Source organism: Cygnus atratus, chromosome 26 (genome assembly GCF_013377495.2).
Source record: "Cygnus atratus isolate AKBS03 ecotype Queensland, Australia chromosome 26, CAtr_DNAZoo_HiC_assembly, whole genome shotgun sequence".
Lineage (NCBI taxonomy): Eukaryota > Metazoa > Chordata > Aves > Anseriformes > Anatidae > Cygnus > Cygnus atratus.
This window is the reverse complement of record NC_066387.1, coordinates 1,870,046-1,982,898: the sequence shown is the minus strand read 5'-3', so window position 1 is coordinate 1,982,898 and position 112,853 is coordinate 1,870,046. Positions and strand designations below refer to the sequence as shown.

The 112,853-nt window shown below is 63.5% G+C and overlaps 11 protein-coding genes across 13 annotated transcripts; 6 read left to right on the top strand and 5 right to left on the bottom strand.

Moving 5' to 3' along the window:
• Positions 1-3,402: 3,402 nt before the first annotated feature.
• On the bottom strand, positions 3,403-7,048 carry LOC118258728 (ectoderm-neural cortex protein 1-like). The gene is made up of 2 exons (XM_035567702.2): positions 4,957-7,048; positions 3,403-3,993 (listed from the first exon to the last, which is right to left on the bottom strand). The coding sequence occupies exon 1, from the start codon at positions 6,751-6,753 to the stop codon at positions 4,984-4,986; it is 1,770 nt and encodes a 589-aa protein (XP_035423595.1). The 5' UTR covers positions 6,754-7,048; the 3' UTR covers positions 3,403-3,993; positions 4,957-4,983.
• Positions 7,049-9,597: 2,549 nt separating this feature from the next.
• PEX11G (peroxisomal biogenesis factor 11 gamma) lies at positions 9,598-10,805 on the bottom strand. Its single transcript, XM_035567703.2, has 5 exons — positions 10,708-10,805; positions 10,451-10,639; positions 10,186-10,364; positions 10,001-10,051; positions 9,598-9,877 (listed from the first exon to the last, which is right to left on the bottom strand). The coding sequence occupies exons 1-5, from the start codon at positions 10,771-10,773 to the stop codon at positions 9,652-9,654; spliced, it is 711 nt and encodes a 236-aa protein (XP_035423596.1). The 5' UTR covers positions 10,774-10,805; the 3' UTR covers positions 9,598-9,651.
• An 84-nt stretch (positions 10,806-10,889) lies between these two features.
• Positions 10,890-15,498, top strand: LOC118258765 (uncharacterized). Its single transcript, XM_035567758.2, is given in 10 exon segments — positions 10,890-11,410; positions 11,777-11,821; positions 11,914-11,969; positions 11,972-12,028; positions 12,369-12,487; positions 12,704-12,905; positions 13,427-13,512; positions 14,057-14,164; positions 14,167-14,231; positions 15,432-15,498. Coding segments are annotated over 10 exon segments (1,326 nt in total).
• Positions 15,499-15,743: 245 nt separating this feature from the next.
• Positions 15,744-25,764, top strand: ARRDC2 (arrestin domain containing 2). 2 transcript variants are annotated; one of them, XM_050715631.1, is made up of 8 exons: positions 15,744-16,265; positions 21,943-22,009; positions 22,161-22,308; positions 22,645-22,747; positions 23,036-23,292; positions 23,618-23,777; positions 24,034-24,185; positions 24,289-25,764. In XM_050715631.1, the coding sequence occupies exons 1-8, from the start codon at positions 16,001-16,003 to the stop codon at positions 24,340-24,342; spliced, it is 1,206 nt and encodes a 401-aa protein (XP_050571588.1). In that variant the 5' UTR covers positions 15,744-16,000; the 3' UTR covers positions 24,343-25,764. The 2 variants fall into 2 exon arrangements, with proteins under 2 accessions (XP_050571588.1, XP_035423621.1); XM_035567728.2 differs by lacking the exon at positions 15,744-16,265 and adding an exon at positions 21,005-21,340.
• Positions 25,765-35,505: 9,741 nt separating this feature from the next.
• On the bottom strand, positions 35,506-39,882 carry IL12RB1 (interleukin 12 receptor subunit beta 1). The gene is given in 16 exon segments (XM_035567757.2): positions 35,506-35,919; positions 36,018-36,099; positions 36,182-36,281; positions 36,415-36,558; positions 36,604-36,611; positions 36,656-36,800; positions 36,896-36,997; positions 37,074-37,244; positions 37,332-37,557; positions 37,659-37,741; positions 37,825-37,935; positions 38,035-38,080; positions 38,562-38,713; positions 38,784-38,953; positions 39,087-39,201; positions 39,837-39,882. Coding segments are annotated over 16 exon segments (2,115 nt in total).
• Positions 39,883-47,870: 7,988 nt separating this feature from the next.
• Positions 47,871-66,430, top strand: MAST3 (microtubule associated serine/threonine kinase 3). The gene is made up of 27 exons (XM_035567756.2): positions 47,871-47,985; positions 53,175-53,263; positions 53,427-53,499; positions 53,644-53,664; positions 54,665-54,743; positions 55,264-55,421; positions 57,009-57,084; positions 57,419-57,628; positions 57,709-57,810; positions 58,375-58,507; positions 58,999-59,066; positions 59,234-59,319; positions 59,584-59,792; positions 60,124-60,262; positions 60,370-60,502; positions 60,599-60,764; positions 60,888-60,989; positions 61,155-61,277; positions 61,546-61,655; positions 61,773-61,927; positions 62,079-62,311; positions 62,444-62,644; positions 62,721-62,947; positions 63,041-63,163; positions 63,526-63,662; positions 63,897-64,078; positions 64,185-66,430. The coding sequence occupies exons 1-27, from the start codon at positions 47,900-47,902 to the stop codon at positions 65,084-65,086; spliced, it is 4,323 nt and encodes a 1,440-aa protein (XP_035423649.1). The 5' UTR covers positions 47,871-47,899; the 3' UTR covers positions 65,087-66,430.
• A 1,201-nt stretch (positions 66,431-67,631) lies between these two features.
• On the top strand, positions 67,632-86,757 carry PIK3R2 (phosphoinositide-3-kinase regulatory subunit 2). Its single transcript, XM_035567740.2, has 16 exons — positions 67,632-67,732; positions 73,311-74,017; positions 77,419-77,511; positions 78,059-78,121; positions 79,314-79,445; positions 79,646-79,847; positions 80,164-80,249; positions 80,580-80,685; positions 80,792-80,890; positions 81,029-81,209; positions 81,413-81,538; positions 81,777-81,919; positions 82,125-82,301; positions 82,578-82,649; positions 82,849-83,019; positions 83,343-86,757. The coding sequence occupies exons 2-16, from the start codon at positions 73,678-73,680 to the stop codon at positions 83,533-83,535; spliced, it is 2,184 nt and encodes a 727-aa protein (XP_035423633.1). The 5' UTR covers positions 67,632-67,732; positions 73,311-73,677; the 3' UTR covers positions 83,536-86,757.
• Positions 86,758-87,288: 531 nt separating this feature from the next.
• Positions 87,289-89,410, top strand: IFI30 (IFI30 lysosomal thiol reductase). Its single transcript, XM_035567743.2, has 7 exons — positions 87,289-87,541; positions 88,281-88,460; positions 88,538-88,612; positions 88,698-88,793; positions 88,873-89,025; positions 89,113-89,181; positions 89,267-89,410. Exons 1-7 carry the CDS (start codon positions 87,416-87,418, stop codon positions 89,330-89,332), a joined length of 765 nt encoding a protein of 254 aa, XP_035423636.1. The 5' UTR covers positions 87,289-87,415; the 3' UTR covers positions 89,333-89,410.
• Positions 89,411-89,667: 257 nt separating this feature from the next.
• MPV17L2 (MPV17 mitochondrial inner membrane protein like 2) lies at positions 89,668-93,084 on the top strand. 2 transcript variants are annotated; one of them, XM_035567742.2, is made up of 6 exons: positions 89,668-89,713; positions 90,779-90,946; positions 91,154-91,324; positions 91,441-91,517; positions 91,616-91,744; positions 91,834-93,084. In XM_035567742.2, the coding sequence occupies exons 2-6, from the start codon at positions 90,781-90,783 to the stop codon at positions 91,897-91,899; spliced, it is 609 nt and encodes a 202-aa protein (XP_035423635.1). In that variant the 5' UTR covers positions 89,668-89,713; positions 90,779-90,780; the 3' UTR covers positions 91,900-93,084. The 2 variants fall into 2 exon arrangements, with proteins under 2 accessions (XP_035423635.1, XP_050571537.1); XM_050715580.1 differs by lacking the exon at positions 89,668-89,713 and adding an exon at positions 89,912-89,950 and having other exon boundaries at positions 91,834-92,639.
• Positions 93,085-93,828: 744 nt separating this feature from the next.
• On the bottom strand, positions 93,829-96,544 carry RAB3A (RAB3A, member RAS oncogene family). Its single transcript, XM_035567741.2, has 5 exons — positions 96,484-96,544; positions 94,959-95,186; positions 94,721-94,839; positions 94,452-94,576; positions 93,829-94,019 (listed from the first exon to the last, which is right to left on the bottom strand). Exons 2-5 carry the CDS (start codon positions 95,184-95,186, stop codon positions 93,829-93,831), a joined length of 663 nt encoding a protein of 220 aa, XP_035423634.1. The 5' UTR covers positions 96,484-96,544.
• Positions 96,545-98,963: 2,419 nt separating this feature from the next.
• Positions 98,964-105,527, bottom strand: PDE4C (phosphodiesterase 4C). The gene is made up of 15 exons (XM_035567755.1): positions 105,391-105,527; positions 103,279-103,467; positions 103,156-103,192; positions 102,972-103,045; positions 102,795-102,844; positions 102,132-102,244; positions 101,913-102,006; positions 101,027-101,205; positions 100,810-100,908; positions 100,567-100,731; positions 100,385-100,484; positions 100,141-100,295; positions 99,926-100,048; positions 99,543-99,725; positions 98,964-99,473 (listed from the first exon to the last, which is right to left on the bottom strand). The coding sequence occupies exons 1-15, from the start codon at positions 105,525-105,527 to the stop codon at positions 98,964-98,966; spliced, it is 2,208 nt and encodes a 735-aa protein (XP_035423648.1).
• Positions 105,528-112,853: the final 7,326 nt, after the last annotated feature.

Here is a 112,853-nt window from a genome sequence, read left to right as displayed (position 1 = left end):
GGTAACTAAACTGCCCAGCTGCAGCAGCCCAGAGCTCTGTAGGGGCATATTTAAACTCAGGATTTGCATCTGTTAGAAGCTTGGTGCTGCCACAGCCATCAGCGCTCAAATGAGCGTGGGCGTATCTGTCTTCGGCTTCAGTTCTTGCTGCAACAGCCAGGTAGACATTCCTTTGGTGTTCACAAACACCTTGACTGACAGCATCATCGATAATGCTGTCACTCATCTGTGATGCACGTTCTCCACTTCTCACAATGTTCTCATAATGAAGGCGTGATTTCAGGATGGATGGCAATGCCTACAGAGCTGTTACTTGCTCACACCAGTCTTCCAGCAGCTCCGCCCTGCCTTGTCTCTTTTTAAGATCTGTAGCTAATTAACCCGAAACCCAAACCACATTCTTTCTATTTGGATGAATCATTCTGAGGCCATAGGCGATGACCAGCTTTATGCTAAACCTTCCTCTTTCATGTGGGTGAGACATGGCTGATGGTTCCCATACATGCATCTGAGATTCATTGGCAGGCCAGATGCTTGAGGACAAACATGCACAAAGGATACAGGCTCCATGGTGTGCTCTGGCAGTGGGAATGTGCTGGTTTCTGCCTTTCCCTTTCCTCAGCCTTGTGACTCAAATCCGGTCTAATTTCTCATCCCAGAGATGGGGCCCGGCCCAAGGCTCAACAGACAAGGGATGTGGGGCCTGTCCTTGTGTGATGTCTGCATTGTTTGCTGCTTCTGGGCCCGTGGGATCTGGCAGAGGATAAAAGCTGAGCTCTCTTAGAGCTGGCAACATTGGAGTATGAGATGCGTGGTCCCTGGCTTTGGTACAGCGTTGCATGCACGAGAGACTTGTGCACGGCAGGGACCGCTTTGTTTCAGGGGTACAAGCACACAGAAGCATGAAAAGTCCTTGCTGAGCAGCATAACGTTGATGTCCCGTTCCCAAGTCAGAGCACCACTGGGTTTCTTGTCGCTGTATGGAGCGTGGTGTGTTGCTAGACCTGAAGTCATCCCAGATGACCGCATGTGATACGCAATTCATTCAGAGGATTTCAGACAGGTAGGGTAATGCCCTTTCCCCTTCTAGAATATATGAATTCATGGACAAAAATTGTGCAGTATAGTGCTTTGTTTTTCCAAGGCCACCACAAGTTGTCACTGAAACATAGCAATGTGTGCTCCAGTTCCTTGCTAGGTGCACGGTGGGTGTCCTACAGAACATTCGAACAGTCTATATCTGATCTTAGCCAGGAAAGGAAATTTCTGTTACTGCTGTGCTGGATTTTTTTTATTTTTATTTTTTGCAGTTAGCGGCTCTGGCTATCCGTGGTAGAGAAGGAAGAAAGACTGTGCACTGCCTTTGCGCTCTGGCAGCAGGGGCTGCTGGGCAGAATGCAGCTACCAACCTAAGAAGCAGCATAGCTCGTGTCAGGTCAGGACTGGCTGCGAATCTTGTGGCCAGGAGGGAGGTGGCTTGGTCTGACCGATGGTGTGTTTGGCTAGTGTGACTCGCAGGCTTTGTGCAAGGAGAGGAACGTCCCAGGGAGGAGTGATGTCACAGGGTTTGTTTTGTTCTGTTTTTTGGCCTTGAGCCTAGGATGCCCGTATGTGCTGCCTTTTCAGATGTGATTGTGGGCTGGGGTCTAGCTCCTGCAGCTGGAGGGGTACAGCCACGAAGCAGGATTCTGGGCTAGGAGAAGAGGCCTGGGTTTGAACTGTGTTGAGGTTCAAAATGGATTATGTTAATTCAGGAGGATTTCTGTTCCAGTAGCGAAATTAACCCCTAAACCAAATTCATCTGCAGCCCAGCTGGCCCAAATCTTCTCGCCGCAGCACTGAAGCAGTGATTGGATTAATGCATGGAAATGTCAGACCGGGAGAACAGGTCTGTGATGTACAGAGCTGGGACTGATGTGCAAGTGGAAAAGGTGTCTCGTTTTCCCCAGGAGCACTCCCCACTGTGCTGGGAGCTGGTTCCTGCCAGGAGGAGGTGGAGCCGGAGGGCCAGCACAGGGCTTTCTGCCAGGTGACAGAAGGATGAAGGCGATGAAACGCAGCTCTTGCTGTCTTTGTTGCCAGCAGTGGGGAGCCACTGCAGAGCAGCCAAGCCCAGGTGTGCTTCAAGTGCTAGTTTTCCCTGAGAGGTAGTTAGCTGTAGGTGCAGTTTGAAATAAGGAAGCAATTCACAGATGCTAGCGAAGCCTTCAGCAGAAGGGCCACTAGTGAGTGGTCCCAGCACTGCTGAAAATGCTGCGAGCACGGCTCAGATAACAGCCCAGCGTCAGGAGCAGAAAGCAGACAGAGACCTAAGTTGCTAGAAGCAACTTTGTCCCTAGTGCAAAAGCCGGATGTGGCTGGGAGCCAACATTTATTGCTTGGCAGAATAAATAAAACAGCTGCTGCTCAAATGGCCGTGAATGAAACCTCAGCTCCTCTGCCTTTCTGGGTAATCGGACTTTGTCCGACCTCAGGAATAGCTGTAGATGTAATAAAGGTGAAGCAGCTCGCAGCAGTTACAGGAAAGGTGCTTCCTGCTGGCTTCTAGTCCCAGCTCTGTCCTGTTCTGTGACTTTCCCCTGCCTGCACTTGCATGTGTGAGCCACAGCTGAGCTGGAGCTGCCCCACACCCCAGCTGCTGCATGGGGTGCTCCAGGCTGGCTTTGTAGGGCCGGCTGTGGGCTCGTCTCCCTGCAGGCTGTTGTGTGGGGTCGAGGCAGCCCAGCAGGAGTGAATGGGAAAAGGCCCAGCCTGGGGGCTGAAAAGAGCAGAGGCATCAGAAAACAGGATGGAGATGAAGTCATTTTATCTTCTTCAGCCACCACGAAGAGGGCGGCTTTTCCTTCCAGTCTTGCCAGTTCTTGCCTACACTAGCAGCTCGGGATGGCTGTGACGTTGATTTATTTAACTCTGCCTGAAATTGAATAATTGCTCACAAACCATGCTTCTGTGGCGAGACATTTGGTTGCACCTTCAGTGCCTATTTCCTCCGGCCATGCTGATTCCTCTGCCTCATACCGCCCACCTTTAGTAGAGCTATTCCTTCCTACAGCAGCCCCACAATTGCCTGCAGCAGGCCCAGAGCAGGCAGCACCTTGGGAGAGAAGTGGCAGCTCTTTCCTCTATGTTTTTGGGCAGCAAGGATGAGCAGGTGAAGGCAGAGAATAGCTTAAACTTTGGAGTTCTAAACAGGGTTGTGGTCCTTTAAAGCTGGAAGGCAGTACGGGAGCTGAGCCTTCCTTTGGCCTGTGTTACAAATACACGGGAAGATCTGAGCCTGCAGATTAAGGCTTGGACTCTCAAGCAGGGAATGCTCTTCACTACTTTTGCTAAGCATTACCTCAGGTGCGGGCTGGGAGAACTTGCAGATTAAGCATACAGAACAGGCAAGGGACACAGTGGATTTTATTCAGGTTTATTGAAGTAGGTCCAGTCTAAGTAATAAACACACACAACTGCTGTATAAAAAAGAGTACAGAACCAGCCCATGGGCAAAGTACTGTCACATGTTAAGACATTTCAGGCAACTGCCTCTGGTGCTGACTGCATTCCAAGTCACAGCTATCAGACAGCAGTACAGCCCAGAGCCTGCTGCCAGTTACTTAAGAGCTTCCTTTGTCCCTTCCAGTAAAAATATCACTTAAAATATTAAAAGAAAGTAGAAAACAATCCTCTGGCTCCCGGTCTGAGATCATCACATGAATGAGCAGAAAGCTTGGAAACCTCGTGCCGTCTCAAGGGACAGCGCAAGCTGCCAGTCCACAGGGGCCCCTCTATGCTTGTCCCCTCCCTGTTCTGAATGAAGGGGATTTACAAAAGTGGTTCAGAGCCAAAGCCGCGTTGCCTTGAGCCCTGCTGCTGCTCATGAGATCTGTACAAGGGCTGGCATCCAGGACAGTTCAGACTTGCTGGGTAGCAGGGAGGCACTCCTACTGCCCATGTCTTCTGTCTGGGTCCTTGATGAGGTACAACTGGCAAAATCGGATGTGAAGCCTGTAGTGCAGAAGAGAGCATTATGAGACGTGCGCACTAAACCCAAGAATGCTCCCCAGGGCTCAAAACCAACAGAGAAATCTGCTATTGTGGAATGACTACTGCTTCTTCCCCTCCGCAGCCAAGAATTTTCTATAGGTGTTACAGATCATCTTATTAAACAAGTTTGTTTGGTTAGCAGATCTCTTGCAAGGGGAAAAAAAAAAAGCGGGGATCTGTGATTCACTGGCATCTTTTCTGCCAAAAGTGTCTAGGAAGGTTTAATTCCAGTTGCAAACTTTTAAAAAAGTTAATTGCTGCGTAGCAGGAAAGAAATGGCTTGAAGGGGACACCAGAGAGTAATGAGAAGTGCAGAAAGCCTATGTTTATATGTAGACAGGGCTTGTCTTACAGATGCAATTACCAACCATCCTGGGACTAAATCCCAGCTATAATCTTGTTCTGGCACCAGCTCATAGCCCTCGTGTCCCACAAGACATTTGGGTGCCACTAGCAGATTAACTGTGGCACCAGGAGGAGGAAGCTGTGCTAAAAGCAGCAGCCAGCCCCTCGTGGCACCACACCGTCTGCCCGAGCTCCCCCCGCCAGCCCGCGTGTTAACATAGTGATCGGCTCGACGAGCTTTTTGTACCAGGGACACCCAATCCTGCTCGCAGATAGCATTCCCCAAAATCTTTGCATAGGCCAAGACTCAGTGGAAGGACTAGGACGCCAGGTTAAGCGTCTTGTTATTTATACTAATCTTCTCCCCACGGCATTTGAGCGTCTAGAAAGATGCTCTCTCTGGCAGGGTTTGAGATCTCAAACTACCAGCCTAGAAGCACATTTCTGGAGCCGCTGCCTGCACAAGGCTGTTCTCTAGGACAACTCCAGCCAGGATCACAGCGCATCTGCCCTTCAGAGTCCAACCCTCACGCAGCACAAAGTTAAGGAGCAGCTCTCCGTTGACACACAACCATTTACCTTCCAGATTCTTCGCAGCACCGCAGCTCAGGCAGAGAGGTACTTCCAGGTGCTGACGAAGGCGGTGGGGATCAGGGAGTAAGGCACTGTCGTGACGCTGCTCCAGGTGTCGGATGACGGGTCGTAACAGTCCAGCGTCTTGCAGCGCTGAGCCCCACAGTAGCCCCCCACCACGTACAGTCTGTTACCCGATGTCACAGCACGGCAGCTGATGCGCTTAGCGGTCACGTCCCCAAACTTGGACCACTGGTAGGTGTCACTGTGGAAGCGGTAAGCGGAGCTGGCAGAGAACTCCGTGTCCCCCCCGATCACGATGATGTGGCTGCCCACCACCGCTGCGGCCGTGTACCGCCAGGGCTGGGGGCAGCTGGCAGGCACAGTCCAGCGGTTCTGGCAGGGGTCAAAGCACTGCACCTTGGGCAGCTTCTCCTGGTTTGCGCTGGTGCCACCGAAAACAAACAGCTTCATCTTGGCCCCCACCACGGCGGCGTTGCTTACGCCTTCTCGGAGAGGGGCCACCAAGGACCATTTGTCCAGCTGGGGGTCGTAGTGTTCCACTTGCTTGAGGGAGACGGAGGGAGAGGCCGGGAAGGCGCCGCTCCCTGCTGTGTGACCCCCCACCACGTACAGACAGTTGTCCAGCTCAGCAGAGCCGTGGCCAAACCGCGCCACCAGCATGGGTGCAGCTTTCGCCCACTCGTCATGGAGGGTGTCATAAACCCAGACATCCTTGGAGGCTCCGTTCTCGGAGCCTTTGCCGCCCGTGATGTACACTTTGCACCCGATGGCGCAGGCACTGCACTCCTTGCGAGGGCTTGGGATGTCAGCACGGGGAATGATCTCACGAGTTTTATGATCCAGCATGTAAATCTTGTCGCACATGAAGGTCTGGCCACCGAGCAGCAGCAGGGCCTGGCTGACCTTGCGGGGCCGGGCACAGCACCCCGTCACAAGGCCATCGTTCTGCAGGATCTTCATTTTGCATCGTACCGCGTCGGCCACGATCTCCTCCCCCAGCTTGTGGCTGGTCACCAGCTTCTCGCAGGCCACCTGCTTCCGCAGGTAGGACTCGGGGAGAAGGGCCAGGCGGACGGAGCGCAGCAGCTCCGGCAGAACTTCGTGGCGTCGGGGTAAATCGTACCGGATCCAGCCTATAACAGCTTCGTACACCAGGGTCTCGTCCTCTACCTCCAGCTCTTCGCTCTCCACCAGCTCGAGCAGCTTGTCTTTGGGCAGGCGGAGGAAGTCTTCGGTCTTGCAGAGCGAGGTGAAGTTGGCCAACGCCATCCTCCAGGACAGCTCCAGCAGCCGCTCGCAGCAGTGGGCATCGGACAGCAGCAGCATGTTCAGGCAGTTCCCCGGGTAGAGGTTCTTCTCCAGGAAGTCGGCCGAAGCATCCCGAATATCCTGGAACTGCAACATGTCCCCAGCCTCCAGCAGGGACTCGGCGTTCTCCTCGTTGATCAGCACGCGGGCCGAGTAGGCGTAGTCCAGCAGCAGCTCCAGCACCTCGGGATGGAGGGAGTCGTGGAAGTTGACTTCGGCGTCTCTGCTCTCCTTCAGGCCCCCGCTGAACATCGCGTCGAAGTAGCGGCTGCAGGAGGCCAGCACGGCGCGGTGGCAGTGGAAGGCCTGGTTCCCGGCGCGCAGCACCACGTCGGTGAAGAGGTGCCGCTTGCGGAGCAGGTTCAGGTGGGTGAGGAGGCTGTCGGCGTGGCCCGGCTTGTGGAAGAGCTGGATGTTCATGGAGCCGGAGCTCGAGCGGGATTTCCGGTTCTCGTGGCTGCTCACGGACATGGTGGGGAGGCTGCTCCGCGAGGGATAACCGGGGGCGGGGGGGTCAGCGGCGAGGCTCGAACAGCTCCGGGCAGGACGAGTCCTGCGGTGGGGCGGGGGCAGCGCGGTGCCCGGCGGCCGGGGACCCAAACGGGACGGGGCACGGGGCCTGCCGCGTCCCGAACGGGTGGCGATGGGCGGTGCCGGTGCTCCCCCCGGTGCCGGTGCTCCCCCCGGTGCCGGTGCTCCCCCCGGTGCCGCTCCTTACCGGGCTCAGCCCCGGGCCGCCTCCGCCCGCCGCGCCCGCTGCCCCGCTCTGCCGCCGCGCCCCGCAGCCGCCGCGTGGCCGCCCCGCCGCAAGCCCCGCCCCCCCGCGGCGGGCCAGCCAATCACCGCCTGCGGCGCCCGCGGCTCGTTCTTTGTGAATGAGAACCCGGGGCCGGGCGTGCGCATGCGCGGCGCGTTAACCCTTTCCCTCCCATCGCCCTCCTATGCGGGGCGGCGCCGGGCAGCGCTGCCCCCCACCCCCGCACCCGCACCCTTGGGGCAGGAGCACCCCTCCCTTCCGCAGCAGGCCTCCAGCAGCCCCGGGGAGGGGAGCGGCACGCCAGATCTGCCACCCATAAAGCGCGGTTGCAGCTTTGTTCGCTGTCGCCCTGCCATAAAGGGGCCATAAAGCAGGAGCCACGATTCTGAGCCGTTATCAGCAACCCGCGCTATCTGCTCATGGCCTCTCGCACCGCGGCTTGCTGACAAAGTGAGGTCACGGCCGGAACAAACCATCCCTGCTCAGCAAATGTTTCCTGCGTGGGGCAAAGCAAGAGCTGAGTAGAGCTGAGGGCCGTAACAGCGAAGAGCAGCGGCAGGTTCCCGGGAGGATCAATTCTGCCCCCGTAAGATCTTGTGCAAAAAAGACAAAGTCAGCTGCAGCAAGTGCTGCCGCGGAGTCAGCAGCCAGCAGCCGCCACCAATAGCTGCTTAAACACTATGGGTCATTTGGGTGCAAAACGGTTCAGCAGGACAGTGCTAGGTTCAGACAGCCCCGTACCTGAGAACCTCCTGAGCTTTAATGTCCGCAGCTTAAAGCTCCGTGACAACGTGAAGTGCATAACGCAAGTGCACATAAACCAGTTTATAGCATCCTTTCGCTACATTAAAAGCATGATTTGTTTTTACTACTTCTGCATCAGAGGCGGTTTGCATAGGCACATTTGTTTTGTTTTTTAAATGACTGTAACTACACCTTGTCCCATGCTAAGCAGAACAGCATGTCCTGAAGGAGTGGTTTTACTAGGTTTCAAACACACGCGTATAGGATCTGACATATTTTAAAAAAACTGCAATGTCACAGCTGGTGACATCCGAGGACAGGACTGGGCAACAGCTACAGCTGTCTGTCAGCAGCCGTACCCAGATGCTCCACCCAGTTCGAGGCAAGACCTGCGGTGTGATTACAGAAAGAAGAGCCTTTTCCAGATAATAGCTGCCAGCAAGCCGAGTTGTACTGCAAGTAGACACCTGCAAATCTGTCACCAACTTCTGAGCGAAGACATCATCTGTGGCAGAGCTGTCACTTAGCAGGGTGAAGGTCCAGATAAACAACCAAGCAGGGCAGCAAGGACAGGGCAAAGGATAAAGAGTATCAAGGCCTTGCTATGCTCTTTGAACATTGGTAGGAGAGAGTTTCCCGTGTCCATGCCGAAAAAAAAATAAAGCTGAACGTCCTGGAAAGGTGGTCTGTGTGGAACTGAGCGGCATGGAGCACAAACACTGCCTGGACTAGGCAGAACTGTTTTCAAAAGATGCAGCTATGTGAAAAGCTAAAGTAGTCAGGTGCTTTGAATTATTCCGCTAGAAGAAAGGCGGGTAACAGATGGTCTCTGCCTGCCCTTGGGGGTGCTGCAGCTAACACAGAACAAACGTGTTTTGTTGCCTAGAAACAGTTTGGGGCTTTCTACAGCCAGATAAATAACATTTGTCTAGTTATCAGAAGTAATGATGACTCAAGGCCACTTTTGAAGCATTCAGCTCATTTATTATTGGCACTGCTTAGAAATATGCCTGTAAAACTCATTCTTGCATTGGTTTGACCGGTCCTTTCAAAAGTGATTAATTCGTTTCTTTTTCTTAAAAAGTCCGTTGGCTCTTGCAGAGCTCGGTGGAAGAGCTCCACCCGGTGGCCTTCCACAAAGGCACAGCTGAAGCCTCTGCACTTTTTTTTGCATGTTCTGGTTTAACTGAGAAGTCTCAATTCACAGTATTTCTCCATAAATGAGTAATAGAGGCTGGAAGAAAGCTTAGTAAGGCGTTGCTTACAGTTGCTGTTTCTTTCCCGTATCACCTCTACAGAAACACAACTGTCATAAACTAAACAGCCCGCATCCCTCTGCCACCTGCTCCTCTTTGTGCTTGGGGCATCTGCTCTGGGCTCAAGCACCAAAATATCTGACAGAGAAGCTTCTGTGATGAAGGTCCCCTCCCTGGCTCAGATGAGGGACCAAGTGCTGAGCCTGGAGCTTGAACTTGCAGAATCCATCCCTTGGAAGTTTTGAGTAAAAGAACCGTGGCCATTTCTCCACCAAACACTGACTTCGTGCTCTTTTAAATGAGCAAAGACCGGAGGATTGCATTTGTCTTTTGAAGTGCAGGAAGGAAGGATGGAAGTGAGTACAACTTTTTTCCTCTATGTCATCAATCCTATGAGATTTGTCAATTTTCAGATGACTAACCTGATTTCAGATTTCTCTGACAAAGAGTAATAAAATAAGTGATCCTCTCTGTAAAAGGGATCTCGATTACAGTCTCAATTACAGGATGCACAGAATTACAATCATCGATAGCCAGGAAAGTTAAAAACACCCTGCCCCAATAAATGCATTTTTACCATGTAAAAACTGGGTTCCAGAGGCTTAATATGGCTCATACAGCTCCAGAATTGCCCTCTCTAGATGCCTGGTAGATACCAATCAGGGAAGAGATGGTCCCCAGGAGTCCTACTAGCCACGGCGGAAACCGCCCAGCCCAAAGAAATCCTGGTGGCAGCCAGTGGATGGCATTGGCGAGATCTGCCATGTTACTGACGATGCTCAGAACTTCGCTCTTCACTTGGGCTTTCATTTTCTTGTGATCCTGCGGTGAAGATGTACTGTTGAAAGCAAGAACAGTATTAGTAACAGCTCACAGCGTAATAATAATTATTGATGGCTCACAAATGAGAATAAAAATATCTGGGTTGAAACAGACACAGAGCCAGGAAGAGAAATCCTACCCCTTCTGCTGCCTCAGCTTCTTTCTTAACCGGAACAAAATTCTCAAGGATCTGAAAACAACCGGATTTAAAGTTATTTCCCCTGTAGCATCGAAGGGGAGAACTTTACTTTAGTGTTAACTTCATCCGTGAGCATCTCAGCGGAGAGGCGCCTTCGTTTCAGCCCGCTCCCCAGCCGGCCTTACCGCAGGACACCCAGGAGCAGGGAGAAGCCCCAGAGCCTGGTGCTCGCATCCCACCACTTGCTAGAGCTGGCGCGGATGATGCCGGCGTCGGCCGCCCAGGCGACGTGCTCGCAGGGGTAGTACAGCTGGTCGGCCACGTTGCAGAGCACCGAGAGCCCGCGCACCAGCACGTCCTCGTCCTGCGGGGAGCACGGCGGGCACGCCTTCACACCTGCGCTCCACCCCGGGGCTGCTCCCAGTATTCCCACCGCCGCCCTGCGCTCACCTCGGGCCCCAGCCCGTAGCCGCGGCTGTAGCTGAGCATGGCGAGGTCGTCGAAGAGCCGCAGGACGGTGCGGCAGTGGCTGAGCTGCGCCGACACGGCCAGGAGGCTCCCGGGCAGCCCAGCTGCGGGGCTCCGCCGTCCTCCCAGCGCCCCGCCAGCCAGCTGGCAGCCATAGCAGAGCGCGCGGACCTGCGGAGGCAAAGCCCGGTGAGGAACAGCCGGGATCGGGCCCTGCCCGGCCGCCCCCCGCCACTCACCGCCCGGTCCCGGCCGCGGTAGGACTCGAGGGCTGCGACCAGGCCGCGGAGCCCCCCCGCCGCCATGGCAACGCTTCCTGGTCGGGGCGCGCGGGGCAGGCCGGGAACATGGCGGAGCGGGGCCGTCGCCATGGTGACGAGGCCTAGCGGCTGCGGGGCTCCGTCGAGGCCTTCGTGTGGGGATGGCGGCCTCGTGCCCTCCCTCAGACCCCAGCCCGGGTGTTTCCTTCCTGCAGGGATCCCGCCTGCAGCTGGGGGCTGGCCGCGGAGTCCCCGAGGAGGCCCGTCGGCCGTTTTCTCACGTTCAGTTCCCCCCTTTCTGGGGGGTTCACAGGCCGGCGCCGGCCGCGCAGCCCCGCAGCGGGGATGTGCTGAACCAGAGGCTGGCTGCGGGCAGGGAGCTCTGCTCCGAGACGCTCCTGGCCTTTCCAGAGTGGCCCCTGGAGCTGGTCGCCCCCATTGTGCCCCCAGCATTGTGCATCCGGATGCACGCGGACCCCCGCGTCCGGGTCCTCATCTCAGCAACAAGAGAGAGCTACCCCTGTCCTGATGCCCCCCCCCAGAGAGCTGCTCTTCCCAAAGGCCAGGAGTGGAGCGATAACGTTCTTTGTGGAGACAGAGAGAAAATAAGGCTCCCTCCATCCGTCTACACCTTCTCATATTCAGCACACGAGATCCAGCCTGTTGCCAGGGCAAGTCGTGTGTACAGGGGTGAGTTGTCCTCACAGTCTAAAGGGCTGCGGGGATTTTTGGTGGCATGCCTCAGAGTCATGCTGCAAACAATTAAAGCTGTTACCATGATTTGGGTATTTTACTTTCTGATTTCATAGCTGAATAAATCAACCTGATGCTTATAAAACAAGTTTATTTGTGCTAACTAGAGCCACTCATCAGCCAAGCTTTTCCAGCAGAGAACATCTTTGCTCGCTGTAGCCTCAGATGTTGCAGTTCTCACGCCAAACCTGCATCACTTCTGATGCACCACATCCGTGTTCTGCAATCTTGCAGTTCACCTTGTTGCAATCTGGTGTTCATTGCTTTGCTGTTTAACTGTACTAAATTGATTCAGGAGTACGAAATCAATGTTCACTGTTCCAGACAAGAGGAAGTACAGGTATTCAGCAGGATAGCCTGTCCAGCATCTCCAGGAGCTGCTCCTTCTGATGAACGTTGCTATTTAAGCAGCTCATATCTGATATCTTGCAGGATCTATGACAAGGAGAGTGCTGTCTTCCAGATCCGCCACACAAACCTGCAGCTAGGGGTGGTTGCACCAGATTTTCCACGTCAACATCAGAGCTCTTCCCAGTACACGATCTAGGTAGGGTAAGTCTGTGACACAGACAATGCACAGACCACTGCTGATGTTTATAACCAGATGAACGGTGGGTTTTATCACTTGTTCTTAACGATATAATTACAAAAAGATACAATACATGGATATTGTATGTATACAATTTTTTTTTTAATATTTTATCATTTTTGTGTACTCAGTGCCAGTATCCTCACAGTGAGGTTCAGTTTCATTCTCACCCTACTTCCCTTGCAGGTTAAACACCTGCATTTATTCCTGTGCTCTATTGCATGTGGAGAAACGGCTGTAGCTATAAATTGTTCAGAGGCTGGAGTTCTCTGACATCTTTCACTCTTGCCTTTGCCAGAGCCTGTAGCTATTGCTCGTCCAAACAAAAATGCCTCATCCATCCCCAGAGGCGACGAAGACCCTGAGAGAAATCGTGCGCTAGCAAGAATGACTACGACGCAGTTCTTCTACCCAGAGGTCTGTTCCCAGCTCTGCAGGTGATTCTCTGGTGGAGAATCTCTCCTTTTTAATGCACACTCTTCTGGCACCTCCTTAAGCCAATATTGTCTCTTCTCCCCTTTCCACACTGGGTGGCAATGCTAGACTCTGGGCTGCATGGGGATGTAGTGTGAAACAGGGCACCTTTCCCAGCTACAGCCTATTTCTGTTAAAGCCAGCTCTTGTGTTCTCTAGACTGGCAGGTGGAACTTCTCACCGAAGCCTGACTTGCTAATGCAGAAACATCAAAGCAGCATCTGCTTAGGAGATGACCGTTCAGGCTCCTGTTACTTCAGCACAACGCAGCAGTCAGACTATCAGCCACCACGCCAGACCCAGAGGGTGACAGGAGACAGCAAGAATCAACGTCACAGCCACATCCCCTTCAACTACCACAGTAAGACTGAGTTGCTCAGACTGTCGTGGTGCTGGATGTCTTGCTTACCCATCACCTTGATGCCTGTGCCAGCCGTAGTCATTCACTGTTATCATACAGCAATTGTTAGCATATTCAGATGGTGACATGAGTGATTTCTGGGACGTGAACCAGTGGTTCTGCAGCTGAGAGAGGTCCCTTCACACCATGTATCTGTTTTTAATCCATTTGTTTTACTAGATGTGGAACAGATCACAGTGGCAATTGCTGTTTTCATTGGCCACATAACTACTACATGGAATGATATTCCTGTATCTTCCATGTGAATTTCTTCATTTACCTCCTCACTCTGAGAACTGTCTGACTGCAATTGTGTGCTTGCCAAAGGTTTTCTTCGAAGCGCTGACTGCAAAGCCTGTCTTTGCCTCTCGTTAGTGGAAATGCATGCACATCTGCGACTGCAAGTCAAACCGCAAAGCTTTTCTGATGTTGCCTCCTAATTTACTGGCTTGAATTTTCTTTTTACTTCAATCTGTGAGCAGATGAAAGTCCTGTCACAGCCACGCAGGCCATGCTGGTCCCACACCGACAGCAGAAACAGCAACTATCTGAAGACATGCTACAGCAGGTACAGCATTAATAGGCTTGCGTTTACCACGGGCAGGTTAGGGAAGCAGGATTATACAAAGGGAAGCTGTAGCCGCCCCATTAACATCATCAGATTTGATGTGTGCTCTTGAGCCATTTAAAGTGGGACAGTCATGCATCAAATCCTGTCTGCATCCAGTCTTTAGAAAACGCGCTGTGGGGAGCAGAGTTGTAGCTGAGAAAATCTTTGAAGGGAGGGGAGGGACGGGTGACTAAGACCTAAGCCGAGGGAGGGGGAAGGTGATTTTGGTCCTCCCAGAGGATCAGAAGAGGAAAATCTCAGGCATAAATTAACATGTCCAGAGGCGTCCAGTCAGGGTAATGTCTCTGCACCACCACCAGAGACGACTGAGCAATTGCCATAGAGAGAGGATGCAGGAAGGCACAGGCTTCGGCTGCTCAGGGGGACAACCCTCTGGGCAGCCACTATGGGGCTCAGATGTGGGGGCTGCCAGGTTCCACGTTACCACCTGCCTCTTCCCCAGCTCTGTGACCCCACGCTGAAAGCCCTTGTGTCTCCTCAGATGAAATGCTCGCCCTTGGTGCTACCCTGGAGGGCGCAGGACCTCTTCAGCACAGAGCAGAAGGATGCGTTCACACCTAAGTCCAGAGGCCCAGCAGAAATCCAGCAGAAACGGAAGACTCCCAAGTGAGCCGCGTCCCACTGGGGACCCTGAAAGGATACTGCCCCTGGAGGAAGGTGGTCTTTGCACCGTGATGTTCCCCCTTTCTCGCTGACTGCCCAGGACTTCCTGCACCATCGACTGCCTCTGTGTTGTTTTACCTAGCTCTTCTGGTGCCCTGCTTTCGGCCCATCTGTGTGTTATTACAGGTAACATTTATTTCAAGAGCTGAATGAGGACACAAGGTGTTGTGACAACAAGAATAAACATCTGGGGATCAGCCCAAAGACGTGGGTGACACATTTCTGTGGGTTGCAAGACCCACAGAGTGCCTCCGGGCGGGTGCTGGGGCAGGAGGGAGCAGGTGGGGTAGGGGAAGCTCAGAGGAAGGGCAAGAGATCAGAGGCAAAGTGAGAGGCACTGTCAGGGCTGTATGTGGGCTGGAATCTTCCCTTGTTATCTGTTTAGATTTTGGTGTCAAGGCCTGAAACCAAAGGCCAGTGAACAGTAGGACAGAGAGGTAGCCCTCCCCAGCTTATGATGAGTGGGCTGTTTTCCTAGCGACGAGCAGTGTATTTTTGTTGAGTTGATAGCTCACGTGGATTTCCTGAATGCTGAGCTTGCACTAACTCTGTTTGGGCTGTAGATATTCTGAAGCGGGATCCGTGTGGGGCGGTCAGCTCCCTCCCCTGGGAGGCCAAGTGAGCAGGGTCAGCTGGTGCCTTGTCACAGCTGCCACTTCACAAGCTCTTCTTGGCCTTTTGATGCGGACAGACTTGATTCATGTGTGCTGCAAACCAACACCAAAGCATTTGAGCAGGCGTTACTAAATCATTTCCAATCGCTGCGTTCTGTACGTAAGCAGGGGCTGGGCCCACAAACCCCTTGTGCTTTCCTCTTGGGATTTGACTCTGCATCTCTTGGGAGAGGGACGTTCTGTGCTCCACACGTACTTCAAAGAAGCTGCACACTCAAGCCTTGCAAATTCCCACAGGCACCTCACATCCGTGTCTTACACTGGTACGTTGCAAACACCTCGATTCAAACGCCTAGATTGCATCACTTGGTGTAGTAACAGGGACTTGCATACGCTACGGGTCTGCCCCATAGCTTTTATGTGACCCTGAGGTGGCATTGCCACCTGTTGCACTACTGCGGGAACAGCTGTGGGTCACTGGGGTTGTTAAATGGTGAACATCAGCCTTTTGGGGGTACCAGCTGGCTGGGGAGCTGCTGCTGGGAGGACCCTGAGGCTGTTTACTTCTTTTTTCACATGGATTTTGATGCAATTTCAGACACAGAAAGCGAAGCTGACTTTTGGGATAAGGGTCTTGGCTTTCTAAACCCCTCTCCATCCACTTCCAGAAATGCTTCAGGAATGCCTGAATTTGGGAAGGCCAAACAGCCTTCCTATGCTTCCCCCAGGGACATGAAACCTGCCAGCGCGGCTGGCGGTGCGTGACAGCTCCCTGCGGACGGAGCCACCAGCACGTACCAGTGGCACATCAACAGCGCCTGTGACTCAGAGATAAGACAACGTGACGTTATTTCTCCTTCGGCTTAAAAACGCGTCACTCGCCTCCGTGGCCCCCTCCTCGGCGCTGCACCAGCCTCACACACGGGGTCAGCACTAAAGCGTCACCATGTAACGGGGTCTCAGTCCAGCCCTGGGAGAGCTAGGCCTGGAGGGCTGGGCCGCTTAGGGGCAGGGGTAAATAAGGATTTCGGGGCAGCCTTTGCTCTTTCTTCCCTTCCCTGGAGGGCCGCACAGGTGCCTGTCCAGCTTGCCCAAAGTGGGGACCAGCCTGCTTCCCAGAGCTGCCCGGATAATCAGGGGCAGCAGCGATGCAGCCCCTCAGGCGCGTGCGGAGCTTGGCGGTGGAGCTGGAGGACGGGCGAGCGTGGGGTGCCTACGGCAGCGGGGAGCTGCTGCACGGCCGCGTGCGGCTGGAGCTGCGCGGTGCGCTGCGGCTACGGGCGCTGGAGGTGTGCGCTCGCGGGCGCGCTTTCGTGCACTGGCTGGAGAGCCACAGCGTGGGGCTCAACACCGTCTACCACGATTACACAGCCTTCCAGACCTTCCTGTACCGCCGCTGCCAGCTCATCCCCGGTAAGGCTGGGGCTCAGGGGTGGCTGTGTGCTACAGGGTGTTGGGTTGATACCTCCATGGGATGCAGGCACCCCTTCTGGGCAGGTCTCCACCCTTCTTGTGAAGGTTGGTGCCACCTGCAAGCAGCAGCATCCCTCTCGGCCTCTGCCAAGGGTTTCTTTGCTGCTGGTCTCTGGGAGGTCGCCTGCAAACTCGGGGCTGGTGAGCACGAAAGGGTTGTGGCTTTTGTTCTGTTTGCACAGGGAAGTGCAAATAGAAGTGTCTGTTCACAAGCGTGGAAAGAGCACTTAGTAGTTCAGTAAATATTTGTTTCCAGTTTTCTGATGCTGGAACCACATGCCCAGCTGGCATGTTGCTTGGATCTACTGCATGAGGACAAGCCACTTGAATTATTTGCCTAGTTGGGATGAAATGATCCAGAGCCAAGGGATACGGGACATCGCAGCTGTCCATCCGCTCGTTAACTCTGCCTTATGAAAGTGCTTGTCTTTTATCCTCCCCCACAATGATATTGTTACAGCCGTGGCTCTGTGCCCTCCTCCCCTTTCCGATGCCATTTTATTGCCTGTCCTGCTTGGTGTATTAGGGTGCCTAATACTACGTACTGAGGCCATGTGGTTGTGCTGGCGGCCAAGGGCCCAGCTGGCAAACGCAGAGCTTGCAGGAGTGATGGCAGCTGCTGCTCTGGAGGTGTTTTTGTCCCTAGACTGCACTGTAGGGCCATATTCTCTTTTTCTGGACGACTGTACCTTGCCACCTGCTCCAAACACCTGCATTACTCCAGAGTTTCTGTCTTTTTGGCAGCGGCTCGTCTGTGCTGTGCCTAAGGATGGCCCCTTGGCAGCTGCAAGTGTGTTAAGCGGCCTGATGACACTTAAGGATGTGGGAGAAGCCCGCTCCCTGAACTCCAGTGGAGAAGATCCTGAGTGGTCATCACACTGTTTGGATGGTGGCTGCATTAGCTGTAAGGGTATAGGGTGAGTTTTATTCCCCATTATCCCTGCAGTGAATGTCTGTAGAGAAGCCACGAGCTGCCGCGAGCACGTCTGCATTCTGCTGCTAGGACTGTGTATTATACAAGCCCCCGGAGCCGGCTGGAGGAGGGCGCTTAGCCAAGGGCTGGAGGAATTACAGGAGCTGCTTGGCCTTGCCAGCACCCTGCAGTCCTGTAGCTCAGAGCTAATGGCTTCTGGCCCTCGCCTACTGCGTGGGGAGAGTTTAAGTGGGCTCCGTGGGGAGCAGGGAGCCTCGCCAGAACTTGCGGGCTGTGATTTTATCGTCTGTGTCCACACAGTGATTCCTTCTCTCCTTTGTGAGAGGGTCACGGGCCTGTGATCACAGGAGTGCTTTAAGGAGGCTTTTTGGCTGCTCTGCGGCCAAAATCCCTTCCCGTGGATCCCGCTGGGTTCCTGCTCTGTTCCCGGTCACCGGTGGCAGCGTGAGGACGTTCCTGAGGTTGGCTAGCGAGAGGCTGGTGAAAACGTGCCATCATCTGCAGGCCCAGTGACTGCTCCCTTGTTGCTTCTCGATGAGATCAACTGTGTCTGCGTGGTGTTTAAAAAATGCAGGTTTTGTCATGGTAACAAGGCAGTGCAGAGGAGGGAAGCCAGGCGGAGATAAGCGCCCTCCGCTCTGCTCTCCACTCAGCTGTGACTTTATCTGCAGTTTCCTAGCAGGGTGGTGAGGGCTGGCACGGGGGTGCTGTGCTTCGAGACGTGAGCAAGGATGGAAGGAGGATGTGCGGACTGCGTTTCAGGGCCATTGAATGTATATTGTGTAAACAGGGGACAGGAAGAGAGGAGAAGATAGGGGTTTAATGGGCAAAGCCAAGGCCCCGGCTGCTTCTTCGTGAGGTGATGTGAGAGGGGCCTGGGAAACACCGGTGCTTTCTGTGCACTGATCCTGTCCGCCCGAGGGTCCCGCAGCACTGCCCAGGGGTGCAGGCTCCTGCCCCAGCGTGAGGCCAGCCTCTAGGAGCCCCGTTATTTAGGGAGACCTCAGGAGAGGTAAGGCACATGGGCTAAGCGCACGCCAGGCTCCCGTTCCGCAGCGGGGCAGCCACCTTGGTCTTGGCACGCACACAACGCTCGTGAATCCAGCAGGGACGGGGCTTGTTCCTCACGCTGGGAGCGTGCCGCTTGTGCAAGGTCCTGCGCATCGGCTCAGGTAGAGCTGCTGCCTCGTCCTGCCTGCTGCACCCCGGCTGCTTGGCAGAGCCTTGCACGGCTCCAGGGCCATTGGGTCCCCAGGGCGAGCAGGGGAAGGAGAAGCTCCTTGGGAGCTGCTGTCAGCTCCTGCTGGGGCTGGTTTCAGCCTGGCCAGACTCTAGGTGGGGCTGATGAGTTGGAGATGGCTCCTGCGTGGAGCCCGGCCGGCTTTTAGCCGGCTGTGGGCACGGAAAGCCCTGGGAGCTGGTGGTGGCCCTGGGCCCTGCAGCCGGAGGTCCTTGGGGAGAGGAGAGACCCCACCACCACCACCCCAACCCCCGGTGCCGTGGGTCCCGGGCAGGTCGGAGCGGGGCTTCGCAGCCTCGCGTGCGGCGGAGGCGAGCGGCGGTAGATGCGGCACGGGAGGGAGGTTTGCAGAGATTCGCATCCCGTGGGCGACGGCTGAGTCACGGGCTGGGGGCTGCGCGCTGACGGGCTGCAGCGGGGATGTGCAAAGCACAGGACGGAGCTGTCTCAGCCCCACCGCAGCTCCAAGACCCCCCCCCCGGGGCCCACACGACCTCCAGTGCCACCATGCATCGAGGCGGGGACACCGGGCGCCTTCCCAGGGCTGCCGTCACCGCTTAACTCCTGCCGTGACGTGCCTTCCTTCCTTCTTTCCCGTTGCTGTCGGGCTCCCCTTGCAGTGTTTGCTATGATTCATATTTGCTCGTGACAGCAAACGGTCACGTACGTAAAACAAAATGCGGTCCCCTGCCCTCGCGGGGGGGGCAGACAATTCCAGTCTGCCTTTGGAGGCAGCTAAAGCGTTGCGAGGCTCCAGCCCAGCTCATTTTCAGGGGCTGAGATCAACCCAGTTCAGCACAGCAGGACTTGCCCAACACGGCTGGGAGCAACTCTAAAATCCTCCAGGCTTTTGCAGCCAAATGCTGAGTAACATTTTAATGCCTGCCTGTTTTGTCTTATCCCCAGCCCGTGCCCGGGGTGGAGAGCTCTGCTGCTTCGCAAATGTGACAATCATGTTTAAAGTGGAAGCTTCTAAGGCTGCATTAACCCTTTTGGAGGGGGCATGGGCCACTTTCTGCCTCACTCCCCCCTTTTACAACATCTCTGCGTGCTGCTAATGGTGGTGCCCGTGCTAAGAACCAACAGCTTCATGCTTTTACCCCCACCGAGCACCAGCAGCAGCAGATGCTGATGACGGAGCGAGACCCCTGCGCTGCCCACGCAGGTATAATTTGTCGCTGGGTTTTGGAGCAGCACCACACAAACCCCAGCACGAGCTGGTAGAGAACCAGCGCTTCCCTGGTTAAAAGGCGCGGGGAAGATGCATTGCTCACTGTGTAATTGCACAAGCTGAATGGGAGCCAGTACTTCATTTCTTAGAAATAAGCAAAGCGATGTCCCAGACCAGCTTTCCCTTCATCGCCAGTTGGCCCGGCCCTGCCGTGCGAGGAGCCGAGATCCAGTTGCAGCCTGTTCTGACCCCTGGGAACGGCTCTTGGGAAAGACGTGCGTGTATCTGTGTGCGGCGCGGCGCTCGGCTCCCGCCTGCGGGAACGGGACGGAAAGGCGCTGCCGCTCCGAGGAGTGCTTATCGAGCGGGGTGAGAAATCCCCCGTCACAGCCGCTGGCTGCGAGCCTGAGAACGCAGAGTCTGGGGTGTGCGGGGTCAGGGACATGGCCGTGGTGGGAGCCAGAAGCCTTCCTCACGCGGGGACAGCAGCACCGCAGCGGAGAGGGGCTGATGTACGGGGGGCAAACGCCGCTCTTACACACGTGTCTTCTGCGTGGTCCCTGCGGGGCTGGCGGCTCAGCCCCCGGCCCCGTCCTCACCGCATCCTGCCCCGTCCCTGCTTCATCCTGCACTATCCCTTCCTCATCCTGCCCCATCCTGCCCCATCCCCAACCCATCCTGCTCCATCCCTGCTTCATCCTGCTCTATCCTTTCCTCATCCTGCCCTATCCTGAACCCATCCTGCCCCATCTTGCCCCATCCCTGCTTCATCCTGCCCTGTCCCTGCCCCATCCCTGCCTCATCCCTAACCCATCCTGCCCCCTCCCCAACCCATCCCAGCCCCGTCTTTGCTTCATCCTGCCCTATCCCTTCCCCATCCTGCCCCATCCCCAACCCATCCTGCCCCATCCCGCCCCATCCCACCCCACCCTACCCTATCCCTGCTTCATCCCGCCCCATCCCTACCCCATCCCTGCTTCATCCTGCTCTCTCTCTTCCTCATCCTGCCCCATCCCACCCCATTCTGCCCTATCCCCAACCCATCCTGCCCCATCCCCACCCCATCCCACCCCATCCCGCCCTATCCTGCCCCATCCCTGCTTCATCCTGCCCCATCCCCACCCCATCCTGCCCCATCCCACCCCATCCCCGCCACCAGCCGAAGCCCCGCCACCCCTCGGCCACCTCAGCACCGCAACCTCCGAGGTGCCGAGCCCTGGGGAGCCCCATCCTGCCGGGGGGGGGGGGGCCGCCCCCCGCCGCCTCCTCCTTGTTTTGCAGCACCCTCCGGGGCCGCCCCGTCCCGCCCCGTCGGGGCCGCCCCCGGGCGCGCCGGGCACTTAAAAAGCGGGGCCGGGGCGGCGGGGCCGGGAGCCGGAGCCGCCATCTCGCCATGCTTTTCGACCGCCTCAAACGCTTCGCGATCGTGCTGGAGGGTGCGGAGCGGGGGGCTCCGGCCGCTTTCAGCCCCGGGCAGGCGGTGGCCGGCCGGGTGCTGCTGGAGCTGGCGGCGGCGGCGAGGCTCGGGGCGCTCCGGCTGCGGGCGGTCGGTGCCGCCCGCGTCCACTGGACCGAGTCCCGCAGCGCCGGCTCCAGCACCGCCTACACGCAGAGTTACAGCGACCAGGTGGAGTTCCTCAGCCACCGAGACACGCTGCTGGCCCCGCCAGGTACCGCGGGGAGCCGGGGGGCGAGCTGCGAGGGGGGCAGTTGGGGCTGGGGGCTCCAGGGTTAGGGTTAGGGCTGCGGTTAGGGTTGGGATTATGGTTAGGGTTGCAGCCCGGCTCTTGGGGAGCTGGGGGCACCCTGCTCGGTGTCCCCACCCTCCTCTAATCCCATCCCTTCTGGAGAAGCAACCTTGGGGAGCTGCAGGCTCTGCAGCCCCAGGGGTCCCAGCCAGCCCCACCGAGCACGGTGGGTGCAGCCCTGCAGGGCACAGGGTGCTCGGTCACCCTCCTTAGCTCCAAGTGACCAAGCTGCGGTGCTGGGCAGCCACAGGGTGAAGCAGAGCCCACCCGGGCAGCCCCCGGCTCCCCAAGGCACTGCACGCACAGGGGCGTGCGGAGAGCAGAGCCCGGTGCCCGTGGGACGTGCCTGGCCGCGGGTCACAGCTGTGTTGTTGTTGCTGCTGCTGCTGCAGTTTAACCCCGGCAGAAATAGTCCAGCACTGTCGTGCTGCTCCTTCCCTGCCTGTACTGCTCCGCCACCAATTTGCTCAGGGAGGAAGTCCTGCAGATGTGAGATAATCGTCTTCAATCTGTTTTGCCCACAGACAATGGTGAAGTCACCGTCCTGCAGGCAGGAAGGCACGAGTTCCCCTTCACTTTCCAGCTCCCGGAGTAAGTTCGTGTTTTTTGTTGCCTCAATGTAAAGGGGAAGAGGAGCTGCTCGGTGCATGACACAGGTCCTGGGGAGGGTGGACAGGGCACCTTGGAGCCAAACCTTTCAGCAGAGCCCTCCTGAATTGCTCACTGCTTGTACACTACACAGGACCCTGGCTACCTCCTTCGAGGGAAAGCACGGCAGCGTGCGCTACTGGGTGAAAGCCAAACTGCACAGACCCTGGTCGACGGTGAAGAAGGTGAAGAAGGAGTTCACCGTGATCGAACCCATCGACATCAACACGCCTGCGCTTCTGGTGAGCTCCCCCTGCTCCGCCTGGGGGCTGCAGCATCTAAAATGTGGCCAGTGCCTAAAGTGAGCTTGTCAAACATGTCACGGGCCTGATGTCCAGAGGGAATGTTTGTCCCCCGTGACTTGTGCCCTCCAGCACTACCTGGGCTGGGCCCCGAGGAGCACGGAGGTCATCTGTGCCTCTTGTTTTTTGGGAACTTAAATGCATTGCGAAAGCATCTTGCATAAGATTCCTAGGAACTTGTTGATGCTCCCCAGCAGGTTGTCAGCGCCAGGGAGGTGTTCGCTTTGTCTTTCATCGTTTCTTTCTAAATAGCTTAAATATGTCCCTTTTTTCCAGGCTCCGCAGGCAGGTGCTAAGGAGAAACTTGCTCGTGCCTGGTACTGCAATCGTGGCCAGGTTTCTGTGACTGCCAAGATAGACCGAAAAGGCTACACCCCAGGTGAGCACCCCACCTTGACCTGGTGCCCTTGAACTTCTGCAGGCCCTGGGGTAAACCTTGGTGGGAGAGGACTTGGGGTCACCGCGAGCTGGGCTCTCGCCTGCTGGCACAAAATCAGAGACCATTAGGGTGCGCACCTGATGCGAGCGGCCTCCTCGGGACGCGCTCCTTCTAGACGAAGCCTTGTGCCAGACAGCAGGACGAGCCCTTGGTGATCCTGTGCAGGAATTCCTCGGGCAGGACTGGGCTCCGTCTCCCCTCCTCCAACACGCACGTCTCTTTTGGCAGGTGAGGTCATCCCTATCTTTGCTGAGATCGACAACTGCACGAGCCGGGCGGTGGTGCCCAAGGCGGCCATCATCCAGACTCAGACCTTCATTGCTCGGGGCGCCAAGAAGCAGAAGAAGTCGGTGGTGACCAGCATTGTTGGTGACTCCATCGCAGCAGGGAAGCGGGAAGTGTGGCATGGGCGGGCGCTGAAGATCCCACCGGTGGGGCCGTCCATCCTCCAGTGCCGCATCATCCAAGTGGAATATTCCCTGAAGGTGAGGGACCTGGTGGGGACCAGTGTAGAAGGTTCAGCTCTTGGTTGTGCTCCCCGTCTCACCAGAGCCATGCTCATCGTGCCCACTTTGGGCTGCTGCAGAGCATTTTGGGGCTGGTGATTTGTGTGAGGTCTCGGGTTCCTCCCGTGCACCTCCCCACGGCATGCAGGGGATGAGGGCTTGTTCTGGAGATCTCCCTTTGCATCCCACCACAAGAATTCCCTTCTGGCCAGCTTGAGCTGGCGCTCTGGGGAAGAAAGATCCGCCCCTCTGGATTGGGAAAACACCAACAGCTAAGTTTCCCTCTTGTCTCCTGTCTCTGCAGGTTTGTGTGGATATTCCTGGGACGTCCAAGCTGCTCCTCGAACTGCCGCTTGTCATCGGAACAATCCCGCTGCATCCATTCGGGAGCCGCACGTCCAGCGTCAGCAGCCAGTACAGCATCAACCTGGACTGGCTGAGCACCATCCCGGAGCAGCCGGAGGGTGAGCGTCTCCCTGGGATCTGCCTGGGTGCTGCAAACCTCTGCCTGGGATAGAGAGGGGCAGAGCAAGTTCTCAGCCTTGCCCCTTGCTCCAGGACTAGCTTTTGCATTTTTTACTTAATTTTTCAATTGTGGGTTCCCTCTGAACTGGTGCCATTTACCAAGAACTGGGAGGGTTTGGGAAATAGTGAATCTGAAGCCGTTTTACCTGCATGTTCTAGTCCCTGATGCCTTTTTTCTTTTTTTCCTCTCTTCAGCTCCCCCTGAATACTCGTCAGTCGTGTCCAGCCCAGAGGCTGAGCAGAGCCTGGCTCCGCCGTGCCGCAGCGAACTCGGCGGTGTCCTGGAAGGGCCCTTCTTCGCCTACATCCAGGAGTTTCGCTTCCGACCACCTCCGCTGTATTCGGAGGTAACAAATCCCCCAGCTCTGCGGACCTGGGCTTGGGGGCTGGAGGGAGATGGGAGGGATGTGACTGCTGCCAGGGTTCTTGACTCTAAATTCGGCTTTGCAGATTGATCCAAACCCACCGTCAGACAATATCCGTCCACGCTGCATGACCTGCTGAGAGAAGTGCCTCGGATGTGGCTGACAGCGTGACAACCCATCGGGTTGAAAGCTTGCACCCTCGCAGCCCTTCGGTCTGGGAACGGCGCCCGAGCGGTGGCTGAGCGACCAGAGCTGCAGCGCTGAGACCCCGTCTGTGATCGCTGCCCTCCGTGCTCCTGCCGTGACTGTCCCACGGGCTGACACCGAGCTGCAGGGCTGGCTGGTGGTGTGGACTCGTGTGTGGTAGGAGAGCACGTGAGACCCTGCGGTGTGAGCAGTTAGGCGGGATGTGGAGGGTTAATCACCACCCCAGCATTTTGGGGTTCGGACGGGACATTTGGCACGAGCCAAGGTTGCTCTCACCTTGTCTGCTGTGGCTGTGCTCTGGCAACTCCTGTCACAGAAAGCAGGAGCTTGGAGGTATTTTTCAGGATTACTAGAGAATATTTTATAATCTTGTGCTGAGTTCTTCCCGTGGTGGTGCGGGTGCAGCCCTTCTCCTGCAGTAGCTCACCAGGACTGCAGCATCCTAAGAAAGTAACAGGCCTTTTTCTGGCCAGATGAAGCAGAGCCTTTGTCCGCTGCTGAGAAATGTTGCCACAAGCCTGGTGATGCCTGCAGGGGGAATGGTTTGAGCTGCCTTAACAGCCTGGCCAAAAATGTAGAGACTTCCATGGATTATTGTCAGGGCAGAGGACTGGGGGGATGAATTTGTTTCCAAAGCAGCAGAGATGTGCGGTGGCATTTTGGTGCCATTTACCAAGAATGTGAAAGCCGGTTCCTGCGTGCTGGCCTCAAACGTGCACCATGTGCTGCTACCTCCCCCCCAGGCTGGGGCTGAAAACCAGCCCCTCGCCTGTGGTGCCACCACGGGGGGTGCTCTTGCTGGGCTCCGTGGTGGCCAAGGAAACCAGAAAGAAGTCTGCTCCGAGGCTGGCAGCAGCCACAAAAGCTGATGGGAGATGTGGAGCTGAACTGAGCCCTCCAGGGCCAGGAGACCTGCTCAGGAGGGGCCTGATCCTGTGCCCGCAGAGGGGCCGGCAGCCCCGGCACGGTGAGGAAGGCGCAGCAGCAGTTTGTGCTCCCAGGGTGAGTGCTGCTGGTGGGGGAGCCGACGAGCCGGGTGCTGCAGTGTGCCTGCTGGGGCTGACCCCACACCCTCTGGCATAACCTGGGCAGAGTTTGGGGGCTGGGGACCTTTGCATTCCCTCTCTGAGACAATCCTGACGAGCGCCCATGGGGCCGCTCGCTTCCCATGCAGAACTAAAGCCGGGCGTGTGTCATCCTCTGTGCTGGGACCGTGCTCGGCTCACTGGGGATTGCTCAGAGGACTTTTTGTATCTGTGAACACTTTTATAATGACCACTCTTGTCTCTGATATTGTTCTTTTTGTACAACTTTAGTTGGGGGATTTTTGTTTGAAATAAATTCTTTACACCCAGCTGTTGCTTGGCTCTTACATGGTGGATGTTTTTCTGTTGTGCTGTTCCTGCTGGACCCACTCTGCCGGTGCTTCCCTGGCTCCCGTGGCAGCTGGGGGATGTTGCAGTCAAGTGGGAGTGCTCTGACCCTCACTGCATCGCCCTGCGGGTGCCCAGATCCACCCCACTACCGGTATTAACTGGACTACCGGTATTAACTGGGTCAGGCGGTCAGCGCTGCCCTCCGGCACCGGTTAGGGGCTCGCAGCCTGTCCCAGCCCCAGGGCTGGTGCTGAAACGCTCCCCAGCTCTTGTGGTCGGTGTTGGTGCAGCACAGCCCGAGGCCAGGCAGCAAAGCCAGGTCCTGGCGGTCTGCTGAGACCCGGGGGGAGAAGGGTGAAGTGTCACGGAGCCATGCTCTGCTCCGTGCCTCCACGCAGCCTCGTCCCTCTTCCACCACCGCCTTAGTGCCGCGAGTGTCCTGTTGTGTTCTTGTGTTTGCTGCTATTTCTCTTGCGGGGGCCGTGTTTGTCCTCCATCCCGTGGGGCCCGCTCGGCTCCAGCTGGGATGTGCCAGCTCCCACAAGGGCTGCGAGCGGCTCCTTCACCTGCTCCCTTTGCACCAAGCTCATTTTTTTGTGTTTGTCCTGGCATTTCTGTGCTCCACATCTCTGCTGAGCACAGCAGATTTACAGCATGCAAAACAGGGCTCGGGTCAGTTATGTCTTCCACCAGCTGTGCGGTTTAAAAATATTGCCACCAGACTGCAATTTTCCCCTTTTTTGTTGTTGCTTTGTTTTTTTGTTTTTCTGAGCTGATCCCTGCGGCAGCCGTGCTGGAGCACGTGCTCCCGCAGCGGGCTGGGGCGATAACGCGTCCACGTGGGGACCTCGCGCCCGCACAAGCACTGTTCGCCTGCAAGAGAGCTGTGCTCACGCAACCTTTATTCGGATCTGATTTTATTTGGCATCCCCGGCTGCTCTGAGTAATCTTCCTCGGAAGAGGATTAAGCCGCCTCGCAGTGAATGTGTTCGCATCCCCCTTCGCGGAGACGCGCGCCCCGATTCGGCGCAGAGGCGGCCGATGCTGCGCGTCCCCGCGGTTGAGCCGTGCCGGGGCACGTTGGTGGGATCAAAGCGGGCACAAACCACAGCGCTGCACCCTCCTGAACACAGAGAAGCCTCTGAAGGGAAAACCCTGTGATCTGCCCACCCGGGGCCGGCACGCAGCCACGCTCTGCCATGCCACGGCACGGCACAAGGGAGCCATTCTACACCAGCAAACGCCTCCCTGCTGGCAGCGGGGATGAGCACTCCCTGGGGCAGAACCCCAGAGCTGCTGACCAGACCCCGATTATCTGCCCTGGCTGCACAAGGGGATTTTTATTCCCATGGAGGGGGAAGGAAGGGCTGCCGAGAACCGCGGTCGCATCCTGCCTGCTGCGCCCTTATGGGAAGGCTGCGGGGGCAGCCGTGGGGATGTGTCGGGCTGGGAAACCCAATGCTGGTGGGCACCGCTCCCAGCCCCCACGTGGGAGGGATCTTTCCAGCACTAATTCTTGCAAATGCCTCCAGGGTTTCTTGTAAAGCCATGGCATGGCTGGACAGTAACACAGCCAAGGGGGGGCCGGGCCGCTTGGGGCTGCTGCCAGCAAAGCGCCGCGCTCTCCAGTCCCCGAGGGGCTAAAAATACCCTGTCGGGATATGTGGCGCTGGGGCAAGGCACGGACCCCTGGGCAGGGCTTTCACAACCCTCGCCCCTGCTGCTGCTGCTCTCCAGCCCTGCTCTGTTTGTCTTCCCCGGCTCCAAAGTCCATCTCAAGCAGCCCGGGGCCTCTCCGGTTGGGTTTGTCAGGGCCAAGGGGGCTGCAGAGCAGGGGCAGCCCCGGTGCCGGTCGCAGCAGAGGCCAGGGCAGCAGGCGCGTTATGCAATTACAGTGCCGGGAGTATTTATAGTTCTTGGCCCCGAGCGTTGGAAAATGCTTCGCCGACCACCCGGCGAAACCCAGTCCTTGCGAGGTGCAGCAGGACGCCGGTCCCGCTGTGCTGCTGGTGTCTGTTTTACCTTTTTTCCCCTCAGCCCCAAACGTTTGCAGGACCCCTCGGCCCTGGGCGGCATGGTGTTGGACAAGAGGGGAGCAGGATCCATGCGTGGCCATGGGCGCACTCCTTTCTGACTGCACAGCAAAGGATGCTGCAGCCGGGCCACCCATGGGTGCTGGGGAGGGCTTGGGTGCTGCAGCTCCCAGCCCTGCAGGGTGCTGGGACCCCCCGGCACAGCTCATGGCCTTGGAGAGCACAGGACTCCCCCCGGTGCAGATGCAGGGCAGTTAGCCCATCAATGAACCCTGGAGGCAGCAGCACAGCGCAGCTCGTCCCGCTGCAGCCCCTCTCTGCAGCGCACCGGGGTGCTGCTCCTTCCCCCCAGCTTCCCCCATCCCCACGGCCAGACCCCCCCCCCCAAAATGAGTGGCCCATCCCGGGGGTCCAGCTGGAGGATGCTCAGCCACAGCCTCGCCTGGAGGCTGTTGTCCTCCGGCAGAGGGTCAGCACGGGGGGGGTCGGCACGGCCGTGCTGCAGGGAGGTGACACGCGAAGCTCGCGGCCGGCCCCGGCGCTGGCAGGGACAGAATGTGCCGGCGCCGGCGCGGCCTTGCGAGGGCTGGGGATTAGCTGCGCGGCTGCTGCCTCCCGGCTCGGGCACGCATCCAGCTCCGGGAAAACAAGCGCTGCCTTCGCCGCCTCCCAGCTGCAGCCCGGCCCTGCGCCGGGGGCTGCGTCCCGCGGGGGCCGCCTGCTCGTCGGGTGATGGCGGCGATGATAAAGGCAGCCTGAATTTTGCTCCGACGGGGATGAACCACTCCGTCCCCCTGCCTGGGATGGGGTTGTCACCCCGCTGCCCACGTTCAGCATCCTTGCAGTTGGGATAATGCTGGGCTCGCACTGCTCGCACCCCGGGGAGCAGGGAGTCGGCACCGATGGGTGCTCAGGAGCTTGGGGACCTGCTTGTCCCCAAGCTATGGGACTCACACTGTGCTGGCACATTGGGAACGTGCTCGGTCCCAAGCAGCACCAGACCTTGCTTTGGTTTTGCTCCAATCTAACACTGCAAACAGCGCAACCCTACACCGCAGGGATTCCCTTCATGCGGAGGAGGCACGGGGACCCCAGGAGGCATCTGTGCCCCCCAGCGTGCCTGCGCTCACCCCACGCACAGCCGGGGCGGGAGCGCGGCCGCCCTACGCCCGCTGAGTCAGCCCGCGTGCTGCAGGAGCCGCTCCCGCCCACGGAAACTGCAGGCAAAGTCCCGCTCGTCCCTGCCCTGCGCTGGGGCTTTCCCTGCCGGTTTGACAGGAATCTCAGCTCCTTCCTGGAGCAGCCGCTGGGATGGCACAGGACCCCGGCTGCGCCCCGGCACGGCGGCTCCGTTCCCTCAGAAAGCAATTCTTAAAGCCAGCACCATCCGTGCCCCCCTGCTGCCTTCAGGGGCCTTTTGAGGGCTCGCTCCCCAGGGGCAGGGGAAAGCTTTGGAGAAATCAAGGGCTGGTTTCCTGCCTAAAAACAAGATCCAGAGCAGCCCTATGGATGTGTTGCATGTGCTGCGTGTCCCATCCCTGGCCACCGTTCTGTGAGCATTGGGCACGTGCGGCCATCGCGGGGCTCACCGGCATGGACACCCCGGCAGCCCTGGGCACGCGGTGGCTGCCGGGGCTGGGTTTGCCACGTTGTTCACTCGGTGGAAAACAACCCCGCCGCCGACCCCCTCGCTTGACGTCCTCACCAGCCCCTTGATTGTTTACTGCTCCCTTCCTCGGACAATGGAAAATTTTTATGACTTTTGACTTTTGTCCAATTGTTTTGGAGCGAGGAAGCGGCCGGGTGCTGCTCACAAACATGTCTATGGATAAACAGTGGGGCGCGAGGGGCCGCGGGATTGGAGCCAGGCAGCCGGGGTGCAGTGGGGGCAGAAGGGTGGCAGCAGGGACCCCCCCCCTTCTCTGACCCAGGTCCCCTCGTTCCCCACCCAACCCTGGTCCCCACACGGCATCCCCAAGCCCTTTGTGCAGGACGAACGCGGGGACAAATATTTTGGCTTTTCCCGGCAAACACCCAACTTCAGAAAAACAACAACAACAACAAAACCCCCCGGAGTCATCTGACAGTGGCACGTGGCGTGTTGGCACACAAACAGGGCGCACGCGGGGATGGCGCTGGCCCGGCTGGGGATGGATGCGGGGCCGTGCCTTGTGTGTGCCCATGCCAGGGATGTGGCACGCGGGGACTTTGCTCCTGGCGCTGTGTTTGCTGGCACTCCCAGGTGCTGCTTTGCAACTCGTGCGGAAAGCCCCAGCCAGTGCGCGGTGCCCAACCCCGTTGCTGTCCCCTTTCGTGTCTCCCCGCAGCTAAAACCTCACTTGCATGGCGTTTGCATTTTTTTTTTAGCTCTTTCCAATAAAAATCAAAGGACAACCGGGGCTGAGGGATGTGCTGGATCCAACACCATGCGGGTGCTGGTGGGGAAGTGGCCGTCCTTGGGGCGAGGACCCTGGGGCTGTCACCGCACTGATCCCTGTCCCCTGGCACCTCGGCCGTGGGGGCCGCGGCTCCCTCCCTTGTTTTGCTGCCCTTCGCTCCGCGGGAGACTGGCGCTTCCCAAGCAAACAAAACCACCCCGGGTGCCTGTGCCACTCCAGAGCTTGGACTTTAGAGTCTGGCTTGGGAGGGGGGATGGATCCCCGGGGTGGGGGCAGACCTCACATCCCATCCCCACTGCTGCCAGGGGAGGCCCTGGCACTGCCCATGCCCCGTGTGCCATTTCTGTCCCCAGCCCCACGTGCCCTGCAGGGGCTGGAGTGGGAAGGAAGCCTTGCACCAGCTGGGAACAGCTCGCACATTTTCCATTTCACTGGGGGGGGGGTGTGGCAGAAATAATCTGCCTCTTGTGCTGGCGCAGCCCCAGCAGGGACCCGAGGGTGCAGCGGGTCGGTGTCCCTGCACCAGCACCTGCAAAAGCCATCGTGGCTCCGACAGGTCCTGGAGCAGTGCTATGAGATTCGGCCCATCCCAAAACACCAAGGAGAGCAAATCCCATGTGCTAGGGGTGAATGCAGAGTCCTAATGCAGGGAATCTTATGGCAATGGGGAGAAGTGGTGGGGTTGAACCCAATGGCACCATGCTGGGGGCAGAGCAGCCCCATGGACTAAGCCCAATTCAGAGCTTGCCCACCTGCAGCCTGCGATTAAACCCCGGGGAGCCCTTGGGTGCTGCACCCTGCCCTGCACTCACCCAGCTCGTTAGCGAGCCTGAACCCAATTGCTTTTAAATGCAAGGGTTTACAAGGTGCTGAGGGAAAGGATTTTCCTGATAAGCAGCTGTGTAAATGTGGCCATCCTGGTGCAGCGATGGAGGCAGCGATAGCCCCTGGGGGAGGCCGGGCTGCCTGGGGGGGGTCCTGGCTGGCTGGAGGTGGCTGGGGCCGGTGGGGATGGCAGCAGCAGGGCCCTGGCTGGTTTGCTCTGCTTTCCCGTGTGGAAAAACAGGGAGAGTTAAAGTGCTCGCAGATTGCTGCTGAGCACCCTGAGAGCAAACCCAGCGGGGGAATCGGGGGAATCGTTTGCGGTCCTTCTGCGCTCGGTGCTGGTTTAGTGCCCGGTGGAGCCGGGCGGGTTGTTTGCTCCAGGCTCAGCCCTTTCCCCGTGCACCTGGGCAAGGGTTTGCTGCAAAACATGGGATTGTTTTCAGGAACCTCCGGGTCCTGCAGAGCCGGCTATCCTTAGCTCGACCCCGTCTGCCAGCGTGAGCAAAATATGTTTATGCTGCAAACCTCTGGAAGCCACCCCTGCCAAATCAACAGGGGAATGTGTGCACCGATAAGGGCGCCGTGTCCTTTCCTTCCAGCTAATCTGATAGCCCGGCTGGGAAACGCATGTGGAGCAGGCATGGGCCTGGGGTTGTGGCTCTGCGGTCCCAGGTGTCCTTAAGAAAAGGAAGAAAATCCCTGTAATGCTGGGGAGATCTGTGCTGTGCTGCCTAGCTCCCGACGCCCTTGTTTTATGATTGCTTGTATTGTTATTGTAAGGTTTCAGGTCAAAAATATCTGTGGCTTTTCTGCTAGGCTGCTGCCAAAGCCTGGAAACCTTCAGCCGTGCCAGCGGCTGCGCTGCCCCTTGGCTGTGTGATCTTGAACCTAGCCACCCGAAAGCATTAAAACTGCAGAAAGAAAATGTTTCCTGCACCCGCCCAGGCGCTTCCCCCATGCCAGGAATCCGAGCTGTTTTCCCCCTGCGTCTCCCAGCTTGCACGCTGGGGCTCGCAGTGCCCGGCTCTGTTGTTTTGCAGCGCTCTGAGTGTGGCCCCGCAGGGGATGGGGCAGCTCCGAGCCCCTCTCGGTGGAAAGAAACCCTTCAACGTTTGGTTTTGCTGATGCTTCAAGTCATTTTCCATTCCCAGGCATTGTTTCTGGAAATAACGCTTGCCGGGGAGAAGCTGTTGCACAAAGAAACCTCAGCCTGACGTGAGAGGGAGAGAAAAAAAGCAGGCATCGCTCGGCTTGTTTGCGAAGGCAAACTGAAGTTGTTGTTGTTGTGACACTGGACGGTTGCGAAACAGCGGCACAGAAATACCCAGGACTTTAAAAACAAGCTGAGCCCGGCTGCTGCTGCTGCTGTGGTGGCCGTGTGTCCTGCTGTGGTGGCCGTCTGTCCAGCTGCAGTGTCCCCTTCCCCTGGGGACGCAGCGCGGGCAGGGCTGGAAGGCATGCACCAGCCTTGCTTGGGGATTTTTGGGGACCCCTCAAAGCTTTTCTTGGGGAGGAGAGGCGCCAACTGAGCTGTGTGTTTGGGGGGGATTTGCCCCTCCATCAGCCTCTGCAGAGCCATCGCGGGTGGGTTGTGATGCCGGGGGGGTCCCGGCTGCCTCCCCAGCTTCTGTGCGCAGCGCCTCGGCGAGGGGCGGCCCCCGATTTCTGCAGAAAGGGATAAAAGATGTACAGTGGGGATCGGTTTGTTTGCTTAGAGATTAAGTGAAAGCAGCTCCTGAATGGCCACCTAATCCCCCCGGGAGCGGGCTGCGTCGTGCAGGTGGCGGCAGCGGTGGCTTTTTGCCCGGCAAATAATCCTGCTCCGTGCTACGGCTTCCGTGCGGGTTCTTCTGGCACCGAGCTCTTCCTCCATCCGCTGGGGGCTTGGGGAGGGCGAAACAGCCCTGAGAAGGGGCTGCGAGGGGCCAGGCAGGGGTCTCGGAGCCATGTTTGTGATGAGAAGAGCACCCCAGGGGTGGGCGTGGGACATTTTGTGGGTTTTATCTTTTGGGGAAGCAACTGGGGTGCGTGGCGGCGTGTGGCCGGGCTCAGAAATAGCCTGCGTATCAGGAAACATAGAAAGACACCACAGCACCGAATCATCTGACCCCCTCTAAAAATAAAGGCAGCGGGTCTTAAATTAGCTGTGGAGGTGGCTGGGTACGTGCGTGTGGGTCACCGGGGGTCGTCAGCTCTGCTCTGTGCAGGAAAACCCCAAATCCGGCATTGTGGGGAGCGACCACGACTCGGGGCTCTTTGGGGCCAGTGTTCTGGCTGAGCTTTTTCCCCATTCCTGTTTTTTTTTTCTTTTTTTTTTTTTTTTTGCTGCTTTTCCTGCAGGTGTCCCAGGGGGGAGTCCTGTGGCTCCCATGTACCGAGTTGCCCGTTCTCAGCCCCCTGATGCCCTGCGGTGCTCCTGGGTCGTGCGCGGTGCCAGAGGGGGCAAGGCCCCGTCCCGCTCCGGTGGGCTTCCTCAGGTGGCTCCCAGAGATTCCTTTGGAAAACAGTTCCGTGCAATTTAAATTAATTAGGGAGCCCCGAGCCACGCGCTCGCACTAATTGGCAAGCCCTCATTAGTTTTCCCCAGCACGTCGCCCGTGGGCTCTGTGGGTGCGTGGGGCCACTGTGCCCGCGGGGACAGGGCTGTCCCCAGAGGATCCAGGGGGCTGTGAGTGGGGTGACCCCGTGGGGACGATGGGGATGGGGGTGTCTCTTGTCCCCCCCCCCCCTTCCTGGGGTGTTTTTCAAGCAGCAATGGGGACTTGCTGTCCTGCCATGAACTCGGTCCTGTTGCTGGCTCCGTTAAGAGCAACAGGAATGATTAACTGGTGCTGGCGCTGGCCCCGCGCCGGGCCGAGTGTTTACCCCGAGCTGAGTGACCCTGGTGCTGCTTCCCTCGGCTCCAGCCCCAAAAATCGGGCTGTAAACAGGGGCCGGGCTGCAACCCGAGCGCTACGCACCCGTGACAAAACACTTCCTCTGCCAGCACCCGCGGCAAGCCCGAGCATCGCTGCTGGTTCCACCAGGGGCTGGCTCAAAAAGCCCTAAATAATAAATGAGTTCTCCCAGCTGCGTTTTGGGGGCTGGGAGGCTGCTGGGTGCCCGTCCTCCTCCTTCTCTACATCCTTTTGGGTTTTGGAGGTGAAGGAGAGAGGCTGCATGTGACAAAGGAGTTAGGGCTGGAGAGGTGTCGGCGCGTTGCTGCGGAAGATTTGCTGTGGGCGCCGAATAAATCCCCCGATTTGTGGCTGGGGGGTGATTTTGGGGTGATTTGTGGTTGGCATAGCGGTGAGCGGCTGCTCTCGGCCCCCCTGGTCTGCTCGGCGGGGAGCGTGGCCTGGCTCTGCCCGGAGCTGGGGAAGCTCCGCGGGGACGCGAGCGGTGCGGGGCTGGTGCCACCTCGTGGTGCTGGGCGCAGCTCAGACCCGGTGGCACCGGACACGGGTGGCGATGGACACGGGTGCGCCGGGGGCCTCAAAACGAAGCTGAAGTGTCTTGGCCATCCCCATTGCTGCTCTGGGATCCAAGAGCACCGTGGGGATGCGACAAAGATCCAAATGTGATGCCGTCACCCCCCCCCATGCACCCGGAGCAAGGCCCCGGTGCTGGGCTCAGCACCCCAGGGTGCGGGGGGCACTGGCGGCTTTGAGCGAGGAACCAGATCTTGGTGAAATCCCTTGCGAAGCAGTTTTAAACCACGGCGGCGGTGCTGAGCAGGAAGGGGGGGGGGTGCTGCCTTTCCCCAGATTTCCCCCTGCTGCTCCCCCACGCACTTTTTTTTTTTCTTTTTCCCCTTTTTCTTTTCTGCACCCTCAGCAAATACAGGTGGCTGCCTCCGGTGCTGACGCTCGGGGCAGACGAAACCACAAACCACGCTCCATCTTCAGCAGCATCTGAAGGTTTCTGCCCCAGATAAGGCTCACGGTGCTGGCACAGCCCCAGCTCCCGGCAGGATGCAGGGGGGGGCCTACCTGCCCCTAGCCCCATTGCTCGGGGTCTCTATACCAAATCCTCAAGTTACACTGGCCTGGTGGGACAAGGATTGCTGTCTGAGGCCTGCTGCTTCGTGCGTTTGGTTTTTGTTTAATTTTTACGGCCTGGAACAGCCGGTGGTCGGCTGGGGCTGGATGTGCCCCCATCCCACAGGGGCTGGCTCGAGGTGTTTGCTCTCCAACAGTGTCCCAAAGTGGCTTTCCCGTGGCCGGGGAAATGTCCCCAGCTGGGTCTGCAGCTCCTTGCCCTCAGGTTTATTGCTAAGGGACAGTTCAGGCTGCACCGTGCCTTGCCAGGCACAGCACCGTGGGCAGCACCTTCAATGTATTCAGCAGCAGCTCCTGGAAATCAGAAACCCCCCAGAAAGTGCCACAAGCCCATGGGGCCATGCCTCGGGGTGGACACTCAGCATCCCCCCGGGTGCCCGTGGGACCCCGCTCGTCCCCCTCCTGCCCCATCCCCGTGCTCACTACAGCACCGACTTCTCCTGCAGCAGCTCCGAGCCCTCCTCGTCCCTGATGATGACTGGCTTGTCGGAGATGAGCAGGGCGAGGGGAACCAGCGGCCGGGGAAGCCCCCAGCTCCCCGCGCCCTCCTCCGCCGGTCAGTGGCCGGAGCACCCGGTGCTGCAGGTGGGACCCTCCCCGGATTCTGCTGGTGCTGGGCTCGACAGCGGGCTCAGCACCTCCTGCCGCCGGTACTCGAAGGGCAGCTCCCTCTTGCAGCCCGGCTGCCCCAGCTCCACCGGTTCTTTGGGGCCGGGCTGCGGCGTGCGGGGCCGCGTGCTGTCAGCCACCTCCTGCTCAGGGCTCGGCTCCATCACCAGCAGCTCGGCGAGGTTGAACTTCTCCGAGGGCTCCGCGAAGCCTTTCCAGGGCCTGTCCTGAAGGTTTTGGGTGCATTTGGGGTGGGAAGGCTCGGCGGTGATGTCTGTTCCTGGGGTGCAGGGTCCGGCCCCGTCCCAATCCCACTGTGTCTCACCTGGCTCATTTCGCTGGCCGAGAACTGGATGGCTCTGCTGCCCACGGGCTTGGGCAGCGGGGGGAAGAGGAGCTGCCGGGCCCTGGGGAGATGCCGGCGGTGGCGGGTTAATGGGGGGAGAGGGGAAAAGAGGCGGCACAGCGGGGTCGCGGCGCTGCCTTCACCTCCTTTTGCTCAGCTGGTAGATGACGGCGGCGATGGCGGGGAGCCCGAGCGAGATGCCCAGGTACTTCAGGTTGGACTTCCACGCTGCCAGCCTGGGACCTGGGGACAAACATGCCTGGGTGGCGGTGGCACTTCCAGCCCCACGTCCCCTCGCTGTCCCCAACACCACATGTGGGCCACCGGAGCATCCCCACTTGCCGGCTGGGAGAGGGAAGAGGTCCCCAGCCATTACCCAGCGCCATGGTCTGGAAGTGCCACGGCATGCTGCAGGTGCCCCCGCTGTCCGCTGTCACCTCCTGGATGCCGACCCTGTAGGCTGTGCCCGGCCGCAGGTTTCGGAGGGTGTAGCGCGAGGCCGACGCGTCCGCTTCACCGTCTGGGTGAACGAAAACGAGCGGGCAGCAGCCAGGCCCCTTCCCACCCGCCCTCCTCCCTCTGTCCCCGCATCCCCTCCCGGCCGTGGGCACTGCCACTCACACGTCACGTTGTCCCCTTCAGCCGCGTGGCACACCAGGTACCTCGCCAGCGCCCCGGGGCAGGTGGCACGGGGGGACGGTTCCCACCGGAGGACGGCGGCCTCGGCGCTGGCGTTGATGTGGATGGAGGAGGCCAGCGAGGCTGCACGGCACAGGGGAGGACAGGAGCAGCTATTTAGGATAACGACACCTTTTGTGGCACGATCGGGATGCGATGCTGCCCGTTCCTGTACGTACCGTTGCCGGTGAAATGATGCTGCAGGGCAAAGGTGGCCCAATCCTGCTCCTCGCTCCGGCCGTGCACGGCGAGCCGGTAACACGCCGGCACTTCCAGCGACCCTATGGGGAAACCGGCACCCGTGGCAGCCTGGCCAGAGCCGGTGGGAATCTGGGGGGGTCTTGGAAGCCCACTTGCCTCTCTCCAGGTGGGAGCTCTTTGCAGAGAACTCCTGCTGGACGCAGACGCCCTGCTGGGGCGTTCCCGGCAGCAGCTGCTGCTCGAAGCAGTAGGCGAAGCCGCGGCTCGGCGCCTCCCATCGCACCATCACCGCCTCGCCGGCCGAGCTGACGTCCTTAAAGCTGAGCTCTGGGGCGAAATTTGGGGGCACAGTGGGTGAGGATGCCGGGGGGCCACCGAGGAGCCAGGTCCTTTCCACGGCATGCGCATGGGTACCTGCGTGCTGCTCGGCTGGCACGTGGAGCTGCCGCGTGGGGCTGGTGCCGGCGGCGTTGGTCGCTGTCAGTAGGATTTCGTACTCGGCCCCGCAGAGGGTGAGGTTGTGCGCCGTCACCTCGGGTCCCAGCACCACCTCGTCGGCCTCGGGCAGCGTGGCGCAGCGGCATGCCGGCATGTGGGTGCTCAGCGTGTAGGTGACGTTCCCCTGCTCCTCGTGAGCTCTCTGGGGTGGTGACAGTGGTGGCCACGGCGGTGCCAAGGGGAGAGGGGGAGTCCCAGGGGGACGGCAGGGCTGTCCCGGGTGGCAAGCCCACGCTGCCCTACCTGCCAGCTCAACTGCAGCAGCCTCTGCCCATTTTTCCCAAGATTTCCCAGCTGGAAGCTCAGCTCTGGGCTCTCCAGGATTTCTGCAAGAGGAACGACACTGGGCGGGTTGCCAGCCCGGGGTGCCCATGGCAGGGTGGGCAGGGACATTGGGGTCCCTTCTCACCCTCAGGGACGAAGATGGATTTGCTCCAGTCGCTCCAGTAGCTGCTCCAGTGCTGCGTCTTCTGCCGGAGCTGGACCTCGAAGGCAGCGTGTCCCCCCAGGTCGCAGGTCACTGGGGCAAACCGGGTGGGTGGCGGTGAGGTGACACCTCCTGGGACGTGCTTATCCCCAAAAAAACCCAAGCAACCCACTGGGCACAGGCTGAACCCACCTGTGTCCTCCTTGCTGTCCTTGCTCTTCCCTGTCTCGCACAGCACCTGCGGAGAGAAGGCAGGATGGAGGCACCCACCCAGTGGAACCAGTATGAAGGAAGGCTTGTCGCTGGGGCATGGTGGTGATGGGACATCGTGTTCCAGGGGCTGGGAGGACCAAAAGGGATGCAGGGGATGCAGCAGCTGGAGGGGTCCCCTGGGTCGGGGTCCCACAGCTTTGCCCATGGAGCCCCTCAAAAAGGGGTGGTGGTGCCTGGGTGCTCTGGGGAAGCACTCAGGTCTCGCTGGGAGCAGCGTCAGGATTTCATCTGCCGCCGGCTTTATTCTAATCCAGGGTTTTTACCTGCGTAATCCCCGCCAATCCCTCCCTGATCCTGTTACGGGTGGCAGCGCGATCCCGTCCCCGGGAGGCCGGTGGAGACCCAGTACCCAACCAGGTGGGGACGGCGTCCCCGAGCCCCCGCGCTGCGTCCAGGGCTGCACACACCGCTGCAACCCGCCCCGCTCCTCGCCGCCAATGTTTTACCTGCGTCCAGCTGTGGTTGCCCGCCCTGCGGAAGCGAGCCTCCCTGCTCAGCGCTCGGTCCCTGCCGCGGAACGGCGGCCATGGCACCCGGAGCTGCAGGCGCCCCTTGGCCTTGGCGAAGTTCATCCCGTCGGGGGGAGGATCCAGCTTCACTGCGGGGACAGCATGGCTGCGGTGGCCGGCACCATCGTGGCACACCCAGCCCGGCCTCGCGGCGCTTACCGGCCTCGTTGAGGTACAGGGTGAGGTTGGGGCTGCGGTGCAGGTGGGGTCCCCACCACGCCTCCACCCAGGCCGTGGTGTTGGTGAGGACGTAGACGCGGTGCCGCTGCAGGGTGTAGGTCGTCGCGGCACCCGCCTCGTACCGCGGGCACGTCCGCGACGTCGCGTAGCTGGGGGGGGAAAACGCTCGCCCTCTGCGTGCACGGGGAGGGGGGCAGGAAGGGGGACACACCGCGTCCCCAAATGTCCCCATGTCCCAGTGGGCTGCTCAGAGCTGCCAGGGGGTTGTGGCACCCGACTCACCAGAGCACCAGGACGTAGGTGGTGTTGCCGGCGGGGCCGCGGGGCGGCCAGGAGCAGAGGAAGTCGCAGGAGCTGCATTGCTTAAAGCAGGAGAAGTCGGGGGTCTCAGCAGCGCCTGCAGGCAGGGGAGAGGGGCTGTGGCTGGGCTCACGCTCGCTTCTGCCCCACGGCACCCCGCAGACCCCGCTGGGTGCCAGAGGGGCACGGGGAGGGAGATGAGGGCGTCGCAGTGCTCCTGCTCCTGACACCAGCATGGGAACCCCCCCCGAAACCCCCCAAACCATGCTCTCCGGCACCCGGCAGCGCCGCTCCATGTGGCTGGAGGTAGCTCCGAGCCCGCGTGGAGGGTGCGCGGCCAGTTTAACCAGCAGCGGGGTTGTTGGCTCCTGCTTTGCTCCCGCCAGTACTGGGAAGGATGCGAGCAGCGGGCAGCCACCCCCACGCTGTGCAATGGGACGGGGGGAGCGGAGCAGCCGCGCTGGTGATTCCCACCCAAAAAGCACCCTAAATTTCCCCAGGGATGCAGCGCTGCAGGGGGTTCCCGAGCCCTATCCTGCTGCCACCATCGGGGCGTCCTTGAGGTTTGCCCTGGCCCGGCAGCGTGGGGCAAATCCCTCAATGCCAAAACCATGAAAGCTCCTGCCTTGCCCTGCTCGAGAGGCGCCTTATCTCCCCCTTATCACCCCCGAATCATTCATTGAAAGTCTTCTGCACTTATCTCTCATCTCCGCACGCCGCAGCAGCACTCACCGCCCCGCGCCAGCGCCGCCAGCACCAGCAGCAACCACCCCAGCATGGGCTGCTCGGGGATTCCCAGCTTTCGGGCTCCGTCCTCACTGGGTCCCCTTCCTTTTGGGGTTCCCGGTCCCCCCCAGGGCACAGCGGCACCCTCCGGGCTCGCAGCAGCACCCCGCCGCCTTGGCTGCTGTTTCCTCTTCTGCTACGAGCGGCTTTTCCCAGGCAGAGCAAGCGTGCTGCCAGCACAGCGCGAGGTGTGAGTGCCTGCCTCACTTTTACCAAAAACAAAAGAGAAAGCAACAGAAACGTCCCCCTCTGCTGCCCGCACACCCGCCACGGGCCCGGCCAAGCACCGCAGCCTCGCGAGCAAGAAGAGCAAGGTAAGCAAAAGAGCTGTTTTGGTGTCTTTTTGTTGGCTCTCCTTTTTTTTTTTTTTTTTTCCAAACCCCACATTGTGTTTTTGCCTCTGCTGCCTGCATTTGGCTGCACCTGGAGCTCCGAGGCCAGGTTTGGGTGTTTGGAGCACGCAGGGCTCGGCGGCAGGATGGCTGCATGTCCCACGGGACGCAGCCCCTTGGTCCCCAGCACAAATTGTCCCCCGCAGCCAAAACAAAGCCCCAGTGAGGCACGAGGGCACGGCGTCACCGGGGCGCTGGCAGCGCGGGCCGCGTGACCCCGGGGCGGCGGGGCCGGGTGGCACCGCGGGCCCTGCACAGAGCCCCCTTGTCCCCACAGAAAGCGTCCCCTTGTGCGCCTCGCTCGGGGACAGAGGGCGGCGGTGACGGGAGTGTCCCTGTGCTGGGTGGGCTGGGACGCCCTGTCCTGCTGCTGCGGGCACGCACTGCAGCGTTGGACCTCTTGGAAGGACGCACCGAGCCGTGCTGTGCCAAAGCGAGCCGTGCCGTGCCACGCCGTGCCACGCTGTGCCGTGCTGTGCCATGCCGTGCCAGGCTGTGCCATGTTGTGTCAGGCTGTGCCGTGCTGTGCCAGGCTGTGCCGGGCTGTGCCATGCCGTGCCAGGCTGTGCCATGTTGTGTCAGGCTGTGCCGTGCTGTGCCGTGCTGTGCCAGGCCGTGCCGGGCTGTGCCATGCCGTGCCATGCCATGCCATGCTGTGCCGTGCCGTACCACGTCACAACACACAACAGGACCACTCTGTGCCGTGCCAAACTAGGCCAAGCCGTGCCGCAGCCACGCCAGGCTGTGCCATGCCAAACCGTGCCGTGCCAGGCTGGGTCACACCGTGCCGTGCAGTGCCGGGCTGAGCCAGGCCACACCGCGCCGTACCGTGCCAACGCCTGGCTGTACCGAGCCAGGCGGGCCGTGCCACCCCCGTGCCGTGCCGTGCCGTGCCGTGCCGTGCCAGCCCCGGGCTCGGAGCCGATGACGAGGCCGTGCCGCTGGGCGGCGCACCGGGCGCACCGGGAGGCGGCGGCGGGGCGGCCGGGGCGCACCGGGCGGAGCGGGCGCAGCGGGAGGCGGCGGCGGGCATGGACGAGCCCAGCATCCTGCGGCGCCGGGGCCTCCAGGTGAGCGGCGGGGAGGCACCGCCCGGGTGGAGGCCGGAGGCCGCCGGGGCACCGGGCACCGGGAGAGGCGGGGGAGGGAGCGGGGAGGTGGCGGGGGGCGAGGGGCGAGGGGCTGCGGGGGTGCTGTGCGGGTGGAGGGGGTGCTGAGGGTGGGTGCTGAGGGTGGGTGCTGAGGGTGGGTGCTGTGTGCTCCCTGTGGGTGCTGCGGGCTCCGTGTGGGTGCAAGGAGTGCGTGCTGGGGGTGTGGGTGGGAGGGCAAGGGGGGTGCTGCGGGTGAGAGGGGGATGCTGTGTGTGTGCCTGTGCAAGAGGTGGGTGCTGTGTGGGCGTGGGGTGGGTGCTGGGTGTGCGAGAAGTGGGTGCTGGGTGTGCAAGCGGGTGCCGTGTGGGCACGGGGTGGGTGCTGGCTGTGCGAGAGGTGGGTGCTGTGGGTGAGAGGTGGGTGTACTCTGTGTGTGCAAGAAGTGGGTGCTGTGCGTGTGCAAGAAGTGGGTGCCGTGTGTGTACAAGTGGGTGCCGTGCGTGTGCAAGAAGTGGGTGCCGTGTGGGCACGGGGTGGGTGCTGCGGGTGAGAGGTGGGTACATGGTGTATGCATGTGCAAGAAGTGGGTGCTGTGTGTGTGCAAGAAGTGGGTGCTGTGTGTGTGCGAGAGCGGGTGCTGCGGGGGAGCAGCATACCCGATGGGACCGGAGCCCAGCGCAGGGGCCGTGTCCCCAGGGGGCTGTGCTGGGGGCTCCCACGGGAGCAGCGCTCCCTCCAGCCCCCCACGTGCTGCTGGATCCGTGCCCAACCCCGGGGGGCCGCCGATTTGCGGCCACCCCTCCATCACGCTGTGCACCCCAAAGAGCCCCCCCCCCCGTCCCTGCCCATCCCTGCACCCCTTCCCACAGGGACCCTGGGCACCCGCTGCTGTTCTCGGAGGGGAGACGACCGCAGCAAGGACTCGGGGGGGGCTGAGCGCTGAGCCCGGGGGCTCGGCACCGATTTTCCGGGTGACCTCACGCCTCCGTCCCCATCTGCAAAAAGGAGCCGTGGCCTCCCCGTGGGCCCAGGCTGAGCTGTCGGGGCGGCTGGAGGATGGCACGGCGCTTGCCTTCATTCGAGCTGGCAGCTCCCCGGGGCACCTGTGCTCCGCTGCACGCTCAGCAGCACCGGGCAAAAACCGTGCAGGGGAGCTGCGGCCCCACGGCACGGCCAGGGGGCTCGGGGCTCTCGGCACAGGCATCGCACTCGGGTGCTCCTGCAGTCCCTAGGGAGAGCAGGAGGGGTGGGAAGGGTCACCCCAAAGTGCTGGGCAGCAAAGTCCGCCCCCCCCAGGTGCCGTCCCTGATGCTGTCCCTGCAGGGAGCAGCTTAATCCTGGCCCCCACCCGGACCTGCGGATGGGGGCAGCACCCTGCTGGCTTGGTTCTTCGGGCACCCTGTGGGTGCTGGCCCCATGGCGCTGCCCCACACGGGTCCCTGGGGCCTTTGTAGGATGCTCTGGCTGTCCCCAGGGTGCAGCGGGGCTGGAGAGCCTCAGGCAGCGATGGGTGCTGGGTGCCGTGGGACCGCTCTGCACCCACACACCTGCAAATGGGGTGGGGAGGCTGTGCCGTGGGTGGGGGTTAATTTTGGGGGCCTGGGGGAGCGTCTGTCCGTTGTCCTGCTGTCCTGCCTGCATGTGTCTGAGCAAATAAACCCTGAGGGTGACCCTTCTGCTCAGCCGGCAGCATGGGCATGGGTAGGTGGGGGTCTGGGTGGGGGGGACAGCAGGGTGCTGGGGGGCTCCTGCTCCACATGGGGACCCCGCAACCCCCTTCCCCTGGGGTCACCCAGTGCTGCTGGGTGCGCTGAGGCACCCACACCCCCCCCCCCCCGGAGGGCACCCACCCTCACCACCAGCACCCGTGGGCCCCAAATCCCGCGTCCCCGCGCACGGGGCCATGATATCACCCGTTGCCAGGGCGATGCTGCTGCATCACCGCGCGCCGCACGCCCCAGCCCCGGGATTTCCACGGGGGCCGTGGGCAGCGGGAAGGGCGCGCGGGCACCCCGGGTGCGTGGGGGACACCGTTCGCCCCCGCAGCAGCGCGCGCTCAGCCCCCACCCGTGGGTGCTGCCACGGTGGGAATGTGTTTAAGCCGCTTAGGGGCAGGGGGCCGGTGGGTACGGGATGAGGCCAGCGGTGGGCATTAGCTGGCACATGCACCCGGTGCAGGGCCACGTGTGCCGGCACACTCATGCCGTGCCAGGGTGGGGGGTGCCGGGTCCCCGACAGACCCCGCCGTGCCAGGGGGACAGAGCAGGCAGTGCTCCTGCTGCTCCGCTGCCCTTCGCCCCGTTGCACCAGCCACAGGCAAACAGCTCGTGCGAGAAATATTCCCGGAGGCTGGAAAAATAAACATCGTGGGGAGCACACCGGCTGCTCCCCATGCCTGGGGAGCGGGGGACGGGGATGGGGACGGGGCACAGCCACCCCCTGGGGTCACGCTGCAGCCTGGTGGCTTGGCACTGCTCCCTCTCTGCTGAACTCATGTCCATGTGCCCCGGCTTGGCCACAGTGCCACCAGCCCCGGGGACTTGGGAAGGAGCTGTCCCCCTGCGCTGACCCCCGGGTCCCTGCGGTGACGGCGCGGTGCCCGCGGCCACCCTGACCCCGCTCTTTGCTTTTCTCATTGCAGAAGGAGCTGAGCCTGCCGCGCCGAGGAAGAGCGTAAGTCCACCGGGCAGGGGACGGGGGTGTCACTGGGAGGGACGGGCTTGGGGACACGTCACCGGCCCCAGGGGTCGGTGGGGACGGGTGTTGGATGCCACCATGGGGTGCCCAAACCCAGGGTGGCATCATCGTGTTCCCAATACTGCAGGGACCCAAAATGTGTGTGTTAGGGTGTACTGGGGCTTACTGGGGTGGGCTGGGCTATGTTGGGGTGTGCTGGGGTGTTTTGAGCTGTACTGGGGTGCACTGGGGTGTACTGGTGTGCAGCAGGAGGTGGTTGTGAGGCTGTGCTGAGGCTGCGTTGGGGTTTGTTGGGGCTGTTTTGGGGTGTTTTAGGGTGCTTTGGGGTCTCGTGGAAGGAACGCAGGGGTGTACTGGTGCTGTGCTGGCTCTGCTGGGGGTTATGGGGCGTGCAGGGGCCGTGCCAATGGTGCGTTGGGGAGGGCACTGGGGCCATACTGGGGCCGTACTGGGGCCGTACTGGGGCTGCGGCGTGCAGGCATTGGCAGTGCCCAGGCGCATCCCAGAACGGAGCAGCCTCTGGACTGGTCCGGGCTGGGTCGGGTGTGCTGGGAGCTGGGGGGCTGCCGAGCCGAGCCGAGCCGTGCCGTACCGAGCCGTATCGAGCCGTACCGAGCCGTTCCGAGCCGTGCCGTTCCGAGCCGTGCCGTTCCGAGCCGAGCCAGCCAGCCCGTGCCGAGCCGAGCCGAGCCGTGCCGCAGGGGCGGGCCCGGGCCCGGCGGGCCGATCCCGGCTCCCCGTTGGGGCCGCCGCCGCCGCCCGCCCGCGGGAGCCGCCCAGCGCGGGGGCTGCCGGTGCGGCGGCGGCGGCGCCGGGAGCGGAGCGGAGCGGTGCGGAGCGGCATGAAGTCGCGGCGGGACCGGCTGAAGATCCCCTCGCTGACCTTGGAGTGAGTCGGGGCCGGGGCTGCCGGTGGCACCGGTACCGGGCTTGGGCTGCCAGCGGCGGCAGCATCCCTGCATCCCGAGCATCCCGAGCATCCCCTCATCCCAAACATCCCCCCATCCTGAGCACCCCCTCATCCCGAGTATCCCTTCATCCCGAGCATCCCCTCATCCTGAGCATCCCAAGCATCCCCACATCCCTGCATCCCCTGATCCTGAGCATCCCCTCATTCCGATCATCCCCTAATCCTGACCGTCCCCTCATCCCATCCCAAGCATCCCCTCATCCCAAATATCCCCTCATCCCAAGCATCCCCTCACCCCTGCATCCCTTCATCCCGACCATCCCCACATCCCTTCACCTCTTCATCCCCACACCCCCACATCCTTGCTGCCCAGTGAGGACCCCATCTCCCCCCCAGCCCCCATTCCCCTCTGTGCCCCCCCCAAACCATCCCTGGCCCCCCCACGTCCCTGCTGCCCCCCTGCAGCCGTGCCCCTCTCCTGTTCCCCACCCCTCAGCTCCCTGTCCCCATCCCCTTTCCCCCTCCCGGTGTCACCCCCGGGGGGGCCATGCCGCTGCGGTGCCGCGGGTCCCCGAGGCACCGGGTCCCGTTCACGCCCTTGCCTTGCAGCCTGTCCCCGAGCAGCCAGAGCCCGACGCTGCTGAGCCCCTGCAGCCCCTGCAGCCCCTGCAGCCCGTTACTAACCCTGCACCCCTGGAGGTAAGGACCCCAAAACCCAAACCCCTGCCATGTGCCAGGAGGGACCCAGCAGGGAAAGGGGACGGAGCAGCGAAGTGGGTTCCCCCCCACCAGGGACATCCTGGGGTGGGCAGAAAGGAGGAGGGATGGGGGTCTGTCACCCCCAAAAGTGACCTGGTGTCTGTTATGGATGGCTCCGTTTTGGGGTACCCCATGGTACCCCAAATTTCCAAGTTCCCCATGGGAACGCCATCGTGGTGGCTTCAGCTCAGCCTCTGAGCATCCCCGGTCCATTTGGGGGACCCCCCCCTTGGGACCACCATTGAGGCGGCTTCAGGTTGGCCTCTGAGCATCCTCAGTCCATTTTGGGGACCCCCCCCCCATGGGAACACCATCATGGTGGCTTCAGCTCGGTCCCCGAGCATCCTCGTTTTTTGAGGTGTCAAAATGGGACCAGCAGGATGGCCTGGCTGGCAGTGGGGACGGTGCCTTCCTCCCATGTGGGTAACCTCCGGTGCCCTCTTTTCTGCTCACGTCACCTCCTTGTGGGATGCTCGGGGTTTCGGGGATGTACAGGGCTGGGGTGCGAGAGCGGAGGCCACGGGGAGGGTGGGTGCTGGGGCCAGGCTGCGCTTTTGGGATGCGGGCAGTGGGGGACAGTCTGGGGACAAGGACATCCCTCTGGTGGCATCCCGGCCCTATCAGGATGGGGATTTGGGGGACTTTCAGCCCGGTTTGGTGATGCTGTCCCGTGTGGGGTTTGCACTCGCGACGTGCCGGCACCTGACCCACTCAGGGAGCCGAAAAAACGAGGCCAGGCACCGGGATTTGTGTCACTGGGTCTCCGCGTGGGGTGTCCCCAGCTCAGGGTGGGAGGGAGTTTGGGGGGGGGGGGGATGCCATATGGGAACCCCCTGGCCTCACGGCCCCATGGGGCGAAGCGCCCAGCACAGGGGGAGGCACTAAGGGGACCCCCAAGGGATGCCCGTGTTGGGGAGCTGTGGGCAGGTTTTGGGGCCTCCAGCACCGGCTTTGGGGTGGTTTGTGCATGAGCAGCGGTGGTTGCATTGCCGTGGTAACCCTGACCCCATTTGGGGTGATGTCCTGTCTCTATAGTAACCCTGACCCCATTTGGGGGTGATGTCTCATCTCCATGGTAACCCTGACCCCATTTGGGGTGATGCCCCATCACCATAGTAGCCCTGACCCCATTTCGGGTGATGCCCTGTCTCTATAATAACCCTGACCCCATTTGGGGTGATGCCCCATCACCATAGTAGCCCTGACCCCATTTGGGGTGATGCTCTGTCTCTTTAGTAACCCTGACCCCATTTTGGGGGTGCTGCCCCATTTCAATGCTAACCCCAAGCCTCCATTTTGGGGTGATGCTCTGTCTCTATAGTAACCCTGACCCCATTTTAGGGTGCTGCCCCATCTCCATGGTAACCCTGACCCCATTTGGGGCTGATGCCCCACCTCCATGGTAACCCCAACCCTGTTTTGGGGTGCAGCCCCACCTCCATGGTAACCCCGACCCCATTTTAGGCTGCTACCCCACTTCCATGGTAACCCTGTCCCCCTTTGGGGGTGTAGCCCCATCTCTACACTAACCCCGTCCCCATTTTGGGGTACAGACCCACCTCCCTAGTAACCCACGACCCCATTTTGGGGTGCAGCCCCACCTCTACACTAACCCCGATCCCATTTTGGGGTGTAGCCCCATCTCCCTAGGAACCCCTGACCCCATTTTGGGGTGATGTCCTGTCTCTGTAGTAACCCCAACCCCATTTTAGGGTGCTGCCCCACCTCTATGGTAACCCCCACCCCATTTTGGGGTGCGTCCCCACCTCTACACCGACCCCGACCCCATTTTGGGGCGCAGCCCCACCTGGGGCCCACCCCAGGCCCCCCTTGGTGCCACCACCCCGTCTCCATGCGGGGGGGGGGGGGGGGGGGGGGCTCCTTCACTCCCCCGTTAACCCCAATCCCCCCCCATTTCGGGGGGGGGGGGGGGCTCCTCCCGTCTCCACGGCAACCCCGACCCCCGTTCGGTGCCGGTAATGGCGGCGGGGGGTGGGGGGGGGGGGGGAGGGCGCCCGTCTCCATGGCAACCCCGGTGCCGCCGGGCGGGAGGGGCCGGGCGCGGCGGGGAGGCGGCGGCGGGAGGCCCAGGCCCGGCCCCGGTGCTGGCGCCGGGCCCGGCCCCGCTCGGCCCCGCCGGGTGCCTGCGGCCGGGCCGCGATGTCGGACCCGAGCTGCTGGGGCGCCGCGCCCGCCGCTTACCGGGGGCAGCGAGCGGCCGGGGCCCTGCTGCAGCGCTCCAAGAGGTGCGGGGCCTGCGCCCGGGGGGGGGGGGGGTGCGTGGTTTTTGGGGGGGTGGGGGTAGGTTTGGGGGTGCTTGGTTTTGGGGGGGGAGGGCTCTGGGGGTGCGTGGTTTGGGGGGTGTTTGGTTTGGGGGGGGTACATTGGGGATGTGTGGTTTGGGGGGTGCCCTGGGGGGGCGTTGTTTTGGGGGATCTGCATTGGGGGTGCGTGGTTTGGGGGGGGGCCTGGGGGTGCAGTCTGGGGGTGCGTGGTTTGGGGGGGGGCTTATGGGGGTGCGTGGTTTTGAGGGGGTTTGGGGGTGCGTGGTTTTAGGGGGGCTGTATTGGAGATGTGTGGTTTGGGGGGGTTGTGTTGGGGGTGCATGGTTTGGGGGGGCTCTGGGGGTATAATCTGGGGGTGTGTGGTTTGGGGGCTGTCTTGGGGGTGCATGGTTTGAGGGGGCTGTATTGGAGATGTGTGGTTTGGGGGGGCAGTATTGGGGGTGCGTGATTTGGGAGGGTGCCTTGGGGGTGCGTGGTTTTCCGGGGGTGCTCTGGGGGTGCATGCTTTGGGGGGGCTGCCTTGGGGGTGTGTGGTTTTGGGGGGGTGCTCTGGGGGTGTGTGTTTTGGGGGGGTGCATGGTTTGGGGGGGTGCTCTGTGAGTGCAATCTGGGGGTGCATTGTTTGGAGGGTGCCTTGGGGTGCGTGGTTTGGGGGGGTTGCATTGGGGGTGCATGGTTTTTGGGGGGTGAATTGGTGCGTGGTTCGGGGGGGGGTTGCACTGGGGGTGTAATCTTGGGGTGCACGGTTTGGGGGGCATTGCAGCAGGGGTTGCACCTGGGGGTGCGTGGTGTGGGGGGAGTGTTCCCTAGGGGCACAATTTGGGGGTGCATTATTTGGGAGAGCTGCACAGCGGGGGTGCCTGCCAGCGGTGCAAGGTCTTGGGGGGGGTTCCACCGGGGGGGGGGGTGCATTGGTTGGGAACCCCGTGCCATAGAGGGTGCGGCATTTAGGGTCCTGCAACGGGGGGGAGGCAATGACCCCCCCACCGAGATGGGCACCGGTGGGACGTGCACATGCACTGTGCGCGATGCACGACGCCGGGGAGCCCCCAGGCATCACCGCTACCGATGCCAGATTCGGGGTGCCGAGGCTGAACGAGGCGAGAACCCCGCAGTTTTATATAAAACCGGTGATAATCGGGTGCGGGGGCCGGGGGTTGGGGGGTGGGGGGGGCGGAGAGAGGTCCCCGCCGTGCTCGTAGGACTGGCATGGAACAAAGCGCCGCGGTTGCTTAGCGAACGAAGCCGCCCGGCGCGGGGCTGACGGCGCCTGCGTCGCTCCGGGCGTGGGAATCGCAGCCGGGAGCTGCCTCGTGCACGGGCCGGGGCCCGTCGGGGACGAGGGGCGGTGAGGATGCCGTCCCAGCGCGTGGATCCTTCCCAAGCACGTTCCCCGGGGGGGGAGCCTCGCGGAGAGGCGTAATTGCAGGGAGCATCCCGGCGGCCTCCAGAGATTGTGATTCAAAGGGCACGGGGTTTGCTCTTCATTCATCAGCATTCCTAGAATCCGCAGCAAGAACGGGGTCTGGCCTATTTTACAGCGGGTAGGACACGCGCGATGTTGTTCGGTGGGGTTAAGAGCCCCGTAAGGTCTGAGGAATCCGAATTTCCTGCGGCAGGGATCTGAAACGGCCGGCACGGCGCGGGGCCGCTCGGCTCCTGCGGGGATGCGGCGCGTCGCTGCTCACACCAGCGCTCGTCTCAGCATGGCAGGACCGTTTCCTTAGGGAGCAGGAGGTCTTGCAGAGATTTGTCCCAGGCTGCGAGGCCATTCCTTTAAGTCGTTTTTATCTCAGCGCAAAGAAATAAATGAGCACGGACCCGGCCCGCTGCGCCACGATGCCCGGCGAGGATTTGGGGTGCCGATCCCGGGAGGAGGCCTGGTGCTTGGGGAGGGGATAACGCAAGCACCCGACGGGGACGGGCTCTGCACAGCGGTGCAAGGCATGAGGTCTGGATCGCCTGATGGTGTTGTGAAGGTGCTAGAGGGCTGTGCACAGCCTGTGCTGGGCAGCGTGGTGCATTTTGCCATTGCAATCCAGTCCACAGCATCCCGCATCACAGCCTCCATCTCGAGGTCCCAAATGTCGTGGAGAAGAAATCATGCCGGGCACTGGCGTGGAAACTTTGGGTACGGCAGCTTGGTTCAACATTAAGAGCAAAATCATCGCACTGGAAATGATTTTTTCCAGCAAGAAGGCCCTGCAGTCCATGGCCCGTTGGTGCGTGGCACTTCCCGTGTCGGCAGGCACACGAGTGCCATGTGTTTGTTGGCGGGACACGGAGGACTTTTTCTCCACGGCCACGTGAAGGCCGGGAGGGTTCTTAATCCCAGAGCTGGGAGCTGAGCCGGTGGCTTGTACTTTGAGACGGCGCCCGTGCCCTTATCAGTCCGACCCTTGCCTCGTGCTGCACTGGAACCGAGTGCCCGTGCCACCGGCAGGGGCTTTGTCCTGCGTGAAGCTCACGGGGTAGGGAGCCAGAAACGCTGGACAGGATAAATCCAGGGATTTACCCAGGTTTTATTTATTTATTTACCCAGGTTTTGGCTTTTCTAGCCCTAACAGCGGGGTCCCTCTGGGCAGCTCGGTCCTGTTGTTCACCCCACGGGCGGTGACGAGCACTGGCTGGCATCTGACACACGTTGCCCTACTGCCCTGGAAGGGTTTAGTCACCGACTCTCTGATCTTTCTCCAAAACACGTCACTTGATCCCGCAGGACAGGAGCAGGATGCCCACGGCCCCGTTGCTTGCCCATCGCCAGCATTTCCCCTTCCAGCTCGGGACATTTTAAAACTCTGCCTCCGGCCCCAGCGCTTAGCATCACCCCGAGTGCCGGGACATCACGCGCGGGGCCGGCTGACGCGTTATTTCGCTCCAGGCTCCGGGGTCACAGCCTCTGTCCCACGCTTCCCGCATCCTTTGAAAAAAAAAGCACTGGATGGTGACAGCCTCGGAGATGCCGTGCGCAGGCAGCGCGTCCCCGCGTCCGAGCGGCTCTGGGGGGTGCTGACGGCGATTTTCCACTCCATTTTTGGTAAAATGCGCCAAGCGCTCAGTTAAGCACCGGGGGCACCGCTGGCAGCACGGGCTGGACCTCAGCCCCGGCTCCTGCCTTCGGGAGCTCAGTTTTGTAGCCCGAGGCTTACGTGCTGCGGAGGACGGGCAGCAGCTGTAGCTGATGCATCAGGCAAAGCAGGGTTAAAGCGGAGCAAGATGGTTGCAGCAGCGAGGGTGGAGCGCGCGGAAACAGGAAACAGCAGCCTCTGCCTGTGTCAAGATTACTGGAACTTGCTTAGCCGAAGATTTTGTTTTCACTTCCAACATGAAACCTCCTGTGCGGGGCTGCGGCGCCGCCTGCAACGGCACCGTGCTGTCCCCAGCGTGGGGCGGCCGCCCCTCGTCCCCCAGGGACCCTCCTGCAAGAGGAGGACGAGCAGATCCGCACCTTGGCAGGGCGAAACAGCGGAGCGACACCAAATCTTGTAGTTCTGACTAATAAATGTCTGCTGGGGTTGGCTTGGCAGCGGACCACGTTGGCTCGTGGCACCTCGTGCGCCCGGCCGGCCGGCGCAGCCGGGTGCTGCGGTTTGCTGCTGCCCCGGGAGGGTGCTGGGGAGGGTGCGCGCAGCCGGCGGTGCTGCAGCTTGAGCTGGGTCCTGGGCGTGAGCTGCGAAAGCAAACGGAGGGGCCAGGAGGAGGTGAGGGTCTTTGGGGTGCTCCCTGCTCGCTGGACCTCGAGCAAAAGAGACGGGACCCCTGTTTTTCGAGAGGAAGAGGCAAAAAAAGCACGTGTGAAAATGCTGGGTTAAATCAGCCCTTCCCTGCTAGGAACCACCTCGCGCTGCCTGTGCTGCTCGTGTCTTTGGGACCCGCGGAGCATCCCTTCGTACCGGGGCTGTGCTCCTGTGCCTGGCCGTTAAACCACGGCCCGTAACGGGTAGCGTCAGCGCGGCAAGGCAGCTCGGCGCCGCCGTGCAGCACGTGCAGCCGGAGGAAGCGCGGCTGCAGGAACCGCAGCCTGACCTACTTGGTTCGAACGCGGCTCTCGAGCGCGTTGACATTTTCGTGGGGATTCGTCCTTGGCCTGGCGTTAACAAAACCCACACGTCTTTGTCATGCGTACACGAGCTACCCTCAGTCTCTGCCCTGCTCTGGGGATGTTCCCTCCCAGCAGGATGAAAGCTTCAGTGGGGCCGGGGGTGTTTTACAAGCAGGTTCACGTGGGCTGCCTACGGGCCGCAGCACCGTTGTGGGCAGGTGGGCAGCAAAGCAGCAGGTCCCCGCTTGCAGGAGAAGCCCTGGGCTCGTGGCTTGCAGCAGAAGGAAGCAAAAATGAAATTCCTGCAAGGAGCACTGAAGTCTCGTGCGTTTGGAGGGCGAGAATGTCGGTGATGGCACGGAGATCTCGTGCTTGCAGACGTGCCCTTTCTCTTGTTTCCTTGTGGGTGCTGGCGTGCAGACCCCATGCAGCACCAGGGTGGGGTGATAGTGCTGTGAGCGTGGACCCGTGCACGGTGCTGCTTTCTGTCCTGCACTGTCACACGCGTGGCTTCCTCCTGGAGTTGGTCTGGAGGAGCACAGCTGAGCCCTGTGCGTACAGCACCGACCGGAGGAGCAGAGGGGACAGGGGTGCTGCCGACCTGGTGAAGGCAGCGGGGTTTCTCCATGGGGCTGGGGACTTAGGGACTGGCTGTCCTCCCCCTGGGCACAGGGGACGCGAGGGATGTAGGAACTGGGGGCATTTTCCACGCTGCGCAGCGGGGCTGGCAGTGGCCTGAAGCAACTTGCCATCTCTGTCGCTTCCTCCTTTTAGATCCCTTTTTCTATTCTTGCCCAACAGCCCGCATGCATCTTCCCTCCCGGCAGGCCAAAACCAGAAGTGGGACCTTGATGAGATGGTTTGGCTTCCAAACTAACACCGCCAGCCCTTCTCCAGCAGCATTTCTTCGGGGACATGATCTTCCCGGGGGCGGGAGATCTGTGATCGATGCGGTGACCGCAGCCGTGTCCCCTCGCTGCCACCGGGGCGAGCTGGAGCTGGGGCTGCAGGGTGCAGCCTGCAAGCGACCCGCACGTGTCTGAGCCCGACCAGCCCTGCCTGTGCTCTGCTTTCCCAAATTAATCCCCTTTCCTTTTTCCTTCTCCAGTTGCCGAAGCAGCAACAGGAAGAGCTTGGTGGTGGGGACGCCCTCTCCGACCCTCTCGCGTCCTCTCTCGCCGCTCTCGGTGCCGACGGGTAAGGGGAGTGCTGAGGCTGGGCATCGCCCCAAATTACCCTGATATTCCAGGGGGGCAGCGAGGGACTTGGGGGCACTGCCTGGGTGCTTGGAGGCTTTTCCAGAAGGGAGCAGAGGGATGGCGTAGGGAATGCTGTGATTAATCCTCCCTTGCCCCTGCAGCTGGGAGCAGCCCCTTGGACAGCCCGCGCAACTTCTCCACCAGCACCTCCGTCAACTTCCCCTTCGCTCGCAGGTGAGCTGTGCATCGCCCTAATCATCACCACCACCCACAAACTGGGGCTGTTCTGTTGGTCTTAGTGATTTTTTATTCCTCCTGATTTTCGTTTTGGTTTTGTTTTCCCTGCTGCTGCGACCGGTGCTTCCCATCACCCTCCAGCCATGCTCCTCGGACTGACAGGCAAGTACTGGCTGGGAGAAGGGCTTTGTGGAGGGGAGCTGCGTTGGTGCGAGCGTCTGCTCCACCTGGGCATGTCCCTGATCCTCTTCATAAAGGATCCTCTTCCTTCTCTCCGTGCCATGCACCCCTGGCAGGAAGGTCCCCAGCTGCAGAAGGGCTGCAGGGATTGCTGCAGGAAGAGAAACATCCCCGTTCCCATCACAGTGTCCCCCAGCCCCAAATTCTGTCCCACTCCGTTCCTCGTGCTCGAGTTCACGCACGGGGGCAGACGGATGACGTTAACCCCTGGATTGGCACATGGAAAAAAGCTGGAGGCTTGTGTTTAGTTTTCACGCTCGTAGTGGAGCAAAAAGCCAAAGGGCTTTGCGGACATCCCCGTGGCGTAAGAGCCAGCGCATCACCAGCTCCGTTGTCCTCGTCCCCTGCATCATGGCCCTGTCCTGCACGCATGGGAAACGGCGCCGGGAGGTGAAGGGCCTCATCCTGACCCGCTCCGTTGGAAACGTGTCCAAGAGGAAACATTCGCCTACGTGCGAGCGTTTGCCTTCCTGTTTATAATGAGGCTCTGCTATCCATGTGCGCCCTGCACTGGACCTTAGGAATCCTGATTTCTCCTAGAACGAAGTCCCAAAAGCTGGGATTTTGCTCCAATTAAAAATCAGATTCTCACTTTTTATTTTTTCCCCTTTGGAAATGGAGCCGCTCGAGTGCAGCGTGTGGCTGAGCAGGGCAGGGCTGTCACGGGGCTGTGGCTGCCATCGCCTTGGGTTTCCCACCCCAGCAGTGTCCCCATCGTGTTGTGAATAGCCTGTGGACATGAACTGTGCAAAACCTCTGCTATTTCACCAGTTTTCATCTCGTTCTGGCAAGAGGCTTCAGGGCTTTCTCACCCGAGCCAAACAGCAGTCGTCTTTCCCATCCTTATCGTTCAGATGTTATTTCTGCACGTGCATTCACGTGTTTTCTCCAGCATGCGACAGGCGTGTGCTTGCTCTTGCAGGGCTGATGGCAGAAGGTGGTCGCTGGCTTCGCTGCCCTCGTCTGGCTATGGGACCAACACCCCCAGCTCCACCGTCTCGGTAAGGCTGGTTCTCCTGGGGCAGGAGGAGAGAAGAAGCAAAGTGGTTTTAGGGGGAGCACGTGGGGTGAATCCCGAGCCCTGTGGCATCATGCTGCTGCAGCTGCGTCGTGTTTTCCTAATTTTAAGAAAGCTGCAGAGCCCCCCAAATGGCAGCAGCTTCTCCTGCACATTAAAGCTTCACTGCATCCTGTTGGAGCATTCACGGGGCATGTCTTGTCCATGCTGAGAAAGGGCAGGGCAGGAGCTGCTGGGTATGCCGCAGGTGGATGGAACCAGGCCGTGGACGGAGCCAGAGGCTGGCTTTTGGGGTGGGAACAGGCAGTGCACAAAGTCCTGGCCAGCTCCTGCCACCCGTGTTGCACGCAGTGAGCGCAGGAGGTGCGCGCGGAGCGATGCCGCGTGCTGCCCGTCACTGTTTCCAGTCTACTAAGAGGCTCGAGGCGCATTTTCCCCGAGGGTTTGCTGCTTGCCAGACACCGACCCGTCTCCTGACCGCCCGTGTCTGTCCTTCCTTGCAGTCGTCCTCGTCCTCCCAGGAGCGGCTGCACCAGCTGCCGTACCAGCCCACCCCCGACGAGCTGCATTTCCTTTCCAAGCATTTCCGCAGCACGGAGAGCGTCACGGACGAGGACGGGCGGCACTCGCCCTGCCTGCGCCCACGATCCAGGAGCCTGAGGTACAGAAACCACCCGTGCTGGTGTGACAATGCACAGGGACCCGGTTCTGGTCACTTCTGCCGTCTCCTGAGCTCTTCCTGGGACGTCCTGGTCCTGCTTAGCCATGGGGTTGGCCCTGATACGTTTTTTCCCCTTGCAAAGGAGTGGTAAAACTCCGTGCTTTTGCAGCTAGGCTCTGCTTTCCAGCAGTCCCTTGGCTGTCAGGATGTGGCAGAGGACACTTAAGAATGAGATTACTTGGGCTGAGGTTGGGGAAAGCAGCATTTGTTCCAAAATATCCCTTTCACAGCCTCCTGCCGCATGGTCCGCGGGGTTTCGGCAGATCTGGGGACCGCAGAGCAGGAGCCCAAGTGGTGGCATCTACTCCGAGGGTGCTTTATCACATGTCACGGCTGCAGGGCCAGCAGCCTGAGCTGCCGTTAGGAGATTAACCGGCCCGTTTGCACGCTCAGCTTTGGAAGCATTGCCTCCTTTAATGAAAGCCGAGCACCGCAGGCACGTCCGCACCTCCCCAGCCTGCTCTTAAGCAGGAGCGTAGGCAGAGGTGCGGCTCTCCCGGGGCTCCGCAAATTGCTCGGAGGGCTGGGAAGGCGACTCGCTGCTGCTTTCGGCTGCAATTTCATTAAAACCAGATTAATTAGCTGGCAGGTTTGGCAGGTGGCGACCCTTCCGCTGAGGAAACGCCAGTTTTGTGATCAGCGCTGCAAAGCATGAGCAGGGGCTCTGTGCTGAGCTGGGGCTCAGCTCCTGAGTGAGCGAGTCGGGGGTTCGTTATGGCATTTATTACACAGTGGTTAATGAGTCGCTGCCTGCTCCTGCCGCTTGCTTTGCATAATGAGATTACGGCCCTGGTGCTGGTGGCACGAGGAGCAACGTTGGGTGAGGGAAAAGAAAGCTTTCTCCTGGAGGTCCCAGTGTCTGCTGCGGGGAAGGTGGGGATGGGTTGGGATTTCTCTGCTGTCACTTGTGAACTGCAAAAAGGGCAACTGCAGCAACAATTTGTGGGATCCGGGATGGCTGCGGGTACCCAGCTGCAGTCTCGGCATCCTTCCAGCAGCTTTGTCGTTGCCATCTCTGCCACTGACATCACGGCAGGGGCTGCAGCAGGAATGATGGCACGAGAGGAAGCCGAGGATGAGCTGGCTGGCTGGAGCCAAGTGACTAATGCAGCTCCGGTGGCCCGGCTTCAAAACGCCCGCGGCTTTTCCGGTGACTTGGGTTTGGAGAGTTGAGTCTGCAGGAGGTCGGCGCTCCCGGGGCTTGACCAGGCCCTGCCAGGACGTGCGTGGGGCTGGCACCCCCTGCTCGGGATGGAAATGCTGAAGCTGGGGAAGGGGAGAACTGATGGTGGTTGTAGGTGTGCGGTGGTGGGGGCCCCAGGGACGTCCCAGCCAGCACGGGCGATCCCGATGGTACTGGAGGTCCTGGCCCAAGGCTGAGCGCTCCGCTTGGATGGGATCTAATGGCTTGTGACACCCGGGACAACGAGGAGAGAACAAATTGCAGCAGCTCTCCGGGGGCAGTAGCTATTTGCATACTTGTAAATGACTCGGTCTCGTAACGCAGCCTGCTTTCCCACCCCACAGCCCTGGACGGACGAGTGGAACGTTTGATAACGAGGTGGTGATGATGAACCATGTCTACAAGGAGCGGTTCCCCAAGGTAACCCTGGCCTGGGGGGGACGATGGCATCAGTGCCCCCACAGCATCCTGACAGCTCCTCCAGAAAAATCACTGTGCTGGAACATGAAATGCATGAGTAGGTGTGGGGGGTGCTGGGGGACACTGGAGACGTGGGAACGAACCAGGGAGGCAGGGACACGTGGCTCTGCGTCGTCACACGTGCAGGCAGCCGTCTCCGGAGACCCTGGTGGGGCTTCTGCAGGCTGGTCCCAGGTGGGACCAGAGGTTGGAGCTGCGGGAGGTGGCAGGACGAGGCCGGGAGGTGGCACGGGGACACGTGCTCGCAGGCGTCACCGTCCCTTCTGCCTCGCAGGCCACAGCCCAGATGGAGGAGCGCCTGCAGGACACCATCAGGAACTTCTCTCCAAGCAGCACCCTGCCGCTGGCGGACGGGGTGCTGGGCTTCATCCACCACCAGATCATCGAGCTGGCCCGCGACTGCCTGGCCAAGTCCCAGGGGGCTCTCATCACCTCCCGCTACTTCATGGAGCTGCAGGAGAAGCTCGAGAAGATGCTGAGAGACGTGAGTGGGGGCAATTCCCTGCCCGGCGCCGTCTCCCGAGGCCGTCGGTGACTCCTGGCTTCCGTCCCCTTTTCCGGCAGGCTCAGGAGCGTTCGGAGAGCGAGGAAGTGAAGTTCATCGACCAGCTGGTGAGGAAGCTGCTGATAATCATCTCCCGTCCTGCACGCCTCCTGGAGTGCCTGGTAAGACGCTACAGCTCCCCGTGGGTGTTTGTCTTCCACGGTCAGTTCCACGGAGGAGGTGTCCCGCTAGGAAGAGCCTCTTCTCTCCACCCTGCTTGGTCCCCCATGGGAATCGCTGCTCACACGCAGCAGCCTGGACTGCTGAGATGAGCTGAGCCCATTCTCAGGGTTAGAGCCATTTCGTGGAGGGGAGAGGCTGGTTTTTCCTAGCGGAGCATGGGGATGGGAACTTCTTTGCCAGCCTTCTCACCCGGGTTTTGTTGTGCTACGTCGTGCTGAATTTCTGAAATGCTCGCTTTCTATAACTGCTGTGGTTCCGGCGTTTTCTGAGGCATGCTGCTGGTGTGCTCTGTGTAAGGTTTCTCCTCCAAAGCCAGGTCATAGGCTACATGGTTTTTAAAATCCCTTTATGCTTGGAGGAATGATGCTAGAGCCCGGAGCAGAGCGTTTAGCTGTCTCCAGCAAACATCCAGAGCCTGTGCCCCAATCATGGTGGTGCTCAGAGGGAAGGCCGGACTTGGCAAAGCCTCACTCCCTGACCACACTGGGTTTTTCCCCGTCTAGGAGTTTGACCCCGAGGAGTTCTATCACCTCCTGGAAGCCGCAGAGGGACACGCCAAAGTCGGCCAGGGAATAAAGACCGACATTCCCCGGTACATCATCAGCCAGCTGGGGCTCGTCAAGGACCCGCTGGAGGGTAAGGAAGAGCTCGGGCGAGGTCTGCAGGGGGCCATGAGCCCCTCCTGCTCCCCATGCTGCCGTGGCGAGCACGGACAAGCACCGGGAGGTGCAGGCGGTGGCTGGAGCCGGCTGGGCTGCAGGTCCAGGACGGCGGCCAAGCCTCCAGGCCAGCCCAGCATCTCATTATTGCTCCCAACATGTTCAGCAAAGCAGATTAATCTCAAGAACATTTAATCCATAGGAAGCCAAGGCTTTGGGGGGGAACCATAATCCTTGAAGAACACGGGAATGACTATGGGAAAAAGAGAATTATGTAAATGTTTGACCTCTGGTTTAACCTCCTAATGCCCTGACCTGAATTTCTCCAGACAATAGCTTGAACAAAGCATGTAGCTAACCCCCCGTGGGATCTCTCAGACTGGAGGGAAGGTGATAGCTGAGGGGATTCTTTTGGCGTAAAGGGGGATTGAGCATGAAAAAGGTGAATACCGTCGCTGTCTTCTGCAGAAATGGTGCAGCTGGACCACTTCGACAGCGGGAACACCATCACGCCAGAGAACGACGACACCTGCGAGGTGAGCAGGGTCCCACCTGCATGTCCCCACACGTGTCCCACCCGGTGCCTCCAGCACCACCCTGCAGCTGTGTGCGGCTATGGCTCCGTGCAAGTTCCTGCCTGCCAGCAGCACGGGGGCACGCAGAGCACCCGTGGGCACGCTAAAACCCCTCTGCCTCTTTTCAGAGCCAGCCTTCGGTCACCGCTCCTCGGAGGAAACCCTGCGAGGGTGACTTTGAGACCATCAAGCTGATCAGCAACGGGGCCTACGGGTGAGCTGGGGAGGGCTGGGCAGGCGCTGGTGGCACGCCTGGAGCATCCTTCCCTGCCGTGCAGCAAACAGACCGCCTGGCAGCGTGCTCTTGGTTTCTAACCCTTGTTTCCACCTGTAGACACCTCCAAGGCCACGTGCACTGAATTTGCTTGTTTCTGACCATAGCTGCTGCTCCTCCTGCCTGTCCAACCCCCTGTGCTGTGGGATCGGTGCTGGAGGTTGGAGAATGTGTTCTGAGGTCCAGTTGCTCGCTCTCTCCTAGGGCCGTGTACCTGGTGAGGCACAGGGAGACGCGGCAGCGTTTCGCCTTGAAGAAGATCAACAAGCAGAACCTCATCCTGCGCAACCAGATCCAGCAGGTCTTTGTGGAGAGGGACATCCTCACCTTTGCCGAGAACCCCTTCGTGGTCAGCATGTTCTGCTCCTTCGAGACGAAGCGACACCTCTGCATGGTGATGGAGTACGTGGAAGGTGAGGAGGGGGCTTGGGGTGGTGCAGCGAGGAGGGTGGACAAGTGGAGAGACCCCGATGCCAGCCAGGTGTCTGAGCACTGAGGGTGCCATCCTGATGTCTCCTGCTTTGCTTTGCTTTGGGGAGCAGAGGGAAGCCCTGCTGTCATCCCGAGTCCCACCCTGATGAAGGTGGTGGCTGTCTCACCTAGGAGAACATTTCCGCCCTGTGCTCGGGCAGAGCTGCAGCTCCGAGGAGGGACGGGAGGGTCTCACTGGGAGCCTGCCTAACTCTTCCCGGAGACCCCCCTGTCTTTTCCAAGTGCTCAGGAGCAGCCGTGTTGTTCCTGCAGGAGGGGATTGTGCCACGCTGCTGAAGAACATGGGCCCGCTGCCCGTGGACATGGCGAAGATGTACTTCGCTGAGACCGTCCTCGCGCTGGAGTACCTCCACAACTACGGCATCGTGCACCGTGACCTCAAACCCGACAAGTGAGGACGGGGGTTGGTCCCACAAGGGGGCAGGGGCTGGGCTGAGAGGGAGAGGGGCTGCTCCAGGCCAGGAGAGGAGGACAACGAGGCGGTGCCTTCTCTTCCAGCCTGCTCATCACCTCCATGGGCCACATCAAGCTGACGGACTTCGGCCTGTCCAAGATTGGCTTGATGAACATGACCACCAACCTCTACGAAGGGCACATGGAGAAGGACACTCGGGAGTTCATGGACAAGCAGGTACGAGGGTGGCCCTCACTGGCACCCGAAATAGGCTCGGGGCCTGGTGCAGAGGTTGGTGTGGAGGTGTCAGCAGCACCGCTGGTTCGAACGCAGGTGTGCGGCACGCCCGAGTACATCGCGCCAGAAGTCATCCTCATCCAGGGCTACGGGAAGCCCGTCGACTGGTGGGCCATGGGCATCATCCTCTACGAGTTCCTGGTGGGCTGCGTCCCCTTCTTCGGGGACACCCCCGAGGAGCTCTTCGGGCAGGTGATCAGCGGTGAGTGCCTGCAGCCGCCGGCACATTTTGCTGCTCGCTTTGCTCGTCCTGCCCAGCCCTTCGCTCCCGTCCGCTGCTCCCCGCACCCGAGGGGCTCCACGCTCACCTCCCCTTTTGTTGCAGATGAAATCATGTGGCCGGAGGGGGACGAGGCTCTTCCTGCTGATGCTCAGGACCTGATCATGCGGCTGCTGAGGCAGTGCCCGCTCGAGCGCTTGGGCACCGGTACGTGTGCCATTTGCTTGTGTGATATTGAAGCCAAAGCGTGTCCTGCTGTATTAAGGACATGGTGCAAGGCACAGATCCGTCCTGGGGGAGAGGAGATGGTGCTGTTGGGGCTGGGAGCATTTCAGGGTGTGCTTCCCTCACGGGGGTTTCTCTGCCTGCCAGGGGGTGCGCACGAGGTGAAGCACCATGCCTTCTTCCTCCACCTGGACTGGAACGGGCTCCTGCGGCAGAAGGCAGAGTTCATCCCCCAGCTGGAGTCCGAGGACGACACCAGCTACTTCGACAGTGAGGCCACCTCCAGCCCCTTGCCCCCACGATCTTTTGTCCCCGCTGCAGGGCGGATGCTGCAGCAGGAGATGAAAATCTCCTGGGTGCACTCTGTCATTTTACACCCTGAGCTAAGTCGCAAAAAACAGATGTAAATCTGTTTCCGGACTGCTCAGCCTTAACAAAAGCGTTGCTTTCTCATCCCAAAACGTTCCCAGGGTTCCTAACGCCTCCTGTCCTCTCGTGGTGGGACATCAGCCCTCACCACTGGTGCTCTTGCTTTCAGCTCGCTCCGAGAGGTACCGCCACTTGGATTCGGAGGATGAAGAAACCAATGACGAGGAATCATCTGTGGAGATCGGCCAGTTCTCCTCCTGCTCCCATCGCTTTAGCAAGGTGCTTGAATCCGTCCTCTAAAACCCCAGCGGGGTGGTGCATGGGTGCTTGCCCCACAAGCAGGACCGCCCCCCAGCAGCATAACCACTCCGTTCCGACCTCTCGCCTGTTCCCCAGGTGTACAGCAGCTCCGAGTACCTGGCCACGCACTCCAACCTCAGCCTCTCGTCCTCTGATCGGAGCCACAGCGAGGACAAGGAGGACAGGGGGGAGCGCTGGGAACGGCACTCGGGAGATGAGGACAGGAGCCGGCTGTCGGGCGCAGAGCCCCGGTGAGTGGCGGGACGGGGACTCTGATGTGAGCACGGGTTGTTCCCGTCAGATGGTGTCAGTGGAACGTGTCCTGGGGTGCTGCAGAGACCCAGGACCACCCTTCCTCGCTCATTTATGGGTGCTCTGCGCCCTCTGGCTCCCTCCCTGCAGACTGCGGTCCTGGACGTCCTGCAGCTCCACGCCCTACACCTCCCAGCACGAGCGCAGCCGCAGCCCCGCCGCCTTGACCAGCACCTACAGCCTGGACACCATGCCCAAGTTTGCCTTCTCCTCGGAAGATGAAAGCCCTTGCGTGGCACCAGCCAAGCCAGAGCGACCCAAATTTGTGCTGGGAGACCCCGACGCTGGGGCCAGCACGGCAGTGAAGACTTCAGCGTTATCTGGTGCGTGGGTTTTGGGGGCAGACGGGGTCTCTAACGGTGTTGGGTGGCTTCTCCACACTCTCCTGAACCCTGTAGAGGGTCCAAAGGGCCCATCCTCAGCCATTTCACCACCTCTTTCCTCCTCCCTTTCAGCTGATCTCGTCAGCCTGAACCGCATCCGCCTGCGGAGCAACAGCACCGGCACCAAAAATTCAGCTCCCAGGGGCTTGGAGCCGGGCAGCAGCCGCCGGCTGAGCAGCCAGAAGGACGGGACGGAGAAACCAAGAACTTCTCCCGGCAGCCGAGTGCCCAAATCCGCCTCCGTCTCGGCCCTGTCCCTCATCATCACGTCAGGTTCGTGGTTGGCTTCTGCAGCCGCCGCGGCCACCGCGTGGCTTCCCGGGCACGAGCCGCCTTCTTCTCCTTGCAGATGACTTCAGCAGCGGTGCCCTCATGAGCCCCATCTCCCCCCACTCGCTCTCGTCCAACCCCTCTTCCCGCGACTCGTCCCCGAGCCGGGACTCTTCCCTCGCCATCACCAGCCTGCGGCCCCCCATCATCATCCACAGCTCGGGCAAGAAGTACGGCTTCACGCTGCGAGCCATCCGGGTCTACATGGGGGACAGCGACGTCTACGCCGTGCACCACATGGTCTGGGTAGGTGGCCCCGGGGACCGGTGACACCGCTGGGACACCACAGGTGGGAGACGTGGGTTGTGTCCGAGCAAAAGCCTGGCTCTTCTGTTGCAGAGCGTGGAAGAAGGGAGCCCTGCCCAGGAAGCGGGGCTGAGAGCTGGAGACCTCATCACGCACGTGAACGGGGAGTCGGTGCTGGGCTTGGTGCACCGGGACGTCGTGGAGCTGCTGCTGAAGGTAGGCGCCTCGCTCTGCTCGCCCGGCTTGCTCGGGACCTGCGTGCGGCTGCCCGAACCGGCGCATCAGGCCCGAGCAGCAAATTATCCCTGACCCTCGGGAGCGTGGGAATCCCAAAATCTGACGGTGCTGGAGGCGACGCGGGTCTGACTCTGCCTGCTGCAGTGGAGCCGCCAAGGCCACGGAGCTGCCACCCAGGAAATGGATGTGAAACGCAGCAGAGCACGGGGTTTAGCTTGTGGGGGGATCAGGGGTGATGTCTGTGAGATGTGGGGCTCGCGGCTGCCTTGCAGACAGCTCTTTGGGGTTAAACCCTGGTGCTTGGGTCCAGCATGCTGCAACAACCCCTTTTGTACCCGCAGAGCGGCAATAAAGTAGCCCTGCGGACCACTGCCCTGGAGAACACCTCCATCAAAATTGGCCCTGCCCGGAAAAACAGCTCCAAGACGCGGATGGCCCGAAGGAGCAAGAAGAGCAGGAAAAGGGACAGCCAGGACAGGTGAGAATAAACAGAGGGGGATAAAATGGCACCTTCCTCCCGGGTGTCCCGGGAGCTGGAACACCACCTGCGTGGGTGCTCTGGTTCTCCAGTACCACGAGGTCCAGGTGGAGAAGCACAATCCCACCAGATTCAGGTCTGCTGGCTTTAAAGAGAGCTGGCATCAGTGTCTCCAAGGGTCCCTGCTTCTCCCTACCATTTGTGACCAACCTCCCTTTTGCGCTTCCTTCCAAGGAGGAAATGCCTTTTCAAGAAGATCTCCAAGCAGTCGACGGTCCTGCACACCAGCCGCAGCTTCTCCTCTGGCCTCCACCACTCGCTGTCCTCCAGCGAGAGCCTCCCGGAGTCCCCCACACACAGCCTGTCCCCGGGTCCCGCGACGCCCAGCCGCAGCCCTGCTCCGGACCTGCCCCCAGGTACCGGGGCCGCTGCCCGCATGGGGTCGGGATCCTCTTTTTCCCCTGGGGGGGACGATGGCATCCCTGGTGGATGGTGACTTCTCTCCCTCTCTCCCCGCGGCAGATGCTGTGTCCCCGCAGAGCACCTCTCCCTCCTCCAGCACCCCAACGTCACCCGCCGGCCACGTGCGCCCCAGCACCCTGCACGGGCTGGCTCCCAAGCTGAGCGGGCAGCGCTACAAGGTGGGACGCCGCAAGTCCACCAGCAGCATCCCGCCCTCGCCCCTCGCCTGCACCCCTGCCTGCGCCCAGCGGCCGACGTCCCCGCAGAGGTCCCCGTCCCCGCTGCCTGCTCACCCCAAACCCTCCCACCCCTTCCAAGGCAAGACTCTGTCCCCCCCCACCATCGTGCGGCAAGGGTCGCGGCCGCGCAGCGCCGAGTGCCCCCGCTCCCCCCTGCTCAAGCGCGTGCAGTCGGCGGAGAAGATGGCAACCTACCTGGCCGAGAAGAAGACCGTGGGCAGCCGCAAGCTGGGGCTGGAGATGCCTCTACGGGACGGGGCCGGGGAAGTTTTTGGGGAGGGCGAAGCGCCCGTCCCGCTGTACCCCGGGGAGCACGGCTACGGAGCAGTTTCACGGCCGGCGGAGCAGGAGATGGTGGTGATGAGGCGCCTGAACCTCTCCGAGCGCCGCGACTCCTTCAAGAAGCAAGAAGCCGTGCAAGAAGTGAGCTTCGACGAGCCGGGAGGCGAGGACGGGGCCAAGAACGACGCCGGGCAGGGCGCAGGCACGGGGCCCGCCGAGCCCAAACCCGGCCGGGTGCCGCAGATCGCGGTGCAGGGCTCTGAGAGCGACGAGCAGGAGCAGGGGGTGGCTGGCTGGGAATGCCAGGCCTCCTACCCCCTCCGCCTCTTCAGCACCGACAGCACCGCTGGCATCGCCTTGCCGCGGCGGGACGGCCACCGGCATCACCGGACCTGTGGGGACGGGGCCCCCTCGGGGCTATCGGCACGGGGCATCCCCTAAAACCTCCCCAATCTGGGGCACGTCCCGTGCCGCTGCGCCATGGGATGAAAACGTTTTTATCGCCAGACCGTGTCACGATCCAGAGCTTTGCCTTTTGTACTAACTGCAGAGACGCCCGGATTTCTGTCGCGGGGGCTCTCGGCGTGGCGGTGGCGTTTCCCCATCAGGGCCCGAAACTTTGTGAATAGAAAGGACTCGATGCAAATACTCGGAACTAATTTATTACTTTTATAAGCTAAACAGAGGCGTTGCAGGGTCCAAGCTGTCCCAGCCTTTTCCGTGTGTTTCCCGGCCCCCGGCCCGATGACGCGATGTTTTCTAACCAAAAGAACCACCAGCTTTTCCCCGTTTGTTCACTTTCAGCTGGAAAAGCCCCCAAAATGCAGTCACAAGGCAAGTTTTCCAAGTAGCAATGAAGCCGAGGGCTCCCCTCTGCAGACGTGCATTCAGGATCGCCTCCATCTCCATGAGCCCCCCTGGTGCCCCCCTGTTCCCACAGGAAAATCCCCCAAATCCCCCAAAACCCGAGTGGGTGCCGTGCCAAGGGCCACGGGGTTCGTTTTATAAACACGTTGCGGATGGAGAGGTTTTCAGTTTTTTATTATGATTCCTTCCGAGAAAGCCCCAAACCGCTCTGCCAACCCGCTCCATCGTCTTTCTCGAGAGGAGCGGGGCTGGGGAGGATAAACCTGGCCCGACCATTGCTTGGGGTTCAGCAATTTGATGCAAATAACAGGGTTTTTAGGTTTAGTGTTTTTTTTAGTTTTCCCTATTCTGCCGTGATGCACCTTTGGGCATTCATGGGGTATGGTTGGTGCATTTCATGAAAAGCCAATATTTCCATTTTTCCCCCAAAAAAACCCACAGCATTTCAATTCTTCCCAAAAAACAGCAACCCAAGTGAGCTCTGCTCTACCTGTAATTTCTAAATTTCTTCTCCCGCAGCTCTATTCCCGACGGACCAAGGGCCAGCCCAGCGCTTTCCCCGCCTGTTTCTAATGTTTTCTATGCTCTATAACCTTTGCTGCTGCATGCACAGGGCCACGCTGCCGCGCTCCGGCTCCTCGGTGCCACCTCCCACCCTGAAGCGTTGGCTCCGTATTTCACTGGATTATTTCGTGTGCGTGCGGTTCGTGCAAGGCTCTTTCGACAAGGCTCGGCGTTTCCTCCCCTCTGTCTCCCTTTTTTCTTACGACGCATCTTTTGCGGCGTGCAAAGGGGTTTTTTTTTATGGAAGATGTCGTGAAAGCGGATGGGACCTTGTCTTCCTGGGCTGTGCCGAGCACCGGTCTTGTTGTTACCTTCGGGAAGTTTTATGTTGTATTAAAATTGTTCCTTGGGATGTGCTGCGGCGTGGGGTCTTCTGAAACGGAGCGGCTGGGGCTGGAAGAGGCTGGATGAGGGCAGGGGGTGGGTTCTGGATGGGCTCCTTGTGTGGTGCCTGGTGCAATGCTGAGTGCCTGATGCAGTGCTCAGTGCAGTGCCGGTGCAGTGCCCGGTACCCATTGCAGTGTCCATTCAGCGCCCAGTGCAATGCCCAGTTCCCAGTGCAGTTCGCTTTGCAATGCCCCGTGCCCATTGCAGTGCCTGGTACAGTGCTCAATGCCTATTGCAGTGCCTGTGCAGTCCCCATTGCAGTGCCTGGTGCAGACCCTGTGCAGTGCCTGGTGCAATGCGCAGTGCCTGTGCAGTGCCTGTGCAGTGCCCATTACAGTCCCCATGCAGACCCTGTGCAGTGCCTGGTGCAATGCTCAATGCCCATTGCAGTGCCTGTGCAGTTCCCATTGCAGCGCCTGGTGCAAAGCTCAGTGCCTGTGCAGTGCCCCTTGCAGTTCCTTTTGCAGTGCGTGGTGCGATGCCCACTGCAGTGCCCATGCAGTATCTGGTGCAGTGCCTGGTGCAATTGCAATGCTCAGTGCCCAGTGCAGGGCCCATTGCAGTCCCCGAGCAGTGCCTGGTGCAATGCTCAATGCCTAGTGCGGTGCCTGTGCAGTCCCCATTGCAGTCCCCATTGCAGGGCCCATTGCAGTCCCCGAGCAGTGCCTGGTGCAATGCTCAATGCCCGTTACAGTCCCCGTGCAATGCCCGGTGCAATGCCCGGTGCAATGCTCAATGCCCGGTGCAATGCCCGGTGCAATGCTCAATGCCCGGTGCAGTCCCCGTGCAATGCCCGGTGCAATGCCTGGTGCAATGCTCAATGCCCGTTGCAGTCCCCGTGCAATGCCCGGTGCAATGCCCGGTGCACTGCTCCATGCCCGGTGCAGCCCCGGTGCAGCCCCGCGCCGCGCCAGTTCCCCCTCCCGCCACCAGGGGGCGCCCCCGCTCCCCACTCCCCCTCCCTCCCCCCTCTCCCCCCCCCCCAACCACCGCTCGGCTCTTTCCGGAGCGGCTCGGCCGAGGGGCGTGGCCCCGGCGGCGGGGAAGGGGCGTGGCCACGGGGGCCTTCTTCGGAACCCTTCGGAGCCCTTCGGAACCCTTCGGAGCCCTTCGGGGCGGTTCGGCCCCGTCCGGCTCCTGTCGGCCCTTTCCGGGGCGGGCTCGGGCCGTTCCGGCGCCGCTCGGGCCCTTTGGAGGCGGCCGCGGGGCCGGGAGGCAGCAGCGGGCTGGAGGCGAGCGGCGGCGGCGGCCCGGGGGGGCGGCGGAGAGGTGGGCACGGGGCCGGGCCGAGGGGACGGCGGGCGGGGGGGGGAAGCGCCTGGGGGGGGGCCTGAGGGGGAGCAGCGGGTCCTGAGGGGGGGCAACGGGGCCTGGGGGGGGGCCTGGGGGGGCTCTGGGGGGGGGGGGCAGGGGGGCCTCTCAGGGGGGCCCTGAGGGGGTCTTGAAGGGGTCCTGGAAGGGGGCAGCGCCTGAGGGGGGCCTCAGAGGGTCCTGAGGGGGTCTTGAGGGGATTCTGGGGGGGGGCAGCAGGCCCTAAGGGGGCCCTGAGGGGGGGGGCAGCGCCTGAGGGGGTCCTCAGGGGACCTTCAGAGGGTCTTGAGGGGGGTCCTCAGGGGGCCCTGAAGGGGAGCAGCGGGTCCTGAGGGGAGCACAGCGGACCCTAGGGGGGTCCTGAGGAGGAGCAGCGAGCAGCAGGCCCTGGGGGGGGGGGGGGGGGGGGAAACGGGTCTTAAGGGGGCCCGAAGGGGGGGGGCAGCAAGCCCTGTGGGGGCCCTGAGGGGGGGCACGGCGCCTCATCGGGCCCAGGCCCTGTCCCCCCTCCCCTCCTGGGGCCGTGCTGAGGCGTTCCCGTCCCCTCCGTGTCCCTCGGCGGTGCCGGGGCTGTCGCTGCCCCCCTCAGCCTGCAGGCCACCCCCCCCCCCCCCCCGGGTCCCCTCGCAGGGACCCCTCCGGGTGCAGCCCCCGCTGCCGGGGCTCCTGGGCAGCCTGGCTGAGGGACGTGGCCACTGCTCAGCTCCGTGGTGCTGGGCACCGCTGAGCTTCCCCAGGCTGGGGCTCGGTGTCCTGGGGTGGGGGGGGGGGGGCAGCGGTCCTCTGGGGGGGGGTCGCTGACAGCTCGCCCCCAAATCCTGGTTCCTGGGATGGGGCCGACGCGGCTCCTTGCAGCGGGGTCCGTGCCCTGCGTTCCTCCATCTCCTGGGGACGCTCCTCGGCCCCCCGAAGGGGAAGTTTCCCGTGGCCGCGTACTTGCGAAACGGAGGGGAATGGGGAATAAAAGCCTTGGGGGGGGGGGGGGGGGGAATCCTGCCTGAAGTGAGCGGTGCGGGAGCTGGAGCGGCACCAGCAGCGCCGTGCAGCACCCGTGCCCGGTGCGGCAGGGGAATGGCTGCCTCGCCTGCCATTAACGCACGGCTTTTATTGCCCGAGCAGCTCTCGGGGCCGCTGGGGGACTGGCCCTGTGACTTTCTGTGTGAGAGCGAGAGAATGGAGACAGCTGAGTAAATATAGCCTAAATCGTCGCTTTCCTGGCCATTCCGCCCGCCCTTCCCTCGCATGCGAAGGGCCGGGGTGTCCCTGAGGCTGGCTTGGCCTCTGCTCCGGTCCCTGCCTCTTCCATTATGTGGGAAAGTCCAAGGGATGGTTTGGTTTCTTTGGTGACTCTGAGCTCTGACGCGCGCAAATCCTGCTTCCATCTGCCCCTGCGGCTCGCTGCTGGCGCTCGGCGACGCCTCGCTCCTCCTGGGGGCGACTGCTGCCCCCAGACCCTCCTTTTTTTTTTTTTTTTTGTTTTCTTTTTACCCCTTAGGAAAAGGGGTTGGGAACACGGGAAAACCCTTTCTGCCCCGTCGCTGGTTCTCGCCGGACAAAAGCTCTGGGCTGGGAGAGAAACCGCAGCTCAGCTGGAATGCAGCGGGGAGCGGAGCCAGCTCGGAGCAGCGGCAGAGTGCCGGCGCTTCGGTGTGTTTACAATAAAAAGAAAAAAAAAAAAAAAGAGTATTTATAATATCGGGGGCTCTTTTAATTCCTCCGAGAATATCTGGAGCCGCGGCTTGGCGCTGAAGCGACGGGGTAAGGGGAGACGAAGAGCAAGCAGAGGAAGGGAACGGCGCGTTTCTGGGGCTGCGGGGGTTTCGTGCCAGCCCGTACCCTAATAACGCCGGCCTGCTGCCACGGTCACTTCCCACCTTGTGGGTCGCTTCGTGCGATGGCTGTGTTAGGATGGCCCCTGACAAATTGTCGCACAAATCCCAGATCCCGCCGGGAGCGTGATTTTAAGCAGATGGGCCCGCAGAAGCGGATGTGCTTTTTTCGTGCGCTTTGCTAGAACTGTAATTTTTGAGGGAAGTAACAAAAGTGCAGCTACTGGCTTAACTTCTGGGGGGGGGGGGGGAGTTGGGAAGGAACAAAAAAAAACCTAAACCCTGCTCCGGGACTGTTCCTAAAATGGCAATAGCGTGTTCTTTGTGCCTGGGGACTGGTGTCAAGGGAGCCTGGAGCAAAGGGACCTGGCGCGAGGCACGTCGCCCTTCTCCGCTCGGTGCCGGAGAGCGAAAGCCTCCAGCCGAGCACGAGGCTCCTGCGGTGAGGAGGAGAAAGTTCCTGAGGCGGGTGAGACAGGACGAGCTTCAGCGGGAGCAAGAAGGCCCCGGGTGAGGAGAAACCTGAGCAATTTCTCAAAAACTTCCCAAAGCATGAGGTAGGCAGCGGTCACGTAAGGCGGAGCAGTAAGCGCGCCGCGTCCCCAGGGAGCTGCTGCTCCCGGGGCTCTGCTGCCGGCCACATCGGAAGCAGGTTTTGGTGAGAAAAGAGCTGGAAACGGCCTCGGCTGCCCCTCGTCCCTGCTGTGAGGCTTGGGGCAGAGGCAGCCCCGGCTCAGGACAGCGCTCGCTGCTCGGAGGGAAGCGCTGGGCAGCCTGGAGGCACGAATCCCAACCCTGAGCCGTTTTTATTTCTCCCCCTGGTTGCATCGTCCTCCTTTCTTGCAAAGAAAGGTTTCTGCTCCTTCTTTGCGACCCCCTAAGACGCGGTGCTTCGCGGCTCAGGGCTTGATTTGGTGCTGGGTTCCCCCCCCCCAAGGATCTGATGTAACTTGGAAGCGTTTGAGCCGTGTAGGCTGTCATAAACATTCTTTTTTTTAAAAAAAAATATTTTTATGCATTCTTTCTCCTCGCCGGAGGGAAAGCAACGCTTAGGCTCACTTCAAGTCGAGCTGCACTTTGAACTGCGCTTGGAGCTTGGTTGAGAAGCCCGGGGACCACATTTTAAGCGTTGAGATGCTTTTATTTATGCGCCGGGCACCCACAAAAAGACTCGTAATGTGTTTTTTGTGTGGAACTGATGCGTCGAACAAAGGGAGTATTGACAGCGCTTCATGAATCGCGCGATTGTGCGATAGATTTACCGAAGGTATTTAGATGTCGGATTGCGGGGGGGGGGAGGTTCGGAGGAGCCCACCGAGTGCTCGCCAGCACAGACACGCGAGGTTTCCTCCCCGGGAGCTGAGCGAGCCTGGAGCCGGGCCCAGGCGAAATCTTGCTGGCGAGCTGCTGGCGGCCCGGCGCACGCAGAGCCCCGCTCCGGAGGTGCGCTTGCAGCGGGCAGGCTCGTGCGTGTCCCGCGCTGCCAGCACCTCCCGCCTCCTTCCCAGGCTCGACCTTCCCTCCAAACTTCTGTTTGAGGGCTTGGGGAAACGCACGGTCCCTTCCCCCTCCCCGAAAACACCTCGACTCGGCCGCCTGCTCCCCGCCGTCGCCGTCCCGCGGGGGCTTTGCCGGGAGAGGGCGATTCCCCCGGGGAGGTGGTGAGGGTTTGCAGCCGGCTGCTCCTCGCCCTCCGTCACCGGTCCCAGCACGGGAAGGCAGGTGGGCCCGGCGCTGGGTGAATCCCCCGGTTTTTGGGTGCTGGGGCGTGGGGAGCAGGGCAGCCCAGAGCCAGGTCTCCGAGCACCTCCTCGCCTTGTGCAAGAGCCGGCGCCGGGCTGGAGGGAGCCAGAAGCTGCGGGACCTGCTCCTCGGGGAGCCTCGGGGAGCCTCGGAGCTCCGGGGCCACGCTCTGCTGTCCAGAGCCACGGAACGAGTTCGCCTCGGTGCCGCAATCCCCCGGCGAGGTGCCGGCCCCGCCGCCTCGGGGCACGTTTTGGGCTCTGGTCCTCCCCAGGACAGCTCGGCCGATTCCTCTGCGTCGGACCCCGGTAGGCAGAGCTCAGAGGGGCGAGGGGCGGGCATCGGAGCGTGGCCGTAAATAAATCTCCGTGCTCCGGGTTGTGAAGTAATATTTTCCTGGCCGGGGCTGGGTTTGGGAAACGCGGGCTCCTGCGGCGCCGGGGTGCGCTGCTTCGCCCCGTGTCCCGAGGGTCCCTCGGAGCCGCGCGGCCCCGCGCTGCCCGGGGAGCCGGGGAGCAGCTCTGCAGCCACCTGGATCGGGCTCCGTCCTGTTCCCCACCAGCCGGAGCCTCCCTGCGAGCTTCCGACCGCCCCCCCCGGGGGCTCTCTGCTCATTCACGGGGAAGTCGGCCCGGCTGGGCCGCTTGCCCGAGCTCCGGCAGGCAGCGCAGGCTCTGGCTCCTGCGCGGGTTTCGTGTGCCACGGCCTCGTTGTGCCTCCCACTGTCGGGGGAGCGAGCCTCGCGGGGCGCCTCCTCGCCCCCTCCTGCGGGGGCTGCTGCAGCCTCGGGGGAGCTCGGGGACTTCTGCGGCTGAGGTTTGGGTTTCTGGGCCAAAGCAGCTCGAGCCGTGAGCGGGACCTGCAGCGTTTCGGCAGGTCCCGGTGGCACTGGGAGCACTGGGAGCTTTCCAGCTGCCCCCGCGGGCTGCGGCCGCCCCGTTGCCTTCGAGGCCCCTTCCTCGGCGCTGGGGCTTTGCCCAGCTCAGCCCGAGGGAGCTGGAAAGGGCAGGGAGGGGATGGGAAAGGGGCCGTGCCCGGCTGGTGGGAATGCCCCGGCTCACGCGGCCCTCCGACAACGTGTTACAACCCGGGTTTGTTCTTTTTGGTGGCTTTCTGGGCTGGGCAGGCGTCCTATCCTTCAATTTCTCTCTATTTAAATAGCTCAGAGGCAGTTTGCAGCTCTAAGCAGACTCGAAGGCTTCTAAAGATATGTTTTTTTAACCCCCCCCCCCCCCGCCTCGCTTCCATCTCTGAAGAAACCCTGCGTTGCCTGCGCTTGATGCTCTTGGTGCTTTTCAGAAGTTCAAAACGTGGCTTTGCTCAGGGCAGAGCTTTGAAGTGCTGCTCCGTGGGAACGGCAGGCGCGTCCCGAGGGCCCTCGGCTGCGGGCCCGGTTAACCCCCGGCTGTGGGCAGTCACCTTCGGAGAGCGACTCGTGGGGGGGGGGGGGAATCCGTGGGGCGATGTGAAGGTGAACTGTGAAATTCGGTCAATTCCTCAAGAAAAGGTTAAATCCTGTTTGTTTTGCTCCTGTTCAGGGCCTCCAGCTGGTGGCTGCGGGGTCGCCCTTTTCTCTGTGCGCAAGCTGCCGCACAAAGGCCGTTTTGTGCCTCCCCTTGCGTTCTTGTTCGCCGAAGCGCTGCGAGGAGAGCAAGCCCGAGAAGCAGAAGCCAGCCTCTTTAGGATGCGGAGCCGGTGGCGGGCGGGGAGGAGGTGTCCCCTCTGCCGAGCGTTCCTGCGAGCTGGCTCCTCTCTCGCTTTTTCGGAGTGCAAATTCGCCCTTAGCATGCCCTGGCAAGGAGCGCCTGGATGCGGGGCTCGGCAGGAGCCTGGCTGGGCGAGGAGCGAGCCCTGCCTCGCCGGGACGAGCCCCCCGCTCCGAGTGCGGGCGTCCTGGGGGGGGGGGGGGGGGGGGGGCGGGGCGCCCGGCCGGGCGGTGACACGCCGCCTTTTTCTCTCCGCAGGCGCTGGGGAGGGAGAAGCAGCATGGCGCGCGGCTCGCGGCTCGAAGCTCTTGCCCTGCAGCCTCCAGGAAAGCCGCCTCTCTTCTGGTGAACCGGACCCGGCTCTGTTTCTCCGCCGCATGCCCGCTCGCGAGCGCTGGATTATGTTCGTCTCCTTCTCCCTCTGCTCCATCGTTTGGCTGAATCGCGGCTTCAAGCTGAGGAAAAGGGGCTGCACCTAAGCACGCCGGGACCGGGCTCCTGAGGCGCCGCTTCGCGCAGGGACCTCGGGAGTGCCGATGGGGGAGAGCTGCCCCTGAGGGCTCTCCTCTCCGCCCCAAAGCGCGCCGCCTCGCCGCTCGGAGCCGCTCTCCCCGTGGCCGAGAGGATGGGCAGCACCGACGGCTTCCAGTACCGCGCGCTCTACCCCTACCGCAAGGAGCGCGAGGAGGACATTGACCTGGTGCCCGGCGACATCCTGGTGGTCAGCAAGGGGGCCCTGCAAGCCTTGGGCTTCAAGGACGGGGACGAGCAGAACCCCAACCAGATCGGGTGGATCCTGGGCGTCAACGAGCGGACCAAGCAGAAGGGCGACTTCCCCGGCACCTACGTGGAGTACGTGGGGCCCGTGAAGATCTCCGTCCCTTCGCACCGGCCCCGAGTGCAGAGACCCCTGCCCGCGACACCGGGGGCCGGCGGCTGCCGGCTGCAGGAGGCTCCGGAGCAAGGTGAGCCCTGCCGCGCGCCTCCCCTGCTGCCTGGGAGCTGAGCCGCTCGCGTTTTGTGCGCTCACGCTCAGCCCTGACCAAAAGGCAAGCTCTTTGCTCCTCCCGCGCACCGATCTCCTTAGCGGAGCTTCTCGGGGCGAGCCTCGTCCCACTGTAAGCTCTCCGAGCTCCTTCTCCGGCCCACGACCAGCCGGATGGATCCCCGGGGCCCCTCTCCCTGCCCCGCCGAGGTTTTGCCCCGCTCCCTCCCTCGAGGAAAAAGCCCTGACCTCTCCCGCCCGCCTCTGCCTCGGCGGCGCCCGGGGCGTCGCTCCCTGCCAAGCGCCGCCCGGCCCCGCCGAGACGCACAATTCCTCCTCTCTGGGCAAGAGGAGAAAAGTCAGGGGCGAGAAGAGGACTTCCCAGAACTGCGGCTAATTGCTCGCCTGCCTGGCACCGCTCCCCGTCGGCGGGGCCGGGGCTGGGCAGGGCACGGGCACCGCGCACCTGGGGCAGCAGCGGGGCGCAGCCGGGCTTGGCACGGCTCTGGCAGGCGAGGTGCCGGCCCCGGCGCTGCCTGGAGAGCTGCATCCCAGGCCTTTTTTTTTTTTTTTTTTTTTTTTGCCTCTTTCTTTTATTTCTGTCCCATCAGGCTCTGGATGAAACCTCTCGGGGGTCCTGAGGGGTAGAAGGGAGCGCCGGGCGGGGTGCTGGGGCTGGGTGTCTCGCTCCTGTGCCCCTGCTCCCGCACCCGTCGGGGTTGGGGACGTCTCCACAGGGTTGGGAGCGCAGCGGGGGCTGCTGACCTGAGTCACCCCGCTCCCACGCTGCCCGCCCAAGGCTCGGCTCCTCTCGGCAGCCCGGGGCTCGCTCTGCGGTGGCCGTGTCGGCCCTGGCTGCGCCCAGCCCTGCGCTCCCTCGGGGGCTGGATTTGTGCCTCCGTGGGGCTCCCTCGGCCTCCTCGAGCGGGGCTTGGCCGAGGCGCGTCCGGGTGGTCACGGCCGCTGCCCCGGGCAGGGCCGGGGCCGGAGAGCCCTGCGGTGTGGAGGAGGATCCGTGCCAGAGCTCCTGACACGTGGAAAAGAGGCGGTTGGAAAAGAAACCAAGAAGCCGTCCGGGCTGCGTCCTGCCCCGGGCCGGAGCCGCGTGAGGATCAGGTACCGGGGTGCACCGCGGGGTGCCAGCTGTGTCCCCCCCCTCTGTGGGAACACCCCCACAGCCACCTGGGACCCCCGGGGCTGCGATTCGAACACCCGAGGCCATTTTACGCGCAGCACAACACCGTGCTGGTGGGCAGACGCGTTTTATTTATTTAATTTATTATTATTTTTATTTTTTTTTTGCAACCGAGAAGTTGTGTGGGAGCCAAGGCCGTGTTAGTTCTTCGCGGTCTGCCTGCCCCGCTGGGGCGAGGCCTGCCTGGGAGGCGCACAGACGGCTCCTGGCTGCCCCCGCTCAGCTCGCAGCCGCCTGAATTCCTGCCCTGCTCCTTCCTGGGGCTGTCCTGGCCGCCGGTGATCCCTCACCCCCCACCGCCACGCACGGTGCACGGCCGCGAGGAAGAGCAGCGAGGCCCGGCGCTTTGCGAGGCTCCGTTTCGGAGCCGCTGGTGTTTGTGTTCGCCTTCTGCAGAGAGCACGAGCGGAAAATGCGGCTCGGAAATATTTCCGCAGCCGCCCCGGCAGCTCTGTGAGTGCCCTTGTTCCCTCGGCCCTGCCCGGAGCACGGCGGGCTCAGGACCCGCCGCCGGCCGCGGCGCGGGCCCGGTGAAAACGCGGGCTGCTGCCTGCTGAAGCGGCGCGTTCCCGGCCGGGCCACGTGGGGAGCGCAGCTTTTGCTTCTCTTCCTTCTCCCTTCCTGAGGGTCAGGCCCGGAGCTGCCAGCCCTGCGTGGCTCAGCCCCAACCAGCACCGTGCAGGGCACCATCCTGCCCCGGAGACGGGGTGACTCCTTGCACGGCCCCGCTGTGGTGCGGGATCATCCGGCAGCAGCTTGGGTCCTTGCCGAGCTGCTCCTTTCTCCGCAGTCGCCGCCTGGAAGCGCTGCCCCCAGCTGTTTTGTCCCCCACCCCCCCACGTCGAGGCGGTGGCTCCCGGCGAGGCCGTGGGGGCAGGAGGCTCAGCCAGGCACCGACCTGCAGCTTGCCGCTGGGCAAGTTGGGGTCGCGGCCGTGACACCGGGGCCGCGTTTCACAACAGGGAGCAGCCTTCTGGCTCTGCCTCGGCAGGGCGGGCCGTGCTGGGGGTCCCCACGGACCGCCGACTTCCCCCGGTGCCGTGGGGGAGCCTCCTGCCCTGCCTGGTGCTCAGCACGGAGCGGGGCCGAGCCCGGCGCTGCTCTTGCTCCCGCCGGCGGCCTCGCGGCCGGGCGTGCGCGCTCCTGCCCCGGCGTGCGTCACCCTGAGCGCAGGGAAGGGTGCCCGGGGCCCTGCCGAGCCGGCCCCGAAGCCACCGCGCCGCGGCACGTAGGCTCCCCGCGTTGGCAGCTCCTCCGCCCGGCCCCGTGATCAAGCTGCAGCCCTCCCAGCTCCGGCTCCAGCTCGCCGAGAGGCGCCTCGGGCGCAGCAGCAGCAGCAGGAGGCAGCCCTGCCGGGCGGCGTGCCGCAGCCCTTCCCACGCTGCCCCGACCCCATCGCAGACCCGAGGCGGCGCCGAAACGCCGCTGCTCCGCGCGGGGCCGTGCCCTGGGTACCCGTGGGGAGGGTTTGGGAGCGCTCAGCTGCGGTGGCGAGGCCCGGTGGCGCTCGGGCACTCGGGAATCGCCGCCTGCCCGCAGCTCCCCCGCCACGGGGCAGCCGGGTCCCGTGCCGTGGGCTGCCCGCGCCCTGTAACAGCTTGCACGGAGGAGGCCGTGGGCTAGCGGGGAAGGGGGAGGCAGCGAGAGGGCTGGTTTCTATGTTCAGCGAGCAATCAAGGGCAGGAATTTGCTGACGCAGCGCTCTGTCTGAATCGCTGCATTAATCACAGCTCACCGCCGCGAGCGAGCTCCCCGGCCGCGCTGCTCTGCCAGCCCCGTGCCGCGTCCTGTCCCGGGCAGAGGCTGAGCCTGGCCGGAGCTGCAGAGCCCGAGTAACCCCTGCGGTGCCTGCCCCGGGTGTCCTTGGCCCCCCGGGGCGCTCGGGGAGGTAAACCGAGCTCTGCAGAAAGCAGCAGGGAGCCCTCGCCGTGCGCACACCCCGCTGCGCTCTGTGGGGCTCCGAGCAGGGCTGGGCTCTACAAGTGCTGTGCGGGTTTGGGGCCAGCTCGCAGGCTCCGTGCGGTGTTGGTGGGGCTGTGGGCTGGCAGCAGGGGCCAGGCTTTCCCCGCTCGGGGGTGCCGCTGCTGGGAGTAGCGTCGGTTGTCTCTAGCCCTGGATCTGCTGCAAACCATCTGCTGCGGGCCGAGCTGGGCCTGACGCCTCCTCTCTCTCTCCCTCCTCCCCAGGGTCTCCTCTCCCCGACCTGCAGGAGCAGTTCAGTCCCCCGGAGATCGCGCCGCCGCTGCTGGTGAAGCTGGTGGAAGCTATCGAGAAGAAAGGTACGGGCCCGAAACCCGCGGCGGGGACGGGGGGAAGGCAGCTGTTGTGAAAAGCTGCTGGCGTTGGACCGAGCTCAGTGGGACATGCGGGACGCAGCTGCCTGCAGGACGGGGGGGGGGCCTCCTGCTCCTCCCCGGCCTCAAATTCTGGTCCCCAGGGTCCAGAATTTGACCCCGCCGTGCCGTCCTGCTCCAGGGAGCTCGGGCTGTGGTGCTGGGTCCGCAGCGGGACGCCCACGCAGCCTGGCTGGGTGCTGGGCAGGCTCTCTTGGGCGCTGCAGAGAGGAGTCCCCCCCCCCCGCCCCAAACCCGTGCCGTGAGGGCACTGAGCCAGGGCCCGGAGCTGCAGCGGGGTGTCCCGGGGGCCAAGGGGGGGCTGTGGCAGCGTCTGCGGGCACGCCGTGGGAGCCGGCTGCCCTGGCCGCCGTCCCGGCCTCGTTATCCGCGCTGCGGCTCTCGTCCGGCCGGGCTGGCACCGGGCTGGCTCCGAAACGGCGCGTGCGAGCTGCAGGGCTCGCAGCTAACAGCAGCGTCCTCGCTTCCGCAGGGTTAGACAGCGAGATGTTGTACAGGACATCTGGCTCCGAACTGAGGCAAGCTCTGAGAACCGGTAAGAACCAGCTCTTCGCGGCGAGGAGGCGAATGGGCTCAGATGGAGGAGATTAGGGGATGTGACAGCGCCAGCACTAATGCAATCCAGGCCGGGCTCGCCTGTCCCCGGCAGTTCCTGACTGCCGGCACGCTGCCTGCGGGGCCGGGCCTGCCCTGTCCTGCCCCGGCCCCCTCTTTGCGTGCTGGGGACGGGACGGGACGGGGGGATTCCTGCCGGGGCGAAGGGACGCAGCGCCAGCGGGGAGGCTCGCAGCCCAGCGAATCCCCCCACACGTCTCCTGCCGTCTCTTCGGGGCACCCTGCTCTCGGGGTGCTCTGGCGACAGGCTGCTGGAGGCTTCCCTGGCCCTGTCACGCCGCTGACGAGCAGGGGAGGACCTCGGAGCTCAGCTTGGTGGCTGGAGCCGTGGCTCTGCTGTGCCTGCGGCTGATGGCTCCGCCGGGGAGCCTTGGGAGCTGTCTGCCTCTCGCCTGGGCCTCTTCCAGCACCACGCTGGCTTGTTCGCTTCCGCAGGCGCTCCTCACGGACCCAAGCTGAGCGGTGCTGTCAGCTCCGGCCGCAGGCGTCGTGTGCTGTCCTGGTAGCCTGAGCCTTGCGTTCGTGGGGCAGCACGGGTCAAAGGGAGACGTTTTCCCCACGTTTTCCCAGTATGTGGCCGGTTGTCTCTCTCCCTCTCCACGCACGTCTCTTAACAGCAGCAAGGAACAAAGCTCTGACCCGCGAAAGGTGCGGGCACCCAAAATTACCTCGACCCCCTCCTGGGGGAGCCTGAGCCAGCGTGTTGTGGGGAGATGGGCACGTCAAGGAGGTCTTGGTCGCGTGGGCTGCTTGGCTCCGAGAGCTCCGCGCTCCCCCGCGGGTCCCGTGTGCCGCGTCCCAGGACCGCTGGCTGGCCGGGGGGACTGCGGCGAGCGTGGGTTGCGTCTCCCGCAGGAGCAGAGGTTGCAGCGAGTTCAGAGCAGGGCTGTTTGTGCTGAGCCCCGAAGCCCAGCTGCGCCTGGGGTTTTGTGGCTGCTTTGTGGTCTGAACCAGGTGCCTGGCTTCACCGTGCTGACCCTGCACGAGCCCCCGCCACTTGCTGTGCTCCCGCTGTGGTGCGGGATGGGTGCGAGGTGCTGGCAGCGCCGGGGCTGCTGCCTGGGCGCCCGGGGTCTGCGCCCACCACCCATGGGAAATCTCTGCCCTGGCAGACTGGAGCCTGGGCGACCTGGAGCCCTTCGACGTGCACTCCCTGGGCGAGGCGCTGCGCGGCTACCTGCAGGACCTGCCCTCCCCCGTGGTGCCCGTGTCGGTGCACGGCGACATCCTTCGCGTCCTGCAGGGTAAGGGCCTCCCCGGCCACGCTTGGGAGCGGGGAGGTGGGTGGGGTGGATGCGTTTGGGTTGTTAAAACAGGTCCTGTCCCTGTGGGGTCCGTCACACGGCCTCCGCTGCTGACAGCGCTCCCACACCGCGGCTGCCAGCGCGTGGAACGCGGTGCCGGCTGTCCCAGCCCTTCCATCGTGTCTTGCTTCTCTCCCCAGAGGTCCCCCAGCCGGAGAATTGCCGGAAACAGCTGCTGCTGGCCCTGGAGTCGCCTGCGGTCCCGCTCCAGAACACGCTCACCCTGCAGTTCCTGCTCCGGCATCTGGGGAAGGTATCACAGCAGGCCGAGAGCAACAACCTCCACCCTCGGGCCCTGGGAGAGATCTTCGGCCCCCTTCTCCTCCGGCTGCCTGGCGCCAGGTACGTGAGGCTCTCGGGTCCCTGCCGTGTACCCTGTGCCGGCCGCTTTGCCTGCCAGGACGAGGAGCCCAGGCTGTAAGGGCGTGTCTGCCCGCAGCCCCGGCCTTGCTGCACGTGGGATTAAACTGCTGGCAGCACGCAGAGCTGGGGCTCGAGGCCAGGGCAGAGCCCTTGCTTCTGTGTCAGCCTGCGCTCCGGCAGCTGGGCTGTGCGGGGATGAGCAGCTAACCCCGCTGACCCATTGCCCGGGGGGCACAGGGCGGTGCCAAATTCTCCCCAACGACTGCTGATCTCACTGGTTCCTCTCTCCCCGCAGCCCAGAGCTGAGCCCTGACTTCTCCGTGCTTTTTCTGGAGATGCTTCTGCAGCTGAAGGAGTTGGAGCCGGAACAGTTGCCTCCAGGTACCGTCCCCAGGAGCTGAAACGCCCCCTTGGGGCCCGAGGCGCTGGCGTTTGTGCTCCGTGGGCGTGGATTCTGCCTCCACGAGCAGATTGCCGAGGGCATGTCTGTAGCCCAGCTGTGCTCGGATGCAGCCTCGAGGTGCTGATCTGCTGCTGTAGATGTGCCTGGAGCAGCTCCTGGCAGCGCAGCAGCCGAGTGGGGCTTCCCAGGACAGTCACCGCGGGGAGAGGGGGACTTGGAGCTCCAAGGGCTTGCCCTTAGCGAGGGTGGGGAGCTGGGACTTGGGCCAGCCCCGCTTCAACCCTTTCTCAACCCTGTTTCTCTTACAGCGTTGCCTCCAAAACCACCTAAGCCAAAGCCCAGCGCCGCCAGCCTGGCCAACGGGAACAGCGTGCCCTTGCAGGACGCCGAGTGGTACTGGGGTGACATTTCCCGGTAAGGGGGTGGCCGGCAGCTCCGCTTCTGGGCGCCCGCTCTGTCGGGTTCAGGGCAGCTCTGGCCGCGCCTCGCAGGCCGTGACAATCGTCCCTGTCCCTCGCAGGGAGGAAGTGAACGAGAAGCTGCGGGACACGCCGGACGGTACCTTCCTGGTGCGGGATGCTTCCAGCAAGATCCAGGGCGAGTACACGCTCACGCTCAGGTAGGACGCCGGGATCTCGACACGTGTCCCCGTGCTTGTGGCGGCTGGGACATCGGGCTGGCACAAGGGACACGTCCAGGCTGGTGCAGGGCCCTGCGGTGGTGATAACCACCCTCCGCTCTCCCCTCCCCTCTGCAGGAAAGGGGGCAATAACAAGCTGATCAAGATCTTTCACCGGGAAGGGAAGTACGGCTTCTCGGAGCCCCTGACTTTTGGCTCGGTGGTGGAGCTCATCACACATTACCGGCACGAGTCGCTCGCCCAGTACAACGCCAAGCTGGACACGCGGCTGCTCTACCCCATCTCCAAGTACCAGCAGGTGAGGTCCGTGCTGCAGGGACAGCCCGAACCAGGGGCATCCGTCATCCTGGCCCTCTGGTAGATGCAGCGCCTCTTCCCGGTGCTGGGACGTTGCTCTGTGGGGCACCCCGCAGGGCTGGTGGGGTTTTTGGGGCCGGTTGCCTTGCAGGGGGGCTGCTGTAGGGCAGGAGTGGGCCCTGACTGAGGCTGTGTGTATGGCAGGACCAAGTGGTGAAAGAGGACAGCGTGGAAGCCGTGGGAGAGCAGCTGAAAGTCTATCACCAGCAGTACCAGGACAAGAGCTGGGAGTACGACCTGCTGTACGAGGAGTACACGCGCACGTCCCAGGTACGCGTCCCAGGGGGCACACACTGGGCACAGAGAGCAGAGCTTGGGCACCCACTGCCCCATTTGTCTGCTCCTGGGTTTCAGGGGGCTCCTCAGAGAACGGGCTTTGAAGTGGGGGATATTTTGACTGCACCGAGGACGGTGCTGGATTAGGAGGGGGGTGGGAAGGGGCTGCAGATGGGCAGAAACCTGCCCAAATCCTCGCCACTTCCTCAGCTCTCCCCTCTCTCCAATTCAGGAGCTGCAGATGAAGAGGACGGCAATCGAGGCCTTCAACGAGACGATCAAGATCTTTGAGGAGCAGTGTCAGACGCAGGAGAAGTGCAGCAAGGAGTACATCGAGCGCTTCCGGCGGGAGGGCAATGAGAAGGAGGTGCAGCGGTGAGGACTCGGGGCAGCGGTGACCTGCCCTGCCCGGGGAAGGACTCCTGGGGCTGGGAGGATCATCGGGGCTCGGGGCAGAGCCGAGGCATGCGCAGTCCTCGTCGCTCCAACCGCCTGCTGCGGCCGGGAGCTGGCAGGCTGCCTCCTCCGCCTCCCCCACCTTGGCTCACAGCCGAATTCCCCCCCTTTCTTCTCCTCCCAGGATCCTCATGAACTCGGAGAAGCTCAAATCTCGCATCACGGAGATTCATGACAGCAAGATGAAGCTGGAGCAGGACCTGAAGAAACAGGCCTCGGAAAACCGGGAGATCGACAAGCGCATGAACAGCCTCAAGCCAGACCTCATGCAGCTGCGCAAACTGCGGGACCAGTACTTGGTGTAGGTAGCTCCTGCCCCCGCGGAGGGCTGGCACAGGGGCCCTGCTCCCCCTCCAGCCCGGCCCAGGAGCCATCCAGCTGGCTCCTCGAGGGCTTTGAGGCTTGTTGGACCGGCTTGCAGGGCTGCTGCGCGCAGCAGCGAGGAGCCCCACAGCGCGCAGCTTCAGGGAATGGCGGCTTCTCAAAGGGGGAGGCTGCTGCCCTCTGGCGATGGCTGCGTGAGCGCTGCCTGGCCCGGGCACGCTGCCTCTCCTGAGCTCTGCCTCTCCTTCCCCAGGTGGCTGACGCAGAAGGGTGCCCGGCAGAAGAAAATCAACGAGTGGCTGGGCATCAAGAACGAGACAGAGGAGTGAGTGTCCCCGCTCGCGTGTCGGGGGGTGTGGGGGGGCTGTTCCACAGCCTCGGGCAAGTCCCATCGCCCTGTCTGGGAGCTGAGGCCGAATTCCCTGCTGGAAGGAGTGCTGGCAGCTACCAGTGGGAGGGAAGATGTTGGGGGGCCACGTGCCTGAACCGAGGGGCCCTGACACCCTGCGTGTGCTCGATTGCAGTCAGTACTCCATGATGGATGACGAGGAGGAGCTGCCTCATCACGAGGAGCGGACGTGGTATGTGGGGAAGATCAACCGCCTGCAGGCCGAGGAGATGCTGTGCGGCAAGCGGGACGGCACCTTCCTGATCCGCGAGAGCAGCCAGAAGGGGTGCTACGCCTGCTCCGTGGTGTGAGTACCTCCGTGCGGCTGCCGGCTCGACTCTGCGCTCTGTGTGACACGTGGGGAGCACAGACGGGCAGAGAGAGACGTGGCGGGATGGGGCTGGCACCGGCTGCGCCCCCGTGTCGCTCTGCCCTTCTCCTGCCAGATGCTGGAGCCTGGCGGAGGCGTCAGCTGGCAGGCCGGGCTTCCCCGAGGTCTCCCGTCTGCCTCAGCTCCTCGTGCCAGGGCCAGACGTAGCTTTGGGCTGCTCCTGCTTGTGCCCCGCCACCGCCTTCCTAGCAGGGGTTCCTCGCTCGCCGCTAACCCGCGCTCCCTTCTCTCCCTGGCAGGGTGGATGGTGACACCAAGCACTGCGTCATCTACAAGACGGCGTCTGGCTACGGCTTCGCGGAGCCCTACAACCTCTACGCCTCCCTCAAGGACCTGGTCTTGCACTACAAGCACACGTCCCTGGTGCAGCACAATGACTCCCTGAATGTCACGCTGGCTCACCCGGTCCTTTCCCAGCCACCTGCCAGATGAGCAGCCCATGCACAACACAACAGCTGCCTTCAGCTTCTCCCCAGGGCACTGCTTTCTGGCTCTGGACTCTTGCACCCTGTATAGTTGAGTCTCTGTGCTCCTGCCCCTCCAGAGCCTCCGAGATGTCTGTGACCGTTCCTGGTGTCCCTTTTTGGTCAGTAGCTGAAACCCGTGTTGGCTGATGGGACAAAAAGCCTGGGCTGTTGACTCCCAGTGGGCTCCGGTCCTTAGGAGGTGGGATCCAGTTGTAATTGAATCGCTGTGGGCGAGCACAGCCCTTCCCCTTCCCCGACAAACAGGTCAGACCCCTTCTTGCTGGCAGGTTGCCCCGCTATGCATCACCGTAGAGCTAGATCCTGATTCCCCTGCGCTGTGGTGCAGGTCACTGCCCCGGCCCAGCGGCCGCTGGCGCTGCTCTGGGCGAGGGGCTCCCTGCCCGGGCGCTGGAGAAGGCAGAGGAGGAGCCTCGGCCGAGCGTACGCGTCCTCCGCTCTCACTTCCCTCGGTGACTTCGCGGGCTGGGGTGGGAGCTGGTGTCTGGTACGAGGGCTGCTGCTCTTTTGTGCAGGGACTCATTTCAGAAAGAGAAAAGCGCGTCCGTGGGGCGGCGGGCGTGCCGGGGAGGGGGGCTTCGTGGCCGAGGTCCCCGCTCTGTGCTGTGCCCCTTCCCACTCTTGGTCCCTGGTGTCGTAGCCACCTCCTGAGCGTTGCTGCCTGGGGAGGGAGGACCCTGTCAGCGACGAATCTCTCACCTTAGTTGTGCCACCCAAGCTGTGAAACCCGCGTTGGTACCTGTGTCTTTCCCGGCAGAATCTGTGGGGCGCACAGCTCTTTGTTCCTGGTTGTCTTTGGTGAATCTCTGCGAGCGTAACCCGTTGAAGCTATGACTGTAGCTCTGTAAATATGGTTCTTTTTGTAATCAGCTGCTTTCCTAGTACCGGCGTGTGCTGAGCTCCCACTACGACCTGCAAGCGCGTGGGCAGCAGCCGGCCGGGCTGCTGCAGGCTCGGGTCCTGCCAGCTGGAGCAGGAGGGGGCTGGAGCCCGACGCACACTACGAGCCCTACGCAAAATGAAGGACCTCTCCGCTGCAGGAGGACGGTATCTCCGCTGGGCCTAGGGCCTCAGCACGTAGAAATGTATATGCATGATGTCGAACTGTGTATGCAAAGCACTTATATTCATGAGTACTGTATGGGGACTGGGGGGGGGAGGGTCGCTGTAGGGGTGCCCCTCGCAGCTGGCCGGCGCGGGCAGGGCTTGTGGCGTCTTTGCAGAAAATGCTGAGTGCAGAGGGCGCGGGGTAAAGGAGGAGGTGCGGGGTGGCCCTGGCGGGGCTTTAAAAGCTGCACCCGAGCCTGTGAGCTGAGGCCGTGGTGGTTTCTGCTTTACGGGCTTATCCTGTCTGCCTGGAAAGCGTTGATCGTCCTCTTGATTTGCCTGAGAGGCTCTTCCCCTTCCCTTCCCGAGACCTCCGGAAGGGCTGGGGGATGCTGTCGGCTTTGCTGCTTCTGCTTCGCGTTGCGGCTCGCTCTGCAGGGCGCCCTGCACGCTCGGTGCCGGAGCACGGTGCGTTCGCATGTGCTGTGCCCGCGTCCCGTCCTCTGTGCACCACCTGCGGCAGGTTCTGCCCTGTTCCTGCCGCTCGCTCTCCTTCTTCCCCCGGTCACCTCAGCTGCTCGCGCGGGTCCGGGACGGTTCCCAGATCCTTTTGGATCCTTTGGTGGTCTGGGGTTGTTGGAGCAAACGTCACGTTCCCCTTGTTTGTGGCAGCTCTCCCACGCTCAGCTGTACAGACCCCGCTCCCTGCTCTGTGTGCCCTGGGCTCTATTTTGGGGTTCCCCTCTTTTGTCAGTGTTCGGTACTATCGCTCGGGGGATCGCTTGGCAAAAGCCATCGGTGGCAGTTCAGGGAATGGTTTGGGCTCAGACACACGAGATGGGGGCAGGTGGGAGCAGGGCCGGCAGCCCCCGTGCTCGGAGCGCAGACACGGAGCCCTCCCAGGGTCTGTGGGGTGCTGGGACACCCCAAAGCCTTGGGCCGGGCTCCTGCCCTGCAGGGTGGGCTGCAGCCAACGGCTCCTCCAGCCCCTCGCCCCTCCACAACCCCCACCTAAGTGAGCTCGGGGCCGCTCCCACGCCAGCCACCGCGTCCGGGAGCGTCGCTGCTCCAGCCGCTCTCGGTGCTTCCCCTGGGCTTTGCTGGCCGAGGAAATTCCAGCTTCCCGTGACAGCGTTGGGTTTTTTCTTTTACCCTCCCGGCCAAATTTCTGTTTCTCCCCACGCTGTCCCTTTCCAGCCCGCAGCTGCAGCTTCTTCCCCACCACGGCGGCGTGGGCAGCTCGGTGTCAGCTCAGCAGGGCAGTGGTGGCCCCGCTGCGTCTTCCAGCGCCGCCGTCGCTGCCTGCCCGTGCACGTCACTGCGGCCGGAGCCGCGGGGCTGGCCCCAGCAGGGCTGTGCTCGTGGTCTTGCGTGCAACGAGGAGGAACAGGCCCTTCCCCGGGGCTGCCATTTCCCCGACAGTGCTCGACTTGGCTCTCAGAACCGCTGCTTTGCCCCTCTCTCCCTCTCGGGTGGAAGAACCAAGCCCCGAGCTCCCTGCAGCGCAGCTCCCCCGGAATAAGCTAGTTTGTGATTTGTCTTTTGATGCTTTCGCTCGTGCTGTCCGCGCCTGCGGGTTAACCAGGTAGTGATGTGTTTTCGAGGCCCTGGGCTGTGCTTTGCTGCTTGTCACCCGCATGTCCCCCACCCAACCGCGTGCCCACGTCCCATGGGTGCACCGCAGCCGTCCCTGCTCCCCGGGGCACAGCTCGGCCCTTCGAGGGGGCGAGGGCAGCCCCCAGCATCGCGGCGAGGTCCCAAGAAACACGTCCAGCCCCTCCTGCTTCGGGTCGGCTCGCATTGCTCCGAGCTCCCCGACGTAAGCCCGAGGGCTCTCGTGTCACTGGAGAGTGGCCGGAGGTGGCACGGGTGTCCCCGACCGCTTTGTGCTCGGAGAGGACGTGGCGGCTGTGTGAGCGCTACTGAGATTTTAGTTCTTAGGTATATGCAATAATAAATACTCTAACTTGCCACTTCAGCTGTTCGTTACCAGCAGTAGTTCTCTATGCTCTTTCTGTTGATGTTTACTAATGTAAACCCAGTATTTGTTACTGTAAGGATTTTTGTACGGTACTTCAAAAAAGGAAAAAAAAGGAGGAAAAAAAAAAAAAACACACAAATAAAACAGAATTAATGACGTGGCTGCGGGCATTTCTTTGCGGGGGGCAGGGGTACCCCAGGGGACCAGAGGCAGGAAAGGGCAAATGTGGCAGCCGAGCCCAAAGGCGCAAGAACCGTCCGGAAACGCCTGGCTGCAACCAGCAGGGGAAGTACCAGCTTCCTCCTCCTCCGCCCCCAAAACCAAGCCCAGGGACGGGTTTGGGCAGCACCCACATTCCTGGTGCGGAGCCGTGGGGCTGGGGGTGCTTGGTGGGGGCTCAGAGCAGGGCCAGGGCTGCCCCCAGCTGCTTGGGACACGCCGAGCCCCGCAGCCGCCGCGCCGCTCGGGGTTGAATTTCAGCCCGTGACCTGTTGCAACCGGCCCGTGCATGGAGAAACAACACCACCAGCGGGGCTGGGCTGGGCGGCTGCACCCCAAATCCCAAATGTGCAGGGTCTGCGCCCTCACCCCGCGATGCTGACCCTTGGCACGTGCAGCGGGGCAGCAAGGACGAGGGGACGGAGCCGTGGCCCCGCGCGTGAGTCAGCAGCGGCGGCGTCACGAGGAGGAGGGTGAGCGGGGCAGGAAGGGTGCGCGGAGGCGGGCGCAGCCGAGCTTTAAAAGTCCTCCTGGGGACGGGCTCGCCTCTGCGCTGGCTCCCGGCCATCCCGCCGTCCCCATGGCCCCCGCGCTGCCGCTGGCCCTGCTGGCCCTGCTGGCCCCGGGGCTGGCGGTGGCCCTGCCCGGCTGTGACTACCCGGCCCACCTCTGGTGCAGCTCGCGGGAGATCGCCGTCGCCTGCCAGGTCAGAGCCACGGGGCTGGTGCCAGGGCTGCCACCCCCTGGCTGCGGTGACAGCCCGGTGCGGGGGGACATGTCGCACCGAAACGGCACGAAGGGGAGCCTCTGCACCTGCTGGTGCTGAGCGGGGCTGGGGCCGGGTTGTGCGGGACCACGGCTGTGTAGTGTCAGTACCCGGTGCCTGAGCCGGCTCAGAGCATCCCTTTGGCACGGTGCAGGGATGCTCGGGGTCCCCGCATCCAGCTGGCCCCGCGGCACTCCCTGACATCCCTGGGGAAGAGTCCTGCTGCAGCCGGACCTCGATCCATCCCCGCGCTTTGTTGCCACTTCTCCTTTTTCAGCACGAACCAGCTTTTCAGCTTATTCTGCTGTGAATTGCCAGATGGTGAGACCTGCGATGGCGGGGCTGCCAGCACCCCGTGAGCCCGGACGGGCTGCAGCCCACCCGGCGGTGGGTGCTGTGCTCTGCCCAGGCGAGTCCTGGCCCCGTTGGCTGCACTTCTCCCCAAAATGCATCGGGGAAGTTCCTGTGGAAAGCCCCAGTGCTGTATGCCGGCGGCACGTGTAATCCTGCAGCCGCAGGAGGCCCCCAGCCTCTCTCACTTCCCTCCCAGCCCCGGGGGCTGCAAACACAGCCTCTTCTTGCCCCCATCCCAGCAGCTTTACCCCATCCCATGCACACACAGACGGCTGCAGCCTCACCCCGTTGCAGCCCTCTGTACCCCAAAACCTTCTGCACGCAGGCTGAGAGCCGCTGCGCCAACCTCTCGCACCCCACGGCTCCTCCCGTGGAGGTGAGCCTCTACTACGAGAGCTTGTGCCCGGCATGCCGGGGCTTCATGATCGAGCAGCTCTTCACCACCTGGCTGCTGCTGCCCAGCGAGACCATGAACATCACGCTGGTGCCGTACGGCAACGCGCAGGTAGGAGCCGGCGCGGCCCCGTGCCGTGCCCATGCCGCTGGTGCTGCCGGCCCCGCTCAGACCGGTTCGTCCCGCAGGAGAAGAAGGTCGGCGGCAAGTGGCAGTTCCAGTGCCAGCACGGCTCGGCGGAGTGTTTGGGCAACATGATCCAGGTGAGCCGCGCTGTCCCCGTCCTCATCCTGGTGCTGTGAGCACCGGGGGGGGGGACCCTCACCGCTGCCCCCCCCGTCCCTGCAGGCCTGCCTGATGCATGAGGCCGAGGACTTCACCACCTACTTCCCCGTCATCTTCTGCATGGAGTCGGGCACCTCCGCCACCAAAAACCTGGAGGCCGTACGTCCCTGTCCCCATCCCCCCACCACGGGGCCGCCCCCGCCACACTGACCCGCGCCCCGTGCCCCCCACCCGGCAGTGCCTGCAGGTCTACGCCCCGCAGCTGGACGCGGGGCGCATCACCGCCTGCGTGCAAGGGGACCTGGGGACCGCGCTGATGCACCGCAACGCCCAGCTGACGGAGGCGCTCGACCCGCCGCACCAATATGTCCCCTGGATCGTCGTCAATGGGGTAAGGGGGGGAGCTTGGGGCACTGGGGGGGGGGGGGGGTCCATGAGGAGCCCTTTATGACGAGCCCCCCGCCCCGGTGTCCTGCAGAAGCACACGGACGAGCTGCAGGAGCAGGCGCAGCGCTCGCTGCTGAGGCTGGTGTGCCAGCTCTACCAGGTGGGACGGGGACACGGGGGTGCCGGGGGGGGGCTGTGGGGACGTGCCCCCCGCCCTGCTGGCACTACTCGCTGCTCTGTGGCAGGGAGAGAAGCCCGAGGGCTGCCAGAGCACCGCGGCACCAAAGCCCAGGGCGGTCTGCAAGCACTGAGACACGGCGGATGTGGGCGGCTGGGAGCGCCGAGACGTGTGCAGGGAATAAAGAGAAATGTGTTGTGGAACGAGAAAAGCCTCCGGAGTGATGTGTTGGACGGGGAAGGGGCTGGGCGCTGGGGACGAGGCCTTGGGGACAACACGGGGCCATTGGGGAGTTCAGCCTCGCTACGTGTCATGGCGGCCGCCTGCTCCCCTGTACGTGTCATGGCGGCCTCCAGTGCTCCTGTACGTGTCATGGCGGCCGCCCGTGCTTCTCTGTACGTATCATGGCGGCCCCCTGTGCCCGGTACGTGTTATGGCGGCCGCCGGAAGCGGAAGTTGTCCGTACCTGGAGGCGCTCCCCCCTCTCCGTGGGCGGGCGGCGGAACGCGCGGCGGTGAGCGGGGAGGGGGGGGCGGAACTGGGGGGCACTGGGGGGCACTGGGGGAGCACGGGGGCCTGGGGGGGGCACCCCGTGGGGAACTGGGGTGCACAGGGGGAACTGGGAGGGCTGGAGGGTTCCATATGGAGTTACTGGGAGGGACCGGGGTAACTGGGAGATGGGGAGGGCGTGACTGGGGGCACGGATATAACTGGGGGGGGCTCGACGGGTTCCGGGCGGGGGCTGAAGGAGGTCTGGAAGGGCTCCCAGTGGGAACTGGGGGGTACAGGGGTAACTGGGGGGTTCCATATGGGGTTACTGGGAGGGACTGGGGTAACTGGGAGATGGGGAGGGGGGTGACTGGGGGCACAGATATAACTGGGGCGGCATCCGGGGGGGGGCGTGGGGCTGAAGGAGGACCGGGAGGGCTCCCAGTGGGAACTGGGGGGTACAGGGGTAACTGGGGGGACTGGGGGGTTCCATATGGGGTTACTGGGAGAGACTGGGGTAACTAGGAGATGGGGGGGGGTGACTGGGGGGCGTGGATATAACTGGGAGGGGTCCGGGGGGGACTGAAGGAGGACTGGGAGGGCTCCCAGTGGGAACTGGGGGGCACAGGGGTGACTGGGGGGCACAGCATGGCTAACTGGATGGGACTGGGGGGGTACATTAGGGGTGATTGGGGGGGGCTAGGGGTAATTGGGCAACTGGGGGAGTACCTAAGGGGTAAAGGGGGGGGGCACAGGGTGGCTGGGGGGCACTGGTGTGGCTGGGGGTGGCCCTGCAGGGGTAATGGCAGACTGGGGGGCCAACGGGGGAGGACTGGGCAGCACCGTGTGGCTAACTGGGGCGTACTGGAGGGGTCCATAGTGTAACTGGGGGAGACTGGGCAGCAGAGGGGGTGTCCAGCAGGGTTACCTGGGTCAGCCCCTGGGCTAACTGGGAGCACTGGGCCATACAGGACTGAAGAGCTGGGCGGGGGGCGAGCCGTGCCACAGCCGTGGGTCTGTCCCCATGTCCCCCCCCACCCCGCCGTGGGCACCGCCACCAGTTAACCCCCCCCCCCCCCCTCCCCCCCAGGGATGCTGGCGTGGGGCCGCCGGCTGCTGCAGCCCCTCTTCCGCGGCCGCCTGCTGCTGCTGACCAACACGGCGAGCTGCGGCGCGCTGCTGGCCGCCGGCGACACGCTGCAGCAGGCATGGCAGCTGCGCCGCGACCCCGAGGGCCAGCGCCAGGCGGCACGCACAGGTGACAAAGCCGGGGGGACAATGGGGGGAGCTGGGGCGGGGGGGGGGGGAGAAGCCATCCTGCTCCCAAAAACCTGGCTTAATTCCTGCCCTGCGTCGCTGGGGTTGGGATCGTGGCCGCTCTGTGGGTCCCCGGGGGCCGGATCCCGTTACGGGGCCGCATCAATAATGCAGGGGGGTGGTGGTGGGGGGGGTTGTCGCCTCGCAGGGCGCATGTTCGCCGTGGGCTGCAGCATGGGGCCGCTGATGCACTTCTGGTACCTCTGGCTGGACGCCGCCTTCCCGGCGCGGGGCGTGCGGGGGCTGAGGACGGTGCTGAAGAAAGTCCTCATCGACCAGCTGGTGGCATCGCCCGCGCTGGGTGCCTGGTACTTCCTAGGTGGGCTACAACGGGGGGTGACGCCCACCGCGGTGGTGACACCCATCCTGATGGTGACACCAGTCCTCGGCCACCCGAAATCCGCGAGGGCGCTGCTGACGCCGCCTCTCCCGCAGGCATGGGCACGCTGGAGGGCCAGAGCCTGGAGGCGAGCTGGGGGGAGCTCAAGGAGAAGTTCTGGGAGTTCTACAAGGTAAACCCGTCCCTTCGGCTCGTCCCCGAGCCCCTCGGGGTGCCCGGCTCCCCTGGGGGCAGCTGGTGGCTCTGTTCCCCCCCCCGCCCCCCCCGCAGGCTGACTGGTGCGTGTGGCCGGCGGCGCAGCTCCTCAATTTCCTCTACGTCCCCCCCAAATACCGGGTGGTTTATGTCAACGTGGTGACGCTGGGCTGGGACACCTACCTCTCCTACCTCAAGCACAGGGTGAGCTCCGGCCCCGGTCGCCCCGCGCGAGCCACGGCCCGGGTTGCAGCCCGCGAGCCCCTTTTTTCTTTTTTTGGATTTTTTTTTAGCCCAAACCAGCGCTGAGCACGGAGCAGGAGGCGCAGCGCGGGAGGCAGCGCGGCGCTGGGATGTAGCAGCGTGGAGAAGCTGCTCCTGAAGACGGCGATGTCTTCAGAAGCTCCTGCCCGTGCTGCTGGGGTCTCTGGGCAGCCAGCACCGCCGCGAGGTCGGGCAGGATCCGGCCCCGTGGCGGGCACGGCTGCAGCTCAGCGCAGGGCCTGGGAGCCATCGCTGGTGACAGCCACAGCCAGGGGCTGCTGCAGCCTGCGCAGATCTCGCTGGTTAACTTATTTACTGATTGCAATTAGGGGGCTGTACTTAACAAACGGGGTAGGGGAGCAGCGCTCAGCACCGGGGGGACAGTCCCAGCGTCTCCGGCCCCTTGTCCCCTCCTGCGCTCCCCTCACCAGGAGCCCTGGCGGAGCCCCCCCAAGCTGTGATTATGAAATTTGTTCTGGTTTCGGCCGTATTTGACAGAGGCAGAGCCAAAACTGAGGAGTTGGGGGGCAGTTCCCACTGCCGGTGGCACCTGCAACCAAATCATCCTGGGTGCCGCAGCACAAAGTCCTGTCCTTGCCCCTTGCAGCTCCCCAGCCACAATCGCCCCCCCCCCCCTCCCCCCACCAGGGACCCCATTTATTTTCAGCCTCCAGTGCCTCAAAATCTCATTTTCTAACACCTGAAAGGTGCCTTCCGTACAGCTCCAGCCTCATCCCTCCCCCTGCAGGGCACCGGGGGGGGAAATTAGCAGAATGCTAATTGTGAAACCAGGTAATTTTCCTCCTCAGCTTGAAATTGCCCCCAGCACGGTGCCCCCCCACTCCTAATCCCCCCTCCCCCCCCCCAAACGACCCGGAGCGCCTGGTGATCAGCATCGCTTTATTTCTTCACACCATTTCTTTTAATACAGTGATTTTTAGGAAATTGTACCCTTTTGACACTTTTTTTTTGACATTTGTACAGTACAGTGTTAACTCTTCCATCAGTAAACTTCACAAAAAATAGGAAAAGGGGAAGGGGAGGACCACGGTACCGCAGTGTGTGTGTGTGTGTGGGGGGGGAAACCTGTAAAATAAAGACACAGCGCTCCGGGAAAAAATAAATAGAGGGAAGCAAGACCTCGGGGTCGGTCACTGCTCGAGGAATATCCACTTATTCACAGTCTCCACAGAAGCACGTTACTATATGACCACGCAAGGAGCCGAGCGCGCTGCAGCGGTCGTGATGCTCGCCCCTCTCCCCGAGCCGGGGGGGGGTGTTTTTTGGGGGGGGGGAATGGTCCACGGGGCTTGGTCTGTGCTACAGCTCCGCCAGCCCCTTGCTTGCTCCTGGAACCTTTAAATTAAAGAGCTTGAGAAGTGCTGCTCACAAGGTAACCACACCGAGGAGAAGGGAACGCACCGACACGGGCACGGCACAGCGGGGGCACGCACACAGCGCCACGTCCTACGGCTATTTACAGGGACGCCGTCCTATGTACAGGGAGGAAGACAGCGGGGGGGGGGGGGGGGGGGGGGCGTAAATTAGCGTCTGTTTATACAAATGGGCAGGAGGTGGGGAGCAGCCAGCCAGCTGGGGAGGGGGCGCCGGGCAGCGAAAAGACCCCGGGGGGGGGGGGGGCTCTTCGGGCAGGCGCTGCCCCCGCTACGGGGACGGGGGTGTCGGGTCCCGGCCCCCCCTCCCCATCACCCCGCAAGCAAAACGGCAAAAAAAAAAAATAAAAAAATTGTTTTTCTGAGCGATTTGGGCTTGGAGAGCAATTAGAAGGGGGCGAGTTTCCTCCTACCATCCCAGGCTTAAAAATAAATAATGGGGAAAAGGGGGGGGGGGGGGGGGCACAGCCTAATTGACGGGGAGGGTGGGAAAAGGGCAGGCTCCAACCCTTTGGGAGCCTGCGAGGTATCAGCAGCAAAAAGCCCCCCCTGGGGGGAAAAAAAAAAGGGGGTGCTGGGGAGGGGGGGGACACACGTGCACCGACTGGGGGTGGGGGGTGGGGGGGGGCCCTAGCAGGCACAGTCCTGGTGCGGGGGGGCCTGCTGGTCCGTCAGCTGGGGGCCCTGCTTGGCGCCGGTGACGGCGGGGTCGGCCGTGTCCAGCGACTCCGACATCTTCTCGCAGATGATGTCCACCAGCCGCTCGAAGGTCTGCTTGACGTTGATGTTGTCCTTGGCGCTGGCCTCGAAGAACTCGAAGCCTGGAGATGGGGGGGAGGGGTTAATGATACTGGGGGGGGGGGGGGCGGCCCAGGACCCTGCTACGGCCCCGGTGATGCTCGCCGCCTACCCACCAGCAAGCACCGGGGCCGTTTCTCTGCTCCCCCCTCCTCTTCCTCCCATTAAATATTCACCGATGCTGGGGCTCAGCCTGCTCGGAGCAGGGCCGAATCCACCCCAAGCCCACCCCTCCTAGGGCGCAGCGGGGTTACGGTCCCCGAAACTGACCCAAAGCAGGCGTTCACGGTGCCACAACACCATTTTTTTGCTGGATATTGCCATAACATATATATTTTTTTTTGGTGCAGAGCCACCGTTTGCAATTTAAGCTGCGTTATCGCGCCGAGCCCGGAATTTTAATGAATTGCAGGTGGCGACGGGGGCCCCCCCCCCCCCCCCCCCCGGGCACTCACCCAGGTGCTCGGCGAGCTGCCGGCCCTTCTCCGCCGACACCACGCGCTCGTCCTCCATGTCACACTTGTTCCCCACCAGCAGGACCTGCGCGTTGTCCCACGAGTACGTCTTGATCTGGGTCGACCTTCGGGGGCGCGGAGGGACGAAAAAATGAAAATTAAAATAAAAAGGGGCACAAAGGGATGGGGGCGGGGGGGGGGGGGGGGAGGATATAGGACAATGGCACGGGGTAGGGGGGGGACCCGAGCACGGTGTCGGGGGGGCTCACCAGTCCTGCACGGCGTTGAAGGACTCCTCGTTGGTGATGTCGTACATCAGGATGAAGCCCATGGCCCCGCGGTAGTAGGCGGTGGTGATGGTGCGGTACCGCTCCTGCCCGGCCGTGTCCTGCGGCACGCGGGGAGCATCAGCCCCCGCCGACGGCATCCCCTCCCCAAAAGGGGGCAGCCCAACCCCATAAATCCCCCCCCTAAGACCCCATCCCTGGAAACGGGGCCGGGGCTCACCCAGATCTGCAGCTTGATGCGCTTGTCGTTCCGGTAGATGGTCTTGACCTTGAAGTCGATGCCGACGGTGCTGACGAAGGCGGGCGTGAAGGAGTCGTCGGCGTACCGGAAGAGGAACGAGGTCTTCCCCACGCTGCTGTTGCCGATGATGAGGATCTTGAACATGTAGTCGAAGTTCTGGTCCGAGGACTCCTTCTGCCCATAGCGGGAGTCGGTAGCGGACGCCATCTGCAAGGCGGGGGAGGCGGCGACGGCGCCGTGAGCCGGGCGCCTCCGCGGGGGACACCGGCGGGGACAACGTCCCCGGTGGCACCGGCATCACCGGTGGCATCGGGATCTCTCCAGGATAACCAACATCCCTGGTGGCACCAGCACCCCCGGGATAACCAACACCCCCCGGGGATAACCAACACCCCCGATGTCACCGGGGCTTCAGCACCGCTTCACATCAGCCGCGGTGGCACGGCACACGCGGGGACAGGCCACCACCGCCTCGCCGTCCCTGCTGCCACCCGTCCCCGCAGTGCCACCGGGCGCGCTGCCCCGGTGTACGGGTGGTCGGGGGGGAGGGGGGGGTGGGGGTCCTGACCCCCCGCGGGGGTGCAGATCCGCGGCCGTTCCTGCGTCTCCTCTGCAAAATGGCACCCGCGGCGGTGCCCCCGCAGGCTGCGCCGGGTGGGTGCTGCACGGGGGTGGGTGCAAGGTGCTGCGCGGGGGTGGGCGCAGGTGCAGCAGGGTGCTGCGGGATGCAGGGGGATGCTGGCGGGGTGGGGGGCTGGGTGCACGGTGCTGTCAGCAGGAAGGGTATACCGGGGGGGGGGGGGGGGGGGGAGTGGAGAGGACAGCACTGCCCTGCCCCTCCCCATGCACCCCCGGGTGCCCACCTTACACCGTGGCCTTCTGCAATGGTGGGGGCACTGAGAGACGTTCCCCCCCATCACTGCAATTCCCCCATCCTTGCTGCAACCCCCCCCTCCCTCACTGCAAATACCCCCCCTCCTTGCTGCAAATACCCCCCTCCCCATTGCAACGCCCCCCCCCTCTTGCTGCAAATCCCCCTCCCTAATTCCAACCCCCCCACCTCATTGCAACCCCCCCCTCGCTGCAAACCCCCCCACCCTCATTGCGACCCCCTCCCTCGCTGCAAATCCTCCTCCCTCGCTGCAAATACCCCCCCCATTCCAAACTCCCCCCTCATTTCACCCCCCCGCTGCTAACCCCCCCCTTATTGCAAACACCCCCCCCCCATTGCAAATCCCCCCTCCCTCATTGCAACCCCCCCCCCTTACTGCAACCCCCCCCCCCCCGCTGCGGTTGCAATCCCCGCCAGCTGGCGTGCAACGCCCTCCCCCCGCCTCCCCCCCCCAGCCCCAACCGGCCCGGTGCAATCCCCGGCGGCCCCTCCCGGCCCCGGTGCACGGAACCGGGAATGGGTTGGGGGGGGGGGGAGGGGGGGGGGGGGTCGGCAGTGGGGGAGGGGTAGGATTAAAGTGGGGGGGGGGGGGGCGCGGGGGCGCGCGCTCACCTCCAGCCCGCGCTCGCGCCGCGCCTCCCGCAGAACTGCAGCAGCGGCGCGCGCCGCCCCGCCGCTTGCAGAGCCCCGCTGACGTCAGCAGCGGGAGGAGGGGGGTGGGGGGGGGTGGGCGGGGCCTTGTATGCAAACGAGCCCCCCGGCTCCAGCTGATTCGGCGCCGATTCGGCGTTGATTGACGGCCGGCCCGTGCCCAGAGCGGAGGGGCGGGGGGGAGACGCCCCTCGCCTCCTCCCTCCCTCCCCCCCCCCACCCTCCTCTCCCGGTGTGCGCCCCCCCCCCTCGCGGCTCGCGGTGGTGCGGCCCGGCTGCGCAGCGGGTGGGGGGCGGAACGTACCATGTGCACCTGTGGGGGGGGGGGGGGGGGGGGAGGCGGGAGGGGTTATTCCCTGTCGAAGGGGTGGACAATCTGTCACAGTGCCCCCCTGTCGCGATATGGCTCCCTGTCCCGACTGAGGACCGCCAGGGTGGTTTCCCGTCCCTCAGGCCCCGTGCCCCCAGTCCTCGCGGGCCGTGAGGCGAGGCCCTGAGGTGGGCCGCAGGTGGGCGGCCATGGCGGCCCCGCGTCCTCCCTCGCCCTCTGAGGCGCTCGGCGGGATTAGGCGGCGCAGCAGATGGCGGGGGCGCGGGGCTCACCGGGACACGGCCCTCCCCAGGGCTGCACAACCCCAGCCTCGACCCCGCAGCCTCCTCCGAGGCCGTCCGTGCCCCTCGTCACCACCCCACGAACACACATCGGGCATGGCGCGCCCAGCCGCCTCCTCTCCCTCACCCCTCAGGTGCCGGCGCAGCCCCAAGGAGCCTGCGGGATGGCGGAGCCGGGCACCGCACCGAGCCCCGAGGAGCGGGATGTGTGTGTGTGGGGCCTGCGGGATGCCCGAGCCCGACACCCCGGGCTGCAGCCTGCCAGCCGCTGGAGGGCACCATCCAGTTGGGTGCTGGGCGCCCGGCGGCAGCACCCATGGCGGGGACGCTCCGACAGCCCGCAGGCAGCACCACCGCCCTCCTTGGCACGGCGTCGCCTCAGTGAAGGGTTTTTTTTTTGGCTGACATCCTCCCAGCTCCCAGCTTGCTGGAGCTGGGCGCTGTACGGTGTACCTGGTCCCTGTGGGGCTGACGGTCACAGCCCCGCTCCATCAGCAGGGCTGCGGGGCCGCCGAGCACCTGCCTGCCGAGCAGGGATGGCGCAGAGCCACCCGCCAGCCCCTGTGGCACCCGTCGCTCCCAGCCGAGCCCCAGAAACCTGACGTTTCCTTCCCATCGCGGCCCCTCGCCGTGGCCCCGCTATCAAAGGGGGGATTTGGGGTGTGGGGAGGGCAGGGGGGGCAGTGGGGACCCCCCTGCTGCACTGGGGTGAGGGCTGGCAGGGCCCCACGCAGCAGGGCCGGGCAGGAGGGCAGTGCCGTGGGTGGGGACGTGTTTGCAGATAAATCACCCTCGGGAGCAATGCGGAAGAGCAGGGAACAGGCTCCGCGCCGCGCCAAGCCGGCGATTAAATATTTACCTTAGCCGGTTGTGTTTGCCAGTGATGGATCGACATTTCCAGGGAGGAGCTCGCTTTTGTTCAAACACAAGAGCAGGGCCCTCCCCGGGGCCTGGCAGGCAATGGGGCCACCAACCACGCCGGTCCCTGGGGATGGAGGCCCCAGGGTGCTGCCCGACCACAGCGCCTAGACGCCAAGCACCAGCACAGCCAGAGCTCCCGTGGAAGCACAGCGAAAAAAGGAGTTCAGAAGGATCACATTTAGGGGGGAACAAACCAGGTTTAATATCTGGAGGGTGAAGGAAGAAACCGAAACGACCCCGGGGGCTGCCCCGTTCCCTGCAGAGACACGTGGGGCTGCAGCGCCCGGCGGGGCCCAAAGTGCAAAGTATAAGTGCAGCATTTCGGGTGCTGGTCACAGTCGGAGCAGCTTCTGCCACAGAAACGCGTGAGTGCGCCTAGGTGAGGCTGGTATTAAAAAGTGAGCTACAAAAGGCTTTAAAAAGTGACCCCATCCCCAAATAAATAAACCCCCTGACTCGTGCCCAAGCAGCCAGCATCGTGCCCTGGTGCCCGGCCACGTGCCCTGACACCGGGGAGCCTCATGCCACCCAGACACCCAAACACTTTTGGCTGTGCCTGGCACAACGGGGGACATCTCCCCAGGGAGCCACAGTGTGCCCAGGGCTGGGACAGGGCAGGAGCAAAGCACCCGTTTGCAGGCGACGGGGGACCTTTCCCAGCACCTGGACGTCGGGACGCTGGGTGGGAGCAGGGGACAGTCAGGAGGGAATGAGCAGTGGTGTCCTTGTGCCCATCGGTACCTGCCCAGCTGCCGTGTGGGGACATTCCTCAGGTCCCTCCGCATCCCGACGGCCGCCCCGGTCCCAGCGGTGACGATGCCAGGAGCCTGGGGTGCCCGTGGCACTCGCTGGGGCAACGCCGTGTCCCACGTCCCTGTGGCAGCGACGGGACCTGCTGGCCGGGGCCACTACGTGCCCAGGGGCAGGAATGTGACGTTGCCCTCCGTGTCCAGGCACAGCTCCTGGCTGCCCTCGGAGCCTGGCGCTGAGCTGCCACCGTCGTTCGTCAGCGTCCCCTCCAGCGCCCGCCGGTTGTCCACGTCCCCGGGGCACCCACCCTGGGGCAAGTCCCGGTCCCTGGAGCCAGGTGAGAGGCGCTCGGTGTCGGCCGACTCCGAGTCATCCGTGGCCGGCGTCTTGGAGCCACTGTTGTCCTCGTCCAAGGGGCTCTCGGGCCCCTCCAGCTCCGTGTCCGACTCGCCCTCCTCCTCCTCCAGCGTCATCTCGAACTGGAACTTGTCGGTGGCGGCGGGGGGCACCCCGGGACCCTCGGGAGGTGGGGAGGGGCTGCGCGGGATCATGCTCTGGTACCACTCCCGGTTGTCCTCCAGCGTGTCCAGGATCTCCTGGGCATCGGGGTGCACCAGGTCGGCCCAGGTCTCCCACAGCGGGTGGGCGATGAAGTCGATGAAGCCCACCTGCGGGAAGGCAGAGCTCAGCACCCACCACGGCCCCATGGCCCCCCAGCCCCGCGCCGTGCCCCCCACCTGGGACTTCTCCACGGAGGCGGTGTGCTTGTCGCACATGGGGCTGATCTCCATCCCCTTCTCCCGCTCACGGTCACCCTGGCGGAAGAACTCCTCCATGATGCGGTCGGTCCACTGCCGGTACAGCTCCAGCGGCTTGGTGGGGTTGCTGAGGTCGGCGCAGTGCACCATGTTCTGCAGCACCTGCACGGCCACCGCACCGCTCGCCCAACGGCCCTCGTCCCCCAGGGCCACCGTCACGGGTCCTGGGGCACCTTGTCCTGGGTGCCCCCCTTGGTGGCGGCCAGCTGGGGTTGGTGGTGGCACCAAAGAGGATGTCCCGAAGCCAGGACCCGATGCCACGGGCTGCAGAAACGTTTCCCTGCCCGCGTCCCCGAGCCCACCTGGATGCGGTCGGAGTAGTTATCCAGCAGCAGCACCCCCAGGCTGGTCACCTTCTTGGTCTCCACCATGGTCTTCAGATCCGCCAGCAGGTTCATGTGCTTGGACATGTCCGTGGCCAGCACCTGGGCAGGGCGAGCAGGACACGCGGCTCAGCCTGACCCCACCACGAAGCCCCCCCAGCCCAGCACCCCGGGGCGGTCCGGGCCCCCCGTACCATGTCGATGGCCATTTTACGGAGCGACTGCCTCTGCTTCTTGCTCAGGTTCTGGAAGATGTCGCAGTTCTCCTCCTGGAGGAGCTTGAAGCCCACGGCTAGGTGGTGGTTCTCCAGCACCGAGGCGTCGTTGTACATCAGCGCCAGCTCCGAGTCTGCGAGATGGCACCGGTCACCCCGGGACGGCCTGGGGACACCGGGGGTCCCCTACACCCCCTCACCCCCTCCCCGCCTCCTGGCTCACTGGTGTTGATGAGGAACTGGTTGGAGACCCCGGGGTGGTCGACGTCGTGGATGGCGCTGGCGAAGATGGCAGCCATGATCTCCAGGTCTGTGAAGACGGCCTGGGAACGGGGGAAAAAGGCAGCACAGACGGGTTACGGCCCCGGTGCGGGTGCTCAGCAACCCGGAGGAACCACGGCTCACCTCCAGCGCCGGCGTGGAGAGGAGGACGTGGGTGGACTGGGCCACGTCGGCGGCGTGGATGTTGTTGTGGTAGGCCACGTCGGCGTGGTAGTGGTCCTCCAGCGTCAGCATGTAGGTGATGAAGGTGTCGGCGGGGATGCGGAAGGTCTTCATCAGGTCGCGCTCCTGCGGGGAAGGCGGGAGGTGGCTGGTCCCCGTTTGGGATACGGGGACGGGGACGGGGACGGCCCCCGGGGGGCTCACCTGGAAGATGCTGTACATGATGACCGTCAGCGGGCGGTTGCCCGAATACTCGGCGACTTTGAACACGTCCAGACCCCACTTGTTGGTGTCCTCCAGCTCCTGGGGCGGGGGGGGAGGGGGGGGGGGGGGTCAGAAGGACAAGGGGGGTCTGCGGGGACTGGTGCCGGGGACCCCACAATGGGATCGGGACCCCCCCGCGGTGGGCGCTGGGGCTCACCTTGGCCAGCAGCCCCTCGTGGTCCGTGCGCACCCCGAAGCGAGGGATGCCGGCGGCGGCGAGGCTGGAGCCGTGCGTGAGCTTCCTGACGCCGCTGATCTGCGACATGGGGCGCTTCTTCCGCTCCTTCTCCTTGTCCTTGGGCAGCGCCGAGGGGATCTCCACCTCGTGCTGCTTGTCTGGGGGGGGGGGCGGTGAGCGGGGGGAGCCCGGCCCACCCCCCCTCGTGGATCCCCCCCCCCCCCCGATTGACGTCAGCCGGCGGGGATAGCACCGCGATGCCATGGCAACGGGGGGGGCGCGCGGGGGGATGCCGGGAGCTTCCCCCACCCGTCTGCAGCGGGGTCTGGGCCCCCCCGGGGTCCCCCCCGTGCAGGGAGAGCCCTGGGCAGGCCGCCCGCCCTTGCACCAGCGTGCACCAGTCTGCACCAGTCTGAACCAGACCAGTGTGCACCAGTCTGCGCCAGCGTGCACCAGTATGCACCAGCGTGCACCAGTCTGCACCAGCATGCGCTAGCGTGCACCAGCTTACACGAGCCTGTACCGGCGTGCACCAGTATACACCAGTCTGCACCAGCACTCACAGCCAGCACAAAGGCTGTGACACCCCCATGGAGACACCTGAGAAAGCGCCCCCCCCCCCCCCCGCCCCGCTCCCCTGTATAAATATTTTCATTTTTTTGCCCCAAACAAGCCGCCCCAGCTGCCGGCACTGTCCCCACGGACGCCCGGCGCTGCAGGGCACAGCGCCGAGGTGCTGGGCCCCGGGGCAGGATTCGCGCCCGGCTCCTCGCAGACCCCGCTGCGTGCTCCCCGAGCTGCAGGGGGGGGGGGGCGTGTGGGCAGCCCCGGCCCCCCCCTGGGTGTGTGTGGGGGGGGTACTCACCCAGGAAGGTGCTGGAGATGTACTCGGAGACCTGGTTCCCCGAGCGGCTGGTCTCCGAGAGGTGCGACAGCTCCCGGTTCAGCATCCGCTTAAACTGCGGGCGGCGGCGGGGGCTCAGCCACAGGTGGGGGCCACACATCCCCGCCGCCGCCCCACCCCCCCCACCCCCCCCGGGGGGGTCTGTCCTCACCCCGGGGGGGTCTCGTGGGGTGCCCTTACCTTGTTGGAGGCCATCTCGCTGACCGAGTGCCTGGTCTGCAGCGTCTCCAGCTGGTCCAGGCACCAGTCCAGCTCCTCCAGGGTCTCCAGCGAGAGCTTCTGCTGGGCATCCTCTGCCGGGGGCAGCCACCGCGTCGCCGCCGGGCACGGGGACGCACGGGGGGTCCCGACCCCGCCGTCCCCACCCCGGGATGTTCACGTGTCCCCCTTCCCCGGGACCACGGAGGGCCACGGTGGGTGGCCAGGGCCGGGGACCGGTGCTGAGCATCCCCGTGCGGCTGGGCTCGAGGCGGCCGCATGGTCCCCGGCACGCAGCGTGGTGGTGGTGGTGGTGGAGTGGGGGGGGGGGGTGGAACGTCACCTCGAGGTGACGCCCAGCCCGGGGCTCCTGCGGGGCCCCGCTCGACGCCCGGGGTTTTTATTAATGGAAGGTTTGACGTCAACCGGAGCCTTTCCACCGCCGCCGCCACCGCACCAAGGGCGGACGGGCAGCAGGAGCCGCTGAAAACCCGACATGGATCCCAAAGGGCAAAGCCACCGCTCTGCCCCGGGTGCTGGGGACACCGCTGTGCCCTGTGGGTGCCGGCACGCCCCGTCCCCAGGTGCGGGGACAGCCAGCCGACCCCAAAAGCATCCCCTTATTTTCCCGTCGGGGGCACTCACCGGAGAGGCTGGCCTTGCTCGCGGAGGGGAGGCTGCTGCTCGAGGCTCGCCTGCGAAACGCACGGGGCTGAGCGGCCGGGATGCCACGAGCTGTGCCCCCCCGCCTCGAGCTGTGCCCCCCCGCCTTGAGCTGTGACCCCCCCACACATCGCCCTCCCCACCCCGCACCCCGCTCACTTGGTGCCGGCGCGGTCCTGGAGGTGCATCAGCACCGCGAAGTTGCTGCGGATGGTGCGGAGGCTGGCCAGGACCTAGGGGGGACAGAGGGGGGGGGCTGGGGCCGGGCTGTAACCCCCCCGTCCCCCCGCCCCTGCATGCTGGGGACACGGGGACGCGTCCCCTCCTCGCCACGGGGCCGTACCTGGGCGAACGGCGTGACGATCATGTCCTCGCCGTGCCTGCGGGGAGCAAAGGGGCGCGTGAGCTGGGGGGGGGAGACCTGGGACGGGGGGGGGGACCTGGGGGGGGACAGGGGGGAACTCACAGGTCGCTGGCGATGGAGGAGTTGCGGGACATGGCCTTGGGGGACAGGTCGTAGTCGCTGTCGGAGCGGTAGAGGAAGGACTCGCGGCGCTGGCCGTGGCTGAAGGTGCCCTGCAGCACCAGCCCCGCGCCCGGGCTGGCCTGGGGGTCCAGCGCACCCCTGCCCGGGAGGCCATTCTCCAGGTCGAAGCTGCGAGGGGACAGGGGACAAGGCTGGAACAGGGCGGGCGGCCTCGGCGGTGTCGCGGGGACCTCATCTGAGAGGTGCTGGGGACACCGCTGCCGTCCCCGTTCACAGCCAGGGCAAGGCTGGGCTGCCACCTTCGGACACAGGGACACCAAGGGACACCCTGCGGAGAGCAGCGACCCCCCCCCAAACGCACGGCAAACAGCCGGGCACGTCCCCAGCGGTGCCACCAGCCGAGGACAACGGTTGTCCCCCAGCCCAGCTGCAGACAACGGGAGCTTTGGGACACGGCACCGGGCTTGCCGGGCTCTCTGTGCCCCATCCCAGCTTGGTGGGGACACCGGTCACCGCGCAGCCTGGTCCCTTTGCCCCGGTGCTGAGCGCGGGCACAACTCGGTGCTCATGGAGCCACCGGGTGGCACGGCGGGGTCCAGGCGGGTTGTCCCTTGTCACCGGGCTAGGACAGGAGCCCCAGCTCTTGACACAGGGCTCCTGGCTCCGGAGAGCCCGGGGAGGGCCGGCTCCTGCCCGTCACTCCCCGTGTCCCCGGCGCCGTGATCCCCAATCGCCGCGAGTCCTCGAAAGCCTCCGTCAGCCTCTGCTCGGGGAGCCACGTCCCATGGGGGACAGCGTCCCGGCCAGGCACCGAGCCAGGGGACATCGAAGGACAGAAACCACCAAGGAAGCCAAGCTCTGGTCCTTGGGGACGTGCTGGTGGTGGCCTGGTGCCATCCCGGGCAGAGCCACCCCGCAGCCGTGCGGACCCCGGGCTCGCAGGGGGGACGGGAGACGTGGGGACAGAGATGGTGGCCCTGCGGTGTCCCCTCAGCAGCTGCCACCCCGCTGGCCCTGGGGTCATGGGAAAGGCTGCGCACGGGGACGCAGCGAGGGCCACCCAGCTCCTGTCCCCTCCCGGAGCCGCCACCCCCACGGGGACAGGGACGAGCCACCCTGGGGAGAGAGCACGGCCACACGTCCCCGTCCCCGTCGCGCCGCTGGGACCTACCTGATGCAGGAGTGCCTCCGGGACGGGCAGCGGCTCCCCGGCTGCATGCCCCCGGCCCCGCTGCGCCCAGCGCCGCGTCCAGCCCTCCCGCAGCCCCTTGTCCTGCCTCTGCCTCGCGTCCCCGATGGTACCGGGGACACAAAGCCCCATTGTAGCTCCTACAGCCCCGCGCGTGAATTGTGGGTTTGTTCCCCCCTCTCCGGCACGGCGCGGCCACCTCCGACCCCGCTGCCACCCCAGGGGACAGCCCCGACCCCGGGCACGGCGTCACCGGGAGGACGAGGCGGGGGGGGGGGGGGGGACACACACGGGGTCCCCACCGGTGGCCGTGCCCCACACGGGGAATGGGACCGGGGGGCACGGCCAGGACGGTGGCCCCGGGAGGGCTGGTGCCGAATTCAGAAATACTTTCCATGCCGAGCGGTGTCGGGCAGCGGGGGGGGGCTGGGGGGGCCGCTATAAATAGCTGCTGTTGCCACTGAGGAGGGATCTGCTGATCCCCACGTCGCCCCAGCACCCGCGGGCACCCACGGGCGCCCACACGGGGGCTGCGTGGCCCTGCTGGGGGTCGCTGCCTCCTTCCCCTCTTGCTGTGCCGAAAAAAAAAGCCCCCCCCGCCATTTGGGGCCACGGGGGCAAATGCCGCAGCACACAAAGCCCCCCCCCCCACCTCCCCCCCGGCCCTGCTGGGTCCCAGCGGTGCAACGAGCGCGCCCGTGCTCAGCCAGCATCGCCCCCTGCCCCGCTCAGCCCTGTGGGCACGGGGGGGCTCAGCCCCACGTCCCGCCAGGCACACAGATGAGGGGGACACATGGCAGCAAATTTGGGGGGGGGGGGGTGTCCATGCCGACCCCGTCCCCGCATCCCACCGCCTCCTCCCCCCCCCAAGGACCCCCTCGCCGGGGTCCCCCCCCCCTTACCAGAGGGGATGCGCCACGGTGAAGCGCCGCTGCAGGCGGATGCTCTGGTTCACCAGGAGCTTCCTGAAGAGCACGGGGGAATTGCGGGGGGACCCGCGGGGGGACCCCACGGGCGAAGCCCCCGGGGAGGGCAGCATGGCGCCGCTCAGGGCGCTCCGGCGCGCCGGCGGGGGTCCGGCCCCATGGGCGCAGCGGGGGGACGGGGACCCGAGCGGCGGGGAGCTGCTGCCCGCCGGTGAGGAGCAGGAAGCGCGCGGCTGTCCCAGCCCTCGCAGCCCCGGGAAAGTTTCCATCCCCCTCCCGCCCGCGCCTGGGAAATTAAACAACTGTCTGGCTCGGGCGGCCGGCGCACGGAGCGGACCCCCCCCAGCGTCCCGCTTGGCTCCATCAGTCCCGCGTGTGTGCCTGGCTCGCCGGGCACGTGGCCACCCGTTGGCCCCGCGCCCCGGGGCGCTGTGCTGTCCCCGAGGTGGCAGCTGTGCCCAGAAGGGCGAGGATGCTCTGCCCGGCCACGTGCGGAAACGCCGCGCCGAGCGCCGTGCGCCACGGCCACGTGGAGAGGCCGCCGAGGGACACGGCTGAGCCCGGAGCAAGGTGGGCACACGGTGAGGACGCGCCACGGTGCCACCGAGGGACAGGGCTGAGCCCGGAGCAGCCGGGACAGCTGCAGTGGCCGTGCCGCGGTGCCATCGAGCCACACGGCTCAGCCCCAAGGATCCTGAGCACGTGAAGCGGGCCACCGAGGGATCCTGGCGGAGTGGCCGCCGAGGGACGCAGCCGAGCCCCGAGCACCCCAGGCGCACAACACGGGCATGTCACCGTGCCCCCGAGGGACACAGCTCAACCCGGACACACCGTGTGGCCGCGCCACGGTGCCACCGAGGGACCCACCAGAACCAAACCTGCCCTCGCCCCCCCTGGTGTCCCCCAGCCCCTCCTGGCTGCCCAGTTTGGGGACACGGCGGGGGACACGGAGCGGGCTGGGACCCACCAGGGAGCCGCTGTCCCGCGTCGCCCCGGGCTGGCCGTGGGAGCCGGGTGCCCGCCAGCCCGACCCCGCGGCCCCGCTGACGCAGCCGGATACCTGCTGTCCCCGGCGGAGGTAAAAATATCCCGCGGCTGGCGGGGACCCAAGCAGGGCCCCCCCGGCACGGCGGCACCCACGGGAGCCCCGAGGCCGTCGGGTGGGGGTCCCGGCGCTGGGGACCCGCCGCGTTGGAGCACGGGGACATCAGGAGGGTGTTGCGCCATCAGGGCGCAGGGGGTAGCGGGGGACGTCAGGGTGGGGACAGAGCTGTCCCCGCCTGGCAGCCAGGAGCCCATGGGACAGCCAGGGCTGGGCAGGACCGGCCGCAGGACAGCCAGTCCCTGTCCCCAGGACAGCCAGTCCCTGTCCCCTGCGGGGCTGCGGCTGTCCCCAACAGGGACACGTGTCCGCGCAGGGGGTGGACAGCAGGTGACACAGGAGCCGGGGCACAGCGTGGCCGGGCTGGAGCCAGGTCCCTTGGCTGGGACAGCCCCGTGCTGTCCCCGCAAAGCCAGGCTGGGACAGGCACGGCGAGAGGGGGCGGGAATGGCCCAAAAATAACCCCGCAGCCGTGCCAAGGAGGGACCGAGGTCACCTCCGGGCAGGGCCTTGCGCTGGGTGGCAGCGGGCTTGGGGACGGGGAATGGGGACAGGGGGGATGGGAATGGGGTCACGGGGATGGGGGGACGGGGACAGGAATGGGGGTCACAGGGATGGGGACGGAGGGACAGGGCTGGGGACGAAGGTGGTGGGGACGGGTGGACAGGAATGGGGTCATGGGGACGGGGGTGAGGGGACAGGAATGGGGACGGGGGGACGGGGATAGGGATGGGGTCACAAGGATGGGGACGGGGGGGACAGGGACAGGGATGGGGACGGAGGTGGCGGGGACGGGGACACATCCCCAGGGCTGTGCCCAGCCTCCTGTCCCCACCCCACGCCCCGGGAGGGACGGACCCGCAGCCCCGGTGCTGCCCGGTGCCGGCTCCGGTGCCCCGGGGGCCGCTGTCCGCTGCCCGGTGCTGAAACCGCCGGCACCGCGACCCCCCCCCCGGCCATCCCCGGTACCCGGTAACCCCCCCATACCCCCCCCCCGTTAACTTCCCGGCCCCGCTGGGGGCGCGGAGCTGAGGCTCGGCCACCCCCCGGTACCGGAGCCGCCTCCCGCCGCGCTCTTACCGGGGGGGCTCGGCCTCGTCGCCGCTGCTGGGGCCGCTCTCCTCGATGGTGAACACAACGCGGGGGGGGTCGGTTTCCGCCCCCCGGCAGCCCACCGGCGGCAGCAGCGGGGTCCCGGAGAAACGGCGGCGAACGGCGCCCGACACCGGCCCCGGCCCCGGTCCCGGTCCCGACGGGGCGGCCTCGGCGGCGTCGCGGCAGCGCTGCGGGGACACCGGGATGAAGGGGGGGGGGGGGGAGGTGAGGGGCGCCCCCCCCTCCCCAAAACCGCCGGTACCGAGGGAACTCTCCGTGGTGCTGTGCCCCGGTGCCCGGTTCCCCACCCCCTCCCCATCCGCGGCACCGGGAGCCGTGTGGACCCCAAATTGCAACGGTTGGGGCGGGGGGGGCGTTCCCGTACCCCCCCCCCCGCCCTTACCGGGCTCCGGTGCACAAAGAGGGGGGGCACACGGAGCCCCCGGGACACCCCCCCCGCCCCCCCCCCGGAATCCCGCTGGAAAATCCCCCGGAGCCGGTGCGTAATTACGCAGGGGCGAATAATAATTAACCGCCCATTACGGGGCTAATTAACTCCCGCCGAGCGCCGCCAGCCCGGTTATTGCCGCCCCGGGGGCCAGGCGCTGGGACTCTCCCACCGGGGGGGGCACATCTCCCCCCCCCCCCCCCCCCCAGCAAAAAAAAAAAAACCGGTCCCGGTGCCCCCCTCCCCGTGCCCGGTACCGGCCCCGGTCTCACCTCCGCGCTCAGGAAGGGCAGCGCCGTCCGGCTCCGTCGCATGGTCCCTTTGGGGGGGGGGGGGGGAGCTGAGCCTGGGGGGGGGCTCCGGCAGCACCGGGACGCCCCGGTGGGGTGGGGGGGGAAGCGGCCGGGCCCTCCCCTCCCCTTCCCTTCCCCCCCCCCCGCGGGGCCGCTCACATTTTGCGTGGTGCCCGTGATTGATGGGGCTCAGCCTCAGCGCCTCGGGTTTCAGCCCCCCCCCCCCCCCCGCGCCCCCCCCGGTCCCTGGCTGCCCCCCAGCTCCGGTGTCCCCGGGGAGGGAGCACGGGGCCACCCGCGGGGACAAAGGCCTGAGGCTACGGGGATGGCCGCAGCCCCCCCAGCTTGGAGCATCCGCTGGGCCACGACCCCCCCCCCCCCCCCCCCCGGCACCGCGTTAGTGATCAACGCCCCCCCCCTCCTGGCACCCACCGCCCCCAGAAGCTCCTCCATGGGTGCCACCTGCACACCCCCCCCCCCCCCCCCTTATCCCTTTCCCAGGGCTGTGCCCCCGCCTTGCCCAGCCCCATTTTGGGGGTGCTGCCCCCTCCCCTATTGCAGGGTCCGTGTGCCCCCCCCCTGCCCCCCGCAGCCCCTTACCGGAGCGTGCCGCGGCCCCCGCCGAGTGCAGCGGAGCAGAAGGAAGGCGGCGTGCGTGCCTGGCCGCTCGCTCCCTCCCTCCCATCCCACCCCCTCCGGGGGGGCTGCGCGGCCCCCAGCGCCCTGAGCTCCACCACCCCCTGCCCCCCCTTGGCCCGGGACCTCCAGCCCAGCCTGGCACAAGGGACCCCCGAAACTCTCGGGGCTCCCCGCCCCCCCTTGGGATTTGGCACCCGTGGGGTGCAGAGCGCAGGGCAGACGGGAAAGCAGAGTCAAGGCAGCAGCTTCTTTATTCGTCAGCGTGGGGTCATCTGGGGGGGTGCTGGGCGAAGGGGAAGTCCTCCGACACCTTGCTCTGGGGAGGAGAAAGAGTGGGGTGAGCGCCCGCAGCCCCCCGTGCCCCCCCCCCCCAAGCCCCTCACGCACCATGGGCACCTCGTCCAGCCGCTGGAAGCGGGGGGTCCCGCAGCGGCACAGCCGCACCAGCAGCAGCGCCGCGGCCCCCACCAGCACCGCGACGAAGAGGCAGATGATGACGACCAGGCCGGGGTTGGGTTTGGTGGGGGGCTGCGCTGTGGGGCGAAACGGGCACCCCGTTACCCCCCGGCACGCAGCCCTGATGGGTCACCCTGCACCCAGCTCCCCTGCGTCACCTCCCCCCAGCGGGGACCAGCACGGGACCTTCTCACCCACCGTGGCCCAAAAACACCATGGAGAAAGGGGAATGGGGAGAGATTTGGGGCAGCCCTAGGGGGTCAGAGGGCTCTGGGCACCCCCCCCAGGGACCTGCACCTCGCAGCCCCCCTGCAAGAGCAGCCCCCAAGCCATGGGAGCTCCGGGGTGGGGACAGGGACACCTGGTGGCACCCGGTGGCTCAGGGCTCCCTTGGTGCACCGGCGCGCATCCAGTCCCCGTGGTGCACGGCGTGGGAGGGCACAACACCCAGGGCACGGTGCAGACCCCCCCCCCCCATCCCACCCTGCCTGCACCGGGGGGCTTCCCCCTCACCTGAGGGGCCAGCCCCAAGGCTGGGGCCGATGATGGGTGCTGTGCTGGGGCCGGTGGCTGGTGCTGTGCTGGGGCTGGGGGCCGAGGCGTTGCTGGGGCCGGGGGCTGGCGCTGTGCTGGGAGCAGGGCTCAGGGTGGGCGCAGCAGGAGAGCTGGGAGCAGGAGTGGGCTCGGGGTGCCCCGACGAGGACGGGCTTGGTGCTGCGGTCGAGCTGGGCAGGGACGTGTTCGTGTCGGCCCCCGTGGTCGTGGTGGGTGGCACCGACGCGGCTGGAGCTGGGGATGTTGTCGGTGAGCCCGATGTCACGGCCAGAGGAATGGATGACGCTCCTTTTGGGGTCCCACGTAGGGTGGGAGCCATGGCCGGGCTGGGTGACGGTGTGTGTGCTGTCGTGTTCCCTTTGCTGAGCGGAGAGGACGTGTCCGGGTGCAGCGGCCCCGGCCAGGTTGTCCCCACGCTGGCCGACGCAGAGGAGTTGGCTGAGGACGCGTTGTGTGTCCCCGTGGTGGCAGCCGCGGGTGAGCTGGCCCAGGACAGTGACGCTGTCATTCCCGAGGTGTGCGGTGCTGGGCTGGTGTTAATTGTGCCAGGCTCGATCCCTACGGCGTGGAGGAGAGAGCTGGGCAGCAGGGACGCCGCAGGGCTCGGGGGGGAGCAGGCAGGGCTTGGGGGGATAGCGGCACCTGCCCCAGCTCATTCTCCAGGTGGGTTTATCAGGCACAGAGGAGCACAAAACGAGGGTTTAATTAATATCTGATCCCCAAACTCCAGGCCTGGGTAGGGCTGGAGCCTCCGAAGGCATCGCATCACGGGCTTGGTGGCGTTGGGGACGAGCAGAGCAGTGCCGCGGTGGCCGCAGCAGGGACACGGCAGCACGGGACGTGCCAGCCCAGCCCTTGTGCCACATTTTTAGGGCAGTGCAGTGCCAGCAGCGCCCTTGTCCACCCCACCGCTGTTTGCACAAGGGGAGGAGTGGGGCCAGCCCAGCCCCAGCGGACAGAGCTGGCCCCCAGGTGTGACCCCACCAAGGGGTCCCCAAAGCCCCCCCGGGACGGGCCGTTCCCAGGCCACGCAGCGGGGGTTTTGCTGTCCCTTGGAAAAGGGACACACACGAGGACACGGCGATGTCACGCAGCGTGGAGGTGGGTGCCGGCCACGCGTCCTGGGTGGGGGCTCGGCCCCCGAAGCCCCCCCCCAGCCGTGCCAAGGCACCCGTGTCCCCGCACACACCAGCCAGCCCAGCGGGTTTGGCAGCATTGGGGCCGCATCCTGCCCCCGGTAGGGTTGGACCTTGCCCCGCTGCAAGCCCCGGGGCAGGGCTGAGCGGGGCAGAGCCCCCCGGTACCCTTCAAATCAGGGGGACACCCACAGCCCACCCGCACCCTCCCCACACCCCCCCCTGCCCACGAACCCCGCACGGTGCCCCCGCAGCACGCAGCCCACCCGCTGCACCGCACCCCCCCGCGCCCCCGTCCCCCCGTCCCGGTGTCCCGGGGGTTCCCCATCACCCGGTGCCCCCGGGATGCCCAATCCCACCCGGTGCCAGTGCCCGGTGCCCCGGTACCTGCAGCCAGCAGGGCAGCGGCGCAGCAGAGCAGCAGGCGGAGCTCGCCCCGGGCCATGCCGCCGCTGCTGCCGCCGCCCCGGGCCCCGCCGCCGGTTCCCGGTTCCCGGTTCCCGGTTCCCCCTCCGCCGCCTCCCGCCGCCGCCTTTATCTGCCCCGGGGTGGGGGGACGGCGGCGCCCCCTGCCGGTCCCGGGCCGCCCCGCAGCACCGGGTCCGTCCCCCCCACACCCCCCCCCCACCTCGCCGCCTCCCCGTGCCTCAGTTTCCCCCCCGGGGTCCCGCAGACCTTGGGCGGACACGGAGCGGCGGGACACGGGGAGGGGGATGGGGGGACATGGGGACAGGGGAGAATGGGGGCGTGGGGACAGGACTGGGGGACATGGGGATGGGGGGACACGGGCATGGGAATAGCGGACATGGGGACATGAGGATGCAGGGCATGGGGACTTGGGGACACGAGGATGTAGGACATGGGGACGGGGGGACATGGGGATGCGAGGACACGGGCAGGGAGATGTGGGGACATGGGGACACAGAAGAATGGGGGCTTGGGGACATGACTTGGGGACATGGGGATGTGGGGACATGGGGACATGAGGATGCAGGGCATGGGGACTCAGGAGCATGGGGACTTGGGGACACGAGGATGTGGGACATGGGGACAGGGGAGCATGGGGACTTGGGGACACAGGGGCATGGGGTTGTGGGGACTTGGGGACCAGCAGTGTGGGGATGTGGGGACACAGGGACACAAGGATGTGGGACCTGGGGATACAGGAGGATGGGGATGTGGGGACATGGGGACATGAGGATGTGGGACGTGGGGACACGGGAGCATGGGGATATGAGGACACAGGGGCATGAGGCTGTGGGGATATGGGGACCAGCAATGTGGGGACATGCAGACAGAGAGATCTGGGGACATAGGGACTCGTGGACACGAGGATGTGGGAACACGGGGACATGAAGCACAGGGACGTGGGTATGTGTGGACGTGGGAGACACCGTACCCGCTGCAGGAGGCGGCCGTGGCGCCGCACAGGCTCTGCAGTGGTGCCAGGCGGACGCCCCGTGCCGGAGCAGCACGTCTGGGGCACGGCACGGCCGGGACGGGGCCGCTTCCTCCCGGCAAACTGCGGCCAGCAGCCTCGGCACCGCGGGTCCCCCGGGGAGGCCGCGCTCCCCACGGCACAGCCACAACGTGCCGGGCCTTGCCCCGACCCCCTGGGGACTGGGATGTTCTTGTATTGGCACGGCACGGCTCGGAACAGGTCCCCACCTCCTGCCGGGGCTCCAGCAGCTTGGCACTTGTCCCCAAATGCTCCC

Bases quoted from the DNA above. Each gene is read 5' to 3' on its own strand.
- MPV17L2 (XM_035567742.2), top strand. From the start codon at position 90,781: ATGCTGGCGTGGGGCCGCCGGCTGCTGCAGCCCCTCTTCCGCGGCCGC. The intron at 91,325-91,440 runs GTGGGCTACAAC...CCTCTCCCGCAG, and splicing joins GGGTGCCTGGTACTTCCTAG to GCATGGGCACGCTGGAGGGC. The intron at 91,745-91,833 runs GTGAGCTCCGGC...ATTTTTTTTTAG, and splicing joins TCTCCTACCTCAAGCACAGG to CCCAAACCAGCGCTGAGCAC.
- RAB3A (XM_035567741.2), bottom strand. From the start codon at position 95,186: ATGGCGTCCGCTACCGACTCCCGCTATGGGCAGAAGGAGTCCTCGGAC. The intron at 94,840-94,958 runs GTGAGCCCCGGC...CGCGTGCCGCAG, and splicing joins GCATCAAGCTGCAGATCTGG to GACACGGCCGGGCAGGAGCG. The intron at 94,577-94,720 runs GTGAGCCCCCCC...GCGCCCCCGAAG, and splicing joins TTCAACGCCGTGCAGGACTG to GTCGACCCAGATCAAGACGT.
- PIK3R2 (XM_035567740.2), top strand. From the start codon at position 73,678: ATGGGCAGCACCGACGGCTTCCAGTACCGCGCGCTCTACCCCTACCGC. The intron at 80,250-80,579 runs GTACCGTCCCCA...TTTCTCTTACAG, and splicing joins GCCGGAACAGTTGCCTCCAG to CGTTGCCTCCAAAACCACCT. The intron at 81,539-81,776 runs GTACGCGTCCCA...TCTCCAATTCAG, and splicing joins AGTACACGCGCACGTCCCAG to GAGCTGCAGATGAAGAGGAC.
- PDE4C (XM_035567755.1), bottom strand. From the start codon at position 105,527: ATGCTGCCCTCCCCGGGGGCTTCGCCCGTGGGGTCCCCCCGCGGGTCC. The intron at 100,732-100,809 runs GTGAGCCCCCCG...CCTTCCCCGCAG, and splicing joins TCATGTACAGCATCTTCCAG to GAGCGCGACCTGATGAAGAC. The intron at 99,726-99,925 runs GTGGGCTCGGGG...GTGGCCGTGCAG, and splicing joins ACTACTCCGACCGCATCCAG to GTGCTGCAGAACATGGTGCA.
- PEX11G (XM_035567703.2), bottom strand. From the start codon at position 10,773: ATGGCGGCGGGGGGGCTCCGCGGCCTGGTCGCAGCCCTCGAGTCCTAC. The intron at 10,640-10,707 runs GTGAGTGGCGGG...TTGCCTCCGCAG, and splicing joins ACCGCGGCCGGGACCGGGCG to GTCCGCGCGCTCTGCTATGG. The intron at 10,365-10,450 runs GTGAGCGCAGGG...TGCTCCCCGCAG, and splicing joins GCTACGGGCTGGGGCCCGAG to GACGAGGACGTGCTGGTGCG.
- ARRDC2 (XM_035567728.2), top strand. From the start codon at position 21,064: ATGCTTTTCGACCGCCTCAAACGCTTCGCGATCGTGCTGGAGGGTGCG. The intron at 22,010-22,160 runs GTAAGTTCGTGT...TACACTACACAG, and splicing joins TTCACTTTCCAGCTCCCGGA to GACCCTGGCTACCTCCTTCG. The intron at 22,309-22,644 runs GTGAGCTCCCCC...CCTTTTTTCCAG, and splicing joins TCAACACGCCTGCGCTTCTG to GCTCCGCAGGCAGGTGCTAA.
- LOC118258728 (XM_035567702.2), bottom strand. From the start codon at position 6,753: ATGTCCGTGAGCAGCCACGAGAACCGGAAATCCCGCTCGAGCTCCGGC.
- IFI30 (XM_035567743.2), top strand. From the start codon at position 87,416: ATGGCCCCCGCGCTGCCGCTGGCCCTGCTGGCCCTGCTGGCCCCGGGG. The intron at 88,461-88,537 runs GTAGGAGCCGGC...TTCGTCCCGCAG, and splicing joins TGCCGTACGGCAACGCGCAG to GAGAAGAAGGTCGGCGGCAA. The intron at 89,026-89,112 runs GTAAGGGGGGGA...GGTGTCCTGCAG, and splicing joins CCTGGATCGTCGTCAATGGG to AAGCACACGGACGAGCTGCA.
- MAST3 (XM_035567756.2), top strand. From the start codon at position 47,900: ATGTCGGACCCGAGCTGCTGGGGCGCCGCGCCCGCCGCTTACCGGGGG. The intron at 60,990-61,154 runs GTACGTGTGCCA...TCTGCCTGCCAG, and splicing joins GCTCGAGCGCTTGGGCACCG to GGGGTGCGCACGAGGTGAAG. The intron at 62,312-62,443 runs GTGCGTGGGTTT...CCTCCCTTTCAG, and splicing joins GAAGACTTCAGCGTTATCTG to CTGATCTCGTCAGCCTGAAC.